This window comes from Osmerus mordax, chromosome 11, assembly GCF_038355195.1.
Source record: "Osmerus mordax isolate fOsmMor3 chromosome 11, fOsmMor3.pri, whole genome shotgun sequence".
NCBI lineage: Eukaryota > Metazoa > Chordata > Actinopteri > Osmeriformes > Osmeridae > Osmerus > Osmerus mordax.
Window position 1 is genome coordinate 18,376,548 of NC_090060.1, and position 117,500 is coordinate 18,494,047.

General features: G+C 48.5%; 2 protein-coding genes across 3 annotated transcripts; one reads left to right on the forward strand and one right to left on the reverse strand.

Annotated features, from left to right (window-relative positions):
- The first annotated feature begins 6,489 nt into the window (after positions 1-6,489).
- Positions 6,490-65,701, forward strand: slc36a4 (solute carrier family 36 member 4). Of its 2 annotated transcripts, none has more exons than XM_067246915.1 (12): positions 6,490-6,670; positions 7,007-7,112; positions 7,630-7,756; positions 7,935-8,025; positions 9,645-9,733; positions 11,825-11,920; positions 13,263-13,347; positions 16,777-17,061; positions 18,318-18,416; positions 24,023-24,192; positions 24,918-25,087; positions 64,600-65,701. In XM_067246915.1, the coding sequence occupies exons 2-12, from the start codon at positions 7,091-7,093 to the stop codon at positions 64,914-64,916; spliced, it is 1,551 nt and encodes a 516-aa protein (XP_067103016.1). In that variant the 5' UTR covers positions 6,490-6,670; positions 7,007-7,090; the 3' UTR covers positions 64,917-65,701. The 2 variants fall into 2 exon arrangements, with proteins under 2 accessions (XP_067103016.1, XP_067103017.1); XM_067246916.1 differs by having other exon boundaries at positions 6,635-6,670; positions 6,930-7,112.
- A 21,097-nt stretch (positions 65,702-86,798) lies between these two features.
- Positions 86,799-106,689, reverse strand: mtnr1ba (melatonin receptor type 1Ba). Its single transcript, XM_067246528.1, has 3 exons — positions 106,133-106,689; positions 87,916-88,034; positions 86,799-87,574 (listed from the first exon to the last, which is right to left on the reverse strand). The coding sequence occupies exons 1-3, from the start codon at positions 106,326-106,328 to the stop codon at positions 86,831-86,833; spliced, it is 1,059 nt and encodes a 352-aa protein (XP_067102629.1). The 5' UTR covers positions 106,329-106,689; the 3' UTR covers positions 86,799-86,830.
- Between the last annotated feature and the right edge of the window lie 10,811 nt (positions 106,690-117,500).

Below are 117,500 nucleotides of genomic sequence, written 5' to 3' on the forward strand. Positions count from 1 at the left end.
GCCTGCAGAGCCCCTCAACACACTGGTCTGGTACCAAGTCTGTCACATGAGATTGATGAGAGTTGGATTTTTGAGAGACTTGTTAGTCTTCCTGTGCAGAGGCCTGTTGCTGCGCTACCTCCCCTAAATAGGAATGAAGTCGTCACCAGGTGGCGCCTAGAACCAGTAAGTAGAAATAAATAAAATAGTAGACATTAAAGGAGTTGGACAGTAAATATAATGATAGATAGATATGTACGGACCCCTGATGGTGCATAAAATAACATTAATGGAAAATGGCTCTTTTGTTGCCCTCTAGTTTTTTTAATCATCTTCTTTATCCCAATACCTAACCCCTGCCCTCTTATCCTGCCTAACTCCACGCACATACAGATAGAAGGGGATTCAAGCTAAATTGGGTCTTGGGTATTGCTGATCTGAAACTGTGAAGTTTCAAAGGGTTAAGGGGATTCAGACTGGATGGGTTAGGGTTAGGGTTAGGGTGATTCAGACTGGATGGGTTAGGGTTAGGGTTAAGGGGATTCAGACTGGATGGGTTAGGGTTAGGGTTAAGGGGATTCAGACTGGATGGGTTAGGGTTAGGGTTAAGGTGATTCAGACTGGATGGGTTAGGGTTAGGGTTAGGGGGATTCAGACTGGATGGGTTAGGGTTAGGGTTAGGGGGATTCAGACTGGATGGGTTAGGGTTAGGGTTAGGGGGATTCAGACTGGATGGGTTAGGGTTAGGGTTAAGGTGATTCAGACTGGATGGGTTAGGGTTAGGGTTAGGGGGATTCAGACTGGATGGGTTAGGGTTAGGGTTAGGGGGATTCAGACTGGATGGGTTAGGGTTAGGGTTAGGGGGATTCAGACTGGATGGGTTAGGGTTAGGGTTAGGGGGATTCAGACTGGATGGGTTAGGGTTAGGGTTAGGGGGATTCAGACTGGATGGCGCTCTCTTTCTCTTTCAGACAGTTACGCTTTTCAAATGCACATCTGTGGGAATCCCTGCAAAAGTTCAGCTGTTAAAAACCTTGTTGACATTTCAAAACCTTATCAAATTGACAGACCACAGGAAAGGTGTCAATCATGTTGCTATCATTTATTACCTGAATAAATGTTTTCACATTGACTTTATACTGATTGGCTTCCTTTAGTCTACAAAACATTTGAAGGTAAACACTCAGTCTCTTCCCCTAAAGGTTTCATTTTCTTTGAAGTAGAAAAGGAATAGATAATTCAGTTTTTTCCCAAACAATAAAATGTGAGTAATTGACTTTGTTCAGGGGCTTTGCAGATTGACAGTGTGGCTGTAGTTTAAAATGAGTCAGTCATCAAAGGGTTCGGCTTTCTGACAGCAAAAAGTTTAGTTGGGTTAGAGGAAGAAAGAGAAAACTCATGTTCACACACACACAGGCCGGGACTGACAAGAGATACTTCAATCAGGAGAGACCTGGAATGAGTGAAAGATGTTTATTACAGAATAATAAATGTACTATGGTGTTTGGAGCTTGAACCCCACAGGGAATTATATAGATCAACGGGCGCCTGCCCAACGCCCGAAGAAGAATCCCCCACGGAGTCCAGACACTGTTGTCAGGATGGACTCGTCCACAAACACATGTTCATTTCAGTAGGTTCTATAAAGGTGGCAGGAGCCAAGGACATACATGTGACACGATCCCTGTCCCTAACCCTCTGACCCCCCACTAGCCCAAAGACAATTATCAGCTCCTCGCTAACATGGCGATGACATGAATAGTAAATACTGTGGTTAACATCCTGCAAACTCGTGCCTCCATTACCAGCCTCACCTCTCGGTGAACTGGGCCATCAAGCTGTTTTATGATTGAAAGCTGAAAAAACATGTTCACAGTGGTGGTTGTGGAAGGCTGGGAGGGGAGAGAGATGAGACTTGATCATGAAAGGAAGTGAGCAGCGCTCTCCCCCTGCTGGCACCGCACTCCTGGCCTGTCGATCAGACCCCAGCGTCACACACCTCTGCAAATTGAATTTCCCTTTTAATTAACAGGAAAATGGTCTTTAATTAAAACCGCAAGGCTGGGTCCTACCATTTCATTATCGTCACAGAAGTGAATTACAAATATCACCGTGAACGCTGCTGAACTTGGCTGCGGTGTTGAAGCGTCCTATTTATTTTCAATCAGGCTCTAGGGATGCAAGAGTTTAAGGGAAGAGGCATAGGAGGAAAAGCAGTTGTTTATTTTTGATCGAGTTAAAAGAGTAGCGAAAAAGACAATTCAGGGAAATGCTACAGGCACTTTTCCCAAGTTCAAATAAGTTAACTACACATTTAGGATTTCCCTTCAGCAGTGGCGTTTCTACAACATTTTTGTTGTAGAAACAAGTTGAAATTCAAGGGTGGCATATCATTCCATTGTCAGTTATGTCAACAACAACAAAATATATATATATAATAATACACGGTCCTGGGCCGTTTTTCAGTCCCAGTCCAGACCTGGTTATGTCCCCTTTATTTATACAAATCCAGCTAATGAAAACAGACAATATGTCTTGCCAAGAGTCTAATTATTGTTACAAAAAGCCAAAACAGATATTTTTCTTTTTTAATTTGATAAAACACATCAAAACAATCTCCCACCCCCCAAAAGCACAACAATTTATGTTCAAATACAACTTAAAACACTGTCAGATATTACATATATTTACATATTCAGCAGCAAAACAACTCAGTTTTATTTAATTTGACAAACAATTATTGTATACATATTCAATTCTAAACAGACGGTCATGGAGCTAAAAAAGAACAATACGCCGATTGCCATGTTCGTAACCAAATTGTCTCCCAAACGTATCCAGCACGTTCTGACTCTATACAGTTGCTATAGCTAGACTTGACAATCTATTCTCAGCCATGGTAGACTGTAAGTGATTCTTGACCAGCTTTAGAGTTGAGAAACTCCCCTAACCCTAGTTACAACCCAGTTGTGTTAACTGTGATGAATGCATCGTGAGGACACAAATGCCACCAGATTTTAAAGACATGAGGAGTAGAATGAATGTAAACCACAGTATGAAATATGAATTTTAGATTTGACCATTAGTTTTCCATTGCTGAGGTGACAATGACTGTTTAAAAATGCGTCAAACACTCCATTTGAGAACGTCAATAACGGACATTGCTGCTTCTGTAACCGGTGTAGTCGCGCTGCTCGTCAGTGTTGCTACCTCCCAATCTTCCCCGTACTGCTACTCGGAGGCATAGCAAGCGGATGCATATGACCAAGCGCATGAAATGACAGCTGGATTTTTTTGGTGTTTGGTATGTGATGACAATTTGCCTTATTCAGCTACGTCACAATTTTAAACCAAAACAAGGCGGAGGGGGACGGAAGTAACGTTGGACAGCAAATCCCGCCTCACTCATAGACTTATACAGTAGGGGGGTGAGGGGTGGGGGCCTGGCCTCACTCAGCTTCTGTGAGGACTGCTGTATACCAACACGCACCAGGGTAAGCTACAACAACGACAAACCCTGGTTTACAGCTAAACTCAGAAGGTTGAGGTCAGAGAAAGAGACCGCGTTTAGGAGTGGGGACAAAGACAGTTTCAAGGAGAGAGACTAAAACACCAATTCTCTGCAAACGACTCTGCTTCTGTCTGGAGAGGGCTCAGGCAAATTACCAACTACAAGCCCAGAGCCCCCCACTCCACTAACGACTCCCGCCTGGCCAACGACCTGAATGAGTTCTACTGCAGATTTGAAAGACAATTGGACAGTCCTGAACTACCCCTTCCCACCCAGGAGGCCTCCCACCTCCCCCCCCCCCTCTACAGTGACGACTCTCTCCATTCAGGAGGGTGAAGTTAACAGACTTTTCAAGAGGCAGAATCCCCGCAAAGCAGCTGGGCCGGACTCTGTCTCTCCAGCCACCCTCAAGCACTGCGCTGACCAGCTGTCTCCGGTGTTTACCTACATCTTTAACACCTCCCTTGAGACATGCCATGTGCCAGCCTGTCTCAAGTCCTCCACCATCATCCCTGTGCCCAAAAAGCCAAGGCCAACAGAACATAATGACTACAGACCCGTCGCCCTGACCTCTGTGGTAATGAAGTCTTTTGAGCGCCTGGTGCTGGCACACCTTAAATCCATCACTGACACTCTACTGGACCCCCTGCAGTTTGCCTACAGAGCCAACAGGTCTGTGGACGATGCAGTTAACATGGCCCTCCACTTCACCCTACAGCACCTGGACTCCCCAGCATCCTATGCCAGGATCCTGTATGTGGACTTCAGCTCTGCCTTCAATACCATCATCCCCGCCCTGCTTCAGGACAAGCTCTCCCAGCTGAACGTGCCTGATTCCACCTGCAGGTGGATCACAGACTTCCTGTCTGACAGGAAGCAGTGCGTTAAGCTGGGAACACAAGTCTCTGACTCCCGGTCCATCAGCACCGGATCACCTCAGGGCCTCAACCTCAACCTGCCAAAGACAATGATGGTGCACTTCTACTCAGCCATCATTGAGTCCATCCTCACCTCCTCCATCACCGTCTGGTACGCTGCTGCCACTGCCAAGGACAAGAGCAGACTGCAGCGTATAATCCGCACTGCTGAGAAGGTGATTGGCTGCAATCTGCCTACCCTCGAGGACCTGCACACCTCGAGGACCCTGAGGCGAGCGAGGAAGATTGTGGCCGACTCCTCCCACCCTGGACACTCCCTGTTTCAGTCACTCCCCTCCGGCAGAAGGCTGCGGTCCATTAGGACCAATACCTCACGCCACAAAAACAGTTTCTTCCCTTCCGCTGTTGGCCTCTTCAACAAGGCCTAGGGACCACACTGATTCTAATGACTTGTTGCTTAAAACAAACTGCTTTTTGCACTGCATTACAATAATGGTATCTTGTACATTTGTATTTTTTGTAATATTTGTATTTTTGTATTTTTTATATTGTAATTTACGGCAACTTATATTTTATTTTAATGTATATTTAATTATATTCTAATCCCACTTAGTACTGCTAGTTTATGTACCCTTAGTATAGATAGTCCACATATTTAAATTTTAGGTATATGTTTATTGTATGCACCTTCCTGCCAAAGCAAATTCCTTGTCTGTGCAAACTTTCATGGCGAATAAATCCCATTCTGATTCTGATTCTGATGATGGTTTCTTTCTTGTGACATCTTCAAAGTGAATGTTTAGGCTATTTTTTTGTTTAATCAGTAGGACTTTTGGGGCCCTTTTAAAGAATTGAATGACTTAAGCCTAGCATATACCGGCTATGGCGCATCGTGTCATATCATATCAATACAATACATATCAAGTTAATAACAGCGACGTCACGCAGAGGCTCTGGGTTAGGGGCCCCCTGAGCTCATGGGCCCCTGGGCCCGGGCCTGGTAGGCCCGTTGGTTAATCCATCCCTGATCCCCCCCCCCCCCCCCCCCCCAATACATTGATATAAAAATATAAATGTGCTACGGTACGACAGGCAACCACGCACACGCTGTCCGAAATTATCATAAAAAATGTAATTCTTCCCCCCAGTGTTGACTCCATGGCTACGGCCTTGCTTCTGTGTGACTGCTGGGTTTAGCAGTAAGACGTAAATGCTATCTTTCACCCAGACACTAAATCACCAGGCTGAGCGGCAGGGTTGCCAGGTCTGTGTGACAAAACCAGCCCAATGGCCAATAAAACCAGCCCAAAAACCAGCCCAATATCAGAATTCAAAATATGCCCCTGCCAAACCATATACACTGCTTTTATAGTCCAACAGCATTGCTATCATTGCCAAATGTATTGTAATATCTACAAAGTAACACCAAATGTTTAGTATGCCAGCATTAAAAACAGTTTTCAAGAGGTTTTCTCAGGAGACTGAGAGCATTAGGCACGTGTGCACACGCACAGTGCACATGTCCATGTGTGTACGTGCTGATCGGGAGTCAGTTTGGTAGGATTTGGGTATAAAGAAATTATTTCATTTAAAATATGGATTTTAATTTCAAGATATTCATGTAATTTGCATGCAATGTCTACCCTAACCAGCGGACAAAAAATTCAACCCGCGGCAACACTTCAAAAGTATCCCAATTCCGCGGGAAAACCGCGGACCTGGCAACACTGAGCGGTATCAACGTTCTGCTCAGTCATTTGTCTACTGAATTACTTCCTTCAAGGGCACATAGGTGTGCAAGAGCTTTTAAAATGAATTGAGACTGAAGCTGTTCCAGAAACTCATCATGTGTGTGAGCACCAGTTCTTTTCGAGTTGATTGATTTCCGTGTGCTGCTGTTGTGTGCGTTGTCATAGTCAGAAATGTGATCGTTGAGATTTGGCGACCACATTCTAATTGTGGACGACACGTGAAAATATATTCTTCACAGCGTCAAACGGAATGGCAACTATTTGGGTACTTCGCCTTTAAGAGCTCCCCGGCTGATGTGTGACGTTTTCCATGATTTTCGTCGGCCCCGGTTAGATGGTATCCAACGCTTCCTAATCCGGATCATTTTAACCTGGAAGTTCAATTTTAACTATGAGGACTACTGTGAATTTACAAGATCAATGGATGTGTCAATAGGCACTTCAGGAACCTTACATAACGTCTGAAGTGCGCGCTTGCACTGGACCAACGGAGCTTTTATAGAGCTTGTGATCAAAACAAACAGCTGAATCTTGACAGTGAAAGCCGTTAGGTAGGATCCTTTCCCCAAACACATCACCACCCGGCTGCTACTTCCACCGTTCGTAGAGCTAATTCAATGACACTGCAGGTAGTGTCATATACAAACCTAGAACTTAACCCTAGGCTTCAATGTTTATCATGTCTGTAGCATTGAACTACATTAGCATATTTATCTTTCTGCACTGATTAACTCTTGTCAAGTATGTTCATTTGTAGCCAACATGTCTAAATATTTCTCCTTCAACAGTGTTATTGTCATGTTTTTTTAGATGCCATAATGACTTGATGGCCCTGAGATGATCCAATCAGACGATATTTAATCTATCTTTCCTACTCGTGTCAGAAGGCCGTCTGCGGACTGTCTCGCGCCTCTCCCGGGGCTAAACACGCAGGCCTGTCCGGCGGCAGCTGCACAGATGCCCGGTGGAAGATGGGAACGTCGCAACAGCTAGGTAGCTACATTACAACTATGTTTAAAATCGTATTGAATGTTACTGAAGTAGCGTAATTACACGTATGATAAAGACCGTAACTTCCTGACGTATTTCTGCACCCTGCATTCTCTGTCAAGACAGGAATGCATCAGTAATGAAAACAGGATTCATCTGACTTTCCAATATGGACATTATGATACTAGGGAAAGCATGGTACCGTATGCATATCAAAAATAAGTTGTCGCCTCATTCTAAGTTAGCATTTGTCCTGATTGGGTCTAGAAAGAAACAAAAAGATTGCATTTGCTGAATCAAACTTCACAACCAGGTTAAACCATGATATGGTTCCCTCAAGTCACATAAGTATATCGAATCCAAAAAAGGTTAAATGTCCAGAACGACAGCTCTCTGTACGCGCTTGTCTAGTGTTTTGTTCTAGAACAGTGCTGAATGTTCTAGAACAGGCCTGTATGTTCTCTAAAAACCATCCTGTATGTTCTAGAACAGTCCTGTAACCCTTTCCTGGCTCCCCCAGATATGGAGGTGATGACCCCTCTGATTGAGGCTCCGGGCGAGGGTGCGGATGAGAACACGGATGAGGACCAGGACCCAGAGCTGCTGTCTCTCCGACAGTACGAACCGGGCAGCGAGGAGGGCATCACGTAAGACCTCCACCCACACAAGTCCTCCACCCACCTCCACTTACCCCTCCTCCCACTCAAAACCTCCACCCACCCCTCCACCCATACAAGACCTCCACCTCTCCACCCATACAAGACCTCCAGTAACATTGTAACCTGTAGTAACTACATGAGTATAGTGTTGTGTGTGATGTTGCAGGTTCAGCCAAGCGCTCATCCACCTTCTGAAGGGCAACATTGGGACTGGTCTGCTGGGCCTTCCTCTGGCTGTGCGCAATGCAGGCATCATTGTGAGTAGCATGTATCGCTAACGTGGCTATCAGGCTCACTGTGTGTAGCATGTACTGCTAACGTGGCTATCAGGCTCACTGTGTGTAGCATGTACTGCTAACGTGGATATCAGGCTGACTGTGTGTAGCATGTATAGCTAACGTGGCTATCAGGCTCACTGTGTGTAGCATGTATAGCTAATGTGGCTATCAGGATGACTGTGTGTAGCATGTACTGCTAACCTGGCTAATATGCTCACTGTGTGTTGCATGTACTGCTAACGTGGCTAACAGGCTTACTTTGTGAGTATAAAGTTCTCGGAGTAGCATGGCTAGTAAATGCATGATTTTTTATACATTTGAGATGGTGTGTGTGGGTACAGCTAACATGTACAAAAGGCAGGTTACAGTCTAATTGGCCATGTGATTGGAGGGTTAGGCATTAGATGAGTAAATTTGCCTGGGTTAGGGTTAGCCTGGGTTAGCCTGTGTTTGGGTTAGCCTGGACATGGGTTAGCCTGGGTTTTGATGCGTTTGACTCAGAATGACTATTCAGAATCAGGTTTATTGGCCATAATCTGGTGTTTGTTTGCCAATGTGTGTGTGGACCTGTTTCATAAAGGCCGCTCAAAAAAGCTGGACTTAAAATCCCAAACCTGACTTGAATTAGCTTAACAAATCAAGCGGGGCTAAAGAGGTTCCATAAAGGCCAATTTTTAATTCAAGTCAAATTTAAGTAGTCAAGCTAATTGCACGTGCACCCTATTCTTAAGCAGCCCGAGAGGTAAAACATGGATCATACAATCCACCACGGCAAAAGCAATGCACACGGCCACGTGACTTCTTCCAGAAAGAACGTTCCCTTTAAGCCTTGTAGCCTACTATGACAGCTCCCTCATCCACCGCTTCATCAGAATGAAACGACATGCCATGATTGACGTGAACGATAGGCTACGTAGGTCGAGGACATTTTTAGACCTTTGCTTCGTTGATAAAAAAACAGATCACCCTTTAAACACATTAAATTGACTTTTTTTGACATTGTTTTATAAATAGCCTACTATTAATCAATACATTATCCAGTAGCCTAACTTTTTAACATGGTTTTTGTGTCGGGAAAATTAAGGATAGATGTATGGCTTTAGGTTCGTTTTGCAATTGTAGGCCACTGTTAACAATAATGTAATTTAGATTGATATAGGCCTATATGCCTGAACATTTGAAATCCCAAACTACCATATAGCCATACGTTTAACGTAGGCTATGTAGGTTTGTATCATTCTGAAATCATTGTTCATCATTGTTTAATGCATAAGGCTAAATGTTGTAGCCTATGTATTTAAGTTGATTTTCTATAAATGTAGCCTACATATTGAACTGAGGGAGAATGAGAAAATGAGAATGTCCTAAATCATAGTTCCCGTTGGGTCAGTGTTACAGGAACGTGTGGTTAAGCAACAACACGCCTCGGACCAGGCTAGTTTCGAAGCATAAGTTACCATAGTAACCGAGTTCGAACTACGTTGAGCTAGCTTTATGGAACCGAATGAACTAGAAATGAGTCTGACTAACTGACATAAGCCTGGCTTATTCGGTAAACTCGCTTTATGGAACAGGCCTCTGTTCTATGTGCTTTACAGGTGGGGCCCATTTGCCTTCTGTTGATGGGTGTGGTCTGCGTTCACTGTATGCACATCCTGGTCCACTGCAGTCACCATCTGTGTGAGAGGTAAAGGATTTACTTAATTGTTACTACATCATGCATATCAGCCAAGACAGTCAGATAGACAGACAGCCAGTCAAACAGCTTCTTTTCTTGTTAAACCCAATGGATGCAGCCTGCAGGACTTAAGATCCCCGCTAGGGGGCACACACTCAAAGACAAACACTTGTCTGCGTTGCAAACCCATCATCAAGAGCCAGACCTGCTCCCATCCTCTTTTTCTCTCAATTAGTCAGTTCAACTGCTCTATAGACCCAAACTCAGACCATCTCTCTTTCCATCTGTCTGTCTTTCTGTCTCTTTACCCGTACTCCTCACCTCTCCCTCTTTCTCTCCCTCTCCCCCGCTCTCCTCTTCTGCCACTGTGTCACTCTAAGTGTGAGCACAGCGTGGTAATTCACTGGATAATGTGTAGTAATTTCCTTTAGAGAATGTAATGATGGATTTCGTTGACGTGAGACGTTGAAAGCTGTTAAGTGCTTTCTGCCTTGGTAAAGGAGCGTGAGGTCACGGCTGAGATCTCCATTACTCAGCTGCCAAGCGCTCCACAATCATCTGACACTGGCCCCTCTCCTGAAACACACACACACATCAAACAGTACTAAATGTATGCACAGGTCACACAGTCTGAGTACATTCCAATGAAGGGTTGGGGAGGGGAGGGGGAGGGGGAGGGGGAGGGGGAGGGGGAGGGGGAGGGGGAGGGGGAGGGGAGGGAAAGCCAAGCAATAGAATCTCTTAATGCCTTTGTGTTTTTCAACCCTTCTTGATATGTTATCACACAGAAATTTTACATTTAGTCATTTAGCAGACGCTCTTATCCAGAGCGACTTACAGTAAGTACAGGGACATTCCCCGACGCAGGTAGGGTTAAGTGCCTTGCCCAAGGACACAACGTCATTTCGCACGGCCGGGAATCGAACTGGCAACCTTCAGATTACTAGCCCGATTCCCTAACCGCTCAGCCACCTGACTCCACAGATGAATATTTCATTGCTTGCATGTTTTTCTACTTCTGTCCATGTCTGGAACCAAGCATCCACACTGCTGATTAGCACAGCGAGTGTAGCGCCCAGCATCCACACTGCTGATTAGCACAGCGAGTGTAGCGCCCAGCATCCACACTGCTGATTAGCACAGCGAGTGTAGCGCCCAGCATCCACATTGCTGATTAGCACAGCGAGTGTAGCGCCCAGCATCCACACTGCTGATTAGCACAGCGAGTGTAGCGCCCAGCATCCACACTGCTGATTAGCACAGCGAGTGTAGCGCCCAGCATCCACACTGCTGATTAGCACAGCGAGTGTAGCGCCCAGCATCCACACTGCTGATTAGCACAGCGAGTGTAGCGCTGCGTCATTCTCAGTGTTGCTCTGTTTATATTTCTTTCTTTGTTTTCCCGTTCCATCCTCCTACCCATCTTCTCTGGTGTTTGTGATTCTGGGATGCGGTTGAGCCAAAAACTGGGTCGCCCAATGACAGCTGTGCGGTATTAATCACTGTTATCATTTCAATAGAACGTCACAGACTAGCGAAGCGAGAGAGGAAAGGAAAATGAATGCCTGTAATATAATCGCCCCCAATCCTAACCAGGACACAATGTACTCTCTTTCAGACAGCAGTCTCAATCTCAGCCCTCTTTCTCTCCTCCTTCCATCTGCCCCACTCCTCCTCCGCTCCATCCCTTTCTCCATCTATACCTCCTCCACCCCTTCTATCTATCACCTCCCCTCCTCTCTTCTTCCATCTATCACCTCCCCTCCTCTCTTCTTCTATCTATCACCTCCCCTCCTCTCTTCTTCCATCATCACCTCCCCTCCTCTCTTCTTCTATCTATCACCTCCCCTCCTCTCTTCTTCCATCATCACCTCCCCTCCTCTCTTCTTCTATCTATCACCTCCCCTCTTCTCTTCTTCTATCTATCACCTCCCCTCTTCTCTTCTATCTATCACCTCCCCTCCCTCTTCTTCTATCTATCACCTCCCCTCCTCTCTTCTTCCTTTCTCTTACCTCTCAGCAACACCTAGGGAACCTGGAGGTTAGGGTTAGAACCCTGTCAGCTGTACATGACTCTCTCTCTCTCTCCCCCTCCCCCAGGTTGAAGAGGCCTTCCATGAGTTACAGTGACACTGTGGCCTTTGCCATGGAGCACAGCTCCTACCAGTGCTTCAGGAAGACGGCCAACATTGGCAGGTACGACTCTTATGTCCCGCTGGTCCATGTCTGGAACCAAGCATCCACACTGCTGATTAGCACAGGGTTAGGGCAGTGGCCTACGAGGCTCTGGGGTTAGGGCAGTGGCCTACGAGGCTCTGGGGTTAGGGCAGTGGCCTACGAGGCTCTGGGGTTAGGGCAGTGGCCTACGAGGCTCTGGGGTTAGGGCAGTGGCCTACGAGGCTCTGGGGTTAGGGCAGTGGCCTACGAGGCTCTGGGGTTAGGGCAGTGGCCTACGAGGCTCTGGGGTTAGGGCAGTGGCCTACGAGGCTCTGGGGTTAGGGCAGTGGCCTACGAGGCTCTGGGGTTAGGGCAGTGGCCTACGAGGCTCTGGGGTTAGGGCAGTGGCCTACGAGGCTCTGGGGTTAGGGCAGTGGCCTACGAGGCTCTGGGGTTAGGGCAGTGGCCTACGAGGCTCTGGGGTTAGGGCAGTGGCCTACGAGGCTCTGGCGGTTGGTGCTGATATACACACAGCTCTTCACATTTATTAGTGTTACAACAATCCAGATCATAAACTCAAAGGAACAATCATTTAACAGCTAGAGGCAGGCCATTCTCTTCCTCATAGATAGAGGAATGTCATTATGCACTATTTGCAATTTGATCTTTATTTTCACTAACCACAATGCCAGTTGTATCCAGTTAAAGTGAGGAGAGTATGATAAAAAGGAACATTCTCTTTCTAGTAACACAACCTAACAGTGTGTGCTTGTATATATGTTTGTTTGTGTGTACCGTATTTTTTGGAAATAAAGCTGCGGTTTATACCCCGATTTAAAATTTTTCTTGTGGTGGTGAGGCTTATATTTCGAAGCGGCTTATAGAACATTTTTATAACAAAACGGGATTCAAAATGTACGAATGACAAAGCTAACAAGTAACACTAGCATGATAGTAGTAGCATTGCTACGAGTATTATGCTAGCTAACTTAGCCCGGAAGCTAACTAAAGCTAGCTAGCTACCGTTTTGGAAAAATAACTTGCGCTTTGGGGACCATCGGAAGTATTTTGAACTCACGCGTCTGAAGTTAAATATTAGACTAGTTAATTCCCGGGCAATAGAAAACATACATTACGCACTTTCGTTTTCGAAGTGTGTTGAACAACGGCATGCTGTAAGATCGCCTATACTCGTGCATTGCTTGGTATCATTGTTCCCGTATCAAGTGCGGTATATATTCCAGTGTGGTTTATACTCATATTTACAAACACTAAGCTCCCATTCTGGTGGGGTGCGGTTTATAGAAAATGCAGCTTATTTTCTGAAAAATACGGTATATATGTATGTGTGTGTGTGTGTGTGTGTGTGCATCCATCTCAGGCATGTAGTGAACTTCTTCCTGGTGCTGACCCAGCTGGGCTTCTGTAGTGCATACTTCGTGTTCCTGGCTGAGAACATAAAGCAGGTGGGTTGTGTTTAACTACATGCCTGTGATACTACATGCCTGTGATACTACATGCCTGTCATACTACATGTCTGTCATACTACATGTCTGTCATACTTACACGCCTGTTGTCTGAACCATAAATCATGAATGTGTGTTACTGATGGTCCAACCAATCCCAGTGAGGTCATCCTGGTGTAATGCTAATCAGAAACAAGCAGATTTCTACTTTGCAAAAATGATGACCCATACACTTCCAGAATACCCTTCACCAGCGTTATGCTGTTGGAAGCTCTGGGGTGCAGTGATGCGTAGCTGTCCACAGGGGGCACTAGTGCAGTTTCTTCCTGGCTTCCTACAAGATGAGCTTGTTCTCTCACTGCCATGGCTTCTCCCTCACAACTTGTGATCCGTATCTGTGATCAGACAGGGAACTCCTCCTTATCATCTTGTACCATAGATAACATGCACAGAGATAACGACTATATGCACTGATTCAAGTTCCAACAGAACCAACACAACCAGATTTAATTGCTAGAACTTTGGAAGGAGAAATACTTTTCTAACTGTAACCCTTAAACTCACGTTAGACTTCCACAAGAGAACTTTACAAAAGTGCATAGGTCACTGATCATAACAACGAGATAGCCCCAACATTGCGAGCAACCAAAACATGAAGCATACATTGTGAAAAACCAAATAAGTGCCAAAGGGAAGAACCAAAAGAGCATGCAGTTAAACAAGTTACAATTAAACAACATGAAACTCAAAAAGTGCAAGAGTGTACCTGTACAAAAACAATAAACAGTAAAAATATTTCACAGCGAGTACAATTTACAACTAACCAACAAGAGCAAGTCTCTCAATAAGAGTCATTGTGATCCTCGAGGAAACTAACATCCGGTCCAGCCAAGCATTCCTAAGTGCCGTTATACTCCCGGAACAAGTGTGTCTTGAGCCTTTTCTTGAAGGTGGGGAGACAGTCAGTGTCCCTGATGGAGTTGGGGAGTTGATTCCACCATTGGGGGGCCAGACAGGAGAAGAGCTTGTGTTGGGACCGGGCGCTCTTGAGCGGTGGGACCACCAGATGGTTGTCAGAAGAGGACCGTAGGTGGCGGGGGGGGGTGTAAGGCTGGAGGAGAGACTTGATGTAGTCGGGTGCAGTTCCGTTCACCGCTCGGAAGGTCAGTACCAGAGTCGTGAATCTGATACGGGCCGTGATGGGAAGCCAGTGGAGGGAGATGAGGAGCGGGGTAACATGGGAGCGTCTGGGTAGAGTGAAGACCAGACGGGCCGCTGCGTTCTGAATCCTCTGGAGAGGGCGGGTTGCGCATGCTGGGAGACCGGCGAGCAGCGAGTTGCAGTAGTCCAACTTTGAGAGGACAAGTGCTTGGACTAGCAGCTGGGTGGAATGCTCAGACACTCTACCTGTACCCCTCTACCTGCATTCAGCATTGACATAAGGAGTCAGGTGGCTGAGCGGTGAGGGAGTCGGACTAGTAATCCGAAGGTTGCCAGTTCGATTCCCGGTCATGCCAACTGACGTTGTGTCCTTGGGCAAGGCACTTCACCCTACTTGCCTCAGGGGAATGTCCCTGTACTTACTGTAAGTTGCTCTGGATAAGAGCGTCTGCTAAATGACTAAATGTATAAGCCATTGTTACTGAAAGTACTTTATTTACTAATTGTTAAAACCCGTCCAGTGTTTACCAAATTAGTTTATTTGCACCAAAGCTGAGTAAAGCTTCTTATCTGAGAAATAAACAAACGGGATTGGACGGGACAAACCACCAGAGCTTCTGGAATACAAACAAGCCAATAAGATGCTGCTTGTCTTTGTTATTCATCAGGATTAGACCCAGTCAACAGGGGGAATCCCATACAGTTTGCTTTAATGATCTCCATGTTTGGTTGCGTAGCGGTTAATATCCATTCCAAGGTGTTAATGAGTGCAGTCCTTGTCAGTACTAAGCCATTTTGTTGCTCATAAATGTATATTAGTATTCATGCACACACTTCATCATCCCATCTCTCTTATTCAATATTGACCTTTTCATGCAATTCTTACTGCTGTTAGCCGTGTGTGTGCTTGGAGCTCAGCATTCTGGTGTTCCTGTGATGGAGACTGAAGCACAGAAGCTGCTATCAGGACAGTCCTGCTGCCTGCTGGGGCGCTGTAGCTCCCACTGAAAGGACCACCATATTCTCATAATTGCCAACAGTAATGTGGTGCTTGTTAGATCTCCCCCATCCTTTTACCCAGAGCTGTGAAGTGTAGCTATGGGAGGCCATACATGAGCTGTGGATCATGGAGAGATGATTGTTTTGAGACCCCCTGCTTTCTCCTCCTCCCTCCACCTCCTCCCTCCACCTCCTCCCTCCACCTCCTCCCATCTCCTCCCTCCACCTCCTCCCTCCTCCACCTCCTCCCTCCATCTCCTCCCATCTCCTCCCTCCCACTCCCCCCCCCCCCCCCCCCCCCCCCTCCATGTTCAGACTATAAGTTATCCAGTCCCTCCCTCCTTGACGAGGTGTTGAATATTCATTGGAGCCACAAAATGTTCCTGATCATGAATTTCTCTTGGAAGAGTAGTAATATTTCCCTCTGATGGGAAACTGCAGACTTATCGACAAGCAAGAGGCAAATACACTTCCAGCTGTGTGTTAATGATAAGCTCCCAGTCTCTCTCTCTCTCGCCCTCTCTCTCTCTCGCCCTCTGTGGCTGCCTGCAGATCCTGGATCAGCTCAGTCCTGCGATTAACAGCAAATATGCATATTCAGAGCAGCATTACAGCATACACATCTTAGTGTTGTGGACTGAGAAGGAAATGTCTGTGCATTAAACAGGCTGAAGGTAAAGGATTCAGAATTAACCGTACCTAGTTCTTTAGAGTTAGCCTTTGCCTGGTGGGGCAGTTGAAACCATTGGTATTTTGGTGGTTCGACATGCAAGGCCTCATTCTCCCTCCTTTCCTCTCTGTTCCTCCTGCCCCTCTCTGTCAGGGCTCCTGTCTTCAGACCACACTGCTCCTCTCTGTCAGGGCTCCTGTCTTCAGACCACACTGCTCCTCTCTGTCAGGGCTCCTGTCTTCAGACCACACTGCTCCTCTCTGTCAGGGCTCCTGTCTTCAGACCACACTGCTCCTCTCTGTCAGGGCTCCTGTCTTCAGACCACACTGCTCATCTCAGCCCCGTCCCCATCGTTAGCACGCACAGGAACCACATCTCCCCCTCTCCTCCACCAGCCCCTCCCTACCCCTCCTCCTCCACACATCCTCTCTAGTTAGGGGTTAACAGCATGTCTAGCGAGTGACTGAGGCTATCCATCTGCATGCTGGAAGCTGCCTTTCTTGAAGGTTGATGGGTGAAGGGCAGAAGGAGTCTTCATTAAGAGAGGACCATTAATCATGGGTGCTCGCGTGCGTGTGTGTGTGTGTGTGTGTGTGTAGGTGGTGGAGGGCAACCGTGGAAATTTCAGCCAGGAGGACAACTTCCTTCTGCCGTTGGCCAACGTGTCGTCTAGCGCCACGGCGATGCCAGTGTTGGGCCCTCCCGCTGCCACGGTAACGGGTGTGGCTTGGGACCTGGACCTGCGGCTCTACATGCTCTTCATCCTCCCCTTCCTCATCCTCCTGGTGTTCATGAAGAACCTGAAGAACATGGCCGTGCTCTCCTTCCTGGCCAACATCTGCATGGCGGTCAGCGTGGTCATCATCTTCCAGAACATCATGACGGTAAGGAGCACCGTCTCCAGGACTGGGCGGTATTGTTCCTCTGGGGCCCCCGTCGGCAGAGGGTGTCAGTAAATGTGAGTGGTTCCCCTTCTACTGGGCATCAGAGACCTATTCTGGCAGCACACTGAATTGCACTTGCATATTTTTGCATACTTCATTTCTCGAATGATGGCTCCATAACACTTTGAACAACCAGTAGAAACCAGGGGTTTCTCTCCCAGACAGTAGGGTTCAAGCACATGTTGGTGTAGAAGTTGCAAGAGGAAATATTAAAGTTGGGGATTGTTTGGGGTTTTACGATACCGGTGCCAAATCGCTTAAAATGGTTCCAATGCCTAAACCGATACTTAAATCATACAGGTTTATTTTTCTGTTTTTTTTAACTAGCGATCATGTGCGGTGATGGCTTCTTACATCCGTTTCAGAGCACCAAAGGACCAATATTTCAACAGAAAGCTCAGGCATTTAAGTGGCACCGAAGGGTGGAGGGTGGGTGGTGGGTTGTTGACCCACCTCCTTGCCATTTACACAGCTGTAACCTGTCCTCGTCAACACTCCTGACAGGTGAAGCCATTCTACAGGTGGTGGAGCCCCCTGGTGTTCGATCTGCATACAGATGCACACTAACACCCTATCCCAAAGATTGACCATGTTGTTGTCTTGGAAACCCAGCCAGCATGGAAATTGGTCTTTTCACGGTGCAGTTTACCCAGAAGTGGTACTGTGTTGTACCAAGTGTGTGTGCATGTGCACATGTGTGTGTGCGTGCTTTTCTTCGTCAATGAGGAGGAAGGCCAACTTTTAATAGGCTGTACGTCTGGATAGCTCCCAAGGTCACTTTAAGAGTACAATTACTATGTGGAGCAGACTGGCAGGCAGGCTAATGGATCCTGTCGTGCGGCGGTCCTCAATAGATTAGCATCTCGGTGAGGGATCGTCTTTGCTCTTAGTGCAGGTCTCACAGAGGAGATAATTGTGGAAGTTTGTAGCTGTGTGTTTCTGTGATGGTGTTTATGTAGCTGTGTGTTTCTGAGATGGTGTTTATGCAGCTGTGTGTTTCTGTGATGGTGTTTATGCAGCTGTGTGTTTCTGTGATGGTGTTTATGCAGCTGTGTGTGTGAGGTTTGAAGTGGAAAATGTGTTTCTATGTTCTTCAGACTGTCTCCAAATCACACTGTTTGTTTTCTCTGCCCCTCTCGCTCTCTCTCGCTCTCTCTCGCTCTCGCTTGCTCTCTCTCGCTCTCTCGCGCTCTCAGGATTTCAACATGGTTCAGCAGATTCCCCTCACCTCTCCTGTGGGAAAGTTTCCTTTCTTCTTTGGGACAGCCATCTTTGCGTTTGAGGGGATTGGAGTGGTGAGTACCCCATAGGAGGACACTGGCCTATGTTAGCATGGAGGAGGATGAAATATATGAAGGGCTTTCTCTCCCTGGAATGTCCTAACCTCTGGTGAGAGGGTGGAACTGAGAGAGCAAGATAGTTAAAACTGTGATTGGGTTTTCCAGAAGGCATAAGCTATCCTGTAGATAAAGCTGTCTGTTTGTACTCAGTATGTGTGTGTGTGTGTCAGCTGTGGCCCAGGTGATGTATGAGTGGGTACCAGGGTGTCTGAGGGGCTGAAGGGCTCTCTCTGCCCACCTCTGCTTCCTGATTTAATGGATGAGAGGGAGAGAAAGAAGGAGCGTGAAGAGGAGAGGGAGGAAGCAGACCGTCTGATCAGATGGAGGAAGAGAATGAAAGTATCTTAGAGTAGCCTTCTCAGCAACTTGACTATCCCATACTGTATTCCTCTCCTCCTCCTCTCCTGGTGGCTGTGTTCCCCAGCTTTAGGGGTTACTCTCAGTGACAGGGTAACTATCCGCCAGGGGATGGTCAGGCCCAGAGGGAAGCCTGGGTGGTGTGTGGAGCTGTCTGGGTGGAGCTGTCTGGGTGGAGCTGTCTGGGTGGAGCTGTCTGGGTGGAGCTGTCTGGGTGGAGCTGTCTGGGTGGAGCTGTCTGGGTGGAGCTGTCTGGGTGGAGCTGTCAGGGTGGTGGGTGGAGCTGGTAGATTGGGATGTGGCAGCACATATACCAGAGAGAGAGAGGGAAAAGGAGAGAGAGGGAAAGGGGGGGAGAGAGGGCAAAGGGGAGAGAGAGGGAAGGGGAGAGATGGGGAAGGGGGAGAGAGGGAAAGGGGGAGAGAGAGGGAAGGAGAGAGAGAGAGGGTGAAGGAGAGCGAGGGTGAAGGAGAGCGAGAGGGAAGGAGAGCGAGGGTGAAGGAGAGCGAGAGGGAAGGAGAGCGAGAGGGAAGGAGAGCGAGAGGGAAGGAGAGCGAGAGGGAAGGAGAGCGAGAGGGAAGGAGAGCGAGAGGGAAGGAGAGCGAGAGGGAAGGAGAGCGAGAGGGAAGGAGAGAGAGGTTTTTCTTGGGATTTAACCTTCATTGAAGCTCATTCGATAGTCATTAAAGTCATTGTTTATTGACTTGTAAATCATGTACTTCCAGTTTAACAGTGAAGGGTTTAGGGGACTATCACTAACTGACACCAGCTGCCCAGCGTAGCAACCCTGAGCCTCATCGGCTGGGAAGGTTTTGTCCAACCTGCTAACATTGCATCGGCCTCAAAACAGAATTTCATAATAAGTTTTCTTTTTTCTTGCCCTGGTGTGAGTGATTCTGACTCCCCGGAGCCACTCGGTGTCTGATCCAGTACCCGCCTGGCCCTGCTAGTCCGGCCAGCTCTGGGCTGTAAGCAGGGAGGTACAGCCCCCCCAGGGAGGTGCAGCCCCCCCAGGGAGGTACAGACCCCCCAGGGAGGTGCAGCCCCCCCCCCAGGGAGGTGCAGCCCCCCCAGGGAGGTACAGCCCCCCCAGGGAGGTACAGCCCCCCCAGGGAGGTACAGACCCCCCAGGGAGGTACAGCCCCCCCAGGGAGGTACAGCCCCCCCAGGGAGGTGCAGCCCCCCCAGGGAGGTACAGCCCCCCCAGGGAGGTACAGCCCCCCCAGGGAGGTGCAGCCCCCCCAGGGAGGTACAGCCCCCCCAGGGAGGTACAGCCCCCCCCCCAGGGAGGTACAGCCCCCCCAGGGAGGTACAGACCCCCCAGGGAGGTACAGCCCCCCCCCCAGGGAGGTACAGCCCCCCCAGGGAGGTACAGCCCCCCCCCAGGGAGGTGCAGCCCCCCCCCCAGGGAGGTACAGCCCCCCCAGGGAGGTACAGCCCCCCCAGGGAGGTACAGCCCCCCCAGGGAGGTACAGCCCCCCCCCAGGGAGGTGCAGCCCCCCCCCCAGGGAGGTACAGCCCCCCCAGGGAGGTACAGCCCCCCCAGGGAGGTACAGCCCCCCCAGGGAGGTACAGCCCCCCCAGGGAGGTGCAGCCCCCCCAGGGAGGTGCAGCCCCCCCAGGGAGGTACAGCCCCCCCAGGGAGGTACAGCCCCCCCAGGGAGGTACAGCCCCCCCCCCAGGGAGGTGCAGCCCCCCCCCCAGGGAGGTACAGCCCCCCCAGGGAGGTACAGCCCCCCCAGGGAGGTACAGCCCCCCCCCCCGGGAGGTACAGCCCCCCCAGGGAGGTACAGCCCCCCCAGGGAGGTACAGCCCCCCCAGGGAGGTACAGCCCCCCCCCCCAGGGAGGTACAGACCCCCCAGGGAGGTACAGCCCCCCCAGGGAGGTACAGCCCCCCCAGGGAGGTACAGCCCCCCCAGGGAGGTACAGCCCCCCCAGGGAGGTGCAGCCCCCCCCCCAGGGAGGTACAGCCCCCCCAGGGAGGTACAGCCCCCCCCCCCAGGGAGGTACAGCCCCCCCAGGGAGGTACAGCCCCCCCAGGGAGGTACAGCCCAGCCTGCCAGGAGCCAGACAGAACTGCCATGGCTCGGCCAGGTGCTGCTGTTGTGTTTGGGCTGCAGGGCATGGCTCCATGCTAAACAATTACACCAGGCCCAACACCTCTCCCCTCTCTCAGCATGATCCAGATAATGAGCCTAAATATTTCAGGGCTGTGGATGAAGAACCAGCCTGTGTGCCAAGCCTTTGAATGGGAGAGGTGTCTTCTCTCTTCTGGAGGGGTTGGCAGGTAACATCAGGCCCCAGGTCGAAGGCTTTCATGCCAGGTTTGTTTGAGTTTGCTGCTCTGGGGAAGCAGTGAAGGGGATGGAGAGAAAGAGAAGGGGAAGGAGGGAAGGGGAAGGAGGGAAACAGTGTGAGAGAGAGAAAAAGAAAATATTGGAAGTGTATATTAGCATATAATAAAGGAGAGAGAATTGGGAAGTAAACAAAGAGAATAATGGAGAGAAAGGGGGGGGAGCAGGAAGGACAGGGGGAGGGAGGAGAGCAGGTCTTTGTAAGATTGGCTAAAAGGTAGCATCACTTCAAAAGAACTGTCCTCATCTTTTAAAGAGCAGTACTCCAGCTGGGCCAGCCTCCCTGGTCTCATCTGGTGAGAGATGCTGCTGTGTGCAGCAGGCCAGCAGGTGCAGGAATGAAACTCAGCCCAGATCTCCATGACTTTGATCTCTCTACTCTCCTTCGCCTGCATCTGAACTGAAAGGCTTTGGCTACTAATATACAGGGTCGGTTTAGAGGAAGTCCCAGTTCAGATCAGTAGGTGCAGATGTATTCCACGTCAACTCTTCCAGAAGACGGTAGTTCTCCAGGAGTGAGAAGGTGAATCTTTGCTAGTTTGGCAGGTCTTCATTAAAGGGCTCGTCTGATAAACCACAGCTCTTTAAAGGAGTGTGGAGATTAAACCCCTTGTTTTCAGATGGGTTATTTAGTGAGGTCTATCTGCAATGATACTTCACTGGAATCCTTAGGGTTAGTAACTCAGGGTTTCCCGCAGCACTTTTCCGTTAAGGTGGCCGCCTAAGCAACACACGCCTGCCGCCTTAACTACGTCGTAATTGTTTTTTGTCATGTTACAAAAATGTTTGTAACGGGACAAAATAATTTCGATTCTAAAGTTTAATCTTTCTGCATTCTAGGTTGAAGTAATGTGTTGTTTAAAAAAAAAAAAAAAAAAAAAGGTAAACTGACCTCTGACTGGACAACACTTTCAATGGCAAAACTGCTGTTGGAGTGGAAAAAGGGAACATGTCAAAATCATTTTTATTTCGTCCTTGTCTACCTTTCACTCGATCGATTTTGAGGGCCGTCATTTCTTTTAGTTTGTGCTGGCGCGGAAGCAATCTGACCCTAACCCTAACCCCACTATGACCTGCTGAATACGCTGAAAACTTCAGAGGCAGGTTGAAATGTGCAGAGGAAGTGAATACTGCAGACAGAGACTGGGGCCTAGACCCGGGGGCAGGACTGGGGCCTAGACCCGGGGACAGGACTGGGGCCTAGACCCGGGGGCAGGACTGGGGCCTAGACCCGGGGGCAGGACTGGGGCCTAGACCCGGGGGCAGGACTGGGGCCTAGACCCGGGGACAGGACTGGGGCCTAGACCCGGGGGCAGGACTGGGGCCTAGACCCGGGGGCAGGACTGGGGCCTAGACCCGGGGGCAGGACTGGGGCCTAGACCCGGGGACAGGACTGGGGCCTAGACCCGGGGACAGGACTGGGGCCTAGACCCGGGGGCAGGACTGGGGCCTAGACCCGGGGGCAGGGTTGAACCTGGCGCACAGACACGTGTAGAAGAGGCGAGGCAGGAGCACACTCTCAGTTGGCTCTTGCATGTTCCTGTCCATGTGAACAGTCTCTGCCTGTCTCTGGAGCAGAGACCAGAGGTTCATTACTGGACCAGAGGTTTATTACTGGACCAGAGGTTTATTACTGGACCAGAGGTTCATTACTGGACCAGAGGTTCATTACTGGACCAGAGACCAGAGGTTCATTACTGGACCAGAGACCAGAGGTTCATTTCTGGATCAGAGACCAGAGGTTCATTTCTGGATCAGAGACCAGATGTTCATTTCTGGATCAGAGACCAGTGGTTCATTTCTGGATCAGAGACCAGAGGTTCATTACTGGATCAGAGACGAGTGGTTCGTTCTCTGTGTTCCCTCCGTGTTCTCTGTGTTCTCCGTGTGGTGCCAGGGTTGCGGAGGTCAGCAGCAGGTTTTCTGTCTCCTCAGGTCTGAGGCTCTCTGCAGCCCAGCTGTGCAGGTCTGCTGTTACATTACCATCAATTCACCTTTTAACTACCATCAATTAACCTTTTAATTACTGAGAAAGTAGTGGGATACAAGGACAAGAGCAGTAATGACTGCAGGGCTCTTATTACTTACTGTTTCATCTGTTACCACTCAGTGTTACACACAGCATGGCATCGTGGAGGCCAGGCCATCTGGGCGGGAGGGGGGCAGGCCGTCTGGGCGAGAGGGGGGCAGGCCGTCTGGGCGGGAGGGGGGCAGGCCGTCTGGGCGGGAGGGGGGCAGGCCGTCTGGGCGAGAGGGGGGCAGGCCGTCTGGGCGAGAGGGGGGCAGGCCGTCTGGGCGAGAGGGGGGCAGGCCGTCTGGGCGAGAGGGGGGCAGGCCGTCTGGGCGAGAGGGGGGCAGGCCGTCTGGGCGAGAGGGGGGCAGGCCGTCTGGGCGAGAGGGGGCAGGTAGAGAGACGCTGAGAGAGAGACGCTGAGAGAGAGACGCTGAGAGAGAGACGCTGAGAGAGAGACGCTGAGAGACGCTGAGAGACGCTGAGAGAGAGAGACGCTGAGAGACGCTGAGAGACGCTGAGAGAGAGAGAGGCCGGGGTGGGGCGGGCGAGGCCGGGGGTGGGGAGTCTGTTCAAATTTTAAAACATTTTTAAGTCAATGAGAAAGACAATTTTTTCTTTGGAAAAGGAGGGGAGAGGGACAGAGAGGTAGAATGGGAGAATGGGAGAGAGAAGGATAAGGATTGTGTTGGTGTCTGTTGGGGCTGCATTATACCACTGTCTCTTTATGCAAGCGTGTTCCTAGGCTTGCATGTGATACGAGGCGGTGATGAGGATCTCTGTGCAGACACACTCCTTCAGATGTTTGACGGTTTGTTTGTGTTTCCGTGTGTGTCAGGTTCTACCCCTGGAGAACCAGATGAAGGATCCAAAGAGGTTCCCCGTGGCCCTCAATATTGGGATGGGGGTGGTGACCGTCCTCTACGTTGTCCTGGCAACGCTGGGTTACCTTCATTTTGGTGACGAGATCAAAGGGAGCATAACCCTGAACCTTCCTCATAACTCCTGGTGAGCTGGGGCCTGGGGGGCTGTAAATCTAGATGGGTGAGCAGGGGGCTAGGGGTCTAGACAGGTGAGCAGGTACATCTAGACAGGTGAGCTGGGGGTTCTAGACAGGTGTGCAGGTAGATCTAGACAGGGGGGCTGGGGGTCTATACAGGTGAGCAGGTACATCTAGACAGGTGAGCTGGGGGCTGGGGGTCTAGACACGTGAGCAGGTAGATGTAGACAGGTGAGCAGGTAGATTTAGACAGGGGGGCTGGGGGTATAGACAGGTGAGCAGGTAGATCTACACAGGTGAACTGGGGGCTGGGGGTCTAGACAGGTGAGCAGGTAGATGTAGACAGGTGACCAGGTAGATGTAGACGGGTGAGCAGGTAGATGTAGGCAGGTAGATGTAGTCAGGTGAGCAGGTAGATATAGACAGTTGAGCAGGTAGATGTAGACAGGTGAGCAGGTAGATGTAGACAGGTGAGCAGGTAGATGTAGACAGGTGAGCAGGTAGATGTAGACAGTTGAGCAGGTAGATGTAGTCAGGTGAGCAGGTAGATGTAGACAGGTGAGCAGGTTAGATCTAGACATCTACTATCCCCTCCCTTCCAAAACCTGGAGATTTAGAGCAGTCAGTGGAAACTGGATTTACCCTGTGGGTGAACAGGGTATCAGGTTAACAACCACCCGGTCTACTGACCCCCCGGTCTACTGACCACTGTGTTTGATGTGTCCTTCCTCAGGGCCAACCAGATGGTGAAGATCCTGTATTCTTTCGGTGTGTTCATCAGCTTCTCCATCCAGTTCTTCGTCCCTGCGGAGATCCTGGTCCCCTCGGCCCGCGCCCGCCTGCCGGAGGCGTGGAGGACCCCCGGGGAGATGCTGCTGCGAGGCCTGCTGGTCTGCGTCACCTGTGAGCACCTCTCCCTGGCTCTGTTCACATGTTGGGTCTGGGGGGTGGAGGGTTTGGGTGATGTGCATGTTTTCTCTCTATTAGAGTAGTATCTCTTTATTACGGTGAACTCTTTATACCCTAACAACATGTTCCATTGCTCTCTTGCCTCTGAAATTACGGAATTGTCTTATTGGAGGAAGATTGGTGCCTGCCAATCGAAAGAGAGTAAATGAATAGCATGACAAGTGGAAGTGAAAAAGCACATTAGTGCTAAGCGTTTGCCGGAGTGTGTCGAAGGAGACTAGCAGCTAGGATAACGCTCATGTGACGGTGCCACAGGGGGAGAGGGGAGGGGAGCCTTCCAGGCTGTTGTTCTGCTTGTGTTGTGGCACCCAGTTCCTCGTTCCACAATGAAACTCGTATATCCTGGCTCTGTATCAGGGCTTGGGGTCATCAGCTGCCCTCATATTTTTCAAATGTCACTTTGTTTAAAGGGGTCATTGACTGTTTTTTGGGGGGTATTTCACACTGTTCCTTAAGGTCACCGAATAGGGTATGTAACATTGGTTGTGCTGAAAATGGCCAGGGTGCTGTTCTATGCCCCCTGGTGCTTCCTGTGAAATTGTCCTGGGAAAAAACGCTATGTTTTCTCCTTTTATGGTATGCTCATGAATATATAGATGAGTTGCGTGCTGATTGGTTGGTTAACAACGAGTGAAGCTGCAGAGCAAAAACGTAACACGGCCAACAGCACTCACTGAAACGAGAAGGTGGAGACTTGAAATAAAAACGTGCAAATAAGTATTTTGTGTCTTGACAACACTGTTTTCAACAGATTGACTACATATCATTTGAAATGATAACGTTAGTTGTTTCCACTTCTGTTTTCGAAGCAAATGGGATTGACTTAGGTGGGTAACGTTACAGTTTAGCAACTAAACTATATCGTGATTCAACTCAGCTTCAGTTAGCTAGATATCTTGCTGAAAAATAAAATGAAAAATAACCTGACAAAGATCTGGACAAACATGCATCGTGAATTGTAGATTTACATGACAACATGGGTTATTTATTCGAATGAAACACAGTCAGGAACATCACATAACGCGTTAGCCCCATTGCCAATAAACTAGGCTAAATCATCACACATTCTACCTATTCTCTTGCGTTAGCAAGCTAAACTTGTTTACATGCCTACTGTAGGTGTTTTCGTTATCTAGCTGTTCTTGCATTCCTTGCAAATCAGCTTTAATAAAAAGCAGATGAGCTAGAGTCTAGCTAACATTGACTAGACGGGCATGGCTGATGTTAGTCTATACCGTAGCGTAGAAGATCCCTGTGCAGTTCGACCCTCAATTACACATTTGCTCGAATCATTTCACCAAGGACGGTTTTGAAAACCTGGGACAATGTAAAGCAGGATTTGCTATGAAGCTGTTACTGAAAATAGGTGCGTTCCGACCTTATGTTCATCACAACCGCAAGCTGTAGTATGACTTGTCGGTAACAGTTATTAGCAATGCTAACGTATCCTATATCTAGCACCTGCCTTTCTCCAGTTCTTTCAAATATACTCTAGACAGGCGTTAGCAATAGGCTAGACTGCTATTCGTTTTCTGGCAATTTTTTCGGAAGCTTCCCTTCTAATGCCGACTACAGCTAGTCAAGCTAGAGTCATTTGCTAACTAAGGTATGTTGATGTGTTTTGAAATATATTTTTACATTTTACCTATGCTAGATACAGGAGACGTTAGCATTGCTAATAGGCTAACTGTTAGCGACAAAATCATACTTACAGCTTGCGTTTGTGATGAGCATACGGTTGGAACAGCACCTCTTTTCAGCAACAGCGGCTTAGCAAATCCTTCTTTAAATTGTCCAAGGTTTTCATTCAAAACTGTCTTTGTTGAAATGGTTAGAGCAAATGAATAAATGAGTGTCGAACTTCACAGGGATCTTTTCATATAAAAACATCAGCCATGCCCGTTAAGTGTCTGGTTCCTCGGGAATATTATGAAAAGTGTCAGCATTGCCAGTAGAGCCTGGAACACTGCATTTACGATGGTCTATTTTCAATATACTTTAAAAACTTAAAAACTTTCTCCTTTGTTGTTTGCGTGGAAGTACACAGAGCAGCGCGCAGCTAAACTAGTGTCTGAGATCCTGGGCCAGAACACCAGAGGGCTGGTCTGTATGTAAATGTTGAGGCGTGACAAAGGTGATGCTATATTTGTGACGTCACAAATACAGCTTTTTCAAAACCGATCGTTTTACAGCTGCCGTTTCAAGTTGTTAGATAGGAAAGACGTGTCAATGGACTTTGAGGTTCACTGTATGTCCATTTTACCCACCTAACTGTCGTTATTCAACTATGACAAGGTAAAATCGGTTTTGCAATCAATGACCCCTTTAAAGATTCACTTAGTGTGAATTCTTCCTGCCAACACTTCTCCCATCATCCCTTAACTTCCTCCTGGACCAGTCTTCTCCCACCCTGTTATGGCATTAGCCATGCCACCGTACAGCATTAGCTTGCGTTGGGGTGTCTACATTTATGGTGCCTCCACAAAAAATGATGGATAGATTTGTGTTTACGAAAGAGTAACCATGGGGTCTCTTATGATTACAATTTTGTTCTAAAACCCATCTTTGGATAAATTGAATCAATCATTGAACCGTGGAACCACACAGAAGCGAGATATATGAACATAAATATTTGTTTACTGCTGTTGTTCATGCGTGGCCTTATTTATGAGATTCATGAATTTTGTCTCGACAGTAAATAACTCCTTCATCCATTCAGCCGTTCATCTACAGTAGTCACAGATTTATCTTCTCATCTGCCGATCAAATTCTGGACAGGGATCCCTACAAGGAGAGCAAACAAGCCTGTTTCATGACCAAGAAACAAGTCAAGAAAATGACATCAAGCTTAAGAATTGTTCAATCCCCTTCATGGCTTTGTGCTCGAGCTGGTTAGTGTATTCATGTGCAGGCCTGCCTCCTCTCCTCCACCTCTCTTCCTGCCTCCTCTCCTCCTCCTCTCCTCCTGCCTCCTCTCCTCCACCTCTCTTCCTGCCTCCACTCCTCCTCCTCTCCTCCTGCCTCCACCTCTCCTCCTGCCTCCTCTCCTCCACCTCTCCTCCTGCCTCCTCTCCTCCTGCCTCCTCTCCTCCTGCCTCCTCTCCTCCACCTCAGCTTGTGTGTTTAGTCACAGCAGGGTCATGAACTACCTGTTAGGAGAGCAGCAGCTGTCTGTCATCCAGTGTTGAAGTTACAGACCCACTAATGTAGGCAGCACCCAACTTACAGGCCCTGTCTGTGGTGCTGGACCGGGGCTCTGTCTGTGGTGCTGGACCAGGGCTCTGTCTGTGGTGCTGGACCAGGGGCCCTGTCTGTGGTGCTGGACCAGGGGCCCTGTCTGTGGTGCTGGACCAGGGGCCCTGTCCTTGGTGCTGGACCAGGGGCTCTGTCCGTGGTGCTGGACCAGGGGCTCTGTCCGTGGTGTTGAATCCTCAGCTTCGTTCACAATGAGACATGCATCTCCACTATCCATCCTTTTCCCTACCCTGCCTCTCTTATTTCCCTCCTCACCCCTGCTTCATTTATCCATCCTTCCTCCCCCCCCCCCCCCTCTATTCCCCTTGCCTCTCTGCCTACCTCCCCCCTGGCCGTCCCAGGTGCAGGGCAGACAGCAGCCAGCTGTGCTGACAGGAGAGGCCTCTTCAGACAAGGAGCGTTTCTTTCCCTAATGGTCTCCTGGGAAACAAATCAATATGAATCCCCGCCGAGCCCATTCCTGGATTGGATTCAAAATGTGCGTTTGTGCAAAATATTTGGATAGTGTGTTGTGTGTGTGTGTGTGTGTGTGTGTGTGTGTGTGTGTGCTTACACATATTGTGCAGCTGTATGAGTTTATCTGTGCAGGTGATAATGTCTGAGTGAACTGGTGTGTGGATGCTTTGACGAGGGGTTTGGTTCTATGGTTCAGGCCGTCATTGTAAATAAGAATTTGTTCTTAATGATCTTGCCTGGGTAAATAAAGGTTAAATAACATTTAAAAAAAATTATAGTTTAGATGAGAATCGGTACGTGGGGGGGGGGTGGTGTAGGTGTGTGGAGAAAATGTTCATGTGTTTTTATGAAGAGGCCCTTGGCCCTTAGCTTTGGCTCAAAGAAGAGTGGCAGAAAAGATTCTGTTTCAAAACTGTAGATGTTTATGGATTATTCTATAATCACGCATGGACGAGTGCATCTTAGACGATTAGGTTTTCTGTCTTTGCTGCAGTTCATGTTAGATGGTTCATATAAAATGTGATGACTATGCTGGGAGTTCTCTAACCTGCTAAATCTAGTTGCATCGGAAAATGAAAAGGTAATGTGTCTTTTAAACAACTCTCCAGTGGTGGTTTAGACCAGAGCAGCTCTCAGGGTCAGAGAGCTGCTCTGAAAAAAGTTCAAATTTTTGGTAAAGGTTGCAAAAATATTTAAGCTTTTTTATTCTTCTAAAGTAAAATAAAAATAGCAACCTTTAGAAAACCTTAAAAAAGAAAAAGTAAACACGTGTCTATGTTTTTAACCTATTTAAAAAAATTACTATCTTTGCAACCTTTAGAAAAAAAAACAATTCTCTTTGAAACATATTTTTTCTAACCAGACCCTCGTACATTTCCTTTGTACAGAGGGTCTGGGATCGCTCCATTGACAAGCGTTAAAGGTGACATGACATGCTGTTTTTGGATGCTTTTATATAGGCCTTAGTGTTCCCCTAATACTGTATCAGAAGTGCAGAATTACAGCCACAACTAGCAGTCCCACAAGGAGCTTTCCTCAGAACGCGCTGTTTTGGTGTCTGTAGCTTTAAATGCTAATGAGGAGCGGAAGGGCGGCACCATGCGCTAATGTTTACAATGGATGTATCGCAATGGCTGTAACCCCGTTGCTGTAAGATGCCTCGAATTTGCCCATTCTCATCTGATAACCCTGGTTTGCAGAGGTACACACTCAGTCATTTCAATGATGGGAAAGGCGAATATCGCGTGCGCCATAACACCAACAGCAGAACGGTTATCCAAATAACAAAGAAGTGTACAACACATGTTACAGCATGTGTATTCACACACATACTTGATGCTATCTACCTTTCCATTAGCGACAGTAACTCAGCTGTTAGCTGCAGAGCTAATGTTACAGCCACATTCTAAGGGTAGCAAGCTAGGTAACCATATACAGTAAAGCTACAAAATGATATAGCGTTAGTTAACTTACTTGTCCGAGGTTAGTAGCTGGACGAAGGAGAGTTAGTACTGATCCAGAATTTAATTTCAGCAAGGCCAGTTTTGTATTAGCTCAAATTGAAGAAACAGTCGTGGCTGAAGTGTTTGGCGCAGACATACAAAACAAATGCGCCTACAACAGAAGTTGTGTAGGCGCATTTCCAGAGAAAATAAAATTAAGACACTGGGTCTTCAGAGGCTCGGATGAAGGAACTGTAAAAATATTTTTGTTTTCCTTTGTACATCCAAACTGAGCAAATGTAATGCTTTGTTCGTTTGCAAGCCATGATGTCTCTCGAGGATAAAAACACTTGCACGGTCGTAGCTCAGTTTCTTATGGGCGGGCCAGATTCTCTGGGTGGGCAAAGCAGAGAGAGGGGAGGTAACCTTCCTCCTTGTGACGTCACAAAGAGATTTTCAAACAGAGCAATTGAGCCTTCATTTTCTCAAAGGCGGAGAAGAACACCCAGGGCTTGGTTTACACCTATCGAAAATTCTAGCCACTGGGGGACCAAAGGCAGGCTAGGGGCTGGCTCTCTCCTGCTCAGGAGAGAGCCATCAACACATTACCCCCAGCCGGGCTGCTCTACTGCCTGGATTGTTGTATATCTCTCATAATCTCAGGCCTGTTTAATTGATTTCATGAATAAAACATGAAACATTTTAGCCTGGCTCTGCCCTCCTACGTACTTCCGCTCAATTTTGATTTTGCTTCTGTGCGTCTGGGCATGAGGAACGTAAGTCAGATGTCTCCGGTTAATTTTCTACCGGCCAATCAGCGAACAGAGGGAGTGACTGTCGTGCGAGTTTGTGTTGTAGTTCCGTGATGGCGGCGGAGAAAGATGCAAGCGAAGCCATTCTGTCCGTTGTGGCAACGCAGCCGAATATCCAACAGATAAAGCCAGAGCAAGAACATCCATAAGATAAAGCCAGAGCAAGAACATCCATAAGATAAAGCCAGAGCAAGAACATCCATAAGATAAAGCCGGAGCAAGAACAAGTTCTGCTGAGTTTTGTTGGTGGCCATGATGTTGTGGCCCTCCTCCCCACAGGGTTCGGGAACAGTTTGATTGTCCAGCTACGGCAACTAGCTCTGTTACAGTAGTGGTGAAGGAATTGGCTAAGGCGAACGCTAGCGATTGGTATGGCAGATCCAGAGTGGCTCTGGGCAGATCCAATAGTTTTAAACTTCAACAGAGTACCCGCCTACAAGGAAGTCAACGCTTGTCAATGGAGCGAGGCCAGACTCTCTGTACAAATGAAATGTACGCGAGTCTGGTTAGGACCAGGCTAGAAACATTCTTCCTTACCCTTCAAAACTGTTATATTTTTACAATCCAAGATTTGCCTCTTTGAAATAGACCAGCCGTGATTTGTTGTGTGGTGTGTTTGTATCAATGATAGATTCCCTTTCACCAAGATAACTTCTACCTGCAAATGTAGGTGCCACAGGTCTGGGACTCAGTCAGAGTAGAAGCCAGAACCTGAAACCTGCCATTTCCGAATGATGCGTTTGGTCAAACAATGTTTATTCACAAGGCTTAAGCCTCTTTCCAAATGCGGCTCTTAGGAAGGTTGTGTAACGTGTTTATAGGTTCAACCTTCCTCTGTTTCTCCGAGTTAGAAAAGAGAGTTGCATCTGGAGTGTGTGTTGGCCTCTTGTGATCACATGATCTGCAGGGTGCTGCTCATTACTACACACATGAGCACACGCTCTTGTCCTTCTTACTTCCCAGCTGTGTGTGTTTTCTGAAGAGTTATGTCCCTTCAAACCACGAAACAAAAAATAGTTGAACATTCATTTTAGAAAAATGACCATCCTCCACATTTTAGCCAAGTTGACATTCTGGGCTCTGCAGGACTGCTGTGTCCCAGTGAGCCATCTGAACGCGGTCGCCAGGATAACGAAGCAGTCCAGAAAGATTCTGGGAAGTCATTAATCATAAAGAAACTTGTTCTTGTAATCTTTCAACCCCTTTTGGTAGTTGACAGGAGAAACGGTTCGAGGCCGCGATATGGATTTACTGACCTCAGAACCCTCTCCTGGCTAGCCGAGAGCTAGTCTCCCCTGTCAGAGGGGTACACCCCTGTGTGTCCTGTCAGAGGGGTGCACCCCTGTGTGTCCTGTCAGAGGGGTGCACCCCTGTGTGTCCTGTCAGAGGGGTGCACCCCTGTGTGTCCTGTCAGAGGGGTGCACCCCTGTGTGTCCTGTCAGAGGGGTGCACCCCTGTGTGTCCTGTCAGAGGGGTGCACCCCTGTGTGTCCTGTCAGAGGGGTGCACCCCTGTGTGTCCTGTCAGAGGGGTGCACCCCTGTGTGTCCTGTCAGAGGGGTGCACCCCTGTGTGTCCTGTCAGAGGGGTACACCCCTGTGTGTCCTGTCAGAGGGGTACACCCCTGTGTGTCCTGTCAGAGGGGTGCACCCCTGTGTGTCCTGTCAGAGGGGTACACCCCTGTGTGTCCTGTCAGAGGGGTGTACCCCTGTGTCTCTTTCACTTCCCAGACACCGCCCTCGTCTCGGCCAGTAATCCTCCCTGTGAACTGATGACAAAACTAATCCCAGCCAATACTACAATCTGACAAGTCTCATTCACACACAGGCACAAAGCTTTTAATCTTTTCCCAAGTTCCCAAGTTAGTCCCCCCAAAATTCTGAGTGAAAAGAAAGATATAAAAGGGAGAATGAAATAGAGAAAGTTTGCTCTGGTGATCGTGCCAGAACCTGATTTGACTTCCCTCTCCCTGGACTCCAGATGATCAGGGAGATGCAGGAGTGTTTCAGCTCATCAGGGAGATTCAGGAGTGTTTCAGGTGATCAGGGAGATGCAAGAGTGTTTCAGCTCATCAGGGAGATGCAAGAGTGTTTCAGCTCATCAGGGAGATGCAGGAGTGTTTCAGATCTGGAATGGATTATGTCGTGCCAGTGGTTAAATATTCTAGCTCATTGATGAAGTATTCTCGCTGTAGTCCAGGTCCAGAGTTGGTTGTCAATGAGGGTTTTTCCTGAAAGTCTTTGAAGTGATTCAGATGTTGTTTTGACAACAGCAGTTTCTTCATGTGTCAAAATACCTCTTTGTACTCAGGCTTCAAGCTAATGTGTCATCACAGAAACACTTTCATGAAGGAACTTTCAGGTGATTTGAAAGTCACATTCTTCAACTTGTTTAGACGTCTGTGCTTTCATTCACATATTGAACATCCTTCTAGCCAGAGCCTGGGCAGATCCTCTCTCTCCCTCTGTTTTTCTCCTTCTCTCTCTCCCTCTGTTTCTCTGCCTATCTCTCTGTGTGTATCTACTGAACACTCCTCTCTCTCTTTGTCTGTCTCCCCTAATTCCATCAAAGGAGACTACCATCCACCTGCGCCCCTGTACTCTTTAACACACACACATGGCACACATGCCGGCACTGACTCAGATCGAAGCACTCCTAATCTTTCAATCATCATTCGATCCCAGTCAGATAAACCGGATGTGATCCTGTCATCTTCGGAAGCCCTTATTGTAAAGTCCCTGGTTCACAGCCAGGCTACAGCCTTTCAGAGCATTACAGCCTTAGACACTGAATGGATGCTTCAGATATCCGTACGAGTCGTAGGGGGGAGAGCAAGTCGGCATCATAAAAGTGTCTTCCTGTGAGTTGCGCTCATTTAGGGGCTGTTGCACCATGGAGTCTTCGCTCTGGGGGGGGAGAGAGGGGGAGGATGAGTGAGGGAGGAGCAGGGTGAGAGTGGAGGGGGGAGAGAGGGGGAGGATGAGTGAGGGAGGAGCAGGGTGAGAGTGGAGGGGGGAGAGAGGGGGAGGATGAGTGAGGGAGGAGCAGGGTGAGAGTGGAGGGGGGAGAGAGGGGGAGGATGAGTGAGGGAGGAGCAGGGTGAGAGTGGAGGGGGGAGAGAGGGGGAGGATGAGTGAGGGAGGAGCAGGGTGAGAGTGGAGGGGGGAGAGAGGGGGAGGATGAGTGAGGGAGGAGCAGGGTGAGAGTGGAGGGGGGAGAGAGGGGGAGGATGAGTGAGGGAGGAGCAGGGTGAGAGTGGAGGGGGGAGAGAGGGGGAGGATGAGTGAGGGAGGAGCAGGGTGAGAGTGGAGGGGGGAGAGAGGGGGAGGATGAGTGAGGGAGGAGCAGGGTGAGAGTGGAGGGGGGAGAGAGGGGGAGGATGAGTGAGGGAGGAGCAGGGTGAGAGTGGAGGGGGCACCTTCCCATGCTAGTTCACCTGGCTTCACCTCTCTGAGAGACGGTCCTCCGCGTACTGGAGGCTGCCTGCTGCGCATGCTCCTGACAGACAGGATGCTCCTGCTGCACATGCTCCTGCTGCACATGCTCCTGCTGCACATGCTCCTACTGCACATGCTCCTGCTGCACATGCTCCTACTGCACATGCTCCTGCTGCACATGCTCCTACTGCACATGCTCCTGCTGCACATGCTCCTGCTGCACATGCTCCTGACGGAGAGGATGCTTCTGCTGCACATGCTCCTGCTGCACATGCGCCTGCTGCACATGCGCCTGCTGCACATGCGCCTGCTGCACATGCTTCTGCTGCACATGCTCCTGCTGCACATGCTCCTGCTGCACATGCTCCTGCTGCACATGCTCCTGACGGACAGGATGCTCCTGACGGACAGGATGCTGTGGTGGCGAGCTGCTCGCCTGGGAAGATGGTCGCATTAAGAGGCCAGCTGAGACTGAGTCGGAGACGGAGACTGAGGAAAGTCTTGTTCATGTTGACATAGCACACATGCAAATATATCTGCTTAAACTACTTACACACACGCTGTTCCCCTTACCCTCTTCATTATGAGAGGGGTGTGGTGGTGAATCCCTCCGGGGTTGGTGGCCTTTCAGCAGCTGTGTGTGTCATTCTGTTTGTGTGAATGAGTGTGTGTGTATTTGTGTTCCAGTGTGTGTGTGTTGGTTCCACCCGACATCCCCAGCCTCGTCTCCTGCTGCTCTCCCACGCTGAGGAGACTCCTCCTCACAAACTTGTTCTTGTGCAAAATGTCTTAGGTTATGGGCTCACAAACGTCATAAGATACACACCCATGAAAGACTCATATAAAATAACATTAAAACCACATCCTCAACAAAAGGGATCCATAAAAGAAGTTGGAGCAGGTGTGCGCTGTGGCAGTAATAGGTAGTGACAGTGTCACAGGGGAGCAGAGTCCACCCTTAAAGCAGGAGAGCAGGCAGACGCTTCTCCCTAACTCAAACCAGATGACGGCAGGAGGACAGGGCACGTGATCCCATCCTGCCCCAGCTGGGGCACGTGATCCCATCCTGCCCCAGCTGGGGGCAGGTGATCCCATCCTGCCCCAGCCGGGGCACGTGATCCCATCCGGCCCCAGCTGGGGCACGTGATCCCATCCTGCCCCAGCTGGGGCACGTGATACCATCCTGCCCCAGCTGGGGGCACGTGATCCCAACTGGAACTGACAGGACAGGTCTCAGGAACACCAACAGGGGGCGCAGGATGAGAGGGAACAAACAGGGGAGGAGGCTGGGGAACGGCAGGGGCGTGGCAGGGGCGCGGCTGTCTGTTAAACCTGGATGTTGCAGTGAGAATGAGTGAGTTGTAGTGAGCTCTCCTACTGCCCAGCGGAGCTGTGAGCAGACTGGCTGGTGGAGCAGCTGAATGGAGAGGTGAAGGGTGTGAAGGGTCTTAGTGGTGGAGTGTGTTCCTCTGCTGCAGGACTGGGGAGGGCACCAGGGATTTTGGAAGGGTTTTGCTCTGTGAGGAACTTGTACTTGGAGGTCTGATTGGATGAGTGACCCATAGACTGCTGTTGAAATACCCTTTCTGACACTAAAACCTTTCAGCTTAAACTCTGTTCTGCTTTGTCTGCATCTGGCTCAACATCCTGTCTGCATCCTGTCTGCATCCTGTCTGCATCCTGTCTGCATCCTGTCTGCATCCTGTCTGCATCCGGTCTGCATCCTGTCTGCCTGTCTGTCTGCCTATCTGCATCCTGTCTGCATCCAGTCTGCCTGTCTGCATCCTGCCTGTCTGCATCCTGCCTGTCTGCATCCTGCCTGTCTGCATCCTGCCATGTCTGGACAGAGTAGAGGAACAGGACAGACAGACAGGCAGGCAGAGTAGAGGTACAGGACAGACAGACAGGCAGAGTAGAGGAACAGGACAGACAGACAGGCAGGCAGAGTAGAGGTACAGGACAGACAGGCAGGCAGAGTAGAGGAACAGGACAGACAGGCAGGCAGGCAGAGTAAAGACAACAATCCCAAAAGTAACGACTTACCCTCTGACGCCACAGACAACTGGACCATCTTTACCTCGGGGACTCTGTGTTGTTTGCACTCTTTGTCATTTGTGCATAGGCTTCCCGGGCAACAGCAAAGAAGTTTCTGGCACATACAGGATGGGTTTACCTCAGAGGTAGAGCAGGTCACAGGTTCCAATCTACTCCTGTACTTCACTTTGGACAAAAGCATGATCTACATGAGAACAGTGTTAGACCAGCTTTGTGTTTGCCCACCTGGAAAAGTATACAGGACGTCCTGACCCGCAGCTCTGGGAAGCACCCCTGTCTTCCAGGCTAGCTTGGCTGGTGTCTCTTCCAGGCTAGCTTGGCTGGTGTCTCTTCCAGGCTAGCTTGGCTAGTGTTTCTTCCCAGGCTAGCTTGGCTGGTGTCTCTTCCAGGCTAGCTTGGCTAGTGTGTCTTCCCAGGCTAGCTTGGTTGGTGTCTCTTCCAGGCTAGCTTGGCTGGTGTCTCTTCCCAGGCTAGCTTGGCTAGTGTCTCTTCCCAGGCTAGCTTGGCTGGTGTCTCTTCCCAGGCTAGCTTGGCTGGTGTCTCTTCCCAGGCTAGCTTGGCTGGTGTCTCTTCCCAGGCTAGCTTGGCTGGTGTCTCTTCCCAGGCTAGCTTGGCTGGTGTCTCTTCCAGGCTAGCTTGGCTGGTGTCTCTTCCCAGGCTAGCTTGGCTGGTGTCTCTTCCAGGCTAGCTTGGCTGGTGTCTCTTCCAGGCTAGCTTGGCTGGTGTCTCTTCCAGGCTAGCTTGGCTGGTGTCTCTTCCAGGCTAGCTTGGCTGGTGTGCTTCCAGGCTAGCTTGGCTAGTGTCTCTTCCAGGCTAGCTTGGCTGGTGTCTCTTCCCAGGCTAGCTTGGCTGGTGTCTCTTCCCAGGCTAGCTTGGTTGGTGTCTCTTCCAGGCTAGCTTGGCTGGTGTCTCTTCCAGGCTAGCTTGGCTGGTGTCTCTTCCAGGCTAGCTTGGCTGGTGTCTCTTCCCAGGCTAGCTTGGCTAGTGTTTCTTCCCAGGCTAGCTTGGCTAGTGTTTCTTCCCAGGCTAGCTTGGCTAGTGTCTCTTCCCAGGCTAGCTTGGTTGGTGTCTCTTCCAGGCTAGCTTGGCTGGTGTCTCTTCCAGGCTAGCTTGGCTGGTGTCTCTTCCAGGCTAGCTTGGCTAGTGTCTCTTCCCAGGCTAGCTTGGCTGGTGTCTCTTCCCAGGCTAGCTTGGCTGGTGTCTCTTCCCAGGCTAGCTTGGCTGGTGTCTCTTCCCAGGCTAGCTTGGCTGGTGTCTCTTCCCAGGCTAGCTTGGCTGGTGTCTCTTCCCAGGCTAGCTTGGCTGGTGTCTCTTCCAGGCTAGCTTGGCTGGTGTCTCTTCCCAGGCTAGCTTGGCTGGTGTCTCTTCCAGGCTAGCTTGGCTGGTGTCTCTTCCAGGCTAGCTTGGCTGGTGTCTCTTCCAGGCTAGCTTGGCTGGTGTCTCTTCCCAGGCTAGCTTGGCTGGTGTCTCTTCCCAGGCTAGCTTGGCTGGTGTCTCTTCCAGGATAGCTTGGCTGGTGTCTCTTCCCAGGCTAGCTTGGCTGGTGTCTCTTCCAGGCTAGCTTGGCTGGTGTCTCTTCCCAGGCTAGCTTGGCTGGTGTCTTTTCCCAGGCTAGCTTGGTTGGTGTTTCTTCCAGGCTAGCTTGGCTAGTGTCGCTTCCAGGCTAGCTTGGCTGGTGTCTCTTCCCAGGCTAGCTTGGCTGGTGTCTCTTCCAGGCTAGCTTGGCTGGTGTTTCTTCCAGGCTAGCTTGGCTAGTGTCTCTTCCAGGCTAGCTTGGCTAGTGTCTCTTCCCAGGCTAGCTTGGCTGGTGTCTCTTCCCAGGCTAGCTTGGCTGGTGTCTCTTCCAGGCTAGCTTGGCTGGTGTCTCTTCCCAGGCTAGCTTGGCTGGTGTCTCTTCCCAGGCTAGCTTGGCTGGTGTCTCTTCCCAGGCTAGCTTGGCTGGTGTCTTTTCCCAGGCTAGCTTGGTTGGTGTTTCTTCCAGGCTAGCTTGGCTGGTGTCTCTTCCAGGCTAGCTTGGCTGGTGTCTCAGTGGGAGACAAGGCGATGGAAACATACTGGGGAATAAACCTCAGAATGTAGACCGTATGTCGTTAAGAGTGCAGCATGTGGTATTGGTTTAGGAACTCCTCTGTAGTTACCCCAGCAGGGTCGTGTGTTGGTTAAACTCTGGGGTCAGTTTGAGGCTTGTAAAGACCAGGAGGCTGAGGAGCTGGTTAAACTCTGGGGTCAGTTTGAGGCTTGTAAAGACCAGGAGGCTGAGGAGCTGGTTAAACTCTGGGGTCAGTTTGTGGCTTGTAAAGACCAGGAGGCTGAGGAGCTGGTTAAACTCTGGGGTCAGTTTGTGGCTTGTAAAGACCAGGAAGCTGAGGAGCTGAGGTGAGGCTTCCCCGCAGTGTGTCTCGTGTTGGACAGGTGTCTCCATGGCGACACCTGTCACCACCACCTCAGCCAGTTTAGGAAGCTCTTCTCAGCCAGACTCCTCCTACTCCACACCTCGCTCTCTCACTGGCAGCAGGCCAGATCGAGTTCAGGCACAGCAGGGGGCTAAATACGAGAGAACTGAATTTTATTTGGGGGGTGGGGGATCTTAAATTAAGTTGAGCTGTGGCTCGTTTAAACAAAATGCTCTTAACAAAACGCTTCTTTCAGCTGGCCTCTAGTACCTGCCTATCAGGAAGCTGTCCTCTAGTAACTGCCTATCAGGAAGCTGTTCTCTTGTACCTGTCTATCAGGAAGCTGTTCTCTTTTACCTGCCTATCAGGAAGCTGTCCTCTAGTAACTGCCTATCAGGAAGCTGTTCTCTTTTACCTGCCTATCAGGAAGCTGCCCTCTAGAACCTGCCGATCCGAGGACGTTTTGAGACTGGTTCGTCTTGTTAACGGTCAGGAAGTCTTCATCGGGTCGGTTCTTTTGCGTTCTTCTTGAAACTACCCTTCTCTTCTTTCACTTAGTTGGAAACGAGGCGAGCGGTGTAGCGGGGCGAGCGAGGCTGAATCGCTCCGTCTTCATCAGCAGAGAATCCATTTCCCATCAGCAGCTCATCGGTGTGTGAGAGCCTGGCTGACTCCAGATATGACCTACATAAGAGCAGGGCCGAGGGGGGGTGAGGAGGGGACAGCCTCTGGACCAGGCATCTGTCTGGATTGGAGGAGTGGGTCTTCTCATTTTGTTGGGCTCTTGGTTGGTTCCTGGGTGTTAGAAGAAAACATAGAAGGAGGGTAGTGGGAAATATGGGTGGAGGTCTTTCACAAAAACATAACTTGACAAAGTTAAGGACACATGAGACTTGCAGTAGTGTATCAGAGTTTATCCACTTATCACTGAATGCCAGAGATAGTAAGTAACAAAGTAACAATACTTTGTTAGTGTATTTACATTTAGTCATTTAGCAGACGCTCTTATCCAGAGCGACTTACAGTAAGTACAGGGACATTCCCCCCGAGGCAAGTAGGGTGAAGTGCCTTGCCCAAGGACACAACGTCATTTGGCACAGCCGAGAATCGAACTGGCAACCTTCTGATTACTAGCACAATTCCCTAACCGCTCAGCCACCTGACTCCCTACTTGCGCAGATTGTTCTTGTATCAGTACTTTACTTCACTATTTATTGTTTGGAAAACTTTTTACTTTCTTTCCTTAATACATTTTACATGAATATCTGTACTTTCTACTTATTACATTTTAAAGAGGGTCTCGTTACTTTAGTTTTAATCTGTATTTGGTGGCATGATCAGAATTATTTCTTGTCATTGCACACCTTTTTTAATTTCCTGCCTATCACGCACAACAAACGTAAGCTATTCTACGAACCTACCATGGAGCAAGGCGAAAGGCAACAAACATTTTCGGGTACTTTCGGGGGGAAAAAGTTTAGAAAGGTTCTTAAGGTTTCTTAAGGTTGAAAACATATTTTTTTTAATAGGTTCGAAAAAAAAGTTTCCAAAGGTTGTAAAAATACTTAATATTTTGATTTGATTGTTTTATTTATTTATATATTTTCTTTTTTGTAAGGTTGAAAAAGTATTTGGGGAAAAAGTTTCCCCAAAAAAGAGGACTATACTCTACTGTTCTCTATTGTGCTCTGCTCTGCTTTAATCAACTCTGTTTTAGGCTTCTCTGTTCTTTTCACTGTGGTTGGGGAAAAAAGGTACATTTTGGATGTGACAGAGGGAGTTAGCGATGTCGACATGACTGAGAATAGAGACATTCCTGATCACCCATGGCCATATGTGAGGGAGAGGTTCGAAAATGTCTGTATCAAGATTCCTGGCACTATAGTGACACTAAAACAGGTAGTAGCTATGACTACTTTTTACTTAAGTATATGTCAGAGCCCATACTTCTTTACTTAAACTTGAGTATCTGTACTTCTACTTGTGTGAAGGATGTTTGTACTTTTACCATCTCTGCTGGCTGCAAATCAGGTAATTAGTACTGTAACGTGTTTATACCGTTGCTGTTTCCCAGATTTACTGTTCTCAGTTAATACTCCAAGGAGGGATAAGTGGGTAATTGATCCATTTGTCAATATTGTCATCTTAATAAAGCATTGGATGCTGTTCCTGTTAATGGTGTGTGTGTGTGAGAGATTGTTCAGATTTATGATGCATCATTGTGTACTTGAGAGAGACAGATAGGATGAAAAACATGCTCACTTCTGGGGAAGTAAGGACTGCAGCCATTAAGACACTGTTGGATATTTCAGACCAACCTAGCTGAGTGAAGCAGACTAAAGAAAGGTTCTGATAATCTTACATGGAGGGATGTATCTCCTTTGATGAATAAAGGCCTCCCTTTTTCCCTTTTCTCTCCTGTTTTCTCTCTTCCTCCTCCGCATGACTGCTGCCCTCTTGGGGTTCATCACTCCCACAGGTAAGTTGGTTTGAATTATCCTAATATTAGGACATCCTAAGCATTCCATATCAAATGTAAACGTATGCACACAACCTTCAGCTGCAAGAATTGGAATCAGTGTTAAGCTGCTAGGGTCAGGGTTCAGGGGGAAGGGTCTGCCATGCTGCCAGGATGGTCTGTAGTCTGTAGCTCTGCTGACAGTTTCAGGTCAACTTCAGACACTTGAGATAAAAGCCAGGTTTGTGTTTCCTGTCTCACTAGTAAAATGACTCCTTGCCTGTTCTGCTGCATGACTCAGTTTGTGACTCACTACGATCAAAGAATCATTAACTCAGCGGTTGAAAGTAGTATTTTAAATCAAAGTATCCTTCACCTGTCATTCCCTTGTTTGGTGGAACCAGCGAAGCGTTCTGCTGTCTGATGGAACCAGCGTTCTTCTGTCTGATGGAACCAGCGTTCTTCTGTCTGATGGAACCAGCGTTCTGCTGTCTGGTGGAACCAGCAAAGCATTCTGCTGTCTGGTGGAACCAGCGTAGCGTTCTGCTGTCTGGTGGAACCAGCTGTCTTCTGACTCCTCCAGTTCAGTTTTGCCTTCAACGAAATATGCTGTGGTGGTAGAAAGATGTTTCTGAGCGGTTTGACTGAAGGAGGAGCTTCAGAGTCACGTGATGCAGGAGACGAGACGTGAGGCCAAGAGAGAGACAACTTCCTGTTGTTATCAGAGTTCTCTGATGTCCCATGTGCCATGTTGTGGAAGGGTGTCCTTGGCTCGTACTGATGATGTGGAAGACTGGCTTCACCCAGAGCAGACATTCTCTGTGCCTTTAAAATAACACCTACCAACGCTCTCCCATTTTTAGCTCCGGAAATACATACATATATATTTTATCTCAGCGTTTTCCATTGTTATATGCAGTCCTATTTTATCTACTGCAGATGCTGCTGTATGACATATTGATTTAGCTATCCCATGAGCTTTTGCGCTGACAGGAACCAGTTTGGCGGGGCTTACCTGGGCTGCGGAGAGGCTTGTTTCCCCACAACAGGCCTGAGAGGACAGGCGCGGCGAGCTGATGACAGGGCCAGCCGCTGGCGTGTCAGCGGGGCTCCTGGAGGAGATGTTGTGAATGCCCTTGTCACAAAACTCATCAATATCTCTCTGGCAGAGACTACCTCTGGGGCCCCACAGCACCAAGACCCTGCGTTTCTCTCTCAAACTGTCTGACCTTGTCGCTGGAAAAGTCCGTCAGGCTAGAGTGTGACGTTGGAGGGGATGAAAGCCAAAAAGAACCCAGAGAACTTTGAAGTAGCTGGGATGAACATGTGCTGCTTCCTTCCTGTTGTCTGGCCCTCTGCAGAGGAGCTGGGATGAACATGTGAAATCAGGAAGTTCAGCAGTATGTTGTGTGTTCAGGTTGTGTACTATCCTCCCCTGCCCTGGAATCTCCCAGATTATGGAAAAGGAGCATCGAAAAGCCTTGCCCACCTGTCCTTACCTGACAGTACTGCAGAGCCCTTTACTGTATTCGTAGTGTAGTAGTGTTCCAGAGCCCCTCACAGTAGTCGTAGTGTAGTAGTGTTCCAGAGCCCCTCACAGTAGTCGTAGTGTAATAGTGTTCCAGAGCCCTTCACAGTAGTCGTAGTGTAGTAGTGTTCCAGAGCCCTTCACAGTAGTCGTAGTGTAGTAGTGTTCCAGAGCCCCTCACAGTAGTCGTAGTGTAGTAGTGTTCCAGAGCCCCTCACAGTAGTTCAAGCTGTGACTTTCCATGTGGTTATCATTTAGAAAGAAAGCTTATTGGTTAATGATGTGTTGCTTATCGCCATTTAGGACGCCACAGCTTTGAAGAGTAAAAGCTGCAGTGAGGCTGGATCACTGCCTCCTCAGTTGCTTTCATCCGTTTTCACTATTTATAGCTATTCATTCATTCATACAACTATTCATCCTCATGGTTATTACAATTTATCATCCCGGCATCAATGATTCCTTTCTCTCAGCAGTTGAATTCTCCTCTTGTTGAATTAAAAAAATATATTTGAAGCAGCGTAGTGTTTGGGAGAGAGGAGCAGACTTTAATCACAACAGGGAAATAATTGATTAAGTTCCAGTGTTTCATCTAGAATGTGACACTCCATATTGCCGCAGGCCCCTGAAGCTTGGATGAGACTGTGCCGGAATACGGAAACCATTTTCAAATGAAGAGGCGCCTCACCGCTGCAGCAGCATATCACTCACCAGCACTTTAAGTCTGCGATTAGTTGATCCTGAGGCAGCCTGCTTGACTGAAGCCAGCTGTTAGATTCTGTTGAGACTAAGCTTTGTACAATAAATCTGTTGTTACTTCTGTTGAATTAGTTATCGGAATTCGCACTGATTTGGAGATTGACTGACGTATTATAAGTGAGCTGAGACTGGCTTGTTTGAATAACTTGGAAGTTTTTGACTCATACACCCGCTGTGTTAGCATTAGCATACGTATGTTAGCTTTTACGTGAAATTCTGCAGTGACCAAAACACTGCTGGCTTCTAAGGATCTCACACTGTGTTTCAAACACGTACGCACGCATGCACACTCACAGGTTTGCTTTCCAGAATTTCTCACAGCAGACAGCACACCTGGGTGCTACAAGTGTGCTTCCAAACTGTCTGAAACTGTCTGAAACCTTGAGCAGTTGGAACAACTGTCTGTTAATCTCACCTCCCATCTGGGATCTCCTTCTGGCTCTTCACGGAAGAGGGAAGGTGACCTTATTTCTGACAGTATCGAATGTATAAATAAAGATAAATGATTTAGAGATCAAGGTTGTACATTTTTCCATGGAGTGATGAGAGTAGAAAGTAAAAACCTTTTGGACTCTGTCCTGCTAAACATCCTGACATGTAATGTCTGGATGGGCTAGGGTTAGGGTTAGGGTTAGGGTTCTCTCTGAAGCAGCTCTCTGAAGGCAGCAGAGCTGTGCCGTGTTGAACCAGCGCTGAGTCGCCCGGCGTTACCACAGGAGGCCTGGCTGAGGTGTCGTGGAGATCAGCTGTGCTGATGTTGATCTGCTGCTTCTCCTCTCAGACAGACGTCTTTGTCCCGGGGAAGCTAGCTCTCAGCTCCCTGCCAAATCCCTCTCACAAGAGGACAATATTTCACTCTTGAAGAGGATCAAGATTCAATAGGTTTTATCCAGAGGGTTTATTTGTGAAAAAGCCAATGCTTTGAAAACTATGAAGTGGGAATGGAGATCTGGGTTTTGTCTACAGCTTTCCTCCCAAACAACCTAGCTATAACCCAGACACTCATACACACACACACTACCAAAGACACACACACAGACTAAAGACAGGGCAGCATTATCTTGAACAGCTACATTCTCTTCTGCTTCTCTTCCTCCACCTGCTCCTCTTCTTCTCTTCCTCCCAAGGTTGTTCGGTCACCTTCCAGACTCACAGCTAAGAGACTGCAGGGTCAAATTGAGGCTGCAATTAGCCTAATGAATGAGCTATTTCAGCTTCATCAGCTTTCTAGGTTCTCCCCACTGTCAAAGACAGGAATAGTGAAACTGTGTGTGTGTGTGAATATTCTAGCCACACGTTGACAGCTCACTCTTGGCTGTTTTCAGTTTGTACTTGGGAAGAAATTGAATGCTTCCAGTGTGACAGTGATATGAATAATATTAGTAATAGTTGCCACAACAACAAAATGATGTCATTTTGTTTACATTGGTTTTTGTGCTTGGATGATATTGACTCAGTCTGCTGGAGGTCAGAGGTGATCTATCTCATCTCACTTTACACCAGTGGTGTCAAAACATGTCACACACGATCATACACACACACACACACACACACACACACACACACACACACACACACACACACACACACATGAACACAAGCTCAGTATGCTGTGTTTTCTTTTAGAGGCGTTATCTGTGCTCAGGAATCAGGCTCTGCCCTAGGGTTGTGTTTTCTCCCCTGGGAGCGACATGCAGTAACTATGAGCACCATGAGCACAGTAAACTAACTGTGTTGTGACAGTTCAACACGAAAGCTACTCCTCACCTCCACCTGGCACGGAGGGAGGGAGGGAGGGAGGGAGGGAGGGAGGGAGGGAGGGAGGGAGGGAGGGAGGGAAAAAAGGATGGATTTGAGTTTCATCAGTAATCACTTTGAACCCTTTTTATCTGCGAGAGGTGCTATACAAATACATTTTACTTACTTACTAATCAAGTGTTATGAAAACAACAAAGGCCTCATTTGAATGTGATCCGTAAAATAGCGGCTGAATTCAATATGGTGTTTGTGCATCGCTGTTCTCCTCTAGGGGCTATTTTATGAAATCACCACTTTACCTCCTCAGTGAATGAGTAGATTTGCGTACAAATAAATGAAGGATGTTTTATTCATATTTCATATCTGTAATGAGTAGAACTCACTGGTTTCTCATTTGAATGCCGAACATGGTGACATAACTGTTCTGGTTTTTCATCTCTGGAGAGCAGCGCCGACTGAAGCATAGCACAGATCTAGAGCAGAGAGGGGTGGAGAGGAGAGATAGATGCAGAGAGGTTCAGAGTAGAGTGGAGAGCTGTAGAGGGCACCCCTCTCCCTCTCCCCCCTCACTCTCCCCCTCTCATTCTTTCTCCCTGTTCCCATCTCGCTCCTCCTGCTGCACTCCACCCTCCTGATCTCATTAGTTTTTTGTCCCCTCTGAATACTGACATGTGATTCCTCTTTCTTCATCTCTCTTTCAACAAACTCCCTTTTGGTGCGTCAGTCCTTGAGTCTGCGAGGCCCCTCACAGCAGCGCCCAGGTACCAGGTGTGCAGTCCTTGGACACCAGCAGGGATCAACTGATGGCTGAACTGTCGGTCAGCTGTCTCCTGTTAAAGGTCCCATGACATGCTGTTTTTGGATGCTTTTATATAGGCCTTAGTGGTCCCCTAATACTGTATCTGAAGTCTCTTTCCCGAAATACCGCTTTCATTAGGACGTGCCATTTCTGTGTTTGTAGCTTTAAATGCTATGAGGAGGGGAGAGGCGGGGCTAACTGCCATGCTTCGGTCGTTTGCAAGCCATGATGTCTCGAGGAAAAACCAATATCGCGCTTGGACGGTCGTAGGTCATTTTCTCATTGGCGGGCCAAATTCTCTGCGCGGGCAAAGCAGAGAAAGGGGAGGTAACCTTTCCCCTTATGACGACATAAGGGGAAAATTCCAGATCGACCCATCTGAGCTTTCATTTTCTCAAAGGCGGAGCAGGATACCCAGGGCTTGGTTTCCACCTATCACAATTTATAGCCACTGGGGGACTAAAGGCAGGCTAGGGGAACTCATATTAATGTTAAAAAACCTCATAAAGTGAAATGTTCATGCCATGTGACCTTTAAGTCCCGGCCCTCTTCCCTGTTAGACCTGAACACACTGCTCCTCCCCTGTTAGACCTGAACACACTGCTCCTCCTCTGTTAGACCTGAACACTCTGCTCCTCCCCTGTTAGACCTGAACACACTGCTCCTCCCCTGTTAGACCTGAACACACTGCTCCTCCCCTGTTAGACCTGAACACACTGCTCCTCCCCTGTTAGACCTGAACACTCTGCTCCTCCCCTGTTAGACCTGAACACTCTGCTCCTCCCCTGTTAGACTTGAACACACTGCTCCTCCCCTGTTAGACCTGAACACACTGCTCCTCCCCTGTTAGACCTGAACACACTGCTCCTCCCCTGTTAGACCTGAACACTCTGCTCCTCCCCTGTTAGACCTGAACACTCTGCTCCTCCCCTGTTAGACCTGAACACTCTGCTCCTCCCCTGTTAGACTTGAACACACTGCTCCTCCCCTGTTAGACCTGAACACACTGCTCCTCCCCTGTTAGACCTGAACACACTGCTCCTCCCCTGTTAGACCTGAACACACTGCTCCTCCCCTGTTAGACCTGAACACTCTGCTCCTCCCCTGTTAGACCTGAACACACTGCTCCTCCCCTGTTAGACCTGAACACACTGCTCCTCCCCTGTTAGACCTGAACACTCTGCTCCTCCCCTGTTAGACCTGAACACACTGCTCCTCCCCTGTTAGACCTGAACACACTGCTCCTCCCCTGTTAGACCTGAACACACTGCTCCTCCCCTGTGGCCTGTTGCTGTCTTCCTTGATGAGCGCTCTGACATCATGAGTCTGTGGAGTTTGCACCATGGCTGGATCATCATGGCTTTAGAGGTTGGATGGTTTCACCATCAACCCTCCAGACAGGAGGGCGCTTACTGCATCCCACACACACTGTGTCCTGACTGCGTCCCACACACACTGTGTCCTGACTGCGTCCCACACACACTGTGTCCTGACTGCGTCCCACACACACTGTGTCCTGACTGCGTCCCACACACACTGTGTCCTGACTGCGTCCCACACACACTGTGTCCTGACTGCGTCCCACACACACTGTGTCCTGACTGCGTCCCACACACACTGTGTCCTGACTGCGTCCCACACACACTGTGTCCTGACTGCGTCCCACACACACTGTGTCCTGACTGCGTCCCACACACACTGTGTCCTGACTGCGTCCCACACACACTGTGTCCTGACTGCGTCCCACACACACTGTGTCCTGACTGCGTCCCACACACACTGTGTCCTGACTGCGTCCCACACACACTGTGTCCTGACTGCGTCCCACACACACTGTGTCCTGACTGCGTCCCACACACACTGTGTCCTGACTGCGTCCCACACACACTGTGTCCTGACTGCGTCCCACACACACTGTGTCCTGACTGCGTCCCACACACACTGTGTCCTGACTGCGTCCCACACACACTGTGTCCTGACTGCGTCCCACACACACTGTGTCCTGACTGCGTCCCACACACACTGTGTCCTGACTGCGTCCCACACACACTGTGTCCTGACTGCATCCCACACACACTGTGTCCTGACTGCATCCCACACACACTGTGTCCTGACTGCGTCCCACACACACTGTGTCCTGACTGCGTCCCACACACACTGTGTCCTGACTGCGTCCCACACACACTGTGTCCTGACTGCGTCCCACACACACTGTGTCCTGACTGCGTCCCACACACACTGTGTCCTGACTGCGTCCCACAAACACTGTGTCCTGACTGCGTCCCACACACACTGTGTCCTGACTGCGTCCCACACACACTGTGTCCTGACTGCGTCCCACACACACTGTGTCCTGACTGCGTCCCACACACACTGTGTCCTGACTGCGTCCCACACACACTGTGTCCTGACTGCGTCCCACACACACTGTGTCCTGACTGCGTCCCACACACACTGTGTCCTGACTGTTTGTTTGTTTGTTTATTCGCATTTATACAATGATTAAAACAATATAAAGATAAAAAACACAATCAGGTGGGAAACCTATGTGGTTTTTCGTGGGCCCCACCCCAGAAACTTAATAGTCAATATTATACATTGATCAAACTAAACAACATTTTCCAAGATAAACAAATGAAATAAGTCAAAATTTTACCATAAATTATCTATATGAATTATAAGTTTACATTTACAATTTAGTCATTTAGCAGACGCTCTTATCCAGAGCGACTTACAGTAAGTACAGGGACATTCCCCCCGAGGCAAGTAGGGTGAAGTGCCTTGCCCAAGGACACTACGTCATTTGGCATAGCCAAGAATCAAACCGGTAACCTTCAGATTACTAGCCCGACTCAGTAACTGCTCAGCCACCTGACTCCAGTTAATTACACATGTGAAACAAAAGTGAAAGCAAAAGAGAATCGTTGAAATTTTACCTTCAACAGTCCTGACTGTGTCCCACACACACTGTGTTCTGGTGTGGAATGTGTGCTTGGCTGTGTAGCTCGCACCCTCAGGCGTAGTAATCCTACATTTCTGTACCAGAGTGGTACAGTATAGAGTCATTTGTCTTGGTAAAACAGCTTCATAAGCATGTTAGCATATCTCCCTGTGAGTACATTACCCGTTTAGAAAAGTAATTAGTGGATTAATTTGCTCTACACACCATCAAAGTTGTAAATAATGAAACAAGCCCCTACCCCTCCGAGGAATGGACGATTCAAGATCATATTACAGAGGAATGCCCATGCATGTCTCCCCCATATCAATTTGTTTATATTAATTTTTCCAACCATGGAATTCAACTGAAATGTATTTTCTGCCTTCAAGAAAGCTGTTCCAAAAGGTCTCTCTTCATCACTGTGGAGCTGCAGTTGTTTTAAGGCCCTTGCTTTGGGCCGGTGATTCTTTGTGATGTGTCCTCTGTTGGTTCATAGTGTTTCTGAATGTTTTCTAACTCGTTTACCGGTTATCCCCACAACGAGGTCCAGTTTGTCAGGAGAAGCGCGTTAGCCAGAGGGTTAGCTTCATGATACGAGCCAGAGGAGGGCAGTTAGCTTCATGATACGAGCCAGAGGAGGGCAGTTAGCTTCATGATACGAGCCAGAGGAGGGCAGTTATTGAATCGTGATCTGTTGGTTCTGAGAGAGACTCGTTATTGGAAATGGAGCAAGCTGCAACAGCACAGCCGGGTTTGTTCTCTTGACAGACTGAACAGTCTGTGAACTTACTCTCACAGCTGCAACAGCACAGCCGGGTTTGTTCTCTTGACAGACTGAACAGTCTGTGAACTTACTCTCACAGTGCCGTGACGGACCTGACATGGTGTCAGACCAGGTGTCCCCTGATGGCCTCGTCAGGCACGTGTCAGACCAGGCTTGTCCCCTGATGGCCTCGTCAGGCACTCAAACGTTCACCTTTGATCTCTCTGGGAGACACCTCATGACACGCACCTTGTATCCGCTCCAGGGGAGAGAGCAGTCTGGACCCCCGAACAGAGAACATGAAAGAACAATGCTAATGGTTGGAAACACTAAAGGCTTGTAAGAGAGGGAATACTTTTTCCCAGAGACTGAATTAAGCAAAAAACACAGAAAATCCCTCTGAAAGTTGCAGTTGGAATTCATCACACAGCCTCAGTTCAGAGTTTGGATGCTACCGTGACAATGTTTTGGTTAGATGTTTCTAGTTGGTTGGTTATAGATGTGTGGTTGTGAAGATATAGATCGTGTGTATGGAGGTGTGAACTGCAGGTGGTTGCTGTTTCAGGGATTTAAGCTCTGTGAGTTTTGTTCCAAAGATACATCTGGTCTGTTTCAGTGCGTAAGACAAAGGGTTAGGGTTAGGGTTATCCCCTCCTCACCAGGTAGTGTGATCCCCTCCTCACCAGGTAGTGTGATCCCCTCCTCACCAGGTAGTGTGATCCCCTCCTCACCAGGTAGTGTGATCCCCTCCTCACCAGGTAGTGTGATCCCCTCCTCACCAGGTAGTGTGATCCCCTCCTCACCAGGTAGTGTGATCCCCTCCTCACCAGGTAGTGTGATCCCCTCCTCACCAGGTAGTGTGATCCCCTCCTCACCAGGTAGTGTGATCCCCTCCTCACCAGGTAGTGTGATCCCCTCCTCACCAGGTAGTGTGATCCCCTCCTCACCAGATAGTGTGATCCCCTCCTCACCAGATAGTGTGATCCCCTCCTCACCAGGTACTGTGATCCCCTCCTCACCAGGTACTGTGATCCCCTCCTCACCAGGTACTGTGATCCCCTCCTCACCAGGTAGTGTGTGTGAGCTTCAGAAACACAAAGTTGTGAATAATCAAGTGGTGTGATAGATGATCCTCCCTGTGGGGGCAGCCTCATTACAGAGGAGGAAAACACTGTATAAACCTTTATGACTAATAATCAAATTAATATTCGAGGACACACTTTGTCTGGCTGTTTTATGGTGAGTAGAAAGAGAGAAAGTTTAACTTTCTAGCCTCACAGTCCTTTTAGAGCACAGCAGATACGCTGCTCCCCCTCAACAACAACAGCCTTGTTTGTAACAAGGATCCAATTAGACAAACCACAAGAGTATATCACAGGATAAATTACATTAGATGTCGTTAAAATAAAAAGTCATGTTTTGACAACTAAAATAATAAATTCAGTTTAATTTGTTAGTGACTGCAGTAAGTATTCACATATGAATCATGTGGTTTAGGGGCAGAACCAGAGAAATGACACATTTGGAATGGCATAGAAGTCTGCACTTTCAGACTTCCTATGATGTTGTCAGTTACACATCGATACTTAGACTCAGACACCTGTCTGGAATAGGACTCTGCTTCTCTGGCGTTGGGTTGGGTTGCAGATTTCGGGTAAATTTATCATCCTGGGAAATCCTTATGAAGGGTAGTTGTTGCTTTTTAATCCTGGAGATTTAAAAGGGATTCACTTATTCATTCCTAAAACACAATAGGCCTTAAAGCTGACTTTAATTCAGATTTAAGCCTTGTGTTGCCACTGATTCGAAAGGTTTCTGTCCAAAACATTTGAGAGAAGATGATGCTGATCCCAGACACCCCACTCTTGTCAAATCAAAAATGAAACTTTATCCAAAATCAAGATTTATGTTTGACATTTTATTCATGTAGCAGACGCTTTCATCCAAAATGACACAGAAAAGGTGCCCATAGTCAGATGGCTGAGCGGTTAGGGAATCGGGCTATTACTCAGAAGGTTGCCGGTTTGATTCCGGCCGTGCAATCACGTTGTGTCCTTGGGCAAGGCACCTCACCCTACTTGCCTCGGGGGAATGTCCCTGTACTTACTGTAAGTCGCTCTGGATAAGAGCGTCTGCTAAATGTAAATGTAATGCAAATGCATGGAGAATCCAGCAGCAGATCTAGGATCAGAAGTGCATGGTGTCACAGTGGTGAGACCAAGGAACTGTAGATTTACCACAGTGCAACATCAATATATTCAACTACAGTATTACATAATTCGGATAATCATCGAGTGCAATTAAAAACAACATCATATCCTAAGTGCAACATCTTAAACAACGTTGTAGGCGCTCTCTATTTACGAGACGGAGCCACAGTAAGTGTACAGCCAAGAGCAGCCTAGCACAACTGATAGATAGTAGGCTTCTCTCAGATGTGTTCCTGCTCTTGTCAGGGCATCCCTGAGAGGGCCCTGGGTCCTGTGAGGTGTGTTCCCTCTCAAGCTGACTTGCATGTGTTCCTTCCACACCTCCAGCTCTGCATCCCGCTGGCTGCCGGCTCGGCACTCAGCCATGGACAGGCTGGTGCTGTTTTTAATTGGGCCCTCAAGCCGAGAGCCTGCCTGCATGTCTGTTCTGCCCCTCACAACAGGGTACGATATGATCTCACGGGTCGAAAGTAAGAATTAATTAGTAAGAATTACAACCGATCAATATGGTTGTTCACGGCTCTGCCAGTTAGCGTTCTGCCAGAGTTCTCTGTGAATGGAACACGTGACACCTGCCTTGCGTGACGCCTAACCCTAACCCTGTTTTTAGACGGGGAAAAACCCACTCTGGCTGGATGTTCCTAATGGAGACTGAAATAGAGAAGGCTTTTAGAGATGTCTCTCTTCTCTGGGCTCTGAGAGGTCACGGTTCGGGTTACCTTGAGGCTAATTGAGGGAGACAGAGATTAAAAAGGTAATTAGTGAGACACAAACAGGTCTGAAAAGATCCATAGCTTTAAACCATCCAGAGACGCAAGCACCTCTTTCTGTTTCAGTGATTCTTTTCAATTGATCTTTCTCTGTATAAAGATTTGCTAGGAAGGAGATATCTGGGAGAAGTGTCTGGTGAGCTGGCCTCTGAAAAGTTCTGAATTGGTTCTTTGATGTGGGATGCTGACAACCAGGAAGCTGTGCATGCCAGGCGTTTGTTGAAAGACACCACCTTCTCCTCCTCCTCACCACCTGCTCTCTACTCCTCCTCTGTGAGGGCAGCCCAGAGGGGGTTAACCAGACACCCCAGACACCCCACCCAACACCCCACCCCCAGACACATCACCCCACCCCCAGACACATCACCCCACCCCCAGACACATCACCCCACCCCCAGACACATCACCCCACCCCCAGACACCCCACCCCCAGACACCCCACCCCCAGACACCCCACCCCCAGACACCTCACCCCACTCCCAGACACCTCACCCCACCCCCAGACACATCACCCCACCCCCAGACACCCCACCCCCAGACACCCCACCCCCAGACACCCCACCCCCAGACACCTCACCCCACTCCCAGACACCTCACCCCACCCCCAGACACATCACCCCACCCCCAGACACATCACCCCACCCCCAGACACATCACCCCACCCCCAGACACCCCACCCAACACCCCACCCCCAGACACCTCACCTCACCCCACCCAACACCCCACCCCCAGACACATCACCCCACCCCCAGACACCCCACCCCCAGACACCCCACCCCCAGACACCCCACCCCCAGACACCCCACCCAACACCCCACCCCCAGACACATCACCCCACCCCCAGACACCTCACCCCCAGACACCTCACCCCCAGACAACCCACCCCCAGACACCCCACCCCCAGACACCCCACCCCCAGACACCCCACCCCCAGACACCTCACCCCCAGACACCCCACCCCCAGACACCTCACCCTACTCAGTGTGGAGGGAAAAGCCAACAATAGTAGCTGTCTAGCCATCCAGCTGCTGGAGGATACACTTCACTAAGGATGACTCATACCGCGAGACAGAGAGAGGGGCGGTAGTGGGGGGCGGGGGAGAGAGAGGGGGGGGGGAGAGAGGGTGGGGGGCGGGGGAGAGAGAGAGAGGGGGGGGGCGGCGGCAAGAGAGGATAGGAAAAGACAGGGAGAGAGGAACAGACAGGGAGAGCGTCATGTATGAGTCTGCCTGCTGTGTACTAGTAAGCAGTCATTTTGCATTCATAATAGTAATCACAGTCTGTCTTTGGAAAACTAATCGGCTCCACATTTTTATATATGTTTCATGCATTCGCATTCAGCACTATTCCCAGTATTGTTTTGTCTATTTATGGTTTTCATTAGAAATAGCTGTTGAATAATAGTGTTGATGTGGGCTGATGATATTGTGTCAGTATTCATGAGGACACTCCCTCATGTCCCACTCTTCCCGCCCTGACGACACTGCTCCTGTGGAGATTCACACCATGTTTTCTGTTTTGTTATCTTTAGCGGACCCTCTCAACCTGAAAAAATTGTCTCTTGTTCTGTGTGCTGTTGAAAAGCTTGATAATGTGATGCTCTATGATAAGTGATAGTGTGTGATACTCTGTGATAATGTGGATTCTGGTAGGCGATAGAGTACTGCCTCTTTGCCCTACATGTCTCTCCTTGTCTTCTCCAGCTTGGGGAAGGAGCAGCTTGAGAGCAGACTTCTCGTATCTTCTGGCTCCAGATTCAAAAGAAACTCATCTGCTGCAGTTGTTCTCTTTGTGTGCTGTGGTGCTGGGTGGAAGTCTGAAGGTTAGGTTCAGGCTGGTTCTCACTCTGTGTGTGTGTGCTGTGGTGCTGGGTGGAAGTCTGAAGGTTAGGTTCAGGCTGGTTCTCACTCTGTGTGTGTGTGCTGTGGTGCTGGGTGGAAGTCTGAAGGTTAGGTTCAGGCTGGTTCTCACTCTGTGTGTGTGTGCTGTGGTGCTGGGTGGAAGTCTGAAGGTTAGGTTCAGGCTGGTTCTCACTCTGTGTGTGTGTGCTGTGGTGCTGGGTGGAAGTCTGAAGGTTAGGTTCAGGCTGGTTCTCACTCTGTGTGTGTGTGCTGTGGTGCTGGGTGGAAGTCTGAAGGTTAGGTTCAGGCTGGTTCTCACTCTGTGTGTGTGTGCTGTGGTGCTGGGTGGAAGTCTGAAGGTTAGGTTCAGGCTGGTTCTCACTCTGTGTGTGTGTGCTGTGGTGCTGGGTGGAAGTCTGAAGGTTAGGTTCAGGCTGGTTCTCACTCTGTGTGTGTGTGCTGTGGTGCTGGGTGGAAGTCTGAAGGTTAGGTTCAGGCTGGTTCTCACTCTGTGTGTGTGTGCTGTGGTGCTGGGTGGAAGTCTGAAGGTTAGGTTCAGGCTGGTTCTCACTCTGTGTGTGTGTGCTGTGGTGCTGGGTGGAAGTCTGAAGGTTAGGTTCAGGCTGGTTCTCACTCTGTGTGTGTGTGCTGTGGTGCTGGGTGGAAGTCTGAAGGTTAGGTTCAGGCTGGTTCTCACTCTGTGTGTGTGTGCTGTGGTGCTGGGTGGAAGTCTGAAGGTTAGGTTCAGGCTGGTTCTCACTCTGTGTGTGTGTGCTGTGGTGCTGGGTGGAAGTCTGAAGGTTAGGTTCAGGCTGGTTCTCACTCTGTGTGTGTGTGCTGTGGTGCTGGGTGGAAGTCTGAAGGTTAGGTTCAGGCTGGTTCTCACTCTGTGTGTGTGTGCTGTGGTGCTGGGTGGAAGTCTGAAGGTTAGGTTCAGGCTGGTTCTCACTCTGTGTGTGTGTGCTGTGGTGCTGGGTGGAAGTCTGAAGGTTAGGTTCAGGCTGGTTCTCACTCTGTGTGTGTGTGCTGTGGTGCTGGGTGGAAGTCTGAAGGTTAGGTTCAGGCTGGTTCTCACTCTGTGTGTGTGTGCTGTGGTGCTGGGTGGAAGTCTGAAGGTTAGGTTCAGGCTGGTTCTCACTCTGTGTGTGTGTGCTGTGGTGCTGGGTGGAAGTCTGAAGGTTAGGTTCAGGCTGGTTCTCACTCTGTGTGTGTGTGCTGTGGTGCTGGGTGGAAGTCTGAAGGTTAGGTTCAGGCTGGTTCTCACTCTGTGTGTGTGTGCTGTGGTGCTGGGTGGAAGTCTGAAGGTTAGGTTCAGGCTGGTTCTCACTCTGTGTGTGTGTGCTGTGGTGCTGGGTGGAAGTCTGAAGGTTAGGTTCAGGCTGGTTCTCACTCTGTGTGTGTGTGCTGTGGTGCTGGGTGGAAGTCTGAAGGTTAGGTTCAGGCTGGTTCTCACTCTGTGTGTGTGTGCTGTGGTGCTGGGTGGAAGTCTGAAGGTTAGGTTCAGGCTGGTTCTCACTCTGTGTGTGTGTGCTGTGGTGCTGGGTGGAAGTCTGAAGGTTAGGTTCAGGCTGGTTCTCACTCTGTGTGTGTGTGCTGTGGTGCTGGGTGGAAGTCTGAAGGTTAGGTTCAGGCTGGTTCTCACTCTGTGTGTGTGTGCTGTGGTGCTGGGTGGAAGTCTGAAGGTTAGGTTCAGGCTGGTTCTCACTCTGTGTGTGTGTGCTGTGGTGCTGGGTGGAAGTCTGAAGGTTAGGTTCAGGCTGGTTCTCACTCTGTGTGTGTGTGCTGTGGTGCTGGGTGGAAGTCTGAAGGTTAGGTTCAGGCTGGTTCTCACTCTGTGTGTGTGTGCTGTGGTGCTGGGTGGAAGTCTGAAGGTTAGGTTCAGGCTGGTTCTCACTCTGTGTGTGTGTGCTGTGGTGCTGGGTGGAAGTCTGAAGGTTAGGTTCAGGCTGGTTCTCACTCTGTGTGTGTGTGCTGTGGTGCTGGGTGGAAGTCTGAAGGTTAGGTTCAGGCTGGTTCTCACTCTGTGTGTGTGTGCTGTGGTGCTGGGTGGAAGTCTGAAGGTTAGGTTCAGGCTGGTTCTCACTCTGTGTGTGTGTGCTGTGGTGCTGGGTGGAAGTCTGAAGGTTAGGTTCAGGCTGGTTCTCACTCTGTGTGTGTGTGCTGTGGTGCTGGGTGGAAGTCTGAAGGTTAGGTTCAGGCTGGTTCTCACTCTGTGTGTGTGTGCTGTGGTGCTGGGTGGAAGTCTGAAGGTTAGGTTCAGGCTGGTTCTCACTCTGTGTGTGTGTGCTGTGGTGCTGGGTGGAAGTCTGAAGGTTAGGTTCAGGCTGGTTCTCACTCTGTGTGTGTGTGCTGTGGTGCTGGGTGGAAGTCTGAAGGTTAGGTTCAGGCTGGTTCTCACTCTGTGTGTGTGTGCTGTGGTGCTGGGTGGAAGTCTGAAGGTTAGGTTCAGGCTGGTTCTCACTCTGTGTGTGTGTGCTGTGGTGCTGGGTGGAAGTCTGAAGGTTAGGTTCAGGCTGGTTCTCACTCTGTGTGTGTGTGCTGTGGTGCTGGGTGGAAGTCTGAAGGTTAGGTTCAGGCTGGTTCTCACTCTGTGTGTGTGTGCTGTGGTGCTGGGTGGAAGTCTGAAGGTTAGGTTCAGGCTGGTTCTCACTCTGTGTGTGTGTGCTGTGGTGCTGGGTGGAAGTCTGAAGGTTAGGTTCAGGCTGGTTCTCACTCTGTGTGTGTGTGCTGTGGTGCTGGGTGGAAGTCTGAAGGTTAGGTTCAGGCTGGTTCTCACTCTGTGTGTGTGTGCTGTGGTGCTGGGTGGAAGTCTGAAGGTTAGGTTCAGGCTGGTTCTCACTCTGTGTGTGTGTGCTGTGGTGCTGGGTGGAAGTCTGAAGGTTAGGTTCAGGCTGGTTCTCACTCTGTGTGTGTGTGCTGTGGTGCTGGGTGGAAGTCTGAAGGTTAGGTTCAGGCTGGTTCTCACTCTGTGTGTGTGTGCTGTGGTGCTGGGTGGAAGTCTGAAGGTTAGGTTCAGGCTGGTTCTCACTCTGTGTGTGTGTGCTGTGGTGCTGGGTGGAAGTCTGAAGGTTAGGTTCAGGCTGGTTCTCACTCTGTGTGTGTGTGCTGTGGTGCTGGGTGGAAGTCTGAAGGTTAGGTTCAGGCTGGTTCTCACTCTGTGTGTGTGTGCTGTGGTGCTGGGTGGAAGTCTGAAGGTTAGGTTCAGGCTGGTTCTCACTCTGTGTGTGTGTGCTGTGGTGCTGGGTGGAAGTCTGAAGGTTAGGTTCAGGCTGGTTCTCACTCTGTGTGTGTGTGCTGTGGTGCTGGGTGGAAGTCTGAAGGTTAGGTTCAGGCTGGTTCTCACTGTGTGTGTGTGTGCTGTGGTGCTGGGTGGAAGTCTGAAGGTTAGGTTCAGGCTGGTTCTCACTCTGTGTGTGTGTGCTGTGGTGCTGGGTGGAAGTCTGAAGGTTAGGTTCAGGCTGGTTCTCACTCTGTGTGTGTGTGCTGTGGTGCTGGGTGGAAGTCTGAAGGTTAGGTTCAGGCTGGTTCTCACTCTGTGTGTGTGTGCTGTGGTGCTGGGTGGAAGTCTGAAGGTTAGGTTCAGGCTGGTTCTCACTCTGTGTGTGTGTGCTGTGGTGCTGGGTGGAAGTCTGAAGGTTAGGTTTAGGCTGGTTCTCACTCTGTGTGTGTGTGCTGTGGTGCTGGGTGGAAGTCTGAAGGTTCAGGCTGTTTCTCAAGGCTCTGGTATCTTCATGGATAGGGTTAGGGTTATGTGGTTATCAGGTGACCTTGGTGTGTCCTGTTGAAGATGATGATAAAGTTAAGGCCACCTACTGTTCATAGGAACTTATGCTAACAACATAATGATCTTAACAATCATAACATCATATGAGAGGAAAAGACAAATAGAGGGAGGAGTGATTGAAATGAATGAGAGGGAGAGAGGGGGAGAGGGAGAGAGGGAATTCAGCAAAAATTCTGTTGCCAGGTTACTATACTTTTTTATGTTCAATTTATCCCTCATAAACTATTCAAATTTGTATTCACCCAACAAATTCTTGAGAAACAACAAGATTGTGTTGAGATATCACTCCATTTTCCCACCTCTCTCTTCTCTCTCTCTGTCTTTCTTGCCTCTCTCTGATCTCTCTCTTTCTCTCACTCTCCTCCCTCTGTCTTTCCCCCTCAACTCTCCTCCTCCCCTGTAATTCCTCCCCCCCTCTCCATTACTGTGAGTGGGTTTATTTTGGACGGTTTCACTGTGGGCAATCATCTCCGAAAAGGATGAAGGGAGCGGACACCCCCTTGAACGATTCCAGATAATCCCTTTAAAAATTGTAAAGGAATTTGCATCAAAGCAGCTTCTGATATCTGACAGAGCAGGGCAGCCTCAAAGAGTACAGGACTGACTATCTGGCTAGGGGCTAGCAGTGGGCATTAGCAGGAAGCTAGCAGAGGGTTAGCTGTGGGCTAGCAGTGGGCATTAGCAGGAAGCTAGCAGAGGGTTAGCTGGGGCTAGCAGTGGGCATTAGCAGGAAGCTAGCAGAGGGTTAGCCGGGGCTAGCGGTGGGCATTAGCAGGAAGCTAGCAGAGGGTTAGCTGTGGGCTAGTGGTGGGCATTAGCAGAAAGCCAGCAGAGGGTTAGCTGTGGGCTAGCGGTGGGCATTAGCAGGAAGTTAGCAGAAGGTTAGCTGGGGGCTAGCGGTGGGCATTAGCAGGAAGTTAGCAGAGGGTTAGCTGGGGGCTAGTGGTGGGCATTAGCAGGAAGCTAGCAGAGGATTAGCTGGGTCCTTGTAGGGACTACCAAGGGGCCTTAGCCAGGGGCCTTAGCAGGGGGCTAGCAAGGAACTAGCTTACACCATAATTTATTCATATTTATTACTCAAAGTTAATCCTGGTTTTAGGTTTACTGGTGTCTGCTGGACTGGTCCACTATCTTAAAGTGAACTGTGGCGACTATTAGCCCTGTTATTGTTATTGGATTACATGCCCCTCCCTTGTGCAAGGCCTCATTAATCTCTATAGTCTTTTAATGGTAGTAAAACTTAGCTTAGCTCTGCTCTGCAGTCTGAAACCTCCTAACTAAAGGCAGTAGAATCCTGAACCTTCCTAACTAGAGGCAGTAGAGTCCTGAACCCTCCAAACTAGAGGCAGTAAAGTCCTGACCCTCCTAACTAGAGGCAGTAGAGTCCTGAACCCTCCAAACTAGAGGCAGTAGAGTCCTGAACCCTCCTAACTAGAGGCAGTAGAGTCCTGAACCCTCCTAACTAGAGGCAGTAGAGTCCTGAACCCTCCTAACTAGAGGCAGTAGAGTCCTGAACCCTCCTAAATAGAGGCAGTAGAGTCCTGAACCCTCTTAACTAGAGGCAGTAGAGTCCTGAACCCTCCTAACTAGAGGCAGTAGAGTCCTGAACCCTCCTAAATAGAGGCAGTAGAGTCCTGACCCTCCTAACTAGAGGCAGTAGAGTCCTGAACCCTCCTAACTAGAGGCAGTAGAGTCCTGACCCTCCTAACTAGAGGCAGTAGAGTCCTGACCCTCCTATTTAGAGGCAGTAGAGTCCTGAACCCTCCTAACTAGAGGCAGTAGAGTCCTGGAGGGAGGGCCGGGATTGAAAAGCATGTGCCACACACTCTCCCACCATTACCTCCCATCCTTTCATAACACACGTCTTACGTAACAGCAGGAGCCAGCAGGGGAATCTTCTCTCTCCCTCTCTCTCTCCCTTCCTCTCTCTCCCCCCTCTCTCTCCCCCTTCCTCTCTCTCTTGCTCCCTCTCTCTCTTTCCCCCTCACCCTCCCTTTCACCCTCCCTCTCTCTCTTTCCCTCTCTCTTTCCCTCTCTCTTTCCCTCTCACTCTCCCCCTCTTTCTCTCTCTCTCCCCCTCTCTCTTTCTGTCTCTCTCCCTCTCTCTCTCCCCCCTCTCCATCTTCACCTCTCCCTCTCTCCCCCTCCCTCTCTCTCTTTCGCTCTCTCTCCCCCTCCCTCTCTCTTTCGCTCTCTCTCTCCCTCTCTCCCCCTCTCCCTCTGTCTCTTTCCCCCTCCCCATCTCACTCTCCCTCTCTCTCCCCCCCTCTCCTTCTTTTTCCCCCCCTCTTTCTCCCTCCCTCTCTCTGATGTGTCATGGTACAGGAACACGTAGTGAGCAGGACTCTCTGAGGCGTCATGGTACAGGAACACGTAGTGAGCAGGACTCTCTCTGAGGCGTCATGGTACAGGAACACAGAGTGAGCAGGACTCTCTCTGAGGCGTCATGGTACAGGAACACAGAGTGAGCAGGACTCTCTGAGGCGTCATGGTACAGGAACACAGAGTGAGCAGGACTCTCTGAGGCGTCATGGTACAGGAACACAGAGTGAGCAGGACTCTCTCTGAGGCGTCATGGTACAGGAACACAGAGTGAGCAGGACTGAGGCGTCATGGTACAGGAACACAGAGTGAGCAGGACTCTCTGAGGCGTCATGGTACAGGAACACAGAGTGAGCAGGACTCTCTGAGGCGTCATGGTACAGGAACACAGAGTGAGCAGGACTCTCTGAGGCGTCATGGTACAGGAACACAGAGTGAGCAGGACTCTCTCTGAGGCGTCATGGTACAGGAACACAGAGTGAGCAGGACTCTGAGGCGTCATGGTACAGGAACACGGAGTGAGCAGGACTCTGAGGCGTCATGGTACAGGAACACGGAGGACTGGCAGACAGAGCACATCCCCAGAAGTTCTCCTTGTAATCCCTCCAGCTGAGAGCCGCTAGTGATGCAGTCAGGAGGGACTGGATATATACTGTACATATATATATATATATATATATATATATACACATCCTGCTATATAGACACTCAGCCTTCTGGAGGCATCAGGTTCTGTTGCCTCAGGGTTTCTCCTCAGGAAATCCCTTATCTGCCTGTTTAATATTAATAAACTTCTGGCCAATATTGGCCAGAATTTTTTTCTTTTATTTTTTTTACAAATTATAGACATGCAAAACTATTACATTTAGTCATTTGAAATTGATTAAAAAATGAAACATTTAAACGGTTTTGTGGACGAATTGAATCTATTGAGCAAGCAATTTCTTTTCATGTAATGCAGTTTAGTGGAGCTGCTCATGTTTCCAGTCTCAGCTTGACTCAGATGAACCACCCTGACACTGCTTCTCACACAGATTACGTGTCACAATTCTCCTGACTTTCATATCTGTCATCCTTCCTCGCTTAGGTACAAATCTGTCCTTTTCTCCTGTTATCATCCGTTGCCTGGAGACATAAAGGTTCTGATGTGTGGGCTCATTCCAGAGTTTAGGTGAATTATCGCCTTTTCCAACCCAGCTCCTCTGGAAATCCTGATTAATTCTCTCTGGGTGTGAGATCAGGATTATCTACATGGTGCCATAATGATTCCTGCTCATCTAACGCCACGTACAGAAATGCTAACAAGTTTGCTCTCTGGGTTGTTCCTGTGCAGCTTAAGAGTCGTCAGCAGCGACGCTAGCCAGGGACTTATCCCACTGAGGTTTGATTTGTGTAGACATCCTAATACAGCTCGTTTCTGGGAAGAGACACAAAGTAATTAGAGCTGACATGCACTGAGCACTGAGGTGAGGCTGGACCTCTCTCTCTCTGTCATTCTCTCTCCGTTTCTCTCCATCTCACTCTCTCTCTTTGTCTCTCTCTCCGACTCACTCGCTCTTATTCTATCTATATATATATACGTCCTTTTCACTCATCTGCTTGTTCCCCTCTCCATCACCCTGTGCTGTTTCTTGATGTCTGTCCATCTCTCTACCCTCCTCTCTTTCCTCTCTCTCTCTCTCTCTCTCCTCTCCTCTCTTATCTCTCTCCTCTTTCCTCTCCTCTCTCTCTGTGCTCCCTCCCTCGTTAGTCTCATGGTAAAGGAACCCTAACCCTCTGAGACATTAACATGTTGCTTTGGAAAACAACCCCTTCTTAGGCCTGCAAAACGACACTAATGGACCCATCGGCTCAGCATGACTGTGGACGGGTGCAGCTCTTGTTCCCATGAATAAATGAACAGTGTCCACTACAGAGAACTAGGAGAGAACAGTTGTGCTTTCAGGTTTTCCGGTCCTGGAGGAAGAGACACGCTCTGAGAGGAGATCCAAGCTGACACAGGAGGGCAGAACTTTAGTGATGCTCAGCCAGAGAGGAGAATCAAGAGGTGGGAGAGATTAGGACGATGGAGGCTGGGAAATGGAGCCATGTACGAGGCTTGAAGGTGACAGACTGAAGAGAGACAGACAGATATTGATCTGGAAAGTTGGATCACAAAATATAGGACATTTTCAGTAAGAGTTTGAGAGTGAATAAAGGTTGGTAAAGTGCTTATTGGAGATTCGAGGTTCTTGTTGTGTATCTTGCGGCTGTATCGGATCACAAACCATGTAACGGTGCATCTGTCATATCAAAGAAATGTCAAGTTTTCTGTTAAGCAAAGAGGCTTTTGTAAATGAATGTTCAGCAGAGTTGACCTTTGTTTACATGCTCAAATTTGACAGTTTTGGGTCAGAATCAGTGCTGCAAACGCATTGTCTTTATTATGAGAATGTTTAAACGTAGTCACCTCTGCATGAATAACGCCATGCGACAGTAATTAGCATGTGGGAGACAGTTTATCTGCATTGTTATTACTCACCTGTTCTCTCCCTGCGGAAATGGGACTGGGGGTGTTCCTGAGTGTTGCGTAAAACACTTCATTTTCTAATAACTAGTCTCACATGAAGTGAGCCTTCCCTTTCATAATAGTGTTTTTGATATTCAGTCCTTTCATTGCTTAGTTTAATTGAGCTGTCAAATTATTTCAATTGGAGTGAATGAAATGATTCAATGAGATGTATATTTCTGAAAAAAGTCCAAAAGAACCAGACCATATGTTTGTGAAGGATCTTATTTAAACTAGACCAGCTTTAGAGAACCTACAGAACAGAACCTACAGAACAAGTTTTCATGTTGTGAAGAACCAGGTGACTCCTGAACCAGGTGACTGGTTCTCTGAGAGAGAGAGACCAGTTCTGAGTTGTGTGCTCTTATGGAACACATGATTCAAAACTTCAAATATGATTGGTTGACAGCCCTGATATGTTTAGGGCATACTTATATATCCTGTAGATACTGTATATGTATGTATCAATTTTTATACTGTATATTTATATATATATAGATCTAAATAACCACTGAAAATGTCTGATGCACAGTAGGCTTGTATGTTTGTGTTTGTTATTTTCCCTGTGCATCCATGGTGCTGCTAGCTAGCACTCCGCTAGTGCTCCAAGAACAGAGATCAAACAGTGTTTATGCGAGTCTAGATGCTCCCTGTGTGCACATGCAAATTAGATGATAAAGCCGATTGCTATTCACTTTGGATTTTTGGGCTTTTCCCAGAGCGAGAATATTGTGCTCTGCTCTAATCAGAGCAGGATGAAGGTGAGTGTGAGTGTCCTTCATGAATCCTCCACTCTAATCCTTCTCTCCTCCACCCACCTCTTTGGTAGATATCCACACCCAGGCACTGGTCCAACAGGGAACACTGTTGGCATACCAATGCTATCCCAAACAGACTTACTGTACTTGGATACATTCCCCTATTTCACTAGCTTTTAAGTCAAATTAGAAGGCCAATTTAAAAGGGAATGTTCCATTTCAGAGGTGTGATGCTGCTTCGGGAGGGAGAGGCTAGCTAGCCTTAAGGGTCTGAAACACCATCACTGCTTCTAGACATCTGTTACCATGCCCATATGAATAACCTATACCCTTCTCTCTCTCCCCTCCCCCCTCTCCCCCAGTCTCCTGGGCAGTCCTCATCCCCAAGCTGGACCTGGTCATCTCCCTGGTGGGAGCGGTGAGCAGCAGTGCCCTGGCGCTGGTCTTCCCTCCGCTTGTGGAGCTCATCACCTTCTCAGAGCGGCGGCGGCCGGCCATGCTGCTGAAGGACCTGCTCATCGCCTCCGTCGGCTTCGTCGGCTTCCTGGCCGGCACCTACGTCACGCTGGCGGAGATCATCTCACCGGAGGTCGTCACGGCAACGCACAATCAGACCGGCAGCTCCTTGCCGACTGCCGGCCAGAGCTGGACCACTCCTGCTGGGGTGACCTTGGGGTGACCTCCTCTAATGATCTTTGTGTGACCTCACCTGGTCTCCAGCAGGGACACCTGTCTGAACGGCCTTCTCCAGGTTGCTGCTGTGACTGGATGAAGGTCATGACCCTTGAACAGGCACCTCTCCTACAACAGACATGTTGGACCAAACATACATGAAAGCTATTTACCTACTGAAGTAACATACCACACTCTAGCACCAGAGAAACCCAGATCCCGTCAAGCTTGGCATAGCCGAGTCCTAAGCTAGTACAGGCTAACATCCTCCACGCCGAGCCTTCTCCCAACCCCATCACCCAACCATCACCATCAGCACTGTTCTGCAGGCTACACAGTTCACCCTAACGCCTCGCTCCCCCCCCCCCTTCCACCCCAGGAGGCAGTGACCTTGACCCATTGACCTTGACCCTGGTCATGCCAGTCAAGTTGTTCTCAGGACCCCTTCATACGGCACTACACAAGGAACATCTCACAAGCCTGGTGAGAGACCAGGACCTCAGTGGACCAGAGACTGCTGGAAGGAGACCGGACCCAAACCTGCCCAGCATCCAGGAACATCATAGCTCCCCCTGAGAGAACCAGGACCATCATAGCTCCCCCTGAGAGAACCAGGACCATCATAGCTCCCCCCTGAGAGAACCAGGACCATCATAGCTCCCCCCTGAGAGAACCAGGACCATCATAGCTCCCCCTGAGAGAACCAGGACCAACATAGCTCCCCCTGAGAGAACCAGGACCATCATAGCTCCCCCTGAGAGAACCAGGAACATCATAGCTCCCCCTGAGAGAACCAGGACCATCATAGCTCCCCCTGAGAGAACTAGGACCATCATAGCTCCCCCCTGAGAGAACCAGGACCATCATAGCTCCCCCTGAGAGAACCAGGACCATCATAGCTCCCCCTGAGAGAACCAGGACCATCATAGCTCCCCCTGAGAGAACCAGGAACATCATAGCTCCCCCTGAGAGAACCAGGAACATCATAGCTCCCCCTGAGAGAACCAGGACCATCATAGCTCCCCCTGAGAGAACCAGGACCATCATAGCTCCCCCCTGAGAGAACCAGGACCAACATAGCTCCCCCCTGAGAGAACCAGGACCAACATAGCTCCCCCCTGAGAGAACCAGGACCAACATAGCTCCCACCTGAGAGAACCAGGACCAACATAGCTCCCCCTGAGAGAACCAGGACCATCATAGCTTCCCCCTGAGAGAACCAGGACCATCATAGCTCCCCCTGAGAGAACCAGGACCAACATAGCTCCCCCCTGAGAGAACCAGGAACATCATAGCTCCCCCTGAGAGAACCAGGACCATCATAGCTCCCCCTGAGAGAACCAGGACCAACATAGCTCCCCTTGAGAGAACCAGGACCATCATAGCTCCCCTTGAGAGAACCAGGACCAACCTTGGATATTCCATGATTCCCAAAGCTTCTGTACAACGCAAATGTATTTATAGCTCAGAAATCTTGTTTAACACTGAAAAGAGTGACTCCTGGGTTGCAAAACAAAGATGACTAACGTTTGTACCTGAGGGAGTTAACCAACGATGACCAAGTTGGTTCAAGGCGAAGTCAGGAAGTTGATATTGGTTGACAGGATGGACTGTGGCTCATCCCTCCGTCAGCCATGTTTTTTCTGCTGTGTGACATGTGATATGGTGGATCAACGTGTGATTGGACCAGGAAACGTTGTCGTCATCATGTGCTTGTTATGGTTTGTGTGTATCACATTTTTTCAGTGACTGAATCAACAGCACTCCCCTTAATGTCTCAGTGGTAGGAAGGCTGTGTGTCTGAGTGTTTCGTCCCTGCGCTCGGCGGCTCCATCCAAGTGAACACACTGGGACCAGGGCACTCACACACATTTCTATGCTTAATTTTGCTGCCTTTCTTTCAGAATGCATCGGACGTGATTCTGTCAAAGCTTCAAGTGTGCAGTTTGTCCCAAAGGAAATGTATGGTACTGAATACGTATGAGGGTTTATGCAGTCCTGTACTCACTATACTGAGCACAGGACATGAAGAGTTAGTAACAACATTTAAACCTCCTTCACCCTTCTGTCGGATGTATGAATGGATACTCTTACGTCAACAACCCAGTTAAAGTTTTCATTACGTCTGATGTGTGGCGGTGCAGTACTGAGGTGTGGCTGCTCTCAGTGAGCAGAGATGAGCTAGTTTGTCCCTCTGAAGGAAGCCCTCAGCAACCTTGTTGTTATAAAACTCCATCCTTGCCGGGGTGAGAGAGAGAAGGAGAGAGAGGAGAGAGAAACACTACAGTAACTCTGATGCCTTGCTTCCCTGCTACAAAGCTGCTTTCTCCGGAGGTGGAACACTTTGTATGAATCTGAAACAACCTGCCGCCGCTCACAGCTTGTTTACTTTCTTGTTTTTGTTTGTGCCTTAAAGACGTCTCTCCATCTGTTAAGACGTGTCTTCATCCAGGCTGGTGGAGGAAACTTGTCCTGCTGGAGCAGGGAGTCTCCTGAGCGTGCGAGTGTCTCCTGTGCAGGTCTATGACTAGCCAGCAGGGCGAAGATTGAACACTTAACTTCCTGGAAGTTCCGTAGAACGTTCAGTTTTGACATATTTTCTTTTTACTCCCAAGCTTGTCAAGTAACCATAGTTTTGATCCTTTGCGGAGGGTAATGTTTGTTTCTGTACTTGAAACCAGGGTGGGTTCCTGTCCTGGTCTCATGTCCCACTGCCATGAAATGTAACCAACAGAACGAAGGTTTAATAAACTAATATCTGTTGTAAAGACAGCCTTGTCCTCTGTGTTTGAAAGCTTTATCAGAGCTTCCTGCGTCGCGTGTGGGATTGTGTTTGTAGATGTGTGTTAGAGAGTGTGTGTGTGTGTGTGTGTGTGTGTAGATGAGTGTGTTAGAGAGTGTTTGTTTGTAGATGAGTGTGTGTGTGTAGATGAGTGTGTTAGAGTGTTTGTTTGTAGATGAGTGTGTGTGTGTAGATGAGTGTGTTAGAGTGTGTGTTTGTAGATGAGTGTGTTAGAGAGTGTGTGTGTGTAGATGAGTGTGTGTGTGTAGATGTGTGTTAGAGAGTGTGTGTGTGTAGATGAGTGTGTTAGAGTGTGTGTGTGTGTAGATGTGTGTTACCCACTGACAGGAGAATCAGACACAAGACAAACACTTCAGGAACATTCTGGATCCCAAGCAACGCTGCACTCATGAACCACATTTGATTAATATTGAGTATTAAGAAAAGTTAAAGAAGTGAAAGTGAAAGAAAAATTATTTGTCTGAATTCTTGAACAGCTGATTAGAAAAAGATCTTGGTTTAGGCTGAGTGACTGGGAAACTATCGAGGTCTCTTCAATCTTCAAGGGTAGACTTGTAACTTGTTTAACTGCATGCTTTTATGGTTCTTCCCTTTGGCACTTATTTGTTTTTTCACAATGTATGCTTCATGTTTTGGCTGCTCGCAATGTTCGGGGCTATCTCGTTGTTATGATCAGTGACCTATGCACTTTGTAAAGCTCTCTCTTGGAAGTCGCTTTGGATAAAAGCGTCTGCTAAATGCATAAATGAAATGTAAATGTAAGACATTTTGTCATAACCTTCAGACAGGCTTGAATAATAAACCATATTCAACAACACTACATTATGAAGTTCCTCTTCTTTATGGTATAGTGAAACTCAGTTTGGGGAAGTTGGGCTTTCCAGGAGTAAGGAAATGTTAACGTAGATCTTGTTTTGGTAAACACAACCTCCCATTTACAACATCCACTCACCCCCCTCACCCCCCCCCTCCCCCATACTGGGTCTCTTTACACTTTAGTAATGTATTAAACTGCTAACACTGACCTGTTTACCTACAATGTTATTATGGGGATTGCCATGTATCTACATGATAGTTCATGTGAAGCGTGAGGTCCACTAATATTAGCTGTCTCAGTGTAACGGACTTTCAGCTGTCTATTTCTGCCAACATTAAATACCTCCTCCCTAGGAAACACCCCTTCATCCCTCCATCCCTCCACCCACAGTGGACTGTATTCCTGACCCAACAGCTGGAGTACTAAAACTTGGCGAGGGACTTATAAAGGATCTGCTGTATCCTGCTGCTGGAGCTTTGGGTGTTTACAGAGATTAGTCAGCTGGGGTTTTCTTGGAAATTGGGGTTGATGGACAATGGGTCCATGTCGCTGGAACCCCTGGAGAGGATGATGAGGTGACCTGAGGTGTAGTAACAGTCACAGCGTCTGCCCGGAAGATTAGCCATGGGTATGTGTGTGTGTGTGTGTGGGGGGGGGGGGGGGGGGGGGGGTGTATGTGTTTGCGTGGGTGTGTGTCTGTCTGTGTGGGTGTGTGTCTGTCTGTGTGGGTGTGTCTGTCTGTGTGGGTGTGTGTGCGTGGGTGTGTGTCTGTTTGTGTGGGTGTGTGTCTGTCTGTGTGGGTGTGTGTGTGGGTGTGTCTGTCTGTGTGGGTGTGTGTCTGTCTGTGTGGGTGTGTGTCTGTGTGGGTGTGTGTGTGGGTGTGTCTGTCTGTGTGGGTGTGTGTCTGTCTGTGTGGGTGTGTGTGGGTGTGTGTGTGTGGGTGTGTGTGGGTGTGTGTCTGTGTGGGTGTGTGTCTGTGTGGGTGTGTGTCTGTGTGGGTGTGTGTGGGTGTGTGTCTGTGTGGGTGTGTGTGGGTGTGTGTGTCTGTGTGGGTGTGTGAATGCTATTTTAGGCTTTCCTATCCCTGGCCTGTTGTAAAGTGGAGGGTTTATATGTACTGTAGTTCCTAGCAGAAATTCTGAACAGATACTTGTACACTCTAAGTTAGGGTTAGGGTACCTGTAGACTATAGGTTAGGGTTGGGCTTCCTGTATACCATGCATTTCTGAAGCATGCGTTAGTCTCAACATGATCAATCCAACAATGATGGATCTATTGGACCATTGGAAGGTCTTTCATCTTGGCGCTGTGGGTAGGTGACATCACTAGGAGACCTGTGAGGTGCATAAATCATCCTCTTATCTCCATCAGGAATCTCCAGTGAAGTCAGCCCATCCGTCAGCAGGGTAATGAATGGCCTCGTAGATCTAAAATTATCAGCTGTTGTCCCTGTGAAGGGTCGCCCACTGATACTAACTGATAAGGACATTGACTACAATTGACTACTGCTGTTCTCATGCTGTGACAGTAACACACTGCTGCTCCCATGTTATGGCTGAGCTGCTCTCCGCAGCGTACAGCTTCCTTGTTGCGTTTGTATCCCCTGGACTGCAACACGATGGGGCATGAAATCACCAAGACTCCCCCTGGAGCTTCTCCACATGACCAGCCAGCTGTGTGGCTCACACTTCCTTCATGCACTCAGAAACCTAACACGTTCAGACATTTACCTGCACTTAAGCTATTGTATTAACTTTCAGTTTGCTGTGAATGTGTGCAGGCAGGTGGAGGTGAGCTCCAGACAGGAGCAGGTGTGAGCAGGGAGTGAGACTGACAGAGATCCCTGAGGACAGTCTGACCCCCACCCTCTCTGACCCCCACCCTCTCTGACCCCCACCCTCTCTGACCCCCACCCTCTCTGACCCCCAGCCTCTCTGACCCCCACCCTCTCTGACCCCCACCCTCTCTGACCCCCAGCCTCTCTGACCCCCACTCTTGCTGCGGAGCGCCAGCCTCGGTCCCTAGGGGTGGGGGGGGGGAGTGCAGGAGAGAGGGATGGGGTTAGGATCAGTTATAATCAGAGGGGTTAGGGTGGAGTTAGGGTTAGGTCTGATGGTATGTAATATGGGTGGGTCACAGCTGTTTGATGTATACCAGTGGAGTGATGAATATTTTCTATGAATAGTGTCTTAAAATCCAATATTATCTTCGTAACAGCAGAATTAAATTCCCAAAACGCTCACCCTAGTCTGTGACCTAATTGTCAACTTCTTTTTAAACAAGGTAATCATCTAGCACTCGCTTTCAAACTAGGTATTGTACGGGGGGGTGTTTCAGGGATTTTACAAAAAGGAGAAACGTGGTTGGCTGGAAATTCCTCGCCCTTCACTCTCATCTCCTGTTTGGTCTCTGTTGTTCCTCATGATATTTACATGTGTATACATTTACATATTCATAAATCCAAAAAGTTCAATTATTTACATTTCAGAGATGCAGTCTACACAGTAGAGTTAGTTATATGTTTTACATTTTAGTCATTTAGCAGACGCTCTTATCCAGAGCGACTTACAGTAAGTACAGGGACATTCCCCCGAGGCAAGTAGGGTGAAGTGCCTTGCCCAAGGACACAACGTCAGTTGGCATGACCGGGAATCGAACTGGCAACCTTCGGATTACTAGCCCGACTCCCTCACTGCTCAGCCACCTGACTCCCTACATATGTACCGTTCTCTGGGAACAGGAACAGGAAGGGTTATGAGTTCTCTGGGAACAGGAACAGGAAGGGTTATGAGTTCTCTGGGAACAGGAAGGGTTATGAGTTGTCTGGGAACAGGTTGTGCACAGGCACAGCTGAATATCACTTCAATCGACTGGCTCCCCTCCGTGTTGTCGATGGCAGACATGACCATGCAGCTGGCATGGCAGAGCTGGTCCAGACAGGCAGGCATGACCATGCAGCTGGCATGGTACAGGTGTGTGTGAGTGTGAGTGTGTGTGTGTGAGTGAGTCTTGTCCAGCAGGTGGGGCACAGCCCGGGGATGTGATGGTCAGGGTTAGGGTCAGGGTTAGGGTTGTGATGGTCAGGGTTAGGGTCAGGGTTAGGGTTGTGGTGGTCAGGGTTAGGGTCAGGGTTAGGGTTGTGATGGTCAGGGTTAGGGTCAGGGTTAGGGTTGTGGTGGTCAGGGTTATGGTTAGGGTTAGGGTTGTGGTGGTCAGTAGCAAGAGGCCTGAATATTTAGGTGTCCAATCATACAGGAGTGAGATGATGCATACAATACATTCAAGTGTATGTGTGCATGCATGTGTGCGTGCATGTGTGAGAACATGTGTGTGCGTACGTACGTCTGTGTGTGTACGTCTGTGTGTCAGGTCACGGCCGTGGCTTCCAGGTCCTGCTAGAGTCTGGAGGGCTCTGACAGGCAGACAGTTCTGCTCTGTTGCCTGGCAGGGGAGGTGCTGGCTCACTGGAGCCAAACAGGAACTTCTCTTCTCCTGGGCTTATTATATACATTATATACCAGCGTTGTAATATGGTCATAGCTGGGTTGTACATGGGTTATAGCTAAGTTATAACATGGTTAAAGCTGGGTTATAACATGGTTATAGCTAAGTTATAACAAGATTATAGCTGGGCTATAACATGGTTATAGCTGGGTTATAACATGGTTATGGCTAAGTTATAACAAGATTATAGCTAAATTATAACATGGTTATAGCTGAGGTATAGCTGGGTTATAGCAGGGGTATAGCTGGGTTATAACTGGGGTATACCAGGGTTATAACATGATTATAAAGTGTTATAGCTTTACAGGGTTACAGCTTTATATATTTAGATTTCTATAGTGAATTGAAAGGCAAGCACATTGTATCTTGTTATCAGTTATAACTTGTTAGCAATTATTGTCTGTTAGCGGTTGTTATCTGTTAGCGGTTATTGTCCATTAGCCGTTAGCCTCATCTGGCCCACCTGCATTTCAGATCTTTACACGTAGTTCCTCCTCAGACCTGATAAACAAACTACTTTGTAAATACACATCAGAATGATTAGCCCACTCTATACTCTTTTTGAAGGATTTTGGTTGTTGTGAACATGAACAGAGCAGTGGTACTGGTGTGGTGGACTGGTGTGGTGGACTGGTGTGGTGGACTGGTGTGGTGGACTGGTGTGGTGGACTGGTGTGGTGCGTGAAGGCGCGCTGGGTTCCTGGTAGTCCCTGTGTGAACTGTGTTCTGTCTGCATGTGGCCCGAGCAAGTGTTCCTGTCTGCAGCCCTCCTGTCTGCAGCCCTCCTGTCTGCAGCCCTCCTGTCTGCAGCCCTCATATTCTCCTGTCTGCAGCTCTCCTGTCTGCAGCCTTCCTGTCTGCAGCTTTCCTGTCTGCAGCCCTCCTGTCTGCAGCCCTCATATTCTCCTGTCTGCAGCTCTCCTGTCTGCAGCCTTCCTGTCTGCAGCTTTCCTGTCTGCAGCTTTCCTGTCTGCATCTCTCCTGTCTGCATCTCTCCTGTCTGCAGCTTTCCTGTCTGCAGCTCTCCTGTCTGCATCTCTCCTGTCTGCAGCTCTCCTGTCTGCAGCCCTCATATTCTCCTGTCTGCAGCTCTCCTGTCTGCATCTATCCTGTCTGCAGCTCTCCTGTCTGCAACTCTCCTGTCTGCATCTCTCCTGTCTGCAGCTCTCCTGTCTGAAGCTCTCCTATTCTCCTGTCTGCAGCTCTCCTGTCTGCATCTCTCCTGTCTGCAGCTCTCCTGTCTGCAGCCGGGCTGATGCTGACAAGCTGCACACGACCACACACATGAGGAGGAGAGAGAGAGGAGAGAGAAGAGGAGAGAGAGAGAGAAGAGGAGAGGGAGAGGAAGAGATAGAATGTACTAAAAAAGGGGGAGAAAGTGAGAGGGTGAACAAGAAAAACAAGTAAATGGAGAAAGAATATAGATGGGAAGGGAGGTGGGGGGAGAGAGAGGGGAGGGAGAGATGGATGGATGGCAAGAGAGTGGGAGGGGGAGAGAGGGAGAGGGGAGAAGAGAGTAGGAGGTGGAAGTACTGTCTGGAACGTGAGGCTATATATAGAACTCCCGGTTCTAAACATAGAACGGGGCTGGTTTTAGAAAACGTTTTGAAACAGGGAACTGTCGGCTGGGGAAAAGCTCAGTATAGAAGCTGAACATCTTTATGTTTCTATGTGTGTGTTTCTGTGTGTGTGTTTCTGTGTGTTTCCATGTGTGTGTGACAGGGTAAACAAAGAGAGAGAGAGGAGATACACAGTAGGAGAACACAAGCTCTTGCTAATCCTGTTTAAAAAATGTCATATTTTGTAAATAAAATATACACTTTCGCGATTTCTCTATGGAAATGAAAATAAGGAAGTGTTTCATCCAACTCACCGTTGTAGAAAAGAGCCCTGCGTGAAATGTGATTTCCTGCAGAGCTCCATCCCTCCTGCCCTCCCCTGGTTATCTGTTTACCCTGACTGGGATTTACAAAAGCTCCTTTCACTTGATTCTCCTGTTCATATGACAGTATCACAGGCAAACAGCTCTGAGGTGTCTCAATTCCAGCCTGTCCGTCCAGATCGTGAGATGAAACTGAGCTTTTGTCCCGCTCTACAGAATCTCTGGCATGACAACATTCTGCTCAGCTGGGCACACGGTCGTCTGGGGAGGAGCTGTGCCTTCAGAAAACGTTCTCGGTGAATGAAACTAAGCTGAAGACACAAAGCAGTTCTCATCTAGATCCCTGCACACACACACCCACGCACACGCACACGCACACACACACACACGCCAATCCCAAACCAGTCCCCCCAGAAGTCTATTATACCTTCGGGGAGAGGAGGGGGAGAGGAGGAGGAGGAGGAGAAATCGAGGAGAGGAGGAAAAGAAAAAGGGGAGAGGAGAAGAGAAGAGGGAGAGAAGGAGGAGGGGGATAGGAGGAGGAGAGGAGAAGAGGGGTTAACCGGGGTAGTCTTGTGTCTGAGCTGCTGCAGTCAAGACATTTAATGTCTGGTTTCCCTTGCCTCTCGCTTCCTGCCTCCTGCCTCCTGCCTCCCGCTTCCTGCCTCCCGCTTCCTGCCTCCTGCCTCCTGCCTCCCGCCTCCTGCTTCCTGCTTCCTGCCTCCTGCCTCTCGCTTCCTGCCTCCTGCCTCCCACCTCCTGCCTCCCGCTTCCTGCTTCCTGCCTCCTGCTTCCTGCTTCCTGCTTCCTGCCTCCTTCCTCCTGCTTCCTGCCTCCTTCCTCCTGCTTCCTGCCTTTGTCATTGTCATTGTCTGTGTTCCTACTGCCTCTACCTGGGATTTGTCTGCTTCTGAAGAAACCAAAAATGCACAAACTCCATATGCACATGTATATCACAGTCCTGGTCCTGATCCTGTCCTGATCCTGATCCTGATCCTGATCCTGTCCCTGATCCTGATCCTGATCCTGTCCTGGTCCTGTCCTGGTCCTGTCCTGATCCTGTCCTGATCCTGATCCTGTCCTGATCCTGTCCTGATCCTGTCCTAATCCTGGTCCTGGTCCTGTCCTGATCCTGTCCTGATCCTGGTCCTGGTCCTGGTCCTGTCCTGGTCCTGGTCCTGGTCCTGTCCTGATCCTGTCCCTGTCCTGATCCTGGTCCTGTCCTGATCCTGATCCTGATCCTGATCCTGATCTTGTCCTGATCCTGTCCTGATCCTGGTCCTGAGAGAGAAGAGGAGAGGAGGAGAGGAGGGAGGAGGAGAGGAAGAGAGGAGGGGAGGAGAGAAGGGAGGAGGAGAAGAGGAGAGGAGGAGAGGAGGGAGGAGAAGAGGAGAGGAGGAGAGGAGGGAGGAGGAGAGGAAAAGAGGAGGGGAGGAGAAGAGGAGAGGAGGAGAGGAGGGAGGAGGAGAGGAAGAGAGGAGGGGAGGAGAAGAGGAGAGGAGGAGAGGATTGTTGTAGTCAGAGCAGCATCTGAAGATGCAGAAGACACAGAAGTTTAAACCAAAAAAAGAAAGAAAAGTTCTCAGCTGAAGTTCAAATCCCTGTCGTGATGTGTGGATGACTTGTTTTTAATACGACATGACAAATTAAAATATGTTATTAAGATGTATATCAGGAGGTGTTATCCCCTCAGGGAAACAGCCCCCCTGCACCTCCCTGCATCCTCAAACACACAACACCCTCCACAGCCCCCTCGCTGGCCCCACAGGCCTCACCATCCTCGCTTGCAGATCAGAGGGGAGAGGGCCCAGGCTCTTGGTGGCCCCCCAAAAAACTCAGCGAATAACTTTTTATTAGTCCTTGTTGTCAGGTCACATCCATCTCCCGCTGGATGACAGATTGCTCTCAAGGCCGGTCGCCGGTCTCTGAACATTAATGGATACCCAGGGCCCAGGGTTGGTTAAACGCTGACAGAGTTTGTCTGCCATGACTGACAGGTTCTCCACTGCTGCCCGCCCCCAGGGTGATGTATCATCAATGGAAAGTGTTGCCCTTTTAAGCACCGAGAGTTCTGCCGGTGGGGAGAGAGCCTTTAGAATCTCTGGGGCGGGGTGCTGGGGGTGCTGGGGGGGCAGACTGTTGATGGACTGAGGTGTACCTGTACACACCTGGTCCTGCACACCTGTTCCTGCACACACCTGGTCCTGTACTCACCTCACTTACACGCACAGACACACACACACACACACACACACACATGCTGCTGACGATGAGGTTGCTCCAATTAAGATCCCCCCATCAATACATCAGGTTAATGAGCTCATGCTCAAGAATAATCTGATTACTTATGAAAATACAGGAGCCCAGTCAGGGTGACAGAGAGGAAGAAACAGATAGAGGGGGGAGGGAGAGATAGGGGGAGGGAGGGAGAGAGCGGGAGAGAGAGAGAGAGAGAGAAAGAGGAAAAGAAAGGCAGAGAGGGAGAGATGGAGGGGGCGTATGCAGCGTGGAATCTCCATGATATGAATTCATAAAACATGACTGACAATATCACCGTGTCACAGACAATTTCATGGCGAAACAGAAGGTGGATATTGAAAGCGTGCCATGAAAATGGACTGACAAAGTGCAAGGGAGGGTAATGAACTGTAATAGATTCTGTGTGTAAGACACATACACTATCTACATGTATGTATATGTAGAATAGGAGAGGTATAACAAATGGTATGCCCCAGAGGAGATATAACATGCTAACTAGCCCAGAAGAGAAATAACATGCTAACCAGCCCAGAAGAGAAATAACATGCTAACCAGCCCAGAGGAGATATAACATGCTAACTTGCCTTGAGGAGATATAACATGCTAACTAGTCTAGACATACAGCTATGTTAACATGCTAACTAGTCTAGACATACATTTACATTTACATTTAGTCATTTAGCAGACGCTCTTATCCAGCTAACTAGCCCAGAGGAGGAGCAAGGTCAAGCCAGGGAGATTTTCAGGGAGATTTATGAGAGACTGACACACACAAACACATACACACAATTAAAGATGTATGTGTGCTTGACAGAGATAAATGGTGGCTGGTGTGCTTGTGTGTGATAGGAGCAGGGTAGAGGAGGTCCTGTACTTGGTGACCAACAAGAACAGAGATGACTGATTATACATGTGTGATTGAGAGTGTTATGTGTGCATGTGTCTGGGGTGCACATGTGTGTGTGTGTCTGGGGTGCACATGTGTGTGTGTGTGTCTGGGGTGCACATGTGTGTGTGTGTGTCTGGGGTGCACATGTGTAGAGGTAGAGAGAGAGGGAGGGAGAGAGCGGGGTGCGAGGTAGAGAGAGAGGGAGAGAGCGGGGGGCGAGGTAGAGAGAGAGGGAGAGAGCGGGGGGCGAGGTAGAGAGCACACACATGCAGAGGCTAAAAATGATTGTATTTTGTGGAAATGTATTATTATCATAAGCGAGTCACAACCAAGAGAACAAACAGCTGTAAATGTTTAATAAAAAAAACCACAAATGTATTGTGACAAAATACTTTTTGACATTGCTCACAAATCTAGCCACAAACTGCTGACACGTGTTGTGCTGTGGAAGTGGATCGTCTTTTGGGAGTCAAAAATGAAAAACAAAAGCAGTCTTCAAACAAACTGACACTATGAAGCCAGCGTATTCATTTAGAACAGTGAACAGGAGAGGGGGCATCTGAATGTAATATGTACATATAACACAGCAAGTGTTGAGATGCGATAGTAAATATACATGAGGTAAGGTATGTGTTATATGAGGTGTATATGATGATTGAAGATTATGATATTGTGTGACATTTTTACTGTTATTGTTGCTGTTTACTGTTGTAGCGTAATCCCATTGCGTCAATGGATGCTCTGAAGCATTACTAAAATGACTCTTTGAAACTAGACTAAGGTGTGTGTGTTTATGTGTGTAAATGGCAGTTAGAGGTGGGGTAGGTAAGTTTAGCAAAACAATCCATATTGGCTTGAGTTTATCCAAAATACCCCCCTCCTTCCCTTCAAAGCCACTCCCCCAACACACATGAACCAGGAGGTACACAAACATGTCCAATCACTGTATTCGGTCTGAATGTAATGATTGGTCGTGTTTATTACAGTCCTGCGACAGCCACAGATATCAGATTGATTAGATTATACCGTCAGAGCATTTGATTTATTAACTGATCAGTATGTGATGTTTATTTCAGCAAAAAGGAAAGATTACTTCTCAAAAACATTACCTATCCTGTCTTTAATGTGTGTGTGGTAGTGTGTGTGCGGTAATAATGTGTGTGTGGTAGTGTGTGTGTGGTAATAATGTGTGTGTGGTAGTGTGTGTGCGGTAATAATGTGTGTGTGGTAATGTGTGTGTGTGGTAATAATGTGTGTGTGGTAATAATGTGTGTGTGGTAGTGTGTGTGTGGTAATAATGTGTGTGTGGTAGTGTGTGTGTGGTAGTGTGTGTGTGGTAATAATGTGTGTGTGGTAGCGTGTGTGTGGTAATAATGTGTGTGTGGTAATAATGTGTGTGTGGTAGTGTGTGTGTGGTAGTGTGTGTGGTAGTGTGTGTGTGGTAGTGTGTGTGTGGTAATAATGTGTGTGTGGTAGTGTGTGTGTGGTAGTGTGTGTGTGGTAGTGTGTGTGTGGTAGTGTGTGTGTGGTAATAATGTGTGTGTGGTAGTGTGTGTGTGGTAGTGTGTGTGTGTGGTAGTGTGTGGTAGTGTGTGTGTGTGGTAGTGTGTGTGTGTGGTAGTGTGTGTGTGGTAATAATGTGTGTGTGGTAGTGTGTGTGTGGTAGTGTGTGTGTGTGGTAGTGTGTGTGTGTGGTAGTGTGTTTGTGTTTCTTGGCAGCTCCCAACTGGACAGACGGTCAGATTCATGTTGACCGAGACACACCTGGCCGAGACACACCTGGCCGAGACACACCTGGCCGAGACACACCTGGCCGAGACACACCTGGCCGACTATCGCCTGCAGCTGAGGAGAGAGAGGAGGCACACCCAGGACTCGAGACACCAGGAGGGAGGAGTCACTCTCCTCTCTCCTCCCCCTCTCCTCTCCTCCTCCTCATCCCCTTCTCCTCTCCTCCTCCCCTTCTCTTCTCCTCTCCTCCTCCTCCCCTTTTCTTCTCCTCTCCTCCTCTCTTCCCCCTCTTCTCTCCTCCTCTCCTCCCCCTCTCCTCTCCTCCTCCCCTTCTCTTCTCTTCTCCTCCTCTCCTCTTCCCCTTCTCTTCTCCTCCTCTCTTCCCCCTCTCCTCTCCTCCTCCTCCCCTTCTCCTTTCCTCTCCTCTGCCTCCCCTTCCCTTCTCCTCCTCTCCTCCTCCCCTTCTTCTCTCCTCTTCTCCTCCTCCCCTTCTCCTCTCCTCCTCCCCTCCCCTCCTCTCCTCCTCCCTTTCTCCTCTCCTCTCTTCCATTCCCTCCCTCAGTCCCTCACAGAGCAGTATTTCCGGGTAATGTTGTCTCTGCTGCTGCAAGGATCTGTACCTGCTAGCAAAGACCCTACAGAGGAGCTCCCTCAAGGCCCGCTACTTTGCCCTGGAAACGGTTGAAAGTGGGCTGGATCGGAATATTAAAATCCAAATTCTCTATTCACAAACAGTGTCTCAGTCAACAGGCAGCACTGCACCTGAATCATAGTACTGAATTATAAATGACTGTTTTGAATGCGTTCCAGGTGAGTTTGATAAGATTGGACTCATTTGGTCCACCGATGGGAGAGTTATCAAACAGCTGAATCCTGTCTGCTTAGCTTCAGAACTGCTGTCTCTCGCTTCAGAGACATGGAGCATCCAAGGAAATGCAACTCTTTATCTCTCTCTCTTCTCTCTCTGTCTTTCTCCCTCCTTCCATCCCTTTGTCTCTCTCTCTCCATCCCCCCTCTCTCTGTCTTCAATACTTGAGTGATTTCAGAGTTCCCTGACAGAGGTGTTGTGATGACAGACACACACCTGTTACCCTGACAGAGGTGTTGTGATGACAGACACACACCTGTTACCCTGACAGAGGTGTTGTGATGACAGACACACACCTGTTCCCCTGGCAGAGGTGTTGTGATGACAGACAAACACCTGCAACACAACTCCACCTTCCTCAGCAGCAGCAGACCCTAACCTAACCCCTAACCCCAGGACCTCATCAGGCCAACGCGACACACACACACACGCACATACAAACCAGACATGACTGGGCTCAAATATAAAGTGTGTTTCTGATTCCTACCTGGCTGTTTCCTTCTCTGTTGAGCTTCACCTTCAGAAGATCCTTTTCTATTTCCTAATGCAAGGCCGGGCAGCTTACAGGCGAGAGTTGATATCTCAAAGCCCCTGGCAGGCCAGAAACAACCTCTTCACTTGGCAGCTCCTCTCAGCTTCCTACAGCTTCCTGGCTGGGCTCCTCTGACTGTACCTTCCTGTGAGCCATATTCCTGTCAACAGACTGGGTTTGATGTTTGGATGCACTGAGATGAGGGATGTGTGCTTCCAGTGTCCTCATGTTCCCAGAATCAAATACACTAACTGGGTCAGGGTTAGGATGAATACATACTATAGACCGTACATCCCATTAATAGCAAGAATGAGAGGGATGGAGAGAGAGGTAGAATGAGAGAGAGAGAGAGAGGGAGAATGAGAGAGAGGAATACTGAGAGAGAGGAATACTGAGAGAGCCCTTTGAAGAGGAATATTCTACTACTCTGCAAAGACTGGAACTTAATAATAGATGAGCATGATTACCAAGATGCTTCAAATACTTCTTCATCTCTCACACTCCAACGTGAACCAGAGAGCTGAGCAGAGCAGGGAGGAGAGCTTCTACACGCTTCCTGTATCTGCAGGAGACTTGTGTCTCCAACCAAGGACTGCATCGAGATCGCCATGGTGACAACTCACTGAGCTGAGGCAGGAAGCGGGGGTTAGGTTGGGAGAGAAACAGAAAGGGAGGTAGAGAGGAGAGAGATAGAGAAAGAGAGAAGAGAAGAGAGGGAGAGAGAGACAGAGAAAGGTGAGAGAAGGAAAGAGAGTGAGAAAGAGAGAGAGGGATGGGGAGAGAGAAGGAGAGATAGAGAGAAAGAGAGAAAGGAGGAGAGACAGAGGGAGAAAGAGAGAAAGGAGGAGAGACAGAGGGAGAAAGAGAGAAAGGAGGAGAGACAGAGGGAGAAAGAGAGAAAGGAGGAGAGACAGAGGGAGAAAGAGAGAAATGAGGAGAGACAGAGGGAGAAAGAGAGAAAGGAGGAGAGACAGAGGGAGAAAGAGAGAAAGGCAGACAGACAGGCAGACAGGCAGACAGACAGGCAGGCAGGCAGGCAGGCAGGGTATTGTATGTAAATCAAAGATGGCAAAAGTACACACATCCTCCACTCAAGTAGAAGTACAGATACTCATGTTTAAAAAGACTGGTAAATGCTGAAGTATTGACCACTTTTTCACTCAAGTTAAAGTAAAGAAGTGTGGGCTCTGACATACTTAAGTAAAAAGTAGCTATTACTACTACCTGTTTTAGTGTCACGCTGGTAGTTACCAGTCCAGTTGGACCTCATATCATATTAATACATTAATACAGAAAGACACTAGAGACACAAATATGTTTTCAACCTTTGGAAACTTTTTTTTGGTTAACCTATTTTTTTTTAATGCAACCTTCAGAAACCTTTTTGTCGAACTTATTTTTCAAAAATATGTTTTCAACCTTTCGAAACCTTTTTTTGGAACCTATTTAAAAAATATATGTTTTCAACCTTTCGAAACCTTTTTTTGGAACCTATTTTTCAAAAATATTTTTTGGAATGTATTTAATTGTTTAATTTTTGAAACCTTTCAAAAGTTTTTTCCCCGAAAGAACCCGAAAATGTTTCTTGTTGCCTTCTGCCTTGCTCCATGGTAGCTTCCTGCTCCATTGTAGCTTCGTAGAATAGCTATCTACGTAAGTACAGTAACAAAGTATTTGTACTTTGTGAACAAGAGACGATCAACAGAAGACCAAAGCAGCTGGCAGATCAGCACGTTCAAGCTCAACAGACACATCCGAATCCTGTCAACCCTGCGCTGTGAAACTGGACTGAATGTGTTGGCTCAAATTGACAATGATAAAGAAATATAATCCCTTAATATAATGACGCATATCCCATCTGCTCCAGTACATCTCAGCACATCACAGTGTGCTGCAGATGTACTGCGCATGAATAACCTTTTGTTTCAGGTAGTATCATACTTCTGAAGTGGGCTATTCGTCAACTGTCGTTTTGGTGATTTGATTGGTTCTCTGTATAAATTAGCATTTATTGAAAACACTTTTTATTACTTTTAACCCTTGTGCTGCCTTCGGGTGACCCGAAGGTCCCAACGACCCATCGTTGTGCCGCGACAACTGTACCCAATACAAAAAGTACAACGGCACTTAGTATTGAGTGACTCGTATTGAGAGAGTTGTTGCTCTTGTTGGTTAGTTGTAACGGTTTCAAATTCTTGTACTCGCTGTGAAATATTTTACTGTTGGTTGTTTTTTCTACAGGTACACTCTTGCACTCTTGTGGGGAGTTTCATGTTGTTCAATTGTAACTTGTTTAACTGCATGCTCTTATGGTTCTTCCCTCTGGCACTTATTTGATTTTCCACCATGTATGCTTCATGTTTTGGCTGGTTCTCGTTGTTAAGCTCTCTCTTGGAAGTCGCTCTGGATAAAAGCGTCTGCTAAATGCATAAATGTAAATGTAAAAACAAATAAAAAGCATTTATTTTAACGTTCGCGCTGTGTGTGTGGGGGGGGAGACAGCCCGACGGTTAAAAGAAAATGCTTTTTATTTTTGTATGAGGTAAAGTTGTCGCAACACGTGGGGGGTCACAATGACTGAAGGGTCACAATGACCCGAAGATAACACCAGGGTTAAAGCTTTCATCAACAGTTGGTGATTATATTGCCTTTTTATCTCTGCCTCTCTCTGTCTCTGTCTCTCTGTTCTTCCAACCCCAGCCCCCCAGGGGGGCAGGTATTATGATTGAACAGCCATACTTCATGGTGGCCATTTTTCCTTCCTGATTCAGTTTCACAGTCTCCTCATGAACCCACAGCCTGGCTACTGGTACATGTACTCACCATGCCAACGCCAATGAGAAAAGGGAACTAGATTAAGGCTGCCTTCTTGGTGCTCTCTCCCTATCCAGAACATCTCAGGAGAGGAACACAGCCTGTCTGAACATCTCAGGAGAGGAACACACCTGTCTGACTGCTGTGATGCCGGGCAGGGTGATGGCAGGGTGATGGCAGGGTGGTGGCAGGGTGATGGCAGGGTGATGGCAGGGTGATGGCAGGGTGATGGCAGGGTGATGGCAGGGTGATGGCAGGGTGATGGCAGGGTGATGGCAGGGTGATGGCAGGGTGGTGGCAGGGTGGTGGCAGGGTGATGGCAGGGTGATGGCAGGGTGATGGCAGGGTGATGGCAGGGTGGTGGCAGGGTGGTGGCAGGGTGATGGCAGGGTGGTGGCAGGGTGATGGCAGGGTGATGGCAGGGTGATGGCAGGGTGATGGCAGGGTGGTGGCAGGGTGATGGCAGGGTGATGGCAGGGTGGTGGCAGGGTGATGGCAGGGTGATGGCAGGGTGATGGCAGGGTGATGGCAGGGTGATGGCAGGGTGGTGGCAGGGTGATGGCAGGGTGATGGCAGGGTGATGGCAGGGTGATGGCAGGGTGATGGCAGGGTGATGGCAGGGTGGTGGCAGGGTGGTGGCAGGGTGATGGCAGGGTGATGGCAGGGTGATGGCAGGGTGGTGGCAGGGTGATGGCAGGGTGATGGCAGGGTGATGGCAGGGTGGTGGCAGGGTGATGGCAGGGTGATGGCAGGGTGATGGCAGGGTGGTGGCAGGGTGATGGCAGGGTGATGGCAGGGTGATGGCAGGGTGATGGCAGGGTGATGGCAGGGTGATGGCAGGGTGGTGGCAGGGTGATGGCAGGGTGATGGCAGGGTGATGGCAGGGTGATGGCAGGGTGGTGGCAGGGTGATGGCAGGGTGATGGCAGGGTGATGGCAGGGTGGTGGCAGGGTGATGGCAGGGTGATGGCAGGGTGATGGCAGGGTGGTGGCAGGGTGATGGCAGGGTGATGGCAGGGTGATGGCAGGGTGGTGGCAGGGTGATGGCAGGGTGGTGGCAGGGTGATGGCAGGGTGATGGCAGGGTGGTGGCAGGGTGATGGCAGGGTGGTGGCAGGGTGATGGCAGGGTGATGGCAGGGTGATGGCAGGGTGGTGGCAGGGTGGTGGCAGGGTGATGGCAGGGTGGTGGCAGGGTGGTGGCAGGGTGATGGCAGGGTGGTGGCAGGGTGATGGCAGGGTGATGGCAGGGTGATGGCAGGGTGATGGCAGGGTGATGGCAGGGTGATGGCAGGGTGATGGCAGGGTGATGGCAGGGTGATGGCAGGGTGATGGCAGGGTGATTTCAGTTCTGGAAACCTACCAGAGAGCTGATTTGCATTTGGTACAAGCAGGGTAAACTCATAAGGCAGTGCCAGAGTAGCACTGCATAAAAATGTGTTACTGGCTCAATTATTCATAGCTGTGAAATCCACCTCTGGTTCACCTCCAGTCCTTCTGGACTCGGAGGTGAATATATCAAAGGTTGAGGCGACGGTCATCTCATGGGACCTCGTTGTCAAAATACTTTAGAACATTGAATTCATGAGGTTTACAGTATGGTAAATGTTTACGACAATGGGATAATAAAAAAAAAAGCTCAAATTTCAAAATACATTTTTTTAATGAACATTTAGATCTTTACATCAACAACTTTTTAAATCTAATTTATTATCAATGTTTAATGTAAGTCACAGCAATAAATACTATGCATTTCTCCTTTTTTACTTTAAACCAAGACATGTCTGTAGCTGGTCCTCCCAGTGCTCTTCCATGCAGACATACAAGGTTCCACAACAGCATCTTCCTCCTTCCCATCCTCTTCCTCCTCATCACACTAAGCAGCATGTTGCATGGCAACCAGAAACCATCCCATCTCTTCAGAAAAAAGCTAAATAAACATCAAAAAAATAAATCAAAGCAGTTAACAGTTCATGCACGTTCTTCCTCAACATGGAGTGCAGAGTCACAGGGACTAGGTCAGAGAGACAGAATCATTCACTTGGTTTTTGTACTAAGATTAACTTCATAACAGCAGTAGCTTTATTAGCATAGAGCACTGAATACTGCTGTCCTCAGCAGTGATTAAGGTAAATGATATGAAGTGTTAAATGCATAGAAAATGTTTATTTGTCGTAAATACTAAGAGTACAAGTGAACTGTGTAAACTGCATTTGTACAGTGGTCTCTGGATTTTATTGTGCTTTTGAAGGACCAATGATGATGTTTCAGAATAGGCTCTTTTCAAAGTGACGGGAACATCACAACCAGCAGCTGATCTTCTGGTCATCCCTCTGGTCATCCCTCTGGTCATCCCTCTGGTCATCCCTCTGGTCATTCCTCTGGCTCCATGCCAGGTTCCAGCTGGTCCTGACTGGCCCTAACTACCGACCCGCCTAACCATCATCGGTGATCAGAGCTTGTTTTTGGCAAATCTTTAGTTTGAGGCGGAAAGAAGTAGGCACCTTTATTATAGTAAGAATGTGAGGCTCCTTTGAGACATTTCCACACTGGTAAGTTATTTCACATCATATGAACTATGTACTAAAAAAAACTAAAGGGGAACTCACGTTAGAAGCTATGTAATTTGGCACGACACACAGCTTCGTTTAAACACCTTGGAGACGGATATCAATGGATTCAACAGCGTAGGAAGTAAAAACAAATAAATACAACTTTTGGTGCTTCCGTTAAAAATGCATAAAGCTCCAGCAGAGCGGAGACAGGCACCCTGAGGTGGACACACTAAGTTAGAACGCTTCATGAATGGCACTCGTACAGCCGCGAGGAGCACAGCCGGTCATCACTGTCTGCTTTCATACATTCCTTCACAGGAGTTCATTGAGGCTTTGACGAAGCACAGCGGTGCAGTCAATTAGAGATCAGAACTGGAACCCTACCATCGCCAGGAACACAGAGGAGGAGGGGGAGGGGTGGAGAATGCGAGGAGGAGAGAAAGGGTGCAGGATGAGGGTGAGGAGGGGGGGGTGAGGTGAGGTGGGGAGGGTGAGAAGAGAAGGGGAGTAGGGTGAGGTAAAGTGAGGAGGGGAGCAGGGTGACGTAAAGTGGGGAGGGGAGCAGGGTGACGTAAAGTGAGGAGGGGAGCAGGGTGAGGTAAAGTGAGGAGGGGAGCAGGGTGACGTAAAGTGAAGAGGGGAGCAGGGTGAGGTAAAGTGAGGAGGGGAGCAGGGTGAGGTAAAGTGAGGAGGGGAGCAGGGTGACGTAAAGTGAAGAGGGGAGCAGGGTGAGGTAAAGTGAGGAGGGGAGCAGGGTGAGGTAAAGTGAGGAGGGGAGCAGGGTGAGGAGGGGAGCAGGGTGAGGTAAAGTGAGGAGGGGAGCAGGGTGACGTAAAGTGAAGAGGGGAGCAGGGTGAGGTAAAGTGAGGAGGGGAGCAGGGTGAGGTAAAGTGAGGAGGGGAGCAGGGTGAGGAGGGGAGCAGGGTGAGGTAAAGTGAGGAGGGGAGCAGGGTGAGGTAAAGTGAGGAGGGGAGCAGGGTGAGGAGGGGAGCAGGGTGAGGTAAAGTGAGGAGGAGGTGGAAACGGGGGAAGGTAAAGAGGGAGGGTCAGGGGGGGTCATGGGGGGGTCATGGGGAGGGTCAGGGGGGGTCAGGGGGGGTCATGGGGAGGGTCAGGGGGGGTCAGGGGGGGTCATGGGGAGGGTCAGGGGGGGTCATGGGGAGGGTCAGGGGGGGTCAGGGGGGGTCAGGGGGGGTCATGGGGAGGGTCAGGGGGGGTCATGGGGAGGGTCAGGGGGGGTCATGGGGAGGTGAGGAGAAAGCCTGGACCTTCACAAGGTTTCAGCCTGCTCGTTGTTGTTGAGTCCAGGCGAGGGCTTGCTCTTCACGGCTTCCGTCCCACCCCGGGACGTTTCCTGGAAGAACAGGCGTGGCTTCCACATGGACGTCACAATGCGTTTGTATTCCTTGCGGAAGTTCTGGTTGAGCAGGCCGTAGATGATGGCGTTAAGGCAGCTGTTGAAGTACGCCATGAAGTAGCTGACCACAAAGAGCCACTCTGGGATGCGCGGCGCCACGGTTACGGGGTCGATGGCGACCGCCAGCCCGATGAAGTTAAGCGGTGCCCAGCAGATGGCGAACAGCACGAACACCACGAACATGGTGACGAAGTTCCTGACATCGCTGGGCTTCACGCGAGGGCGCACCTCTGACTTCACCCTCCGCCTCACCTGGATCACCAGGATCCAGATCCGCAGGTAACAGAACGTCACCACTGCGATGGGCACGAAGAAGTGGACGACGACCACGGTGATGGTGTAGGAAGCGCTCACGTCCTGAGCGAAGGTGCAGCTGTAGACCCTCGGGTCGTACTGCAGCGAGCCCACAAAGAAGTTGGGCACGATGGCGACCAGGGTGAGAGCCCAGATCAGTGCCACCAGCAGCAGGGTGTTGCGGTAGCTGTACAGCTTGTCGTAGGCGAAGCTGTGGCAGATGTAACAGTAGCGGTTGAGGGCGATGCCGGTGATGTTGAAGATGGATCCTATCACACTCAGACCCATCAGGAAACCACTCACCTGCACAGAGAGAGAGAGAGGGAGGTAGGGAGGGAGGGGAAGAGACAGAGAGGGAAGGGAAGAGAGGGATAGAGAGAGGGACAGAGAATGGGAATGAGAGAGAGACGGAGGTGTTGATGGAGGGAGGGACAGAGACAAGTAGCAGTGGCAGAGCACAGCAGATCCATTGGATGGATGGATGGACAGTAGATGGAATGATGGATGAATGAGTGGATGGATGGATAGGGGAAACATAAACAAAAAACGAAGGTATTAAGACAGTCCAGCAAATAAGTAACTGACCGACAGGTCAACTGACAGACAGACAGAAAGGTAAACTGACAGACAGGTAAAACGGTCACCTTGCACTGAGTCTCTCCCAGCGACCAGCCGTCATGGAAGAGGGCATAGAGCACCAGAGGATAGGGGTAGAAGGCCACCACCAGGTCAGCAAATGCCAGGCTCACCACAAACACGTTCCCTGGGCGGGGGGGGGGGGGGGGGGCAGGGGGGGGAGAAATAATAGACAGGTTCATCATTAAAACTAAGAGCACTTGAGGAGAGTGTGACGGATGTGTAAACTGTCCCCTCAGAAATCAATCAAGTATGTTCTCTAAACACACGGCATATCATCACTCCTCTCTGCTCTCAGGAGACACCACCTCAAGTTTCACCTGAAGATCTTTCTCTTGGCCTTAAGGACTAAAGCAGCACTTTGCGGCACAGTACTTTTGTGAGACCTGAGAATGCATCTATTCTCTGCATGTTGTAATTGAGATGGTGTTTCTCGTGAGAGATGGCACCCATGTGATGGTTTGATGTTGTACTTCAGATGTGATGTTGTTTTACGCTGTACAATGTAATACTGTCATTAAGATTGTTATTAGTGTTCACAGTGCCTGGAAGAACAGGTGTGGTGACTGTGATGTGAATAGTAAATACAGACCATGAAAATGCAGTTATAACTCTTTCTGATCCTTGAGATGTACTTTGACATGCACCATTTGTAGCTGGCTTTGGATAAAAGCATCTGTTAAGGGAATAAAATGTCAAATGTAAATGTGAGTTATGTCAATCCTGATTCTTCCTGACAAAGGTGTGTGAGTAACGCAGTCAGGGATTGTGTTAGCCAGCCATAGTGTGTTATACTCAGGGCTCTCATCCCTCCCTCTCCTCATCCATACAGGGCTCTCATCCCTCCCTCTCCTCATCCATACAGGGCTCTCTCATCCCTCCCTCTCCTCATCCATACAGGGCTCTCTCATCCCTCCCTCTCCTCTTCCATACAGGGCTCTCATCCCTCCCTCTCCTCATCCATACAGGGCTAACCATGACTGACAAGGAATTACCTTTTAGTACTTCTCTGAAATCATTCATTTTATCCCACTGATTGTGGTCATGGCTTTTATTTTCCTTCTAGAGATTTCCAGTATTTATGAATCTATTGATTCAATCAAGTTTACCATGACAGGCCAAAATATCTGATTACATGTCAAATTCCATGCGTTATTACATTACTTATGTGGAATTTGCATTTAGATTGCAGGGCATGGGTTCATAGCAGTACTGTATAGGAATGCACTTGTTGTCTGTAAGTCCTGTGCTGTTCTGTCCCATATTATTCCAGGTATTTAATGGAACGATAGCCACCACATAACACTTACATTTATTCTCGTGCCGACACAGCACAGCTGCTCTGAAGAGAAGATTTGTTTAACCCTCGTGCTGCCTTCGGGTCACATGACCCAAAGGTTCATAACGAACCATCGTTGTGTTTACCCAATTTTACCCAATAAAAAAACAAATTAAAATAATTTTCTTTTAACCTTTGCAATGTGGGGGGTCTGAGACAGCCTAGCTGTTAAAAGAAAATGCTTCACTTTGTCTTTGTATGCGGTAAATCTGTTGCAATACAACGGTGGGTCACAATGACTGATGGGTCAGAATGACCCGAAGATAACACAAGGGTTAATGTGTTCTGTCTCGCTTCCATGTCTCTATCTCTACCGTTACACCCTCACATCTCTACCCTCACATCCATCACATCTCTACCCTCACAACCATCACATCTCTACCCTCACAACCACCACATCTCTACCCTCACAACCATCACATCTCTACCCTCACAACCACCACATCTCTACCCTCACAACCATCACATCTCTACCCTCACAACCACCACATCTCTACCCTCACAACCATCACATCTCCACCCTCACATCTCTACCCTCACAACCACCTCATCTCTACCCTCACAACCACCTCATCTCTACCCTCACAACCATCACATCTCTACCCTCACAACCACCTCATCTCTACCCTCACAACCACCACATCTCTACCCTCACAACCACCACATCTCTACCCTCACAACCACCTCATCTCTACCCTCACAACCATCACACCTCTACCCTCACAACCATCACATCTCTACCCTCACAACCATCACATCTCTACCCTCACAACCACCACATCTCTACCCTCACAACCACCACATCTCTACCCTCACAACCATCACATCTTTACCCTCACAACCATCACATCTCTACTATCCAGAGATGGCAAAAGTACACACATCCTTCACTCAAATAGAAGTACAGATACTCATTTAAAAAAATACTTTTTCACTCAAGCTAAATAAGTGTGGACTTTGACATATCTACTACCTGTTTTACTGTCACCCTTGAGACTGGACCTCACATCATATTAATACGAGAATACAGAAACACACTGTAGACACTCATAAAGGAGTCATCAATGACGCAACCAGCCTGACCGGATTTCAGTTTCAAGTTTTTATTGTCAGGTGCACAGAACAACACAAGGTCAGACTGGGCACTGAAATTGTGGGGAGTCAGATGGCTGAGCAGTGAGGGAGTCGGGCTAGTAATCTGAAGGTTGCTAGTTCGATTCCCAGCCGTGCCAAATGACGTTGTGTCCTTGGGCAAGGCACTTCACCCTACTTGCTTCGAGGGGAATGTCCCTGTACTTACTGTAAGTCGCTCTGGATAAGAGCGTCTGCTAAATGACTAAATGTAAATGTAAATTCTTGGGACAAGACAACGCAAGCAACCTAGCATAACATTACATATAAGTACTAAGAACATAGATTACATTAAAGATAAGCTAAAATAGAATATAATAAAATAAAAATATAATAATAAACATCCTAATATACAAAAAAAGTATGCAATATACAATATACTAGACCTCTAATACACATAATGACCTACACTAACCTTATAGACCTATACTAACCTAAAACAAGACCTATGCTAACCTAAGACAAGTGGGGAACAGTTAGTGCAATAGTGCAATATTGAGCTGAAAGTGACAGTGTGTAAAGTGACTAGAGAGAAATGTATCAATATTTGTTCATATTTGTTCGATTTGTTTAGAAGCAGGTCTGAGGATGAACTACTAAACTACTTTCTGAAGAAAAGTGAAAAATATAGGAAATAAAGCTTTACATGTGTATATGCATACTGTATATATACTGTATATACACACACACATACAGTGTATATGCATATACATGTATTGTCATACATATATATCTTTCTTATTCGGGGAAAAAACAGCTGTTGGCCATCTTAGAGGATGAATCAAGGTTGTTTCTTCCCAGTTATGTGAGTTAGGATGTAAGTCTGGCATGTTATGTAAGGTTAACCTCAGGAGCTGGGGCTGGGGGGAGGCTGGGGGGACCTGCTTTGTGTTAGACATAACTTTGGTAACTGTGGAACGCACCCTTCACAGTTCTAGGATTCAGGAAACGAGGGCTGAACCAGACAGACTGCCAGGGAAACACACAAACACAGCAGGCTGTGAGATTATACTGACACAAGTCAGAACCTATCATTTAGGACACAGCGCAGCTACCAGACCACCTCAGGGTCAGTCAAGGACAAAACTAAAACAATAAAACAGAATGTCAACGTGTGAACTAAGCTTTAACTTGTATTAGTTTGTAATTATAATAATAATATTAATAAGAAGAAGACTTTATTTATATAGCACATGTCATACAAGAATTCATACAGCTCAAGGTGCTTTACATAAAAACAATAATACAAGTAATAAAATCCTTCTGAGGCTGCAGTCTTTGCAGTATTTCTACCCCTGTGATGATCCCACGATCCACCCCTGCTTCTTGAAGTGCATTCCTATCCCAGGCTCTACACTGATAAACCCTGAGCACACAGCCTTCACCATCACTCAGACAGGAAACCAATCAACCGGCCAAATAGGAGAGGGCAGAACACATGACATCACCACAGGAAATGACAGCGCGGCTTGCTAATGAGACTGAAGGGGGAACAGGCCCATGTGGGTTTTATCCTGGACCCGACAAGACGTGTCAGTAGTACATTCTCCATTCATAAATGCATTCATAAATTCCCAATTAGCTAATGAGCCAATTACAGCACTGAACGTCCTTGGTGCTCTGTGCCTGGGGGATCCACGCAGCGGAGGACTTGCTGATGCTGCAGGGAGGATTTGGGATCTGGGATCTACCAGCCACACTAGGCAGGAACAACAATCCACCACGATGGTGGTGATAACTGGGAGGAGGAGAGAGAGAGGACAGAGGGGAGTGAGGAGAGAGGGGAGAGGAGAGAGAGAGGGGAGAAAGAGAGGAGAGAGGGGAGGGAGGAGAGAGGGGGGAGAAAGATAGGAGAGAGAGGGGAGAGAGGAGAGAGGAGAGAGGGGAGAGGAGAGAGAGGGGAGAGAGAGAGGAGAGAGAGGGGAGGGAGGAGAGAGGAGAGAGAGGGGAGGGAGGAGAGAGAGAGGAGAGAAGGAGGGAGGAGAGAGGAGAGAGAGGAGAAAGAGAGGAGAGAGAGAGGGGGAGAGAGAAGGGAGAGTATTCCATAGTACAGAGTGCATGTGCTTCCCCAGGTTGGTGTGCATGACCCCCAGCTGACGGCCTCCATCTGAGGAGGTTAATAAAACAGGAAGGGCCAACATCTACATATATTATGTATAGAGGCACTCTATACTCATTAATGGCACAGGTCATCTTACCGTCTGAGCCAGCTAGCCTGACATCATACTGCTACTATGTGTCTGAGTATCTAGAAGAATACAGATTAGAGAAGAGGAGGGCATGGCGGGGCAGGACAGGACAGGACAGGGGAGGGGAAGGGAGGGGAACCTCTGCAAGGCGGGCTGTAGAATCCCTCATTCAGCAAACTGGTGTCTCATGAATTCCTCCAGAAGTTGTGGGTCTTTCTTCGTGACCCTCCTAACAGCAAACAGACCCTCCTTACTCCTAACGGAGATCCAGACAGCTGGATCACCAAGGGCTGCCAAGGCAAAACGGCGAGGCAGCTGAGTCAGACGGCGAGGCAGCTGAGTCAGACAGGACTCCAATCCACAGTGACGTACAAAGAGTGCATGTAGAAAGTACAGGACTACTCATGGCATGGGTGTGACATCACTGGTGCAGCGTGCAGGAAGGGACACAGGAAGGGATGAGTCTGGTGAGAGCAGGAAGGGATGAGTCTGGTGAGAGCAGGAAGGGATGAGTCTGGTGAGAGCAGGAAGGGATGAGTCTGGTGAGAGCAGGAAGGGATGAGTCTGGTGAGAGCAGGAAGGGATGAGTCTGGTGAGAGCAGGAAGGGATGAGTCTGGTGAGAGCCCTCTGGCGTAGAAATAGAAGATAGTGGAAGTGAAGCTTGAAGAGGAGCCAACTGAGACTACGTTATGTACATTGTCTCAGGTACGTTGTCTCATGTACGTTGTCTACGCTGTCTCAGTACGTTATGACATATGACAACATATGTTGAAGTGTATATGTGTATATGACGCTCTGGATAAGAGCGTCTGCTAACTGCTAACTGTCTCACTGCCAGATACTAAACTGTCTCACTGCCAGACACTAAACTGTCTGAAACTAGATAAACCAGCAGGTGGAGGAGTAGATGCTCACACACACAAACGCTCACACACACACACACACACACACACACACACACACACACACACACACACACACACACACACACACACACTGACTCTCCCACACACACACACTGACTCTCCCACACACACACACACTGACTCTCCCACACACACACACACACACACACACACACTGACTCTCCCACACACACACACACTGACTCTCCCACACACACACACACACTGACTCTCCCACACACACACACACACACACACACACACACACACACACTGACTCTCCCACACACACACACACGGATGGGTGGGTGAGCGTGGAGGGACAAGGTCTCATGCAGAGTAGTCAGGCACCTTCAGGCAGCTGAGACGGTGGAAGACCTCCCAGGGTGATTCAGGAAACATTCTGATGCCATTTAAACTGTTAGTTGAAATGTTAAAGTGATCGAGAGGGTTAGGGGAGGAGAAAGAAAGGACAAAGCAAATGATTTCTCTCATGTTCTCTTTATCCTTCCCTATCTCTCTCGATTTCTCTCTCCCTTTCCCTCTTTCTCCCTCCCTCTTTGCCTCTCTTTCTCCTTCCCTTTCTCTCTCTCCCCCTCTCCTTCCTTCCTCTCTCTCTCCCTTCCTTTCTCTCCTTCTCTCTCCCGGCCTCTCTCTCTCTCCCTCTTCATGAACTCCTGTGTCCTTTTCCTCCTTCTTTATCTCTCTCCTCTTCCTCCTCCCTCTCTCCGCCTTCCTCCTGCCTCTCTCCTCCTCCTCCTAATCCTCCTCTCTCTCAGTAGGTTCCAGCAGATGAACAGATGAAGACAGAGGGTGTTTGTTTCTGCTTGAGTGACACTTCCTCAGAACCAGAGACATGAACACAGACTTAGTCCAAGCACACCACTTTCAGTAAGACAGAAGAAGACAGGGAATGAGAGAGAGAGAAAAAGAGAGAGTGAAAAGAGATAAACAAAGACGGATTGAGAAAAAGAGAGAGAAAGAGAGAGCCAGGTTTAGCCGGAAATAAAAATAGAACACTATTTCTTGGCAACAGGAGATATTAAGTTTTAAAGCTACAGTATGCTCTGTGGTGTCTCACCCAGGCTGACTGGGAACAGACGTTGCACTGCTGTCAATCTCCATAAACAAACAAGTCATTATCTATGCAAATAAGCAAATCCTCCCCTGGACTTTGGCAGCACTTCCCAATCAATCATGCTGAGGAAAGAGAAAAGTGTTTGTGAGTGCGTTTGAGTGTTCATGTTTGTATGTATGTGTGCGTGTTTTTGTGTGATTTTTATTTTTCTTTGTGTTGGGAGTGGCTATAGAGTGTGTCTACATGGTAAATGGTGAATGGACCACATCTATATTTACATTTACATTTATTCATTTAGCAGACGCTTTTATCCAAAGCGACTTCCAAGAGAGAGCTTTACAAAGTGCATAGGTCACTGATCATAACAACAAGATATTTGTTTGAGTGCAACCGAGGCAAGCCCGTCAGCACAGCTCTATCAGCCAAGCTAACTAATCTAATAAACAGTTAATAAACACAAGTACATATCATTGAACATAATTTATTTTCATCACCAATTATCATAGTAAAACAGCTTTCTCAAGCAGTTTGTGATGCATTTTGGAAACAGGAGATGAACTCCTGGTCTAATGCGCCACCTGGCTTGAGAAACCCGTTCTCAAAGACGTACTTATAGTCATTATTTGTGTAGCACACATATTTTGAATGCCTTCGGCGGAATTCAAATGAGCCATTTTAATCTAGATTAATCTAGATTAACGCCAAGATTACAGTGAGATTAATCTAGATTTAAAAAATTAATCTATGCCCACCACAAATTTTTTGCCTCACATTCACCCATTCTCTCTCTCATACACACACCAATGGTGGCGGAGCTGCTATGCAAGGCGCTGGCCTGCCCATTAGGAGCAAGTTGGGGTTCAGTCTTGCTCAAGTCTCTACCTCCTGAACCACGGACGTGCCTTATAAATCTGGGTTCTAGAACATCTGCAACATCTCCAACAAATGGTCTGGTCTGAACTGGTCTGAACTGGTCTGGGACACACATGGCACAATCTAGACATGCTGACGTACATTATTCTACTTCGTTGCTTTTTTTATTTCTCTCTCTCTTTCTAACACACACACACACACACACTTCATATCCATCTAATCACATAATGGAAATTTATCTGCTGACTGCTTTGCTTTCAGAGTCGACTTTGTCTCAGAGCATCCTGAAGGGCAGGCCAGCACACCACTGAGGTAACCTGCTAGTACATAGTACAGCACTGATGTAACCTGCTAGTAAATAGTACAGCACTGAGGTAACCTGCTAGTACATAGTACAGCACTGAGGTAACCTGCTAGTACATAGTACAGCACTGAGGTAACCTGCTAGTACATAGTACAGCACTGATGTAACCTGCTAGTACATAGTACAGCACTGATGTAACCTGCTAGTACATAGTACAGCACTGAAGTAACCTGCTAGTACATAGTACAGCACTGAGGTAACCTGCTAGTACATAGTACAGCACTGAAGTAACCTGCTAGTACATAGTACAGCACTGAGGTAACCTGCTAGTACATAGTACAGCACTGATGTAACCTGCTAGTACATAGTACAGCACTGATGTAACCTGCTAGTACATAGTACAGCACTGAGGTAACCTGCTAGTACATAGTACAGCACTGATGTAACCTGCTAGTACATAGTACAGCACTGAGGTAACCTGCTAGTACATAGTACAGCACTGAAGTAACCTGCTAGTACATAGTACAGCACTGAGGTAACCTGCTAGTACATAGTACAGCACTGATGTAACCTGCTAGTACATAGTACAGCACTGAGGTAACCTGCTAGTACATAGTACAGCACTGAGGTAACCTGCTAGTACATAGTACAGCACTGAAGTAACCTGCTAGTACATAGTACAGCACTGAGGTAACCTGCTAGTACATAGTACAGCACTGATGTAACCTGCTAGTACATAGTACAGCACTGAGGTAACCTGCTAGTACATAGTACAGCACTGAGGTAACCTGCTAGTACATAGTACTCTCCTCTGACCCAGTTTTCCACCAGACCATGCCCACATGTCCTGAAGGTCAAAGGGTCAAGGACAGGCTGCAGACGTAGAAAAGACAGGAAGAGAGAAGCAGCTCTCAGCCGGTCTGCCAAGTCCTCTGGACAAATGGATCATCAGTGAAATGTGAGATGTGAAATTGCTCTGAACAAGGACACTGGTTAATGTCGGGTGAAGACACACACACACACACATCCAAACACACACACACACACATACACAGTACCCCCCCTCCCCCAGCACATCGATACGTGACACCACTTCTCTCTCTCAGCTAAAGGACACACTCACTACCCATCATCGCTTTGGTTTCAAGGAACAATCAAATGTCTCACCCACGAGGCCGAGCACACTGGCTGCATCCAATCACCACACGCCTGGACCTGACCCCCAGCATGATGATGTTCACACTGAGAACACCTCTGCATCACAGGTACAGCACTTCTGCCTGGTACACTTGAGATGCATCACAGGTACAGGACGTCTGCCTGGTACACTAGAGATGCATCACAGGTACAGGACGTCTGCCTGGTACACTAGAGATGCATCACAGGTACAGGACGTCTGCCTGGTACACTAGAGATGCATCACAGGTACAGTACTTCTGCCTGGTACACTAGAGATGCATCACAGGTACAGGACGTCTGCCTGGTACACTAGAGATGCATCACAGGTACATTTTACATTTAGTCATTTAGCAGACGCTCTTATCCAGAGCGACTTACAGTAAGTACAGGGACATTCCCCCGAGGCAAGTAGGGTGAAGTGTCTTGCCCAAGGACACAACGTCAGTTGGCATGACCGGGAATCGAACTGGCAACCTTCGGATTACTAGCCTGACTCCCTCACCGCTCTGCCACCTGACTCCCTACAGGTACAGGACGTCTGCCTGGTACACTAGAGATGCTGGTAAACACGACATGTAAGAGGTAGGGGGGGCTGGTAGAAGCTATCCCCGACAGGTAAACAGGTCCCCATCATGGAGGTGGTGTGACTGTCGATAAGCTGCGCGGACATAACAAGCTGGCCACATCTCACTATAAGAGCATGTCTGGTTTCCTGTCCAGAGGAGAGAGAGATGGGGGCGAGCGGGGCACCATCATGGCCGGGCTGCCAAGTAGGACAGAAACATGTTCTACTGGCGGACAGGACCAAGTAGGACACAAACATGTTCTACTGGCGGACAGGAACAAGTAGGACACAAACATGTTCTACTGGCGGACAGGAGCTAATACGCTCCCCGGCTGAGTCACCCTAACCCTAACCCGGGGACCGAGATTGGAGGCTGACAGAACACACAATTATGTGAGTGTTAGGAGGAACAAGGAGATGGTTTTCATTACTGCTGTTCGTCTGTAAAATCTGATGTAATTATCTTGGTGATGAGAGTCATCTTCAAGCCTGTGGTGGTTATTCTGGGAGCCGTCTATGATTGATGGTTTTTGTCCACAATGTAGATCTTATTTCAACCAATTTCATCATGGATGTGTTGTTAGTCTCATTATCAGCATCAAAAGAAGGATCACTGATCATTTCTAGGGAGCAGGACTGTGAGGTTATTAGAGGAGAAAGGAAAGGGGCACAATGTAAATACTGTGAATCACAAAGAAAAATAACGTGAACCTTCACTGGGATTCTGACTGAAAGACCAACTGGGTTTGTATGAACTACAACGTGACAATCGGTCATTTGGGGAAGGATTAGACTGTCGGCCTACTGTCAGCTGTAGCTCAATACCGGAGGATTAGACTGTCGGCCTACTGTCAGCTGTAGCTCAATACCGGAGGATTAGACTGTCGGCCTACAGTCAGCTACAGCTCAATACCGAAGGATTAAACTGTCGGCCTACAGTCAGCTACAGCTCAATACCGAAGGATTAGACTGTCGGCCTACAGTCAGCTACAGCTCAATACCGGAGGATTAGACTGTCGGCCTACAGTCAGCTACAGCTCAATACCGGAGGATTAGACTGTCGGCCTACAGTCAGCTACAGCTCAATACCGGAGTTTGCAAGCGGACAGTTTGTAGCCTAAAAAAACATTTGTCAAGTTTTATGATAATGTAGAGGCATGGTTTAGTTCATAGACTGTGAACTTTGTTATTACATGATCTGGGTCACAAGACAGTGAAATCACCAAAATAATCATGGGATTCATATAAAACATTTAAAAAATAAAATAAATACTAAGATATAATTTTAAAATAAATATATATATTTGGCCGAAACAGACAACTATATTGTCAATGTTAAGGTGAAGGAGAAGCACTTCCTGTACAAGGAGAAGGACTTCCTGTACAAGCAGAAGGACTTCCTGTACAAGTAGAAGGACTTCCTGTACAAGCAGAAGGACTTCCTGTACAAGCAGAAGGACTTCCTGTACAAGCAGAAGGAAAGTTAAAGAAGAAATCTCTGGCACATCAACCTCAGTTTTTAAAAACCTACATAAAAAAACTGAAGGGAGGGTCGGTAAGGTTTTGCACTATTCTCAAAGCAAGCGATCGTCATTGATCACAAATATTTGCAAGTTTTGAAATGCAAAGTTCTCTAAGCCCAAACAGGATTTCTCCCTGGAACGCACCAGAGAGCAGCAACGAGAAATATTGACTTTTTCAAATCGAGCTGACTAGTTTATGTTGGAGGAGTATTCCCCGAGCTGCAAAACCACCTGATCTCTTTCAACAGGCCTGGACTGGTAATCTGGCTTACCGGGCCGATATGATATTGAAGATATAAATCTTTACATCTGTTTTCATTTTTATTTTTTCTAAACGTAAAATTGCCCAATGCAGGCTGGCCCATACAGCAGGGACAGCCCATTGGTTCATTTTCCATACTGACACTGGGCCGGCCCAATCACATCTCTTAACAAGCTCCAGTGGTGTCTGACCGATTGTGGTGGGTCGATCTGAGCAAAAATGCCAGGGCCAGTCCAGCCCTGACTCTCAGCCTGGGTCTCAAACCATTGCAGCCCCTTAGACCTGCAGCTAGTTAGACCCGCAGCTAGTTAGACCTGCAGCCCCTTAGACCTGCAGCCAGTTAGACCTGCAGCCAGTTACACCTGCAGCCCCTTAGACCTGCAGCCAGTTAGACCTACAGCTAGTTAGACCCGCAGCCCCTTATATCTGCAGCCAGTTAGACCAGCAGCTAGTTAGACCTGCAGCCAGTTAGACCTGCAGCCAGTTAGACCTGCAGCCAGTTAGACCTGCAGCCAGTTAGACCCGCAGCCCCTTAAACCTGCAGCTAGTTAGACCTACAGCTAGTTAGACCCGCAGCCCCTTAGACCTGCAGCCCCTTAGACCTGCAGCCCCTTAGACCTGCAGCCAGTTAGACCTGCAGCTAGTTAGACCTGCAGCCAGTTAGACCTGCAGCCAGTTAGACCTGCAGCTAGTTAGACCTGCAGCCCCTTAGACCTGCAGCCAGTTAGACCTGCAGCCAGTTAAACCTGCAGCTAGTTAGACCTGCAGCCAGTTACACCTGCAGCCAGTTAGACCTGCAGCCAGTTACACCTGCAGCCCCTTAGACCTGCAGCCCCTTAGACCTGCAGCGGGATCAGACTCGGAGACCCAGAGGCATTCATAATGAACCATGCCTGCCTCCCCCTCTGTCACCCCGCCCTCTGTCACCCCGCCCTCTGTCACCTCCCCTCTGTCACCTCCCCTCTGTCACCCCGCCCTCTGTCACCTCCCCTCTAACACCTCCCCTCTCTCTCACCGCCCTCTGTCACCTCCCCTCTCTCACCTCCCCTCTGTCACCTCCCCTCTGTCACCTCCCCTCTCTCACCTCCCCTCTGTCACCTCCCCTCTCTCACCCCGCCCTCTGTCACCCCGCCCTCTGTCACCTCCCCTCTCTCACCTCCCCTCTCTCACATCCCCTCTGTCACCTCCCCTCTGTCACCCCGCCCTCTGTCACCTCCCCTCTGTCACCTCCCCTCTCTCACCCCTCTCTCACCCCTCCCTCTCTCACCCCTCTCTCTCTCACCCCTCCTTCTCTCACCTCCTCTCTCTCACCCCTCTCTCACCTCCCCTCTCTCACCCCTCTCTCTCTCACCTCTCTTCTCTCACCTCCCTCTCAGCCATACATCATATCGACCACATATGCAGATGTATGTGAGTGTGTGAGTACTTACAGCTGAGCTGCATGTGACAGGTCTTTGCAGAGATAAGTAACTGCCTGCGGCAGTTATCCTATTGTTATGTAAATTGATCAATGCTGTTTATGTAAAATGTTAACGTAACAGCGCTGAAATCCCCAGAGACAGGCTGCGTGGTCATCTGTGTGAGTTAACAAGCCTTGGAGTCACTTGGTAGATTCAGGCAATCAGGTTAAGGCCAGTCTGATTCAGTCCACTCTGGCCCCACCCTGTCCTGCTGCAGGCAGGCAGCTCCAGAGCTGTGAGATCACGTTCAGAACCATGCATTAGCTGAATGGCACTCAACTCAAGCACCAGCTAGACAGCAGCAGAATCAAAGGCAGGGTTGGACACAGGAGGTAGAGGCAGGGTTAGACACAGGAGGTAGAGGCAGGGTTGGAGACAGGAGGTAGAGGCAGGGTTGGAGACAGGAGGTAGAGGCAGGGTTGGAGACAGGAGGTAGAGGCAGGGTTGGAGACAGGAGGTAGAGGCAGGGTTAGAGACAGGAGGTAGAGGCAGGGTTAGAGACAGGAGGTAGAGGCAGGGTTAGAGACAGGAGGTAGAGGCAGGGTTAGAGACAGGAAGTAGAGGCAGGGTTAGACACAGGAGGTAGAGGCAGGGTTAGAGACAGGAGGTAGAGGCAGGGTTAGAGACAGGAAGTAGAGGCAGGGTTAGAGACAGGAGGTAGAGGCAGGGTTAGAGACAGGAGGTAGAGGCAGGGTTAGAGACAGGAGGGAAGGAGCCACAGAGGGGGAGTGGATAGAGGGCAGAGAGCGAGAGAGCCAGTGAGAGGAGGGGGGAAATGTGAGTATGTACTGAAGCATAAAGGAGTGTACATGAAGGTGAGATATGGGGTGTGATCACACTGGGCTGATTACAGCTCCCAGGGTGAAGTACTTCCTTAGGCCTCAGTCCTGAAACACTCCCTCCACATGTGAGAGCACATTTCAAGGTTGCATGGAGATAATCAATATCAGTTTCAGAGCAGGCGTGTACACATGGACCCCTCTCTCAGATCAGCTCTCCTCCATCCGAGGGTGTGTTCACCAGGAGGGTGTTCCACAGGAAAATCCCACACACACACAACCACACACTCCTCATGGCAAACCCTCACACAACCCCCCCCTCCTGTATGATGAGGGAAGCTGACTCTCCCCCCCCCTCCCCACCCCCTCCCCCTGGGTGAGGAATACCCCTTACACCCTTGTGGGGAGTAGAGTTACACCACGAGTCACATGGGTGAAAGCAGAGCTCCGGCTCTGTCATGCGGGGGCTCCCCCCCACTCTCTTTCACGGGGTGAAACCATAGCTGTGTCTCTACCATGTGACGTGCCTCAAAGTCACCTTGCAGCCAACGGAAGGCTAAGCGCGGGGCAGGGGGGAAGGGGCAGGGAGGACAGGGGGGGTAGTGGTCGAGAGCAGGGCAGGGGGGAGAGGCGGGGGAGGGGGCGGGGGCAGGGGAGAGAGCTAGTGCCTTAGACCAAGGCAAGGAGGGGGGCAGTTGGAGAGATGAGGGGGCAGAGGGTGAGCACAGCCTGCAGCTGCGATGACAGGAAGGATGACAGAGGGGATGACAGTAAGGATGACAGAGGGGATGACAGTAAGGATGACAGAGGGGATGACAGAGGGGATGACAGAGGGTATGACGGTAAGGATGACAGAGGGGATGACAGTAAGGATGACAGAGGGGATGACAGAGGGGATGAAAGTAAGGATGACAGAGGGGATGACAGAGGGTATGACAGTAAGGATGACAGAGGGGATGACAGTAAGGATGACAGAGGGGATGACAGTAAGGATGACAGTAAGGATGACAGAGGGGATGACAGTAAGGATGACAGAGGGGATGACAGAGGGGATGACAGAGGGGATGACAGAGGGGATGACAGAGGGGATGACAGTAAGGATGACAGAGGGGATGACAGAGGGGATGACAGTGAAACACAAGGTGACCCTGCAGCCCTTACTTTGATAGCACTGCTCTGCCCCTGCAGAGAAGGGGAGAGAAAGGAGGAAGCGTAGAGAGAGGGATATCAAGAGAAACAGGAGAAAAAGGAAGAGAGAGAGGGGGGGAGAGGGAGAGAGGTACACAAGAACTGGCACGTTAATTTGCTCTCTGAAAACATGAAGATGCACACTGACACACTATCACTTGTGATTGCTTGACATCACTCACACACACACTTTCTCTCTTCCACACACACAAGCACTCACCTATGATGGCTTGACATCACTCACACAAACGTATACACACCCACTTGAATACACACTGGCGTGTCAAACACAAGCACAGTGTAACTGTTTATGCATCATTCCTGCACAGACCTGAGGGCCCACACACACCCTTTATCTCTCCCTTCTCACACACAAACACACACAGATGAACACATACACACAACTACTTTTAGCAGTGAGCATCAAAGCACAGCACAGCAGTGAAAGGAATCCATGACGAGATCCTGATCATATGATGAGGGTGTTGGGGGGTAAGGAGTGTAGGCTGGGATGGTGTTGAGGGGGTGTAGGCTGGGATGGTGTTGAGGGGGTGTAGGCTGGGATGGTGTTGAGGGGGTGTAGGCTGGGATGGTGTTGAGGGGGTGTAGGCTGGGATGGTGTTGAGGGGGTGTAGGTTGGGATGGTGTAGGCTGGGATGGTGTTGAGGGGGTGTAGGCTGGGATGGAGGTAGGACTGTTAAGGGTGGAGGTAGGACTCTTACAGTAGGTATGTAACCACACACACAGACAACACACCAAGCTAACAGCTAGCAGCTAACCGCATACAAAGACAGCACACCAAGCTAACAGCTAGCAGCTAACCGCATACACAGACAGCACACCAAGCTAACAGCTAGCAGCTAACCGCATACACAGACAGCACACCAAGATAACAGCTAGCAGCTAACCGCATACACAGAAAGCACACCAAGATAACAGCTCGCAGCTAACCGCATACACAGACAGCACACCAAGATAACAGCTCGCAGCTAACCGCATACACAGACAGCACACCAAGATAACAGCTCGCAGCTAACCGCATACACAGACAGCACACCAAGATAACAGCTCGCAGCTAACCGCCAGCATTCCTCTGAGGACCAGGTCCAAACTGTACAACTACCCTACACCACCAATCCATCAATTATACATGATGGCAACAGCTGCAGAGGGATTAAACCCTTTTAGAAAGAGAGACAGGAGAGAGAAACAGGAGACAGGAAAGAGAGAGAGAGAGTGTCAGTGTGTAAGATGGAAAGGGTGGGGGACACTGAACCATATGTTGTATTAATAAGGTACAGAGTGATTGTAACAACGTTAACATTAAGCACACACACAGACAATCCAGACCACTTAAGCTGGTGCACTGTACGGGGGGAGAGTGAGACAGAGGAAGGGAGGGAAAGAGACAGAGGAAGAGAGGCACACTGTACACACACTGCACAAATACAAGCCACACACTGAACCCCCCCCCCCCCCCCCCCCCCCAACACACACACACACACACACTCCAGCTTTATCCAAAGCGATATTCAATTCAATTTAAGGGGCATTATTGGGATTTTTAGAACACATGTTTATATTGCCAAAGCAACATTGGAATTCCAGAAGTATTTATATTCTATTTGAATAATATACTTATACATATTTACATGTATACACACACACACACACACACACACACACAAAGCATTTGATAAATACATACATGAAACTACATTAGATAAGTATATAACTGCAGCTACTTATACACACCTACCCTCTGGCCCCACTTACACTTCCTTTGTATTGTGATAGCCTGACTGCTCCGGGATGACGAGGCAGAGTTTAGAAGCAGCAAGATAATGATGGGGTCAAACCTCCGCTGCGTGAGGGTGACACACCATTACCCCATTTACTGCGTGAGCCAGTAAAGCCGGATTGGAAATATGGACATGAATACTGCCGCTAACGAGTGGGAAAAGGCCTGTTTTGTTTGGATAAAGTAGCATCGAACATGAAAACAAATCGGACTCCTCTAACATGTGGAACGCAGCCTACAGCACATGTGAGACACAAAAGTTGTTGTTGGTCTGAGTGTGTTGTGTTGGTCTGACTGTGTTGTGTTGGAAGATAATGCGAACTGTCACTTCACGTTTTTAGGCTGCATCCACGCGGTGTACAGGCACGTGTAAAGGCAAGTCAACCGAGAGTTATGCGCTATTAAATCAGTTTAGCGACGGCTGTTAAACTCAACTACAGAGCGAGGGACAGCAAGTTACACATCCAGCTTGAGTTTCCGAATTTGCTTCTGCATGTGGAGCGAGCCATCACGGCCGAGGAGCAGGGTTTGACCTCAAAGGGGAAAGGTCATACTGAAATGAATTTGACTTTAAACTGAGATAAAAAACCCTTATTTTCAATAGCTAAAAAACTGCTGATAGATTATAGTTAAGAGCGAACTCTAGACCTACCAAAAATAAAACAGTTGCGTCATTCTAAAGGTCAGATAATATACTGAGGGAAAATGCACAGTAACTTTGTAAAGCTCTCTCTTGGAAGTCGCTTTGGATAAAAGCGTCTGCTAAATGAATAAATGTAAAATGTAATGTAAACTTAAGTGCCGCTTGTTAGACTTTGCAGCCTGTGTTTTGATATTTCTGGCAGAAATCCATTGTGTTTCAATCTCTGCCTGCACATTTTCCATATCACAAATATATCGAATAATAGGCTATAGCTCCCTACAGTGCGATGAAAATGTCTAAGTTTAGATTTAGAAAGGGAAACATTTCTCGTGAAACAGATGTGGAATCAGTTTGCCATATGTGCCTCGTGCAGCCCAGGAGCTTTCTGATGATACCAGAAGGCACTGAGCAAAGGACGACAACTAAATGATCATTACAGTCAAACTGCCAGCATGGCCTAATGTGTAACCCATCAAACAAGATAAATAATTTAAATAATATGAAAACATGAAAGACAAAACTCGGTGTGTTCCGGAGAAGAATTTTGATTTATAGTCAGTCCCCACGCCTCATGAAGACAGGAGCAATTATTTTACGCTACATACCTGGTGGTTAGCCTACCTAAGACATTTATTAATACATAACCAAAATTGGGCAGTTTCGCAGTTGGAGGCGTAACCGTTCATTAATTTCAGATCCGCCTCATTCATATGGTTGTGAATGAGACGGCTCACTGATTCAGATACTTGGCAAGAGAACGATCACATTTGCGATCCATATTTCATAAACTATTTACCAGATCAGGTTATATTAAAGTCTACATGCTACGGCGTAGTCAAATAAAACGCCCCAATCTGAGATTGCAATGCTTTCACTAAACACAGATTTCCAGTTGTGCGCTCGCTACAATTTTCTCGCTCTCTAACACGTGAACATACACACAGATGGAAACACACATGCTACCTTGAAACACACACAGTAAACGAAGGTTTTTCAGCTACTTACCTGCGTTTCTAAGTTTCCGGTTTCTAAACACCGAGATGATGACCAGTAAGTTCCCCAGGACGTCCACCACCGTGGTGAATATCAGCACGGTGGCCAGCACCGTGATAACCCATGCGGGACGCGCTCCCGGTCCCAGCGCGCGGCTGTGCTCCGGATCCGTTGTGCGGTTCCTGAGGAACGTAACATTCTCTGGCATGTCGAAAACCTTAGCGCTGCCGAGTTATGTCCTCCCGGTCCGAGTCATTCAAACACCGATGACGTTCTGACAAACACCGAACATGCTGCTACAACAAGTCCGTTGCTGGTCCGTCTACAAACTGGGTTGACAGCCTTAATGTCAAACTTGTTTCCTTAGTGTCTGTCACGCACGCAGTTTGTCAACTTGCTATGAGTGCTCGCGCCGTCATCTGGTTGTTTATAAGGTGCCAGCAATACCAGTCCCGTCAACAGCTGGCCTGATTATTCCCTATCGATAGAATAGGCTACCGAATACGTGGGTTCTCCGTGCCCAGATACATAGTAGCTCATTTGAAGACAATCCAGCTGTTATCACGAAGTCTTCGTGTTTCTTCTTCTTTCTTCTGTTTTTCTACATGGAGCCGTGCTGCTCAGACGGAGCAAGTCTGCTGCGCCTTGCCGCTCGCACAGTACCGCGCCGTCTGAAATAAACTGGGCGATCGGTAGGACCAGTTCCAAATTGCAAATCCAGCGCGCAATCACACTGCGCGAGCCAGACGGTTGGCCCTTGTTCAGAAAAAGGGTATGTCGGGGGCGGATTCTTCTACGCGTGTTTGGAGACCCGAGCTCAGGAACCGCACGGTTCGTGAGGATCGTTTCACGCTCAGACGCGGTTACAAGTAATTTCTTTCTGTTCACTAAAATGGGATTTTCTATCAGCTGAGCAGCGAATGGAAACTATTTTATTCATAACATCTATATAGAAAGTGTTAGCATACTCGGAATCAGATGCCATATCGGCTAATACTACTGCGCGCTCTTGGCATCTGAACAGATATCTACTACTAAATTGATACTAAATTGTATTAAAAAGATCTTGTAATTATTGTGCAGCCTATTGTTTTGGTGTCACTATCTTAGCAGCATTCCTTGTTATATCATAGTCTGACGCTCAACAATGGAGGTAGGCTGATCTGGCGTCCGGTTTCCCGCGAGCGAGCCAGTCCGCTTGTTCCAGTCCATGTCTGAGAGAACCGAGAAGGCGCGTCTCCGACGTGACTGGCTCGGTTTCACCTAAGTGACGGACAGTCTTCAACTCTCCGCTTTTAAACGCTTAAATAACTTTTTTAACCGCCGTGGTACAGCCTTCACGATGGACTTGGCCTGCAGCTACACCACACCGGTTCTCCATGAAATAAAATAGTATTTCCTATTTTTCTCGGTTCACTTCACACACACGTGCGCGCGCGCGCGCACACACGCATTTCATGTGTAATAATAATAGGCTATGTGTGCGATCAAATTAAGACTGATCAGTGCGGGGTCTCTCCACTGTGAAAGTCTTACCTCCTGCTCCAACAACACATGTCTCTGCCCCTACACTACCTGCGTGAAGATATTTCAGTATTAATGGGATTAATAACCACAGGCCATTAGTACATTTCTCTGAGAATGGAACAGGAATAAGCGCGGTGTTGTTTTCACGCTGCCTGGCTTCTCTCACGCAAGGGCAGCCTTTGATTGTTCCAGCGCGCGTCTCGTTAAGAGCGCTGCTTACGTAACCGCTGTCTCTTCCTGACTGCACCGAGAGGCCTACCGTCTTTGATGTAGGCCTCGCTGGCTCGAGTTTCGAAAAAGAGGTTTTGAAAAATTGAATTTTTTTTTTTTTTTTTTTTTTAAGTTTCGAAAAAGAGGTTTTGAAAGATAGATTTTTTTTTTTTCAAATATAAGTATGAGTGTGGCTTACGCCTCAGCCTAACACCTCAGTGCAGGCCTGGACATCTGGCATACCGGGCATATGCCCGGTGGGCTGACGCACTTGGGGCCGATATGATATTTAATATATATATATACAGTTAGGTCCATAAGTATTTGGACATTGACACAATTTTCAGCATTTTGGCTCTGTATACCACCACAATAGATTTGAAATGAAACAATCAAGATGTGCTTTAAGTGCAGACTTTCAGCTTTAATTTCAGGGTATTTACATCCAAATCAGGTGAACGGTGTAGGAATTACAACACATTTTATATGTGGCCCCCCCCTTTTTAAGGGACCAAAAATATTTGGACAAACTAACATAATCATAAATCTAATTGTCACTTTTAATACTTGGTTGCAAATCCTTTGCAGTCAATGACAGCCTGAAGTCTGGAAGCCATAGACATCACCAGACGCTGGGTTTCGTCCCTGGTGATGCTCTGCCAGGCCTCTACTGCAACTGTCTTCAGTTCCTGCTTGTTCTTGGGGCATTTTCCCTTCAGTTTTGTCTTTAGCAAGTGAAATGCATGCTCAATTGGATTTAGGTCAGGTGATTGACTTGGCCATTGCAGAACATTCCACTTCTTTGCCTTAAAAAACTCTTTGGTTGCTTTCGCAGTATGCTTCGGGTCATTGTCCATCTGCACTGTGAAGCGCCGTCCTATGAGTTCTGAAGCATTTGGCTGAATCTGAGCAGATAATATTGCCTACTGCTTTTGTCAGCAGTCACATCATCGATAAATACAAGGGAACCAGTTCCATTGGCAGCCATACATGCCCACGCCATAACACTACCTCCACCATGCTTCACTGATGAGGTGGTATGCTTTGGATCATGAGCAGTTCCTTCCCTTCTCCATACTCTTCTTTTCCCATCATTCTGGTACAAGTTGATCTTGGTCTCATCTGTCCATAGGATGTTGTTCCAGAACTGTACAGGCTCTTTTAGATGTTTTTTGGCAAACTCTAATCTGGTCTTCCTGTTTTTGAGACTCACCAATGGTTTACATCTTATGGTGAACCCTCTGTATTTACTCTGGTGAAGTCTTCTCTTAATTGTTGACTGTGACACAGATACGCCTACCTCCTGGAGAGTGTTCTTGATCTGGCCAACTGTTGTGAAGGGGTTTTTCTTCACCAGGGAAAGAATTCTTCTGTCATCCACCACAGATGTTTTCCGTGGTCTTCCGGGTCTTTTGGTGTTGCTGAGCTCACCAGTGCGTTCTTTCTTTTTAAGAATGTACCAAACAGTTGATTTGGCCACACCTAATGTTTTTGCTATCTCTCTGATAGGTTTGTTTTGATTTTTCAGCCTAACGATGGCTTGCTTCACTGATGGTGACAGCACTTTGGACTTCATATTGAGAGTTGACAGCAACAGATTCCAAACACAAATACCATACTTGAAATGAACTCTAGACCTTTTATCTGCTCCTTGTCAATGAAATAACGAACTCCCTTTATGAGAGAATAACATACACCTGGCCATGGAACAGCTGAGCAGCCAATTGTCCAATTACTTTTGGTCCCTTAAAAAGGGGGGGGCCACATATAAAATTGATTGTAATTCCTACACCGTTCACCTGATTTGGATGTAAATACCCTGAAATTAAAGCTGAAAGTCTGCACTTAAAGCACATCTTGATTGTTTCATTTCAAATCCATTGTGGTGGTATACAGAGCCAAAATGATGAAAATTGTGTCAATGTCCAAATACTTAAGGACCTAACTGTAAATCTTGATCTAATTTTTTTACAAACTTAAAATTGCCCAATGACCGGCCCATAAAGCAGGGACAGCCCATTGGTTCATTTTCCATACTGACACTGGGCTGGTCCAATCACATCTCTTAACAAGCTCCAGGGGTGTCCGACCGATTGTGGTGGGTCGATCTGAGCAAAAATGCCAGGGCAAAAAAAAAAGTTTCATGCATGTGGCGCCTTCCTAGTCAGAGTTAGGGGTGAACAAATGTAGACGGACAAAAAAACTGAAAAAAATGATCCCAGCATCAAATGGTTGTTACAGCACATTAAGGGGACTGGTATGAGTAACCAGACCAAGTTTGGTGCATGTGGGACCTTCCTAATCAGAGTTATGGGGTGGAGAAAGGTGATTTCTTTTTACTTCATCTTGTTCTGGGACTAAGTCAGAACTTGTCCAGTCAGTAGTGCCAGATCCACAGATACACTAGCTACAGAAATAGAACATGTGTTGCTATCCTGACCTGGAAAGCGAGCCAGCATGTTCATCTCCTGCTCACTCACCCCACCTGCACACAGATGGTCCACGTGTCTGTATTGAGTTGTTCCAGCGTCTTAAGGCGATCCACCCACCTTACATAACATCAGAGCCCCGTAGAACACAGAAACACCTCCAAGAGTGGATTCCCCGCTTCTACAGAGCTTAAATAATAAGAATGAAAACACAACACCCCGAGGTTGAGAGAGTTCAAGGCACTGAGAGGCTTCCAGAGAAGAGAAAAGCTTGCTGAATTAAACAAACATTCCAGTACGCACTCCAGCAGGGAGCAGGGAGCACTCAAGCACACGCAGATACTCTCTTTAAGGAAGTACATGACAACTTTATACTAAGCTTATATGTCACTTTGGATAAAAGCTTCTGCTAAATGAATAAAACTCAAGCCTGAGAGAATAAACTGAGGTAGGGCTTGCTTGTGTGACCCGTTTCCATAACAACATTGATCCCACACGGATGGCCACTCCACAAATATAATATAATCATAACTCCCACCAATCACCTAGACGATGCTATGTAGTCTTTTATGCATACAATGAATCACAACAATATCCATGACCAGGAGACTTCCTGTTTCATCGGGGTCGAGGACACAAAGTGTGTATTTAGTCAGAAGTCTTCTCCCAGCGCAGCAGCGAGGCTGGGGGGGTCGGGGGTGAACCAAGTGGGCGTGGAGTCACGCCGGGGAGTCAGACGGGTGCGGACGTACCTGTGAAGTGAACGAGTAGCAGGCATGCTCACTAGGGAAGTGAACGAGTAGCAGGCACGCACGCTCACTATGGATGTGAACGAGTAGCAGGCACGCTCACTAGGGAAGTGAACGAGTAGCAGGCACGCTCACTAGGGAAGTGAACGAGTAGCAGGCACGCTCACTAGGGAAGTGAACGAGTATCCATCTGGTCCCTGCAGGGCTCTGAAGCTTGGATGGACATTTACCGGAGCAACCCAGGAGTGCTCACACTGCATTTATTTCATGTGGCCACAGGTTCTCTCTCCCATGTGAACACAGGAGTATGGGGTTGCTCCAGTGTTATGTGATAGCCAATTACCAGCTAATGAGCAGCTCGTTTCACAAACTGCTGATCAAAGAAAGCTGCTGTAGAAATAGCAGCAATTATGAGGAGTTTTAGTGAGCTCCATTAGTGGTGATCTGCAAGCAACCACAGACATGGTGTAATATTACCACCACACACAGGATAACCCTGACCCAACACACAGGATAACCCTGACCCAACACACAGGATAACCCTGACCCCACACACAGGATAACCCTGACCCAACACACAGGATAACCCTGACCCCACACACAGGATAACCCTGACCCAACACACAGGATAACCCTGACCCAACACACAGGATAACCCTGACCCAACACACAGGATAACCCTGACCCCACACACAGGATAACCCTGACCCCACACACAGGATAACTCTGACCCCACACACAGGATAACCCTGACCCCACACACAGGATAACCCTGACCCCACACACAGGATAACCCTGACCCCACAAACAGGATAACCCTGACCCCACACACAGGATAACCCTGACCCCACACACAGGATAACCCTGACCCCACACACAGGACCCGCAGCCTCAAAGGGACAAAAGGCTTCTCAGAATACACTGATATTATCCAGGACAGCAAAAGAAAACTGTCCAACTATGATATGAATGACTGCCAGCCAAGCTTTACTGAGAAAAATTACAGGGGGGACAGGGGGGGTGGCCAGAGGGGGAAAGAATGCTGCCTCCCCCCACACACACTATGGATTTCATCAAGAGCTCGTGTTCATATTACATCAACTTTAATTAATTAAATTGCAATGCAATGTAAATGTCAGGGAGATTCTCTCCATCTCTGTTCATTAGCAGTGGTTCCACATGCTGCCCTACTTTCAGGGGTCTGAGTGTGTGTTGAATACCACCCATCTCACCCACTCCTCTCTCACTCTCATCCCCACTCCTCTCTCCCCACTCCTCTCTCACTCTCATCCCCACTCCTCTCTCACTCTCATCCCCACTCCTCTCTCACTCTCATCCCCACTCCTCTCTCACTCTCATCCCCACTCCTCTCTCCCCACTCCTCTCTCACTCTCATCCCCACTCCTCTCTCACTCTCATCCTCACTCCTCTCTACCCACTCCTCTCTCACTCTCATCTCCACTCCTCTCTCCCCACTCCTCTCTCACCCATTTCCCCCACTCCTCTCTCCCCACTCCTCTCTCCCCACTCCTCTCTCACTCTCATCCCCACTCATCCTCTTTGCCTTCTTCATTTTGAACACACATTCATCCCACACACAGTATAGACACATCATCACACACAACTACAATCATATACACACACACAAACACACCTACATTCAGCACACAGTCATCACACACACCTTCAGTAAACAGATTCATCACACACACAAACTTTCAGAAAATAAGCTCTATATCTTCAGTACCAGACACACAAGCATTCAGACAGATTAAAGTGTGAAACATGTCACTATATACGCGCACACATCCCCACCCCCACCAACCCCACTGTGAGTGTGAGGGACAGGTGTGTGTGTGTGTGTGTGTGTGAGGGACGGGACAGGTGTGTGTGCGTGTGTGTGAGGGACAGGTGTGTGTGTGTGTGAGTGGGAGGGACAGGTGTGTGTGTGTGCATCTGTGAGGGTAGGGAGACCTCTACTGGTCAGCTGTTTCTTTGCTGATAATGACTGTGTGTGTGGGAGTGTTTATGGCAGTAAGTGTGTGTGTATTAGTGAGGATGGGAGGAGGGTATGTGTGGGTGTAGGGTTGTGCGTGTGTGCACGAGGTTGTGTATGTTTATGTACAAGGTTGCTCGTGTGCAAGGTGGTGTGTGTGCAAGGTTGTGTGTGTGTGTGTGCACGAGGTTGTGTATGTTTGTGTACAAGGTTGTGCGTTTGCAAGGTGGTGTGTGTGTACAAGGTTGTGCGTGTATAAGGTGGTGTGTTTGTATGAGGTTGTGCGTCCTTGAAACTCCAGAAGCTGTTTGTTTGTTGTAATGCCAACACAAGCATGTCTAGACTCTGCTTTGATGTGCTGATATTTAAGGCAAAGTTATTTCAGAGTTGAAGTTGAGCAACAACGGATAAACTGTAACCCAGGAGAGATGGAGGCAGGCTGGGAAGAGAGATGGAGGCAGGTTGGGAGGAGAGATGGAGGCAGGCTGGGAGGAGAGATGGAGGCAGGCTGGGAGGAGAGATGGAGGCAGGCTGGGAGGAGAGATGGAGGCAGGCTGGGAGGAGAGATGGAGGCAGGCTGGGAGGAGAGATGGAGGCAGGCTGGGAAGAGAGATGAAGGCAGGCTGGGAAGAGAGATGGAGGCAGGCTGGGAGGAGAGATGGAGGCAGGCTGGGAGGAGAGATGGAGGCAGGCTGGGAGGAGAGATGGAGGCAGGCTGGGAGGAGAGATGGAGGCAGGCTGGGAGGAGAGATGGAGGCAGGCTGGGAAGAGAGATGGAGGCAGGCTGGGAAGAGAGATGGAGGCAGGCTGGGAGGAGAGATGGAGGCAGGCTGGGAGGAGAGATGGAGGCAGGCTGGGAGGAGAGATGGAGGCAGGCTGGGAGGACACGAGGGGGTTATGGGTACAGGACACACCCAGGGGTCACCGTCCCCAACTCACTCTCACACACACAATCACCGTCCCCAACTCACTCTCACACACAGCTGTCAGGAGGTATGCAGTGACAGCGTTATATAACCTGCTGGTTGTTGACAACCATCTCTGACTCACACACAGTCTGTGTGACCCGGGACAACCCTGACAAGCAGCCCTGTGTGAGAGAGTGTGTGTGTGTGTGTGTCATGTTGCTTGGCCCATTTACGTTGAGGTGGTTTTGCTCGGTGTTTGTATGTGTATGTATGAGTGTTTGTGTTTGTTTGTATGAGATGCAGTCTGTGAATTATTATTTTATTTTTTTAAGAAGACATCTTTAGAAGCCACAGTTTTATTTCTCTGTACAGGAACAATTTGGAGAAAATACACACAAGATGTACAAAAAACCTTGCAAATCTTCCCCCACCAGACCATGATGCCTGCCGCCCTGTGTTCACCAATAAAAGATATATATATGATAAAATAGTATATAAAGGTATTGAGTATATAATGGTGTCATGACCCCGAGCAGCGGTCCGCTGTGACGTGGCCCTGTGGGGTTTAACATGAGACAGCAGGTTCAAATCCCCCCTGTGGGGTTTAACATGAGACAGCAGGTTCAAATCCCCCCTGTGGTGTTTAACATGAGACAGCAGGTTCAAATCCCCCCCTGTGGGGTTTAACATGAGACAGCAGGTTCAAATCCCCCCTGTGGGGTTTAACATGAGACAGCAGGTTCAAATTCCCCCTGTGGTGTTTAACATGAGACAGCAGGTTCAAATCCCCCCTGTGGGGTTTAACATGAGACAGCAGGTTCAAATTCCCCCCTGTGGTGTTTAACATGAGACAGCAGGTTCAAATCCCCCCTGTGGTGTTTAACATGAGACAGCAGGTTCAAATCCCCCCTGTGGGGTTTAACATGAGACAGCAGGTTCAAATCCCCCCTGTGGGGTTTAACATGAGACAGCAGGTTCAAATTCCCCCCTGTGGTGTTTAACATGAGACAGCAGGTTCAAATCCCCCCTGTGGGGTTTAACATGAGACAGCAGGTTCAAATCCCCCCTGTGGGGTTTAACATGAGACAGCAGGTTCAAATCCCCCCTGTGGGGTTTAACATGAGACAGCAGGTTCAAATCCCCCCTGTGGGGTTTAACATGAGACAGCAGGTTCAAATCCCCCCCTGTGGGGTTTAACATGAGACAGCAGGTTCAAATCCCCCCTGTGGTGTTTAACATGAGACAGCAGGTTCAAATCCCCCCTGTGGGGTTTAACATGAGACAGCAGGTTCAAATCCCCCCCTGTGGGGTTTAACATGAGACAGCAGGTTCAAATCCCCCCTGTGGTGTTTAACATGAGACAGCAGGTTCAAATCCCCCCTGTGGGGTTTAACATGAGACAGCAGGTTCAAATCCCCCCTGTGGGGTTTAACATGAGACAGCAGGTTCAAATCCCCCCTGTGGTGTTTAACATGAGACAGCAGGTTCAAATCCCCCCAGAGACATGCACAAACGCTCAAAAATGTTGGGCCATTATTTTAGCAAACAAAGCATGTGCTGGCAATACCTGGGTGTGGACTAAGTGGACTAAGTGGACTAAGTGGACTAAGTGGACTAAGTGGACTAAGTGGACTAAGTGGACTAAGTTTTTGTCAACTGGACAGCTGAACGTTTGTATAGTCAAGTGATTGAGATTTTGTGAAGTATTTTTTCAAACCAGTTTTTTTTTTTACTTTTTCACCACACACACCACGACTAGTATTTCTAGTTTTGTTTTTTGTTTTTCAACTTTCAAAATATATATACTTATTATTCTTCTTGTTGCCTTTTGCCTTGCTCCACAGTAACTTCATAGACTCGATTTCATGTGTTGTGCATGATATCCAGGAAATGAAAAGGCACGCAATGACAAGAAATAATCTTGATTGAATTAATAGTGACGCAAAGTACTGATACCAGAAAAATCTACTTAAGTACAGTAACAAAGTATTTGTTCTTCGTTACTTGCCATTTCTAAAGGTATCATGTGAAATCCTCAAATTCAACGAACAGGTAAGGAATATAGTCTTATCTTCACCACTATGCAACATCCTCACACCTGGTTCTGTAGTTACCATCACATACCTGGGTTCCGGTATCTGACTTAGATGAACCTGGAGACCAGTCGCAGATCCGCGTGGATGCAGTTTCTGGCAGAAACGGGGGTTAAACCGGGAACATGAGTCTGTCTGATGAGTGACCTCCAGTTTCACGGTAGTTGTTCTTCCAGGTTTAATCCTGCTAACAAGGTTAGGGTTTGTTCCTGTAGGAGCAGTTTGCTGCCCAGAAGAGGAGACATGACAATCATTTATAATAAGTTATTTTTCTGTTGCTCAAAAGCGAAAAATTAATTCCAAATTAATATAAAGTCGGCAGATTTGTCGCTAGATGAGATTTTTTGTCGCTAGGGAAGGTGACACACTGAAGACCATCAATATTCTTTTTATTTCCAGCATTGATTAAAAAACAAACAAACAAACAGCTGTTAAAAAATAACTCATTTTGTACAGTCAGTTAGACCTGTTCTGTTCTGAATCCCGCCTAAAACCCTGGAATAGACCTGCAAAATGATTACTCAAAACTAAAACATTTCCAAACTAGAAAGACAATGGCATCAGAAGATTCCCTTTGTAACAGAAGAAAAGGTAGACTAAAAACCATCAGGATGAAATGCTAATTGTTGTGATTTAATACCGTGCAAATTTCATCTACAATATCAGATTTGTACATTGTAAGTGTAGTTATGTTTCAAAGCAATTGTGAATAACAAAAATTGAAATAAAAACACTTCAACTGAAAAGTCAAAAAAAGAAAATAAAAAGAATGTTTCCGTGGTCATAACCACATCAAAAACAGCCAAGAGGCAATATGGGATTGCAATATCTACAAAATGGGCATTTTAACAACCTAGCTATGTACACTGTACAGAGAATTGAAAACAAACTTACATCTTTTGCAAAACAAAAAAAGGAAAAAAACCAAACCTGTGAGGTGTCAACCCCTAGCACCCTCCCAGCCTGCTGCTAACTATCACCTAGCTAGCTAACCCTCCCAGCCTGCCGCTAACTATCACATAGCTAGCTAACCCCTCACCAGCCTGCCGCTAGCTATCACCTAGCTAGCTAACCCCTCACCAGCTTGCTGCTAGCTATCACCTAGCTAGCTAACCCCTCACCAGCCTGCCGCTAGCTATCACATAGCTAGCTAACCCCTCACCAGCCTGCCGCTAGCTATCACATAGCTAGCTAACCCCTCCCAACCTGCCGCTAGCTATCACCTAGCTAGCTATCCCCTCCCAACCTGTACTTCTCCACACTTTAACAAGTGAGAAAAATAAAGACAGAATACAAATGTATTTCTTTTTTTCTAATTTAAGAATGTTTATTACTTAATAAACAGTTTATTACTGTTTAATTTTTCTCTTCAGGGGACCTGTATGCAGCGTGGAGGTGTGTGTATGTGTTAGTGTGTGTATGTGTTAGAGTGTGTGTGTGTGACAAGGGAAGAAAGGACGCTACCTGT

Excerpts from the sequence above, each read along its gene's own strand:
- slc36a4 (XM_067246915.1), top strand. The coding sequence starts at position 7,091 with ATGGGAACGTCGCAACAGCTAG. Across the intron at positions 7,113-7,629 it reads GGGAACGTCGCAACAGCTAG|ATATGGAGGTGATGACCCCT; the intron begins GTAGCTACATTA and ends TGGCTCCCCCAG. Across the intron at positions 24,193-24,917 it reads AACCTTCCTCATAACTCCTG|GGCCAACCAGATGGTGAAGA; the intron begins GTGAGCTGGGGC and ends GTCCTTCCTCAG.
- mtnr1ba (XM_067246528.1), bottom strand. The coding sequence starts at position 106,328 with ATGCCAGAGAATGTTACGTTCCTCAGGAACCGCACAACGGATCCGGAG. Across the intron at positions 88,035-106,132 it reads CCGGAAACTTAGAAACGCAG|GGAACGTGTTTGTGGTGAGC; the intron begins GTAAGTAGCTGA and ends CCCCCCGCCCAG. Across the intron at positions 87,575-87,915 it reads TGGGAGAGACTCAGTGCAAG|GTGAGTGGTTTCCTGATGGG; the intron begins GTGACCGTTTTA and ends CTCTCTGTGCAG.